This window comes from Capra hircus, chromosome 17, assembly GCF_001704415.2.
Source record: "Capra hircus breed San Clemente chromosome 17, ASM170441v1, whole genome shotgun sequence".
Taxonomy (NCBI): domain Eukaryota; kingdom Metazoa; phylum Chordata; class Mammalia; order Artiodactyla; family Bovidae; genus Capra; species Capra hircus.
The window spans coordinates 46,366,498-46,510,676 of NC_030824.1; positions in this window are offsets into that span (position 1 = coordinate 46,366,498).

A 144,179-nucleotide genomic window follows, 5' to 3' on the forward strand; every position below is an offset into this window, starting at 1 on the left:
ATTGTCATAGCAAACACTCTCTTCCCACAACACAGAGAAAACTCTGCACATGGACATCACCAGATGGAGGTCAACACTGAAATCAAATTGATTATATTCTTTGCAGCCAAAGATGGAGAAGCTCTATATAGTCAGCAAAAACAATACTGGGAGCTGACTGTGGCTCAGATAATGAACTCTTTATGGTCAAACTCAGACTTGAATTGAAGAAAGTAGGGAAAACCATTAGACCATTCAGGTATGACCTAAATCAAATCCCTTATGATTATACAGTGAAAGTGACAAAGAGACTCAAAAGACTAGATTTGATAGACAGAGTGGCTGAAGAACTATGGATGGAGGTTTGTGACACTGTTCAGGAGATAGGAATCAAGACCACCTTCAAGAAAAAGAAATGCAAAAAAGCAAAATGGCTGTCTGAGGAGGCCTTACAAATATCTGTGAAAAGAAGAGAAGTGAAAAGCAAAGGAGAAAAGACAAGATGTAGCCATTTGAATGCAGAGTTCCAAAGAATAGCAAGGAGATATTAGAAAGCCTTCCTCAATGATCAGTGCAAAGAAATAAAGGAAATCAATAGAATGGGAAAGATGAGAGATCTCTTCCATAAAACTAGAGACACCAAGGGAACATTTCATGCAAAGATAGGCACAATAAAGGACAGAAATGATATGATCTAACAGAAGCAGAAGATATTAAGAAGAGGTGACAAGAATACACAGAAAAACTATAAGATCTTCATGACGCAGATAATCACGATGGTGTGATCACTCACCTAGAGCCAGACATCTTGGAATGTGAAGTTAAGCGGGCCTAAGGAAGCATCACTATGAACAAAGCTAGTGGAGGTGATGGAATTCCAGCTGAGCTACCTCAAATGCTAAAAGATGATGCTGTGAAAGTGCTTCATTCAATATGCCAGCAAATTTGGAAATGTCAGCAGTGGCCACAGGACACAAAACTGTCAGTTTTCATTCCAAACTTCCAAAGAAAGGCAATGCCGAAGACACGTTCAAACTACTGCACAATGCACTCATTTCACACGCTAGTAAAGTAATGCTCAAAATTCTCCAAGCCAGGCTTCAACAGTAAGTGTGCCATGAACTTCCAGATGTTCAAGTTGGATTTAGAAAGGGCAGAGGAACCAGAGATCAAATTGCCAACATCTGTTGGATCATCAAAAAAGCAAGAGAGTTCCAGAAAAGTATTTATTTCTCCTTTGATGACTCTGCCAAAGCCTTTGACTGTGTGGATCACCACAAATTGTGGAAAATTCTGAAAGAGATGGGAATACCAGAGCACCTGACCTGCCTCTTGAGAAATCTGTATGCAAGTCAGGAAGCAACAGTTAGAACTGGACATGGAACAGACTGGTTCCAAATAGGGCATGGAGCATGGCAAGGCTATACAGTGTCACCCTGGTTATTTAACTAACATGCATAGTACATCTTGAGAAACATCGTGCTGGATAAAGCAAAAGCTGGAATCAAGATTACCAGGAGAAATAGCAATAACCTCAGAAATATAGATGAGGTTATTGCTCATCTTATGAGGTTATTGCTCATCTTATCACCCTTATGGCAGAAAGCAAGAAAGTCTAAGAGACTCTTGTTGAAAGTGAAAGATGAGAGTAAAAAAATTGGCTTAAAATTCAATATTCAGAAAACTAAGATCATGGCATCTGTTGTCATCATTTCATGGCAAATAGATGAGGAAGCGGTGGAAACAGTGACAGACTTATTTTGGGGGGGTTCCAAAATCACTGCAGATGGTGACTGCAGTGATAAAATTAAAAGACGCTAATTCCTTGGAATAAAAGTTATGACCAACCTAGTCAGCCTATTAAAAAGCAGAGACATTATTATGTCAACAAAGGTCCATTTAATCAAAGCTATGGTTTTTCTAGTAGTCATGTGTGGATGTGAGATTTGCACTATAAAGAAAGCTGAGTGCCAAAGAATTAATGTTTTTGAACTGTGGTGTTGGAGATGAGTCTTGAGGTTCATTTGGACTGCAGAGAGATCCAACTGATCCACCCTAAATGTAATCAGTCCTGAATATTCATTGGAAGAACTGATGCTGAAACTGCAACTCCAATACTTTGGTCACCTGATGTGAAGAATTGATTCAGTGAAAAGGCTGTGATGCTGGCAAAGATTGAAGGCAGGAGGAGAAGGGGAAGACAGAGGATGAGATGGTTGGATGGCATCACCAACTCACTGGACATGAGTTTGAGTAAACTCCAGGAGTTTTGATGGACAGGGAGGCCTGGCGTGCTGTAGTCCATGGGGTTGCAAAGAGTCAGGCAAGACTGAGTGGCTAAACTGAACTAACATGATTTTTCTCATATCTGTAAAAGACAAGGAAGTTAGCCAAAGTTAATAATTTGACTAGCATCAAATATTTTAATAAAAAAATTTTCAGTTAATATAGTCAGCATGTGCTCAGTTGCTCAGTCATGTCTGACTCTTTGCCATCCCATGATTTGTAGCCTTCCAGTCTCCTCCACCCATGGACTTTTCCAGGCAAGAGTACTGGAGTGGGTTACCATTTCCTACTCCAGGGCTTCTTCCCAATCCAGGGTTTGAATCCGCATTTCTTGTGTGTCCTGCCTTGGCAGGCAGATTCTTTAGCACTGAGCCACCTGGGAATCTTAGAGTCAGCATAATTCCATTTTTCTATTCAATCATGTTTTAATGGTGGTAAGTAGTTTACTAATTTACATATCTATTACTTTTTATATGCATCTTTTAATTTACTTGTTATATATGTTTTTCATGTGACATCTTCTAATCTATTATAAAGTCCATGTTCCAAAATGATTCAAGGTGTGTTATGCTATACAACGTTGATCTAAATAAGAATTGAATGCTTAAAACCTGCAAAAGTATATTTTCTCTAGACACTGAAACTGCATCTGTTTCATATATCTAGAGCCCAGAATAGGCAAACTTGTGGTTAATATGGTGTTCCCTTTCTAGAATGTTTCATTACTGTCTCAATGTTCTCTTTTGGAAAATTTCTCACACCAGGCCTTGTCTTCCTTGTCAGGGCTAGGCTGGAGCTTTGAGTGAGTGAGCATTTCAGGCCTCTGGGCAGTGGCTGTGTCTGCAAGGTACTTGGCTAGATGATAAATCTAATTTAACATAAAAATAACAGAAAATGACTAGGATATATCAATGTCCAAATATCATGCCAGCATGCCTCCCTACATTCACACTACTTTTTCAACTCAGAAGAAGTGAAATTTCTATGACAGTAAAGGTTAAGACAAAGGAGAGGCAGAAACAGTGGTGTCCTCATGTCACAGGAAGAGACTTTTAGGAAGTATTAGAGCCAAATGCTTTTGTTTTAAAATATCAAAAATTAGTTACTGCCTACTTAGCACTTGAGAAAACTCAAGAGGAAGATACATTGTGGTGAATGTAAAAATAGACGCAAGATTTTTAAATTGTGTATATGACAATAGGGAACATAAGAATTGAAAATTGAATAGTTTTTTCCTAATCCTTCTACATAATTGTATGGCAATTTAAAGGTAGCTCATGAATGAGTTAAACCATTTTATTTGCTTGTAGAACAAAATGTATAAATCTTGTTATATCTTTTTGTAACATAACATTTTAAGTGGTCATGGATGTTTCAAGGACAGAAAATAGTTTCAGTTACTTATGAATCTCTCAGAGATGTCATAAGGGAAAGTAGTCACCATGGTAATTATTTTGGAAGTGAGAAAACACTGAGCCAATAAAAGTAAGCAATTTCCCCAAAGTAGACTAGATGAAACCAAGATTCAAGCTCCACTAAACCTGTTTCTGGATTTTGCTTCTTTGTATTCTAGGTTTCCTTAAGGTAAATAAAGTCAAGAGACAGAAATAGAGATGACATTATTATAGATCTACCTATGCCAGTAGATTTGTAAATGGCAAAATTCTAGAATATCTCTCATGCTAACCTAACAGATGGTACTGCCTCCATAAAATGCTAGCACCAACACAGAAATTAATAGATTTAATTAGCATTAATTTATCTGAATTAAAGAACTAGGGTATTTTTACACCAAGATTGATTTAAATTTTATGTAAAACACAAAGATGGAAAAACGTTCATGTATTTATTCTACAGTGCATGTTTATGCATATCTATCTATCTATCTATCTATATATATACCTATTTATAACTTTAACACAAAAAGTAGCTTCATAGCCTGGTGAATCCATGAATGTCCTGTTACAAGGAATTATTATCTTGGCAGACAAGTGTACCAGGTCTTATAATAGGAATCTCCTTCACTAGCTCAAACAAGCAAATTCCCTGTTTCCCAAGAGAACCTTGAATGTGTATCTGCCTTGAAAGGATAGCCTATCTGCACTGTGGTTTTTCTCTTTTTATCTTCAATATTTGGAATTCAGCTCAGATCAGGACCAAAGAAGCAATTCTACCTCACAAGGGCTGCAGCTGGTTTCCTCCAGCACCCCTCCATTCATAGAAAGGGAAGGAGTGGCAGACTCATACAAGATTAATTTAAAAGGAAAAGCAATTCTGCTTCCTCATCCTCATGAACTCTTGAGCTACACTGGCCAGGATTCAAAGAAGAAAGGCTCAAGGGAAAAAAACGTGGCTGTTGGTGAAAACAATACTTGGAGATGTACACCAGGTTATTTGGACTTTTGCCAATGAATACATCACTAGAAGATGAAGATGGCATGGCTTCCCTCCACCATCTGGCTTAATTGAATTGGGAAACAATAAGCCAAAGGTTTCCTTCCCTTAGCCATGTGTTATTATTGTTTAGTTATGAGTTGTTTTTCCAGTATTAAAAAGTTTCTTAAATATGTGTATAAATATAACACATGAAACTAATAATTAATTCTAATTATACTAATATTACAATCTAATGGTGAATTCTATCAAAAACTCATTGATGTGAAATATTTGGATTATCTCAATAGTATGTTTTCCCTTTTCCCTTTTGATTTTTAATCAAAATACAAATCCAGAAATTATTTTAATTTCATGGAAATGTATTATTTTCTTTATGTTTTACTTAGGCATTCTAAATTTAAAAGTTCCAGTGCCAAATGGAATAAAAAGAAATGTAAAATTATATATATATATATTTATGTACATGTACATATGTGTGTGCATGTGGCATCATTTGCTAAGCACTGGTATAAGAAATAACATATGATCCCTACTTGGAAGTGGGGATACACACTAAACTGGGAAAAATATAAAAGTCAATAGATTTTCCCAAATTTACAAAGTTAATGTCAGTAACTAACCTTGAATTACAGAAAAAATGCATTTCCCCTTCCAACGTTCTAATTCCTTCTCCTTTCACATATTTATTTCCTCTCATAGTGAATGGATTCATCTGACCTTAGTCATCTCCTTCAAGGCCCCATCTCCAAGTACAGTCACATTCTGAGTTACTGAGGGGTTAGAATTTGAACATATGAATTTTGGAGGGAGGCAATTCAGCACATAAGAGAAGAAAGATTATCTTTGAAAGTTAAAAATGATACCTCTTAGTATGATTAAAATATAAATTTTAATAAATAAATATAAATTAATATTAAATTTAAAGGAGACTAAAGATTGTTGAATGTTTATGCTAATTTTTATATACTCATAACCATGATCACATTGGATTCTACATAATGAAATAATAGCTAACCTTTATGCAGTTTTATTTTCTAGACATTTTTCTATTTTCCATGTGTTAATGATTTCATTGTTCAAATTGTGTAAGATTGATTCTGTTATCAACCAGAATTTTTTGGCAAAGAAAATAAGCCTGTAGATTTGTAGTGAAATTCACAGGGGAATGTAAATACTAAGGAATTCAGCAAATATATATTGCCCATTCTGTCTAACTTCAAGCCCAAACATTTATTTATATAGAATGTGACTTTTTGAAAATTTATCATAACATATCTTGGTTGTATTTGAATTAGAGTTTTAAGAAGAAAAGTATAATATAACATATATTTTATACTGCTGTGTGTTAGTCTCTCAGTCGTGTCTGACTCTTTGTGACCCCATGGACTGTTGCCTGCCCGGCCCCTCCATCCATGGGATTCTCCAGGCAAGAGTACTGGAGTGGGTTGCCATGCCCTTCTTCAGGGGATCTTCCTGACCCAGGGACTGAACCCAGGTCTCTTGCATTGCAGGCAGCTCTTTACCATTTGAACTACTTGGAAAGCCCATTTATACTGCTAGTTTACTAAAATATTGTAAGGATACTAATAAAATTAAGTACTTCACTTTGTTCCATCACAGAAATATTTGTTTACACAAGTAATTGTACAGCATGATAGCAATGGTGAATTCACAAAGCTGTGTTCTGGACAAACCACTGTAATATTTTGCTCTCCTGGAATCTGCTTGGTTACACAAATATTTAGCCTAAGTAAAGAGAAAGCTATGGAAGAAAACCTATGACTAAACTAGACAGCATATTTAAAAATAGAGACATTACTTTGCAAACAAAGGTCCATCTAGTCAAAGCTATGGGTTTTCCAGTAGTCATGTATGGATGTGAGAGTTGGACCATAAAGAAAGCTGAGTGCCAAAGAACTGATGCTTTTGAACTGTGGTGTTGGAGAAGACTCTTGAGAGTCCTTTGGACTGCAAGAAGATCCAACCAGTGCATCCTAAAGTAAATTAGTCCTGAATATTCATTGGAAGGACTGATGCTGAAGCTGAAGCTCCAGTACTTTGACCACCTGATGCATAGAACTGACTCACTGGAAAAGACTCTGATGCTGGGAAAGATTGAAGGTGGGAGGAGAAGGGGACAACAGAGGATGAGATGGTTGGATGGCATCAGACTCAATTGATGACAGTTTGAGTAAGCTCTGGGAGTTGGTGATAGACAGGTAAGCCTGGCATGCTGCAGTCCATGGGATCACACAGAGTCAGACACAACTGAGTGACTGAACTGAAAGATAAAACTTCGCACACATTTCACATGATTCTCTTCCATTATACAAATAAAAAAATAAAAATTTACAAGGTTGGGAAACTCTTTCAGTATCATATCATTTTTGTAGAGTAGTAGGGTCAATCATACCACAAAAGCTACAATATACATTCTTAGAACCACAGATGTGTGCTTTTCTTTCAGTGTTTAATTGGAATTAAAAAGCCAGACTTCAACGTCAAATTAAATTTTTGAATGTATGGGGATACACCATTGGGAAAGTGTAGCAAAGATATTCCCTTGTTGTCCGGGATTGTATTTTTAACTATAGAAACACATAAGTTGGTGTTAACTTTTTGATTTTTCACTTCTATCTTGACAATATTGTTGAAAAAATGTCAAACACAGATAATTGCTTTGTAAAGTGGAAAAAAAAATTTCAATCTTTCACCCTCAAGGCTACTTTATAAAAAGTAAATAATGTTGTATAATATAGAAAATTTTAAATAAATCGTAATTCTTAGAGTTTAGAAAGATGAAGAGCAACTGTAGTAACAAAATTAGATGTCACACTATGCTAAATATGCAACAAAACTTTATGCAGATGGTGGAAATCAAATCCATTCTCAACTTCACAAGGCATGTCTATATGATGAAAAATATCATTTTAACAAATGATCCATCTGTCTTATTCAACCATCTTAAAAGCAAAAATGAAATGTAAATATCTCATGGCTAATTGTACAGAAATATTGTGCCTTTTAAAAAATTATAAATAATATGTGCAACTCCATTCAACAGTCCTTTGATTAGCCAATTTTATATTCACTCTTAAGATAACTATGTCATTAAGGTATTTTTTTAGTTAATATTCTTAAAGTGAATCTATTAGTTAAAACAACAAAAAAACACTTAGTCCAATGGAACACAGATATAGATACAAATATTTATTTATGTTTATATCTATGTATTAGTAGATATAGACATCAACAAATCTATTTCAAATATATATATACACTATATTGATCTATATATATTTGGATCTATATATACCCCATTTCATCTTTTCTGAAATAATTTTAGAATATAAAAATCAAATAAACCTTAGTATCTAATGTTAGCTTATAAAATATGTTGTTGTTACCTTTTTATAGTTTACACAGTGATTATAATGGTGTTTGTGGTATAAATCCTTTAGTGTAGGTGAAATTATTTCTCAATAAAAGTTGAGAAAATTAGACTCTAAAATGTTTTTGTTATATATAATTCCATAGACAGCATAGTCATAAGAGTCGGACACGACTGAGTGACTTTCACTTGCACTTTTCATATCAGGCTTCCCTGATAGCACTGTTGGGAAAGAATCCACCTGCAATGCAGGAGACCCTGATTCAATTCCTGAGTCAGGAAGATCTGCTGGAAAAGGGACAAGCTACCCACTCCAGCATTCTTGAGCTTCCCTTGTGGCTCAGTTGGTAAAGAATCCACCTGCAATGTGGGAAACCTGGGTCGATCCCTGGGTTGGGAACATCCCCTTGAGAAGGGAAAGGCCACCCACTCCAGTATTCTGGCTTGGAGAATTCCATGGATTGTATAATCCATGGGGTCCCAAAGAGTTGGACACAGCTGAGCAACCTTTACTTTCATATATATACCAGTAAATATAAAAATATATATAAAACATTATCCTTTATGTTTTGCATTACAAGCTCTTAAAATATTTTTACATAGACAGATTTTTTTTCTTGACATAATGTTCTTTATGTCTTTTGAGCTAAAAAGTGCTCATTTGAGTCAAAGATTATATTACAATGTGATTATCACCTCTAGCTGATCAATTTTCTCTTTACTTTATTTCTAAATTGAGGAATAGATCTTTGAGTTTTCCCTATATTTCACTGATTACATTATATGCCATATCAACTGTTTTGACTGTTTCAAAACCTTTTGAAAATTTTATACAAACTTTTATCTCTGTTGCCATCCCAACCTGCTCTCTTTTCATTAGATAGCCTAGCTTTTTAGAAAACAAGTATTGGGCTATTCCTCTATGAAAGTACAAATATTTTCTTACTGTAGAATTGTAAGGGATTATATTGGTGTTCTTCCCAGATTCCCACTGGTCCCTTTTATGTTTTTGTGCACAGCTACTCTGGCATCTGGGTGCTTTACATGCATCTCATATAGGACTCCCTTTGGATGACTATGCCAGGTTACTTAGCTTGCTTTTCAGAGAAAAGTGCCTAGGAATTTTCATTGATGAAGTGAAGGGGAAGAACAAGGATTTAGCCAATAACTGACTAGTTGGGGTGATCAAAACTCAACTCCATTTTCCAGTCATGATTTACACTCAGGAGCTTCCCCAGAGTGGAAAGGGAAGGTGGAAGCTAGGGTGTGGCCTCTTTCCTCTAACATTTCTAGTGCTCGACATTATTCTTCCACCAAAATTCCTGATAATTCCTCATTTTACAAGCTGACTCTGTAGAATCAGTCTTATGATCCAAACTTTTCTCTGAGATGCCGCAGAAATGGATATCCATGTTAAACTAAATAAAATCATATATATTGTTATGTAATATATACGATATATAATATTATGTACAGACAGTCTCCAGCTTACAATGGTTCAATTTAACATTTTTTTGACTTCATTATGGATGGTGCAAAGGTGATAACACATTCAGTAGAAACTGAACTTCAAATTTTGAATTTGATCTTTTCTTGGGCTAGTGATCCATATGAGATAGATGCTCTCTCATAATGCTGGGCAGAGGCAGTGAGCTGCAGCACCCGATCAGCCATAGGAATCACGAGAGGGAACAACCAATATACTTATAACCATTCTACTCCCTTACAACCATTCTGTTGTTCACTTACTATATGATATTCATTAAATCACATGAGATACAAATACTTAATGATAAAATTAAAGTGTTAGATGAGTTTGCCCAACCATAGCCTAATGTAAGTGATAAGAGCACATTCAAGGTAGATAAGGCTAGGGCTATAATGTGTTTTTGACTTATGATATTTTTAACTTATAACAGATTACCTGGGCCTATATACATGGATTTGTACCCAAACATGTACAGTAAATTAATATTTGACTTGAGATCCAAGAATAGTCATTGGAGATAAGACAGTCTTTTCAAAAATGGTGCTGGGATAATATGATAATTCACATGTAAGAAAATGAACTGGACTCATAACTTATACCACTCAAAAATTAACTCAAAATGGCCTAAAGATTTAAATATAAGACTTGAAATTATAAAATTTCTAGAAGAAAAGAGCAATGAGACTCTTTGACATGAGTCTTAGTAATGATTTTTTGGATATGACACCTAAAGCATGAGCAACGAAATAAAAAATAAGCAAGCAGAATTATATTGAACGAGAAAACTTCTGTACAATAAAAGAAACCAACAGAAAGTTAAAACACAATCTATGAACCAGCAAAGATATTTACAAGCCATATATATCTGATAATGGGTTAATATTCAAAAAACATACTAAAAATTCATACAACTCAATAGTAAACAAACAAACCAAATCAATCCACTTGAACATGGGCAAAAGACATAAATAGACATTTCTCCAAAAAAAATATACAAAGGAACAACCGGCGCATGACAAGATACTCAACATCACTAGTCATTAAAGAAATGCAAATTAAAACCATAATGAGGTAGCATCTCATGCCTGTCAGGATCGCTTTCATCAAAAAGACAAAAGATAACAAATGCTGGCATGGGTGTAGAGAAAAGAGGACCACTCTGCACTGCTGGTATAAATTGGTATATCCACTGTGGAAAATGGTATGGAGGTTTCTCCCAAAATTAAAAATAGGACTACTATGTGCCTCAGCAATTCTCCTTCTGGTAATATATACAAATGAAATGAAAACACCAACTTGAAAAATATCTGCACACTTGTGTTCAGAGTAGCATTATTTATAATAGTGAAGACATGGAAACAACTGTCCATAGACAGATAAATGTATAAAGAAGATACAAGTAAATGTGCATGTATAAATACACACACACACACACACACGTTGTTAAAAGAGTAAATGCTATGAGTTCTTATCACAGAAAGAACTTTTTTTCCCTTTTAAAAATTGTATTTGTTTGAGAAGACGGATGTTAGGTGGACCTATTGTGGTAATAATTTTATATGTAATTCAAACTACCATGCTGCATGCCTTAAACTTACACAGTGATATATGTCAGCTATTTCACAATACAAGCGGGGAGAAATCCCATGCTTTTAATGCCTTTTCTTTATAGTCTTCGGAGAAGGCAATGGCAACCCACTCCAGTACTCTTGCCTGGAAAATCCCATGGACGGAGGAGCCTGGAAGGCTGCAGTCCATGAGATTGCTGAGGGTCGGACACGACTGAGCCACTTCACTTTCACTTTTCACTTTCATGCACTGGAGAAGGAAATGGCAACCCACTCCAATGTTCTTGCCTGGAGAATCCCAGGGACAGGGGAGCCTGGTGGGCTGCCGTCTATGGGGTCGCACAGAGTCGGACACGACTGAAGCGACTTGGCAGCTTTATAGACGTGAGAAAAGAAAATTGTAGAACTAGAGCATTTCACTTTTACATAGTTTTAGCTTGGGAGTCATTCTCGATGGCCAGACACATTTTAGACTTTCCAGGCAACATATGATCTCTGCTGCAACTATTTTATTTATAGTGAGAAAGAAGCCAAGGACAGCACTTAACAAGTGGGTATAGCTGTGTTTCAATAACATTTACTTACAAAACAGGAAGCTGGCTAGTAGGCCATAGTGTTCTGACTTCTAAATAAGATTATAAGATTAAGTGCCTTCCACATGAGGAGTTGCATATTAAGTATTTACAAAATATAGAAATAATTGTTAGCATTTTTAATTTGCATTAGCAAAGTTTTGGTAGCTTCTATATAACTCATTTACTTGAATGCTGCTGCTGCTGCTAAGTTGCTTCTGTCGTGTCCGACTCTGTGCGACCCCACAGATGGCAGCCCATGAGGCTCCCCCGTCCCTGGAATTCTCCAGGCAAGAACACTGGAGTGGGTTGTCATTTCCTTCTCCAATGCATGAAAGTGAAAAGTGAAAGTGAAGTCGCTCAGTCGTGTCCGACTCTTAGTGACACCATGGACTGTGGCCCACCAGGCTCCTCCGTCCATGGGATTTTCCAGGCAAGAGTGCTGGAGTGGGGTGCCATTGATGAATTGTAAAAGTGATTATTTTTGAATCATCCTCTAACATCACTTGATATTTGGGTAAGAATTCTATTCTCCTTTTGGGTACAAATCAATCAATCTAACAATAAATATAAAACATCTATTATGCAGTAGATGTAGATAAATATATAAAATATATAAAGTAGATAAATATATAAAACATCTATTCTGTAGAATTATCATTCTACAGGTGTACATCCAGGTGAGGACACTTCACTGGTTTTAAGCTTTCCTGCTCTGACTTAGTATATGTATTCCTGAATGTTTCACACTCCGTAAAATTACACTCAACATACAGCAATGAATGTGGTAAAAATATAATTTATCACCTAAACTGAGGCACTTTTAAGAATGAAGTAAGACACTATTCCTAATCACACCAGAGACAAAGACAAAACCCAGGACCATCAGGGGCAACTCTGAATTTCAGATCACCTTGTTTATGGGAAAACAAGTTGGAGGAAAAACACCTCAGAACATGCACAAATCTGTATTAAAAGGGTAAGATAAACATAACTGATCCTTGTGGGAGATGATCTGGACCACTTAGGCAATTTATTCTGGTTAGAAGCTGCCCCTGTAATGCCTATTTAGGCATGACAATAACAATCTGGAAGTCCTGACAGCAGTTTACTTAGAGTTCAATCTACCCAGTGCCTGGGAGGACAGTGCAAAATTGGAGTCCTGCATTAGTCGAACTGCCATTCAGGTTAACACAGTGGACTGTGCACCCCGTGGGTGGTCAAGAGCTGCTCAAGGTTGAGAGTACACCCCTCTGTGGAAGAAACCCCAAAGGCATTTTTAATTTTGTTGAAATACAGTCCAAAGATGCATGTCTTCAGCAAAGCAAACTTGCTTGCCTTTTCCTGTTAGAAATTTTAACCACATCTCTATGATTTTAACTTTTCTCCCTTAGCAAAGATTGTGAATGAAACAATGAAACTCCTACGTTTTCATGATGTTTCCCTATTTGGTGTCATGCATAGAAAATCATGTTACCAAAAAGGGCTGTTTACAATTAACTCTAGGTAAAACAATACATTGAAAAAACATTCTTTAAAGAGAGATCTGTAGATTCACATGAAAGAGAGCTCCCTTGTACACTTTGGTCTGTCTTTCAAGGCTTCCCTGGGCTCAGACAGTAAAGAGCCACCTGCAATGCAGGAGACCCAGGTTTGATCCTTGGGTAGGGAAGATCTCCTGGAGGAGGAAATGGCAACCCACTCCAGGATTCTTGCCTGGAGAATGCCATGGACAGAAGATCCTGGCAGGCTATGATACATGGGGTTGCAAAGAGACATGACTGAGCAACTAACACTTGCGCCTACAATAATATTTTGTAAAACCTTTGTATAATATCATAACCAAGCTATTGACATCAATATGATCCACTAATCTCAATCAGGCTTTCCTGGTTTTACCTATATTTATTTGTGTGTGTTCATTAAGTTCTACACAAATTTATCATATGTACAGTTTTCTGTGCCTACCATCACAGTCAAAATCCTGAACAGCTCCAACACAACAAGAATTACTTTTGCTGCCCTTAAAAGCACCTCACCTCCCACTTCTTTGGCTTTTCACCTCTATCATCTACCAATCGTTAGTCTGTCTTTTAATCCCAAAATTTTCTTATTCCAAAAATATTATATAAATGATATTATACAGTGTGTAAACTTTGGGGATTAGCTTTTTTTTTTTTTTTTGCTCATCATAAATTCCTTGAGATCTATCCAAATTTTTGCATGTATCAATAGCCTGTTTGTTTTGTTGTTGATTAGCATTTCACTACATGGCTATAACATATATGTACACATAGCAAGGCATTCTTAACCATTCACTAGTTGAAGAAATTCTAAGCTTATTCCAGTTTTTGTCTGTTATACACAAAACTAGAATAAATTCTTCTGCTGGATTTTTTGAACGTAAGTTTTTATTTTTCTACTGATCAATGCCCCAAATTACAATTGTTGAGTTGTATGGTAATTATACAGGGCTTCCACAGTGGCTCAGTGGTAAAGAATCCTCCTGCAATGCAGGAGACGCAGAAGGCTGGGGTTCAATACCCGGGTCAGGAACATCTTCTGGAGGAGGAAATGGCAATTAGCTCCAGTATTCTTGCCTGGAGAAACCCATGGACAGAGGAGCCTGGCAGGCTGCAGGCCTTGCAAAGAGTCAGACACAACTGAAGCAATTGAGCATGCATGCATGGTAATTATACACTTAGTTTTTACAAGAAACTGTCAAACAGTTTTCCCAAGTGGTTGTACCACTTTTAGATTCCTACTATCCTCCATGAGAGATCTAGTTCCTCTGAAAACTTTACACTGTTTGGTATTTAAAATAATTTTAGCGATTTTGGTAGGTGTGTAAGGATACCACATCGTGTTTTTAATTTTCATTTCTCTAATGCTAGTGAAGCTAAACATTTTAATGTAATTATGTGCTGCTTGTACATCTTCCTTGATTAAGTGTCTATTTATTTAATTCATCCATCTTTCAATTATTTCTGTTGTTTTGAGAGTTCTTTATAGTCTAGATATTAGTTAATTGTTGTATATGCAGCCTGGAAATATTTTTACCCAGTCCATAGCTTATTTTTTCATTCTCTTCACAGAAGATTTCAAGAACAAAATATTTTAGTTTTAATTGGGGGTTGGGGCTAGTTTAACAGTTTTTTTTTTTTTTTCTTGTATATGACTTTTTTTTTTTTTTGGTTGAGAATTATAACTTTTTAGTTAGTCATTACCCCATGATTTTCTCTTTTTTTCCTAGAAATTTTTATAGCTATATATTTTAAGTCCATTATCCTTTTGCATTAGATTGAAGATTTGGGTTAAGGTTTGTTTTGCCTATGGATGTTTAATTGATGTAGCACAATTTGTTGAAAAGACTATGCCAGCTCCCTTGAAAAAGTTGAAAAAGAAAGAGAAAATGAAGTCACTAAGTCATGTTCTATTCTTTGCGACCCCATGGACTATAGCCTACCGGGCTCCTCCGTCCATGGGATTTTCCAGGCAAGAGTACTGGAGTGGGTTGCCATTTCCTTCACCAGGGGATCTTCCCTACCCAGGGAACAAACCTGGGTCTCCCACATAGTAGGCAGATGCTTTTACCGTCTGAGCCATGCTAAGAGAAATGGTCGAAAACTTTTGTAAAAAATCAGTTGGACATTTTGGTGTGGGTCTATTTCTGGGATTTCTTTTTCTGTTTCACTGATCTATATGTCTGTCTCTCCTCCTATGTCACACTGTTTGATCACTCTAGATATAGTACATCTTTACTGTTGGGTAGAATAGTTCCTCCTTCTTCATTCCTCATTGTCAAAGTTGTTTTGTCTATTCCAAATTTATGAATGAGTTTATGTCTATGCCTCCCTTTGATTTTTACAGAAATGACATATTAACAGTGTAGATCAACTTGGAGATAACTGACATCTTTACTATATTGAATATTTCAATCAATGAATGTTTCTCTTATATGTAGATGTTCTTTTATTTCTTTCATTACAATTTTCAATTTCCAGCATCACAACAGGAAATATTTTTAAAAGTATGTTCTTAAATATTTCATTGTTCTTGGATTTTTGTAAATAGTACTGTATTAAGTTAGCTGCGGGATTGTTTTACTATATTTTAATGGCACCAGATTTGTTAATGATATAACAGTTTAATTCATGAGACTGAATTATCTTTTATTTTATTGACTGTGGTGAGAAATTTATCAATATTGTTAGATTTCTGAGAAGTGTTTTACTTTAACTTGTTTTCAGATTTTACTATTGCCTTTCTGAAATTGATTTTGTTATTGTTAGAGATGTCACGCTATATGATTCCAGTGCTTTTAGATGTGTTAAGGTTAATTTTATGACCCTGGCATTGGTATGACTTGGTGAATGTTCTATCAGCATTTAAGAAAAAAAAAAAAAAAAAAGCTTCATTTTGCTCTTTAGGTGAATATCAGTTCAGTTCAGTTCAGTTGCTCAGTCATGTCTGACTCTTTGTGACTCCATGGACTGCAGCATGCCAGGCTTCCCTGTCCATCATCAACTACTGGAGCTTATTCAAACTCATGTCTATCGAGTCGGTGATGCCCTCCAACCATTTCAACCTCTGTCTTCCCCTTCTCTTCCCACCTTCAATCTTTCCCAGCATTGGGTTTTTTCCCAAGGAGTCAGCACTTCACATCAGGTGGCCAAAGTATTGGAGTTTCAGCTTCAAAATCAGTCCTTCCAATGAACACCCAGGACTGATCTCCTTTAGGACGGACTGGTTGGATCTCCTTGCAGTCCAAGCAACTCTCAAGAGTCTTCTCCAACATCACAGTTCAAAAGCATCAATTCTCCGGTGCTCAGTTCTCTTCATGGTCCAACTCTGATGTCTACACATGACTACTGGAAAAACCATTGCTTTGACTAGATGTACCTTTGTCAGCAGAGTAACGTCTCTGCTTTTGAATATGATGTCTAGGTTGGTCATAGCTTTTCTTCCAAGGAGTAAGCATCTTTTAATTTCATGGCTGCAATCACCATCTGCAGTGATTTTGGAGCCCAAGAAGATAAAGCCTCTCACTGTTATCATTGTTTTCCCATCTATTTGCCATGAAGTGATGGGACCAGATGCCATGATCTTAGTTTTCTGAATGTTGAGTTTTAAGCCAACATTTCACTCTTCTCTTTCACCTTCATCAAGAGACTCTTTAGTTCTTCTTCACTTTCTGCCAAAAGGGTGGTATTATCTGCCCGTATGAGATTATTGATATTTCTCCTGCAATCCTGATTCAGCTTGTGCTCCATCCAGCCCAGCATTTTGCATGATGTACTCTGCATATAAGTTAAATAAGCAGGGTGACAATATATAGCCTTGATGGACTCCTTTCCCAATTTGGAACCAGTCCATTGTTTCATGTCTGGTTCTGACTGTTGCTTCTTGACCTCCATATAGGTTTCTCAAGAGGCAGATTAGGTGTCCTGATATTCCTATCTCTTTAAGAAATTACCACAGTTTGCTGTGATCCACACAATCAAAGGCTTTTGGGTAGTCAATAAAGAAGTAGATGCTTTTCTGGAACTTTCTTGATTTCTCAATGACCTAACAGATGTTGGCAATTTGATCTCTTATTTCTCTGACTTTTATAAATCCAGCTTGAATATGGAAGTTCTCAGTTCACATACTGTTGAAGTCTAGCTTGGAGAATTTTGAGCATTATTTTTGCTAGTGTTTGAGATGAGCGCAACTGTGTGGTAGTTTGAACATTGTTTGGCATTGCCTTTCTTTGGGATTGGAATGAAAACTGACCTTTTCTAGTCACCACTGCTGAATTTTCCAAATTTGCTGGCATTTTGAGTGCAGCACATTCATAGCGTCATCTTTTAGGATTTGAGATAGCTCAACTGGAATTCCATCACCTCCACTAGATTTGTTCATAGTGATGCTTTCTAAGACCCGATTGACTTCACATTCCAGGATGTCTGGCTCTAGGTCAGTGATCACACCATCATCATTATGTGGGTCATGAAGTTCTTTTTTGTATAATTCTTCTGTGTATTCTTGCCACTTCTTCTTAATATCTTCTGCTTCTGTTAGGTCCATACTGTTTCTTTCCCTTATTGTGCCCATCTTGGCATGAAGTGTTCCCTTGGTATCTTTAATTTTCTTGAAGAGATCTCTAGTCCTTCTCACTATATTCTTCCTCTATTTCTTTCCATTGATCACTGAGGAAGGCTTTCTTATCTCTCCTTGCTATTCTTTGGAACTCTCCATTCAGATGAATATAATCAGAAGTTAAGTTTTAAAATGGGTAATCAGGAGTTAAGTTTTAAAATTTTAACATTTAAATAATTTCCTAATATCCAATATTATTTTATCATTTTATTTCAAATATGTATACTTCCCTAAAATTCAACCTGATCTCTAAATTATCTACAGGTATAAAATAAAGTTTATTTTTGTATTAAATCTTACTTTTAAGTTTCAATCTCACAATACCTACTGGCTTACTACATATCTCATCCTCTTCTAATTTTACTACACCTGAAATCAGAAAGGCAAAACAGAAAAAATACATCAGATAGTTTAAGATTTCTCCTAGACTCACCAAGGTATTCCAGAACTACTTCAAGAATATAAATATCTGTTAATATTTTTAAAACTTAATTTTGAGCTAATGATATGAATTTACTGAGTATGTTGTAGCCACGTGTTCTGGGAAACAAACTCACTCAAAAGGACAATGCAGATGGTGGAGTGCAGTTTATTACACCGGCGGGCCAAAGGCAGAGTCTCCTCTTAGCTAAGGACCCTGACCAGTTTTTCTGAAAACCTTATATACCCAAGTATACATGCCCAAACCCACCTCCCCAAATTCCCTGAAACTAATCTGAACAAAGGAAAAGAAATATACAATCAGAGTTAACCCGTGATTCATATGCCTTAAGCCTAGGTAGTTAACAGTGGACAATTATCAATAGGCCTTTGGTCATACCCCAATAAGCATAATAGAATTTATGATTCTATTCAGTTACACAGATAATTAGGGTATTCTTTTAGGCGACAGAGAGTCTAGGTATGAGCCCGGGGCTCTTCCATCCAGGGGGCCTGGTTTTCCAGTAGGTATGTCATTTCCATAGATACTGGGCATATAGCTCAAAGTCCACAGTCTGGCCCAAGCTGGAGCCCTGCTTTCAAGATGGAGCCTGTTCTGTCTGTTTCCTCCTTCAAGTATACTCGCAAATAGTTGAAGAGAAGCTATAAAAGATGAAATCAAACAGTGACTTTCTATTTGCGTCTCGTGTAAGTTTTTTAGATAATAGAGAAAAATCTATGCAATGTATTATATTAGAATATGGTAACTTCATATTCTGCAGTTTCATATTTCTGCAATATTCATGCATATTTTAAAGTTAAGCAAAAACATGGCAGTCTTATTTTAAATTTTTGATCATTTAAACATCTAATTTACATCAAAATCACAGTTATATGTATTATTTTCATGCTTATACTCTGTATCCCCTCCCCACCAAGAAAGTCAAAATTTGGTCTATAAAATGGTTTTGTTTATATACCTTCTAAATTTTCATCACATATTTGATTACTTAGTATTTTTCTAAGAACTACTAGCATTTAATCCTTGTAATCAAGTTGAGGAATATGTCATTACTTTTTTCTTTAGAAAAGTCCTTGAAATAATTCTAGAAAAACTTCCATGCTGTTAACCAGTGTAAGAGCATTTATAAGGATAGATGTGTTTGTTTTGATATCAGTACACAAGCTTTTATTATCCCATTTTCAAATTTAATATAAGCACTTAAAAACTGTAAATAATAGAAGACAAGATGCTCTGAAACTTTTTATGTGATATATGGAAGTGTTTGAAGTATTTCAAAGTATGTTTAGAACTTAATTTTTAAAGAGGAAATATTAGCTATAGTGAGGAACTAAATGAAGGTTTTAATAAAAAGTAAAAGAAGGAAGATCCATTTGTAATTAATATATGGGTTTGCAGTATATCTAGTAGAGATTTACCTATTGAAGTGTAGCAGCTTTTGCTTATATTTTCACTGCCAAGGTACTAACTCATCTTAAAAATAGGGTTTGGCCTCTGGATATTATTTTTTTTTTCATAAATAAATGTCCTGAATTTTAGATGAGAATTTTACATTATGAATGTACTGTGCAGAACATTGTGTCAAGGATTATAATAAATTCTTCTTCAAATCTGAATCTAATGCATCATACAACAATCAGGGGTGGAATCACATACATTAAGGAAAAAGGAAATATCCATTATGTGGTACTTTAACAAATCTTTATTGACCTCTAAAGATATAGGTTTCCTATCTTCAATCACATTATGTACACAATTATTGTTTTTACTACTTTACATTAGAACATATATATATTTAAGGTGATTTTTCTTTAAAATTGTTAGAATAATACCTTTAGAATGTGATAATATGTTTTTTTTCATTGAAGTTACAGATCATATTCAATATTTTTTGTCCAATGTCAAAATCTCAATAACTTAAAAACATAACATAGAAATGTATGAAAACTATATGTTTATTAAAATAAAATTATGAAAATATCTGTATTACACAGTTTGGAAGCTTGAAATTCAAATTCTAATTATTTATGTCAAAGTAAAGTAATATACATATAGAATTTTTTGAAATGTGTTTAAATCTATTTTATGTTTAAAATCACATAAATCGACACTATTTGAATTTGTGAAACATATAATTAGACAATATTTCATGTTTTAATATCCCTTCCTTTACTATATACTATTTTGTTGGCTGTTCATGGGTATTAAATGGAATCATCCACTGTAAATTCCAAATTTGCAATACATTTGCTAAAACAGGAGAAAATACCTACAAAAGAGTGTTAATAGCCTCAGTAGGGAAGCCAGAGGTCCCCAGTTGGCAGGAGGAAATAAAACTTCAAGTGGCAGATTTTTTTTTTTTTCTTTTCTCTACTAATCCTGTGTTGTCATGGTGACACCTGGTTCTGCCTAACTTAACTTTATCTCAAACCTTGAGCTAACCAATGTGTTTTTCTCATGGAAATACATCCCTCAAGCTATGTTGATGAACTATGTATTTGCTTGGAAATCTGCCTTTCTTTAAGACTCATGTCAATTGTTTTATGGCCAGGGATGGCTCAACTTGTGCCAATGCTATCTCAAAATGCATGTTGTGCGGGAGGGGCCTGGTGCAACTCTCTCAGTTTTGATGCATTTCCTTTCTCTAATTAGCAGCTTGCCAACAGGTATAAAACTCCTCACTAAAAACTAGCAAGGAGGCACTCTTTCTGTCTGTCCCCTTCTGATGTCTATGTCAGAAGCTGTCTCTATCTCTTTTATACTTTAATAAAACTTTGTTACACAAAATACTCTGATCAATCAAGCCTCATCACTGGTCCTGGATCAAATTCCTCTCCTCTGGAGGCCATGAATCCCGAAATTGGTCATGGCTCATAGCAGCAACCTTTCATACATAAAAAGAGATGTGGACCAAAAAGCAAAACTCAACTTCTATTTGTATTTTTTTTAACAAGTAGTAATTCAAAAAAGTCTGTGGAAATGATACAAAGTGAAGAATTTAGTCTGCAAATGTGATACATTTATATATAATGTGATCAAAATGTGGTTAAAAAAATCTAATTTCATTGCTAATTGTTTTTTAAAATGACATAAGGCTCAAAATCTATTATTTTAAAATAATTGTTATGTGAACTTTTTTTCTCTATTGTAATCGTAAGCAAGCTACTATAGATTTAAAAACTTTTAAAACAGTGAAATACAACATAAGCATTATGCAATAATAGGAAATTATGTTAATTCTTTTCTTTTGTTCAGAGTGTTTTCTGTAAAAGAAATGATCGGTTAAATTTTTACTAGCAATGATGAGAGATTTGTGATCTCCCATTAATTTCATACAACTTTCTAAAAATTTTCAGGAGATTGAAACAAGGAACTAAAAACAAAGTGAAACCAAACATAAAAATAAATTTACTCTGCTAAGATAAAGCATCTTAAAATATTAAATATACCTGATAATATGTTGAAAATGTTTAAAAAAATTTTTAATGAATAGCTATAATTTATTGAATTCCTATCAGATTTCAAGAACCAATAAACTATCCTTAGATTAAATATCTCTGAGGCTCTTCAGTCCAATAATTTTGGGGGTTCTTGATTTACAATTGAAAACTCTTCTCTGTCTCTCTCCGTCTGACTTTCTCTGTCTCTGTGTCTGTTTATCATTCCCTCCCTGTCTCTCTTTCTGAACATCAGTTCAGTTCAGTTTGAAGAAGGAATTCCTAGGGCCTGGACTCCATCTTAGGCTTGTTCATGCTGATCATGCTCAGCCACCTTTCCAATAGACTCTGAACTCTGTGTTTAGTGCCTATGAAAACAACAACAGAAGGATAAGACCCCCTCCAACAGGGGAACCTTGAAGATCGTATCTAGGTTACTCATCGCCTAAGAGAAAACATACACTAATCACCCCTTCTTCCAGACAGGCCGTAAATTTTTCTCTATCAGTCGGAGTGTAACCTTGGGTTTATCGATTATTGGCTACTTGTTTGACTGTTTGAGCACATGAGCAAATAACTCATGAATGATGGGGTTATTGGGATCATGTTTTCCTTGGTTTATGTAAGTTTCAAGGAATTTAGAGTGGTGGGTTCAGACACATACACACGGGGTATAAAAGATTTTCACAAATGCTGGTCAGGATCCTTGGCTAAGAGGAGACTCTGCCTTGGGCCCGCTGGTGTAATAAACTGCACTTCGCTATGTGCATTGTCCTTCTGAGTGAGTTTGTTTCCCGGAACCCGTGGCTACAACAAGTTCAGTCTCTCAGTCATGTCTGACTCTTTGCAGCCCCATGAATCACAGCACACCAGGCCTCCCTGTCCATCACCAACTCCCGGAGTTCACTCAAACTCACGTCCATTGAGTCGGTGATGCCATCCAGCCATCTCATCCTCTGTCATCCCGTTCTCCTCCTGCCCCCAATCCCTCCCTGCATCAGAGTCTTTTGTACATAATGTTGTTAAAAGATAACAAAAATGTTGTTAAAAGATAAACTGTGGCACATTTTAAAAATTGAGTCTATTTAAGCAAAATATGCTTGAAATAGGGTAACATCCAATCTAGCCTACAGAAAGGAGCTCCAAGGAGCAGTACAAAATGAAAGACTTGTATAGACAGAAGGGAGCAAGAACAAGAAAATTATATTAGACCAAAAAAAAAAAAAAAAAGAAAGAAAGTTTCCTTATTGCAAGACTTTTTTCTTTTATAGAATGACAGGCATCTATCAGGCAGGGAACCTAACTGATATTGATCAGGTGATTCCTGATTGGGAGAGTTGAAGCTATAAATTCTTGGTTTGGTGATGTGGGGCTTAGCATAAATGATTCCATTTGAAGCCTATTGTCTTGTTTTAACAATACATGCATACATACAACAGCTGTTTGATTTCAAACCCATGTTTTTTATCTTCTGCAAGATAGTTCCTCTTCTCACATTTTCTATGTTGTTTCAGCAATCCTGTGGCTTTCTATGTTATATACTCACATACTCATCTCAGTTTGACAAAAAGCACAAATAGCCTCTTAAGAGATCTTCCTGCTTTCCAGGTCATCTTCATTCACATTATCCTCTTTATTATCATGAGAGTGTTATTTTTAAAAAATGTAAATTTGAGCATGCTTCTGTGCTCAGTTCACCTTCTCAGTGATACTTCAACCTGTCCTCAGCTTTGTTATCCCAACCTTGCATTTTATAACATAGCAATGTTAAAATGTTTGAAATACCAGTATTCTCTTTCTCCCTTAACCTTTTTCTTCCATCGTCATCCTTGCCACTAAATAAACACAGGCACCTGTGTGCACATGCTTACCACTCACAGCTCTCACTCTGGCTGGCTTATCTTCCATGTTACCTTTTGCAGTATCTTGTTATTCTTTAAAACTCCAACATGCATTTCTCCACTAGAATATCATGTTTGATATACTAAATATGGTTAAATGCCTATCTTTCCTTTCAAGATATTTCTTTTTCTTTGATTTTCCATAGTGTGAAAATAATATACTTAGATGTATCTTTTTGACATTTATCCATCTGAGCTTCCCAGGTCTGTGTTTTGCTGTCTGACGTTATCTGGGGGAAATTCTCAGTCTTTGCTTCAGATAGTTCTTACATTTCTCCTTTTCTTCTCCTTCTGGCATCCCCATTACCCATATGTCACACCTTTTGCAGTCATTTCACAGTTCTTGAATATTCTGTTTGGGGTTTTTTTCAATCTTTTTTTTCTGTTGCTTTTCAGTTTCGTAAGTTTGTCTTGACATGTCCTCAAGTTCAGAGGTTCTTTCTTCAATCACATCAGTCTACAAATAAGCCCATTAAAGCCAATCTTCACTTCTATTATAGTGTTTTTGATCTCTACATTTCACTTTGGTTCTTAAAATTTTCATCTCTCTGCTTATGTTACCCATCTGTTATTGCATGTTGTCTACTCTTTCCCACTAAAAAACTTAGCATATTTATCATAGTTATTTTAAATTGCCAGTCTGATAATTCCAACATGTCTGCCAAATCTGACTCTGGTTTTGATATTTGCTCAGTTTCTCTGAACTGTTTTTTAATCTTTTAGTATGCCTTGTAATTCTCTGTTGAAAGCCAGACATCATACAATAGGGTAAAAGGAACCCAGTATTGATTCTATGGAGGTTTTGTACTTGTGTGTCTCTGCTCTGGTAAACTGTGATTCTCTGCATCCTCCTGTGTGTCTTCCAGTTCCTCAATCCTTTAGTCGTATCCGACTCTTAGCGACCTTATGGACTGCAGCATTCCAGGCTCCTCCATCCATAGGATTTTGGGCAAGAGTACTGGAATGGGGTGCCATTGCCTTCTCCACATAGATATTATAAGAGATGCTAATTTTCCATTTAGGCTTTTATTTGTTTTTAGGACAGAGAGATGTCTTTGAAATTCCTAACATTCCACACCAGAAACTGGAAGTAAGAGCTTTTTTGGTGCTTCCCCCCCACCCAGCTCAATAAATATGCATTTATGTCATCTTGTTTCTGGAAGCTGTGGGTTGTGGGTTGGTTAGTTGATTAGTCGTGTCCGACTCTTTGTGACCCCACAAACTGTAGCCCATCAGGCTCCTCTATCCATGGGATTCTCCAGGCAAAAATTCTGTAGTGGATTGCCATTCTAGAAGCTACAGATTAATCCAAAAATTATTCATATCAATTTTTAATAAACCTTTGCTTATTGTATTTTCCTGTTCTGTAGTATATAAGTATTTTGAGGATATTTATTGCAGCTTTATTCATTATTCTAACACTGGAAATTAACTCAATATTTGATGGTGGTAAATTATTTTGGAACTGAGTTAAATACGTGATAGTTATATTAAAAGTGATTATCTTCTTATAAGTTTACTAAGCTTAACTAGGGCCTAGATATTTGTAAATTTATTTTGTATTTTAAATACAAATAGGTCTTCAGTCAAGATTTATATTTTACATAATTAAACAATCTCCCAGTCCCAATACCTTCCACTACTTAAGGTTTATTTCTTGTTCACATTCACAGATGAAGGCTCTGATAAATTTGAGTTTTATTGAGACTCACAGGGTAACAGAATTAAACATCTGGGATATTTCAGGTAAATAAAACTTTTGCCCAAAATTGACACACTTGGGAACAATTCATCTTTTTTTGGTCACAAATGTCACATGACCATACTGAACTATAAAGAGGAGTATATGTCAACTTACTATATGCTGAGAAGGAAAAAAAATACACTTTCAGTTTTTCTAAACAATTATGCATTACACTATGTATTTTTAAACTGTCTCTACATGACAACTCGTCCCTAGGCTTTGCTCTTAAATGTGAACATTGGGACATTTAAATTTTTCAAGTATTTCTAGTTACTATTTTTATTATCTAAAAATTTATTTTTTGCATTTCCCTTCTTATTGTATAATAGAAGGGAATATTAAAGATCTTAAATTACCATTTGAGTACGTACCATATTTTAACCTAAATCTGATGAAATAACAGCTGTCTCCATGAATTTGATAAAAAGTAATTTCAAATAATTGATTAAGATCTATAGATAATATGCTATGATGAAAAAGAACTTTGTAAAAGAATTCAGCAATGGAAATGAAGCAATACATCTAATAATGAAAGGCCCTTGGGCACATTATTTAACCTTTCTGGATGTCATAGAATGATATTTATAAAAAGACAGTGGATTAAATGATATCTTTGGTTCCTTAGCAGAGAAATTCTGACTTATAACAGTTGGTAATGAATGCATAGTATATGCTTGTAACTTACTTTTACTTGCTCTGTTTATAAACTGCTGGACACTGAATTCTCTGTATTCCCTCGCCTGTTAAGTTTTAACTTTTCCTATATTAATTAGAAGAAATTAAAGTGGATTAGCATAATAATGATTTTCATAGTCTACATTTGCCAGGAAATACAATATCTAGAAATTCTAACTCTTCATCTATTATCTTTAAAAAATTTACTGATTAGGGGACTAACCGTTGGATAGTTACTTTAAATATAATTCAACAGATAAGTTTTCAGTCACTCCCAATAATTTTAGGTAGCTTTAAGTCTTTGCTTCTACTAAGAATTAATTATACTAAATGTGTGTCAGACATTCATGAGCTACATATGTATATAAATTGATTTTTTATTAAATTTATATAAATGATAAATAAGGGAATTTAGACTCAGCAGTAAAGAATTTGCCTGCAAAGCAGGAGACATAGGAGATGCAGGTTTGATCCCTGGGTCTGGAAGATCCCCTGGAGAAGGGAATGGCAACCCACTCCAGAATTCATGCCAAGAGAATCCCATGGACAAAGGAGCTTGGTGGGCTACGGTCCGTAGGGTCACAAATAGTCAGACACAGTTGAAGCAACTGAACACAATACTTCAGCATTGAGTCGGGGGAAGTGATTGAAAAAAATGATGCTTTACCTTTTCCTAATTGATAAATATAAGCAGAAGGAAATTGGGTTATATTATTATTATCATTTATAAAAGAAGTTTGAAAAGCACATATCAATATTTTAAGATATTCTTCACAATTTGCACATTAATGACATATATTTTTAAACATTTTTGCTTTAGAATCAATTCACAAGTCAATGTTCCACATTATCTTGCCATAAATTGTTGTGTATCTCTACATTAAATAAAGCCTTATTTTAGAAGTCTTAATATTCAGTGTAATCAATGTTTATAAGTTTATGTATTTGATAATTCTACATTTTTCCTTGACAATTTCCATCTCACATTTACTACAATAAGAAATTATTATTATTATTATTTGTCAGAAATTGAAAGACTTGAAGTGAAGTGAAGTGAAAATCACTCAGTCATGTCCAGCTATTTGCAACCCCCTGCACTGTACCCTGCAGGCTCCTCGCTACATGGAATTCTCCAGGCAAGAAAACAGGAGTGGGTAGCTGTTGCCTTCTCCAAGGGATCATCCCAGCCCAGGGATGGAACCCAGGTTTCCTGCACTGCAGGCAGATTTTTTACCATCTGAACCATCACAGAAGCCATATTTTCAAATAAATAATTTTTTCCAAAGAAGAATAACTACATTAGGTGAAATGATTTTTTTTTCTAATGAATAACTCTGATCATTATTTTAGAAATGTGAAAGCAAGAGCCCTTCAGTTTGACTTGTGAAATACTCTGCTTTATTATACTTGCAGTGGGCATAGGCATAGTTGAAAAAAGTTATGATTTCTATATGATAAACTTAAAATCTTATCTAATGCAAGAGAGGCCTAGAGAGTTAGTTCAACTTCTAATATGTGCTAATCATTATACTTTATTGTATATCCCTCCCTGAAATATACAATACTTTTGTATTTAATCAATGTAATCTATATTAAGAACAATATTTCATTTTTTAATCTAGAAGTATTTAAACCAACAACGATAAAAAATAGAATTTCTAACATTTACAAATAAACTGAGAATTTTCATTTTGGTTTAGTCATATTTTATAGAAATTAAACTTGACTCTTGAAGTTTTGCTATTTAATTGTTGCTATCACTCTCCTGCTGGTCTGAGATATACTCCCTTTTTAGTGTTTTTTCACTTAGAGGATAACTACAATATTGTGCTGGTTTCTGCCATATATCAGCATGAATTAGCCGTAAGTATTCATATGTCTCTTCCCTCTTGAACCTCCCTCCCATTCCATCCCACCTCTTTAGGTTGTCACTGGATTTGACGCTGGATTTGAGTTTCCTGTGTCATATGGCAAATTCCCACTGGCTATCCATTTTACATATGATAATGTATATGTTTCAATGCTACTCTCTCTAATCGTCCCATCTTCTCCCTCCTGCATTGTCCTTTTATAATATATTCCCCTAAACCTAGATGCGTATTCCCTGTTTGCATTTTAGCAGACCAACTCCAGAAAAGTTGGAGTTCTTGAACAAAACTTTACCAGAAAAAAGAAAAAAAGAAAAAGTAGCACCTAAGTGGAACCAAAGAAAGTAACATATATTTTCCGGTCTATTAGCTATTCCTTGTTTTGCTTTCATTAGCTAACTGTGATAGCAATAATTCCCGTTGCTGTATCTGGTTTCTTAGATCAAGTTTGTCACATAAGGGTAAATCTCTTTTTTAGGTGACTGACAGACAACTACTAGGAGACATCTAGTTCTAGGAGCAATCATGTGCCTATGTGTCACATAGGCCTAAGTATGAGAGGATATTAAACTATTATCAATAAGGCTAACGAGGATACCATACACAGTGCAATAATAAACATTATCAGAGGTTATTCCATTGTAGGACTAAAGGTACCTGATTATTTTAGTTCAGCATTTGCAGCTGAACTAAAATTAGATAATAAATTAGAGCATTTATTTCCTTTATTTTATATTTTCTGTGAGTCACTGATAGCTTTTTATCCACAAAAATCAACACAATATGGTTTTCCAAAAGATAGTTTTAATGAGTCTTTCTTAGATAAATCACCCTTTGAATATTTTATTTATAGTGATCAATATGAATCTGTTGGTATATTGTGGAAAATTAGCTCAAATTATTTTCAATGATAAAAGGCTTACAGCCCCAATAGTCACAAAACCATTTTAGTTTATTTCCATAGTTCTTGAAACTTAATGAGAGCTTACAATGTCCCATATTTTATGCTAGGTACTTAACACACATTATTAAATTTTTTAATCCTTATTTTGTAAGGATGAATATTATGGGTGAGTATTATGCCTAGTTTCACCTGAAGAAGTTATTGAGTTTAAAAGAGCAAAGCAAGCTGTCTAAGTTTATGCATCTGGTAAAAAAAAAAGTAGGGTGGCTATGTCTGTGTAATCGGAATCAACAGTTTTCCAACATTTTTTCTTAGACTGAGAACACTTCTCTTTGTCTAGAGAAAATAACCTTATTAAAATTTAGCACTGTGTGCTGACCATGGAGTATGCAAAAAATTTTATATTTTTCAACTAAACTATGAGTTTTGCCAATACAAAATTGATACTTAATTTAAATCTTTGAAAATACTTTATTATTTAAAACATTATTAAAGTCAAATAATTTCCTTGAAAAAATAAGATTCTTATGGTAATAGTCCCCTTAGTCATTTTCCCCTTAAATTTAATTTAAAAGGAATTAAAGGCAAATCTGATTCTGGAAGAAAAATGTTTTAACAACATACATTACTGAAAATAGTAGATACATAGCTAGTTGTCACCTAAAATTTTTATAGTCAAAGTCTAAATGCTTTTAGCCATTTTGTGGAAAAAGAACACACTATATGAAAGGGATCCTTGAAACTATTTCTGATTATCAGTCAAAAATTATAGAACAATTATCATATTCCTTTAGTTTAGTAAACTTAGTATATATATGAACACACAATTTGCTATTTATTTTAAGGCAAGTATTTTAAGTCAGCAGTCATAAATTTTATCAATGTATTAATGAGAGCTATATAGAAATAGGCTTCATGAAGAATGTTCAGTATACATCAGTGGCACCAACATTTCATTCTTTTATTCACTTATCAAACCATTGCTTGGCTATTTTTTCATTCACCCATTCCTTCCACTAAGCTAGTAGTAACTATATTTTAGGGTTAGAGGAGTTAATGACAAGAATTATTCAAAAATCATCTTTCTAGTTATACATTCATAGCCACATAAAGAAATCAATTATCTGAAGATTCTAAATATCTATTGATAAAATATGAACAGTTAGGTGAGTTAGACCAGAGAGGTTTTCAAATATAGACATTGTTGATAGAAGCAGTAGAACACAATCTGGGACTCACTCAAGCTGAATTTGTATTAAATTTTATATTCATATACACATATTTATTCAGCAATAGACTTCAGCACTTCACATACTTGAAATGATTAAGAGCATAGGTCTATCCTTAATGAACAATGTACTTGTCACACCTACCTAAAGGAGTAGCTGTTGAACCTCTTGACTTCTACAATAACAGGAGGATTTCTTTGTCAAGCTGTGCATTGTTCAATTTACAAATGTCATCACATTGGTGTACTCAGTGATTGATATCTTTGTGCTTCTTAACTAGTTAAAACACAGATCCAACATCATAAGTTTGAGGATTACCGTAATAAATGTTAGAGGAACAATAACACATTCATTATGGTGTGCTAGTTTACACACAGGAATCAGTAGATGACTCTTTGTTGAACTTAAGTAAATAGCCACTTGACTCTACAGAAATAGTTTTTAAACTCAAAATCTCTATGCAATGAAATACTTTTTTTTCAAGTAATCAGAGAAGTAACTTCGAAATGGCGGTTTAAAATACAGAAAAGCTTGACAATCATTTAGTATTCTAAATTACACTTCAAATTCTAGAGGCAAATTTGGGGGAGGGCATAACAAATCAGATGTAACTTATTTTGCATAGAGTAGGGTAAGCAGTTAGACAGTGTATTAAAAAGTAGATACATCACCTTGCCCACAAAAGTCTGTCTAGCCAAACCTATGGTTTTTCCAGTAGTCATGTATGGATGTCAGTGGGACCATCAAGAAGGCAGAGCACCAAAGAACTGATGCTTTCAAATTGTGGTGCTGGAGAAGATTCTTGAGAGTCCCTTGGACTGCAAGAAGTTCAAACCAGACAATCCTAAAGGAAATCCATCCTGAATATTCACTGGAAGTACTAATGCTGAAAGCTGAAGCTCCAATACTTTTGCCACCTGCTGTGAAGAGCTGACTCACTGGAAAAGACCCTGATGCTGGGAAAGATTGAGGGCAAGAAGAGAAGGGGCTGACAGAGGATGAGATGGTTGGATGATATTACTGACTCAATGGACATGAGTTTGAGCAAACTCTGGGAGATAATGAAGGACAGGGAAGCCTGGTGTGCTGCAGTTCTGGGGATGCAGAGTCAGACATGACTTAGTGACTGAACAACAACAAGGGGCAGACAGGGGCCAATGAATCTGGGACTGGAAATTCTCTTTCATTTGTATCTGAGTATGGGTAATCCTAGATTTGTGCTCATTTCCTGCTTGATCCCATGTTCAAACTACTGCTAGTATATAATACCATAATTTGCATTTGCATATTAATGCCTACATAAAAGCGGTAGAAGAAAAATTCAAGAACAACCAGAATTCTAAAGTGAAGACATAATTTAAATTTCTTTATGTAAATAATTACTTTCAAGCCATCAAATATTGATGTTACATTAAGTAAAGTAATATAATGAAATGAGTAGTTATAAATAATGTAAACACTAACAACAGTCCTGGTTTTGGTGTATAGCAAGTTTGGCTTTGAATCACGATTCCCTCAATTCTTATGTGCAAGTAACTCCATGTGACTCATATGCTTATGTGGAAAATAGAAAAAAACTAGTAACTATATTTAACATTAGCAGTTATTCTATGTAAAGTACTTCATAGGCAACCAAAATTGTTGACACTTAAAAATATCTTCCAAATGTGAACATGCACGCTCAGTTGTGTCTGACTCTGTGATTCCATGGACTGTAGCCTGCAAGGCTCCTCTGTCTATGGAATTTTCTGGGCAAGAATAGGAGTGGATTGCCATTTCCTACTCCAGGGGATCTTGCTGACCCAGGGATTGAACCAGCGTCTCTGTGTGCCCTGCATTGGCAGGCAGATTCTTTACCACTGTGCCACCTAGGAAGACCCACCCCTTTATTAAATATACCTCCTTTCTTTTCAACAATGAATGAATAAGAACTGTCCAGAATTTGGTGAGGATGAAGTCTGTGACCATCAGTGACTACTTTATTACTGTTTTTTATGTTTAATCTCCATGATATTACAAGGATTGTTAACCAGGTTTCTTTCCCAAAAGACGACATAGGCATTTTTTTAAAAAATATTGACTCATATTGTTTTACACAAAGAGTAATGATTTGTAGCTGGAAGGCTTAAATTTAGATGTCATCTCTACAACTTTCAGTCATGTGACAATGGGCAAATCATTTATTACTGTCTTTCAGACCCTTCATATGAAATTCTGTGGGGTAATAGAAAATGTCTTTAAATGAATACTGAGTGTTAAATGACATTTTGAATGAAAATTATTTTTGCATTTGATCTGGCTTTTTAGTCCTAAAAATTATCAAGATCAATTGATGGCAGCTAATATAAAATGTATTGGCTAGTTCTGGTCTTCATACTATTAATTCTATAACAATTCAGTTCAGTTCAGTTCAGTTCAGTTCAGTTCAGTTCAGTTCAGTTGCTCAGTCGTGTCTGACTCTGCCATCCCATGGACTGCAGCATGCCAGGCTTCCCTGTCCAACACTAACTCCCAGAGCTTGCTCAAACTCATGTCCATTAAGTTGGTGATGCCATCAACCATATCATCCTCAGTCATCAGCTTATCCTCCGCCTTTAATCTTTTCCAGCATCAGAGTCTTTTCCAATGAGTCAGTTCTTTGCAGCAGGTGGCCAAAGTATTAGAGCTTCAGCTTCAGCATCAATCCTTCAATTCTAAAACATGTTTCTTGTTACAATGAAGTGTTCTTATGAAACACCTACCTTTACATCCTTACATACAAATTAACAGTGTTTCTCTCTAAAATCTATTTTACTATTAGTAATTTGAGCTACTGTAAAGAAATCTCTAGGTATAAATAATCTATTACACTAATAATGACGGAAGTCATATTACACTGATATTTTTATTAGTAGTTATATATACTAGTAGTTTAGACTAGTGGTTATTCTTTTGAGCCTTGACAAGTAAATGATTTATACTCAGGCCATATTTTAGTCCACACTAAATGTAAAATTTAATTCCGTCAAGATTGATCTTAAAAAGTTATTGTAAATTACCACATCATATAAGATAATATATATCTTATGACATGAAGCAATCTTATTACATAAATATGTATCTTATTATGAAAAACACAGAATCTTGTTTGTTTGTGGTCTGCCACATTTTTCAAATGTTTTTGGTTACTAATAAGTTATCTACAAAATTCCATAAAGAAATAAACCTCATCATTATATAAGACAAGCAGTGATGTGTTCACCAGATTATGGATTCTGGTTCTAAATTAACAATGCCTGATGCTTTCCTTTAGAAATGTATATATATATATATATATATATATATATATATATATAAATCCACAAATATAATAGCTGTAAATGAGACAGAAATAGAAGATCTGGTAGATTATCAAAAGCTAGAACATCTTTTTTGAGTGCACTCTATTTCCATATGATAAATTTGAATTCTCTTCCTGGATTTTCAATTAAAAGACATAGGGGATGTTGTTTTTTGGCAGTGCAACATAAAGACACTTAAAGTGCATCACAGATTCCCATTTTGCTGCCCTTTGATACATAGATCTTTAGTTTCAAAAATCCATTTCTATTTACCAGTAAAGTTTGCTTTTTATTTAAGCTACTTTAAGACTATTTCTTTTTCATATAAACCAACTCATTTCTGACAGCTTTATTTGTAAATCTGAAGTGAAAAAATGCTTTAAAAAATTGTAATTCGTTTGGCTGAAAAATTATGGCAAAAATTTCTGTCAAGCCAAACTTTTGTAGGGTACTTATAAACTTCATTACTCCCTATTTATAACATCCATATATTTTACAGAGAAATAGTAGCATGGAGCTGTCCAGACTCTGGTAGAGATATTATGTAAAAAGCAAAGTGCAAAATTGTGACATACATGAATTTGGAAGATGTTATTAGTGTTTTATGGGCTTCCCTGGTGGTTCAGATGGTGAAGAATTTGCCTGAAGTGCAGGAGACACGGCTTTGATTCCTGGGTTGGGAAGATTCCCTGGAGAAGGGAATGGCTACTCATGCCAGGATTCTTGCCTGGAGAATTCCATGGGCAGAAGAGCCTGGCGGGTTACATTCAATGGAGTTGCAAAGAGTTAGACAGGACAATGGAACCCCACTCCAGTAATCTTGCCTGGAAAATCCTATGGATGTAGGAGCCTGATGGGCTGCAGTCCATGGGGTCGCTGGGAGTCGGACACGACTGAGCGACTTCACTTTCACTTTTCACTTTCATCCATTGGAGAAGGAAATGGCAACCCACTCCAGTGTTTTTGCCTGAAGAATCCCAGGGACAGGGGAGCCTGGTGGGCTGCCGTCTATGGGATCGCAGAGTCAGACACGACTGAAGCGACTTAGCAGCAGCAGCAGAGAGAGTAACAGTCTCACTTTCATGCTAATTCAGTAGTTTGGGGACTTATTGCATTAATAGTTCTTGACTTTTTATATTTATTGTTAATACAGTTTTATTTGATGATCTCTTCCCATTGTAATATAATTAGATATTTTAAAAAGTTTTTTTTAGACAACACAAAAACAAATCTCTCTGACCATATGTTCTTGACTATCATTGAATAAATGATCTGGACTGCCATTTTAAACTATCACTTATTCTTAATTCATTTCAGTACAACACAAATATTAAAACTTCTACTAGAGTGTGTGCAATGTTTGAAACGGTTACATATACTGAAAAAATATTTTCTAAGTGCCTAGTTATAAATTGTACACTTACTAAATCAATCAGGAGACAATTCATGAATATTATATGGTGCATTGCTGAATTGTATACAACAAAGTGTTAAAGATCTATTGGGCAAAGAATATGAATTATGCAATACATTTTGATATCCCTAGTAAACATATAATAAAACATAACTGATTTACCCTTCTGGTATTGAAAGAGTTTTATGAGATATCATCCAGGTAGTATCTTGTGACACAGTCTAAATTCATGAACTATTTCCTGCATTGCATCCAAATTGATATCAGAAGAATATGACAATACAACACATGGGATATAAAATTCTTCATAAAACATTACAATGAAATAAAGGTGGTTTCAGGATGTTTACTGACTTTGCTTACAGTAATTAGAATACTTAGATTTTATTTGAAGCCACAAGTTCTCTTAATGCATATATATTCAAATGTTTCTTTTTCTTCTAAAAACTGTACTTTGTATCTCAAATTTCAAGTGTGCAGACAAGACTTTACAAGTAAAGCTTAAAAAATTCACCCAAAGAAGTTGTTCATTGTAGGTGAATTATATGAATATTGAAAGTCAGTAAAGATTTAAGGATATGGCTATTTTTGATTGACTAGTACTTAAAGGATTTCTTAAGAAGTTAAAACAAACCAAGTTATCTATATGTGATTTAATTTTAAAGCAAATACATAAATATACATTATTGGCATTGCTTGGAAAACCCAAAAGCAAAATATAACAGCATTGAAAAAGGTTCACATTTTCTGATTCCACTTAAATCACCTATTTCTGAATATGAGTATTACATGTCATGAATGGGAAAACATGTAGTAAAGTTGCTACACAAATAGAATTTTATGTTATTTATTTTATAAAGAAATCTTTGGATAATAATAAATGAATAAAGAGTTGAAACTGACAAATGGAAAGTTCTAAAGCAAAGGGTGGCTACAGTGTTTTGTCCCTGATATGAAACTGAATAACTACTACTACCATTTCACTTGCATCCTTAGACTGCTTTATTCCTGTTTCTGTAGTAATGGTTGGCTGATGCATTACTACCCACTGGGGCAATTCCACTAATGCTGTTGGCGGCAATTGCTGCTGCAATGACAGCAGAAGACTTCTTCAGGCTCTTAGGCCAGATAAAAAATTGAGACACAAGTTCAGTCTGGACCCCTGAAGAGCCACTCTCCAAGGTCTTATCAGCTGTAATCTCTCTGAAAGCTCCTGGTCATCAGGTCTAGCCTAGAGCAAATAGAAAATCCCAATAGGTAGTCTGTTCAAGAGAATAGAAAAATCAGTGGAATTAGCTGATTTTATGGCAATTCAATCAATGAATGAAGCAATTTTCCTATTTTTGTCTATTTTTTAAACATTTTATTTGACTAGTATATAGGCATAGCTTCTGAAAATCATTGGAAAATCCAGGCCTTATATGCTTTGCACTTAATTTTCTATACTGTACCTGTAAGTTGCTGTCTTTGAATAGCACAGGACTTCTGAATGCATGGAAAATAAATTTCAACAAATGATACCAATTCTGTAATGCACAGTCAGTGCAAATAAATATAAATTCCATTTGTTTCCAAATATCCTATAGTAAAAAATTCTCACCTTGTTAGTATTTATAAAATCTGTTGCCAGGTGTTTTGACATATACTAGTCTAAAAATGTTAGATTCTCTAATATTTATATAATATCAATCTAATAATACTATGAGAATCTAAAGTTTTTGATTCTTCCATAAATAGCAGTTTTAAAAAGAATGAGAAAATATTTATATTAGATTAACTTTTGTTTAGAATAATTTAATTGTACTTTTTATAATCATTAAATAGTTCTATCATTTTTCCCAAAGATGCCAGAATAGTCTTTTATTAAATATTAGAATAGAATTACAAAGTCTTTTATTTAAAAATAAAGATAAATCATTTGATGTCATTTTGTATTTTTTCACTATGATAAGCTTCAGTTCCAAACCGAGTAACAAGATATTGTCAAACAATTACTTTATGCTCATTTAAGTTATATGCTAATATTAGAAAAACTAAAGCTCATAAAATTTCTATTTTTTTTCCTTCCTTAGTAATAAAATAGCTTGTGATCATGTGTACATGCATGCATGCTAAGTCACTTCAGTCGTGTCTGACTCTTTGCAACACTATGGACTGTAACCTGCCAGGTTCCTCTGTCCTAGGGATTCTCCAGGCAAGAATACTGGAATGAGTTGCCGAGCCTTCCTCCAGGGTATCTTCCTAACCCAAGGATCAGCCCAAGTCTCTTATGTCTCCTGCATTGGCAGGCAATTTCTTTACCACTAGCACCACCTGGAAAGCCCATCTGTGATCATACCCACACTTATTGATATCAGTAAGAAATAGGAGATAGTTTTTAAATAATATAAAACAAACCTGGAGGCGGTCCTAAAATGGCAGAGGAATAGGACAGGGAGACCACTTTCTCCCCAACAAATTCATCAAAAGAACATTCAACTGCTGAGTAAATTCCACAAAACCACTTCTGAATGCTGGCAGAGGTCATCAGGCACCCAAAAAAGCAACCCATTGTCTTTGAAAGGAGGTAGGAAAAAATATAAAAGAAAAAAAGAGAGGCAAAAGAGATAGGGACGGAGCTCCATCCTGGGAAGGGAGTCTTAAAAAGAGAGGTTTCCAAACACCAGGAAACACTCTCACTGCCGAGTCTGTGGTGAGCCTTGGAACCTCAGAGGGCAACATAACAGGGGGGAAAATAAATAAATAATTAAACCCCACAGATTACGTGCCCAATGGTAACTCCCCAGTGGAGAAGCCTCGCAGATGCCTGCATCCGCCACTAGCAACCCGGGGCTGGGCAGGGAGGCGTGGGCTGCATTGCTTAGAGTAAGGACCAGGCCTGAATGCCCAGAGGGCAATCTGAGGAAACTAACTTGGGCTAGCAAACCAGACTGTGGGATAGTACCACGGGAAAAGCCCTAACCTAAGACACCGTCAGGTCCACTCACAGAACAAAGGACAGAACAGAGATAGCCGGCTGCAGACCATCCCCCTCCAATGACAGGCAGCCAGAGCCGTAAGAGGGCAATCGCAGCCCCAGAGAGGCATTATCTACCAAACTGCAAGCAGGCTTCTTTGCTAACTAAGACTTCGTGGGGTTCTGGACAGTCACCATCCGCCTGAGAAGGTGCACCGGTTGTACACCCAGAAAACCGAGCAGCAGGAATGGGAGAGGCGATAAGTCGCAGCGACTGCACTCGCCAAACACCTCATCACCAGAGCTGCTCGGACCTGGGAAGGGCACAAAATGCACGCCCAACTGAGTCTGTGCCTCTGAGGACTACCCGAGTGCCTGAACCTGTACGGCTTAGACCTGGGAGGTGCACGCAGCCCAGGGCTGGCCTCGGATGGTTCCCAGCGGAGCAACCTAGAGCCTGAGCAGTGTGGGCAGGGAGGGCACACGTGCTGTGAGCGGGGGCAGGCCCAGTGTGGCTGAGGCACTGTGAGCACACGCCAGTGTTATTTGTTTGCAGCTTTCCTCCCTTCCAAAAGCGCATCTGAAAAAGTGAGCCTAAAAAAGTGTCCAACACCGCCGCCTTGTGTCAGGGTGGAGATCAGACACTGAAGAGATCAGCAAAGAGTTCAGTTTCAGTTCAGTTCAGTCGCTCAGTTGTGTCCGACTCTTTGCTACCCCATGAATTGCAGCACACCAGGCCTCCCTGTCCATCATCATATCCTGGAGTTCACTCAGACTCACGTCCATCGAGTCCGTGATGCCATCCAGCCATCTCATCCTCTGTCATCCCCTTCTTCTCCTGCCCCCAATCTCTCCCAGCATCACAGTCTTTTAGAATGAGTCAACTCTTCACATGAGGTGGCCAAAATACTGGAGTTTCATTTTCAGCATCATTCCTTCCAAAGAAATCCCAGGGCTGATCTCCTTCAGAATGGACTCGTTGCAGTCCAAGGGACTCTCAAGAGTCTTCTCCAACACCACAGTTCAAAAGCTTCAATTGTTCGGTGCTCAGCCTTCTTCACAGTCCAACTCTCACATCCATACATGACCACAGGAAAAACCATCTAGCCTTAACTAGATGGACCTTAGTCGGCAAAGTAATGTCTCTGCTTTTGAATATACTATCTAGGTTGGTCATAACTTTTCTCCCAAGGAGTAAGCGTCTTTTAATTTCATGGCTGCAATCACCATCTTCATTGATTTTGGAGCCCAAAAAAATAAAGTCTGACACTGTTTCCACTCTTTCCCCATGTATTTCCCATGAAGTGATGGGACCGGATGCCATGATCTTCGTTTTCTGATTGTAGAGCTTTAAGCCAAATTTTCACTCTCCTCTTTCACTTTCATCAAGAGGCTTTATAGTTCCTCTTCAATTTCTGCCATAAGGGTGGTGTCATCTACATATCTGAGGTTATTGATATTTCTCCCGGCAATCTTGATTCCAGCTTGTGTTTCTTCCAGTCCAGCGTTTCTCATGATGTACTCTGCATATAAGTTAAATAAGCAGGGTGACAATATATAGCCTTGACGTACTCCTTTTCCTGTTTGGAACCAGTCTGTTGTTCCAGGTACAGTTCTGACTGTTGCTTCCTGACCTGCATACAGATTTCTCAAGAGGCAGGTCAGGTGGTCTGGTATTCCCATCTCTATCAGAATTTTCCACAGTTTATTGTGATCCACACAGTCAAAGGCTTTGGCATAGTCCATAAAGCAGAAATAGATGTTTTTCTGGAACTCTCTTGCTTTTTCCATGATCCAGCGGATGTTGGCAATTTGATCTCTGTTTCTTCTGCCTTTTCTAAAACCAGCTTGAACATCAGGGAGTTCACGGTTCACGTACTGCTGAAGTCTGGCTTGGAGAATTTGAGCATTACTTTACTAGCATGTGAGATGAGTGCAATTGTGTGGTAGTTTGAGCATTCTTCGGCATTGCTTTTCTTTGGGATTGGAATAAAAACTGAACTTTTCCAGTCCTGTGGCCACTGCTGAGTTTTCCAAATTTGCTGGCATATTGAGTGCAGCACTTTCACAGCATCATCTTTCAGGATTTGAAACAGCTCAACTGGAATTCCATCACCTCCACTAGCTTTGTTCGTAGTGATGCTTCCCAAGGCCCACCTGACTTCACTTTCCAAGATGTCTGGCTCTAGATGAGTGATCACATCATCATGATTATCTGGGTCGTGAAGATCTGTTTTGTACAGTTCTTCCATGTATTCTTGCCACCTCTTCTAAAATATCTTCGCTTCTACTAGATCCATACCATTTCTGTCCTTTATCGAGCCCATCTTTGCATGAAATGTTCCCTTAGTATCTCTAATTTTCTTGAAGAGATCTCTAGTCTTTCCCATTCTGTTGTTTTCCTCTATTTCTTTGCATTGATCGCTGAAAAAGGCTTTCTTATCTCTTCTTGCTATTCTTTGGAACTCTGCATTCAGATGCTTATATCTTTCCTTTTCTCCTTTGCTTTGCATCTCTCTCCTTTTCACAGCTATTTGTAAGGCCTCCCCAGACAGCCATTTTGCTTTTTTGCATTTCTTTTCCATGGGGATGGTCTTGATCCCTGTGTCCTGTACAATGGCACGAACCTCATTCCGTAGTTCATCAGGCACTCTATCTATCAGATCTAGACCCTTAAATCTATTTCTCACTTCTACCGTATAATCAGAAGGGATTTGATTTAGGTCATACCTGAATGGTCTAGCGGTTTTCCCTACTTTCTTCAATTTGAGTCTGAATTTGGTAATAAGGAGTTCATGATCTGAGCCACAGTCAGCTCCCAGTCTTGTTTTTGTTGACTGTATAGAGCTTCTCCATCTTTGGCTGCAAAGTATATAATCAATCTGATTTCGTTGTTGACCATCTGGTGATGTCCATGTGTAGAGTGTTCTCTTGTGTTGTTGGAAGAGGGTGTTTGCTATGACCAGTGCATTTTCTTGGCAAAACTCTATTAGTCTTTGCCCTGCTTCATTCTGCATTCCAAGGCCAAATTTGCCTGTTACTCCAGGTGTTTCTTGACTTCCTACTTTTGCATTCCAGTCCCCTATAATGAAATGGACATCTTTTTTTGGGTGTTAGTTCTAAAAGGTCTTGTAGGTCTTCATAAAACCATCCAACTTCAGCTTTTCAGCGTTGCTGGTTGGGGCATAGACTTGGATTACTGTGATATTGAATGGTTTGCCTTGGAGACAAACAGAGATCATTCTGTCATTTTTGAGATTGCATCCAAGTACTGCATTTTGGACTCTTGTTGACCATGATGGCTACTCCATGTCTTCTGAGGGATTCCTGCCCGCAGTAGCAGATATAATGGTCATCTGAGTTAAATTCACCCATTCCAGTCCATTTTAGTTAGCTGATTCCTGGCATGTTGACGTTCACCCTTGCCATCTCTTGTTTGACCACCTCCAATTTGCCTTGATTCATGGACCTGACATTCCAAGTTCCTGTGCAATATTGCTCTTTTTACAGCATCCAAACTTGCTTCTATCACCAGTCACATCCACAGCTGGGTATCGTTTTTGCTTTGGCTTCATCCCTTCATTCTTTCTTGAGTTATTTCTCCACAGATCTCCAGTAGCATATTGGGCACCTAATGACCTGGGGAGTTCCTCTTTTGGTATCCTATCATTTTGCCCTCTCACACTGTTCATGGGATTCTCTAGGCAAGAATACTGAAGTGGCTTGCCATTCCCTTCTCCAGTGGACCACGCTCAATCAGACCTCTCCACCATGACCTGTCCTTCTTGGGTTGCTCCGCAGGCATGGCTTGGTTTCATTGAGCTAGACAAGGCTGTGGTCTAGTGTGTTTAGACTGATTAGTTTTCTGTGAGTCTGGTTTCAGTGTGTCTGCCCTCTGATACCCTCTAGCAACACCTACCATCTTACTTGGGTTTCTTTTACCTTGGGCGTGGGGTATCTCTTCACGGCTGATCCAGCAAAGCACAGCCGATGCTCCTTACCTTGGACAGGGGGTAACTCCTTACCGCCGCCATTCCTGACCTTCAACATGGGATAGCTCCTCTAGGCCCTCCTGCCCTGCTCAGCCACCACTCCTAGGGTTGCTCCTCCGGGCTGCCGGCCCTAGCCTTGGGTGTGGGTGGCTCCTCCCAGCTGAAGCCCCTGGCCTCGGGCTTGGGGTGGCTCCTCAGGGTCACCACCCCTGGCCTCAGGCACAAGGTGTCTCTTCGCAGCTCCTGTCCTTGGCCTCGAGCTCGGAGTGGCTCCTCAGGGTCACTGCCCTTGGCCTCAGGTGTGAGGTGTCTCCTCCCGGCCACCCCTGAGCTCGGATGCAGGGTAGCTCTTCCTGGCTGCCACTGACCTTGGATGCGGGGTAGCTCCTCCCAGTCACAACTGACTTCGGACGCAGGCTAGCACCTCTCGGCTGCCTCCCCTGACCTCGGACACAGGATAGCTCCTCTCCACTGTTCCTGCGCTGTCGCAGCCTGGCACTCTAGGCCGCTACCCCTGACCTCAGACCTGGGGTAGCTCCTCTTGGCTGCCCTTAGTGCACCGGCTCTCACAGCCACCTGTGCTTAGTGTGCCAGAGGGAACTGTCTTGAAAGAGACAAGTGCAATAGATTAAAACCCTGTAGTTAGTATGACTACATAGGAAGGGGCCTATAGATCTTGAGAACTATAAGCTGACCAAGGAACTAGCTGAAAAGGAACTGACCTGACACTGCCCCCTGAGTCCTCTATTATTCCTTTAATTTTCATTTTGATAACCTACTATTACTTTGCAAAAAAAAAAAAGAGACCCTGCTTTTTAAAGCAAACTTCGTACATATATTTTTTTATACTTTTTGTGACTTTATTCTTTTTTTTTCTTTTTTCTGTTCTTTAATATTGTATTTTAAAAATCCAACGTCTTCTCTAGATATTTAATCTTTGCTTTTTGATATTTGTTCCAATTTTGTACCTTTAAGAACCCAATCTTCAGTACCCATTTTATTTGGGAGCGAGATTACTGGCTTGACTGCTCTCTCCCCTTTGGACTCTCCTTTTTCTTCACCAGGTCACCTCTATCTCCTCCCTCCCCCTTCTCTTCTCTATCCAACTCTGTGAATCTCTTTGTGTGTTTCAGACAGTGGAGAACACTTAGGGAACTGATTACTGGCTGAATCTGTCTCTCTCATTTTGATTTTCCGCTTTTATCCTCCTGGCCACTTCTGTCTATTTCCTCCCTCTTCTCTTCTCTATATAACTCCGTGAACATCTCTGAGTGGTCCAGACCGTGCAGCGCACATAAGGAAGTTATTACTGGCTAGCTTGCTCTCTCCTCTTTTGATTCCACCTCATCTCATTTGGATCACCTCTAACCCCCTCCTCCCTCTTCTCTTCTCCATGTAACTCTGTGAACCTCTCTGGGTGTCCCTCACTGTGGAGAAACTTTTCATCTTTAACCTAGATGTTTCATCAACAGTGCTGTATAGATGGAGAAGTCTTGAGGCTACTCTAAATATAAGACTGAAAACCAGAAGCTGGAGGCTTAAGTCCAAATCCTGAGAACAGTAGAGAACTCCTGACTCCAGGGAACATTAATCAACAGGGGCTCATCAAATGCATCCATACTTACACTGAAACCAAGCAACACCCAAGGGCCAAAAAGTTCCAGAGCAAGACATACCATGCAAATTCTCCAGCATCACAAGAACACAGCCCTGAGCTTCAATATACAGGCTGCCCAAAGTCACTCCAAACCCATTGACATAGCATAACTCATTACTGGACACTTCATTGCACTCCAGAGAGAAGAAATCAAGCTCTACCCACCAGAACATCGACAAGTTTCACTAATCAGGAAACCTTGACAAGACACCCGTACAGCCCCACCCAAATCCTGGGCCATAATTCTACCTTGGTAAATTCAAAAAAATTGAAATAATTCCAAGCATCCTTTCTGACCACAATGTAGTAATATTAGATCTTAATTACAGGAGAAAAACTATTAAACATTCCAACATATGGAGGTTGAACAACACACTTCTGAATAACCAACAAATCACAGAAGAAATCAAAAAAGAAATCAAAATATGCATAGAAACTAATGAAAATGAAAACACAACAACCTAAAACCTGTGGGACACTGTAAAAGCAGTGCTAAGGGGAAGGTTCATAGCAATACAGGCATACCTCACGAAACAAGAAAAAAGTCAAATAAATAACCTAACTCTACACCTAAAGCAACTAGAAAAGGAAGAATTGGAGAACCCCAGGGTTAGTAGAAGGAAAGAAATCTTAAAAATTAGGGCAGAAATAAATGCAAAAGAAACAAAAGAGACCATAGCAAAAATCAACAAAGCCAAAAGCTGGTTCTTTGAAAGGATAAATAAAATTGACAAACCATTAGCCAGACTCATCAAGAAACAAAGGGAGAAAAATCAAATCAATAAAATTAGAAATGAAAACGGAGAGATCACAATAGACAACACAGAAATACAAAGGATCATAAGAGACTACTATCAGCAGTTATATGCCAATAAAATGGACAACGTGGAAGAAATGGACAAATTCTTAGAAAAGTACAACTTTCCAAAACTGAACCAGGAAGAAATAGAAAATCTTCACAGACCCATCACAAGCATGGAAATTGAAACTGTAATGAGAAATCTTCCAGCAAACAAAAGCCCAGGTCCAGATGGCTTCACAGCTGAATTCTACCAAAAATTTAGAGAAGAGCTAACACCTATCCTACTCAAATTCTTCCAAAAATTGTAGAGGAATGTAAACTTCCAAACTCATTCTATGAGGCCACCATCACCCTAATACCAAAACCTGACAAAGATGCCACAAATAAAGAAAACTACAGGGCCAATATCACTGATGAACATAGATGCAAAAATCTTTAACAAAATTCTAGCAATCAGAATCCAACAACACATTTAAAAGATCATACACCATGACCAAGTGGGCTTTATCCCAGGGATGCAAGGATTCTTCAATATCTGCAAGTCAATCAATGCAATACACCACATTAACAAATTGAAAAATAAAAGCCATATGATTATCTCAATAGATGCAGAGAAGGCCTTTAACAAAATTCAACATTCATTTATGAAAAAAACTCTCCAGGAAGCAGGAATAGAAGGAACATATCTCAACATAATAAAAGCTATATATGACAAACCCACAGCAAACATTATCCTCAATGGTAAAAAATTGAAAGCATTTCCCCTAAAGTCAGGAACAAGACAAGGGTGCTCACTCTCACCATTACTATTCAACATAGTTTTGGAAGTTTTGGCCACAGCAATCAGAGCAGAAAAAGAAATAAAAGGAATCCAGATTGGAAAAGAAGAAGTAAAACTCTCACTGTTTGCAGATGACATGATCCTCTACATGGAAAACCCTAAAGACTCCACCAGAAAATTACTAGAACTAATCAATGAATATAGTAAAGTTGCAGGATATAAAATCAACACACAGAAATCCCTTGCATTCCTATACACTAAAAATGAGAAAATAGAAACAGAAATTAAGGAAACAATTCCATTCACCACTGCAAGGAAAAGAATAAAATACTTAGGAATATATCTACCTAAAGAAACTAAAGACCTATATATAGAAAACTATGAAACACTAGTGAAAGAAATCAAGTGAAGTGAAGTGAAGTTGCTCAGTCGTGTCTGACTCTTTGCGACCCCGTTGACTGTAACCTACCAGGCTCCTCCATCCATGGGATTCTCCAGGCAAGAATACTGGAGTAGGTTGCTATTTCTTTCTCCAGGGAATCTTCCCAACCCAGGGACTGAACCCTGGTTTCCCACCTTGCAGGCAGACGCTTTAACCTCTGAGCCACCAGGGAAGCCCACACTAATAGATGGAGAAATATACCATGTTCATGGATCGGAAGAATCAATATAGTGAAAATGAGTATACTACCCAAAGCTATCTATAGGTTCTGTGCAATCCCTATCAAGCTACCAACGGTATTTTTTACAGAGCTAGAACAAATAATTTCACAATTTGTATGGAAATACAAATAGCCAAAGCAATCTTGAGAAAGAAGAATGGAACTGGAGGAATCAACCTACCTGACTTCAGGCTCTACTACAAAGCCACAGTCATCAAGACAGTATGGTACTGGCACAAAGACAGAAATATAGACCAACAGAACAAAATAGAAAGCCCAGAGATAAATCCACGCACCTTATGGACACCACGCACTATGGACACCTTATCTTTGACAAAGGAGGCAAGAATGTTCAATGGAGGAAAGACAATCTCTTTAACAAGTGGTGCTGGGACAACTGGTCAACCACTTGTAAAAGAATGAAACTAGAACACTTTCTAACACCATACACAAAAATAAACTCAAAATGGATTAAAGATCTAAACTTAAGACCAGGAACTATAAAACTCCTAGAGGAGAACATAGGCAAAACACTCCAAAATAAATCACAGCAGGATCCTCTATGACCCATCTCCCAGAATACTGGAAATAAAAGCAAAAATAAACAAATGGTATCTAATTAAAGTTAAAAGCTTCTGCACAACAAAGGAAACTATAAGCAAGGTGAAAAGACAGCCTTCTGAATGGGAGAAAATAATAGCAAATGAAGCAACTGACAAACAACTAATCTCAAAAATATGCAAGCAACTCCTGCAGCTCAATTCCAGAAAAATAAACGATCCAATCAAAAAACGGGCCAAAGAACTAAATAGACATTTCTCCAAAGAAGACATACGGATGGCTAATAAACATGAAAAGATGCTCAACATCACTCATTATTAGAGAAATGCAAATCAAAACCACAATGAGATACCATTTCATGCCAGTCAGAATGGCTGTGATCCAAAATTCTAAAAGCAATAAATGGTGCAGAGGGTATGGAGAAAAGGGAACCCTCTTACACTGTTGGTGGGAATGCAAACTAGTACAGCCACTATGGAGAACAGTGTGGAGATTCCTTAAAAACCTGGAAATAGAACTGCCTTATGACCCAGCAATCCCACTGCTGGGCATACACACCGAGGAAACCAGAATTGAAAGAGACATGTGTACCCCAATGTTCATCACAGCACTGTTTATAATGGCCAGGACATGGAAGCAACCTAGATGTCCATCACCAGGTGAATGGATAAGAAAGCTGTGGTACATATACACAATGGAGTATTCCACCATTAAAAAGAATCCATTTGAATTAGTTCTAATGAGTTGGATGAAACTGGAGCCTATTATACAGAGTGAAGTAAGCCAGAAAGAAAAACACCAATACAGTATATTAATGCATATGTATGGAATTTAGAAAGATGGTAACGATAACCCTGTATGAGAGACAGTAAAAGAGGCACAGATGTATAGAACAGTCTTTTGGACTCTGTGAGAGAGGGAGAGGATGGGTTGATTTGGGAGAATGGCATTGAAACATGTATAATATCATATAAGAAATGAATTGCCAGTCTGGGGTTGATGCATGATACAGGATGCTTGGGGCTGGTGCACTGGGATAGCCCAGAGGCATGGTATGGGGAGGGAAAGGGAGGGGGGTTCAGGATGGGGAACACATGTATACCCGTGGCAGATTCATGTTGATGTATGGCAAAACCAATACAATATTGTAAAGTAATTTATCTCCAATTAAAATAAATAAATTTAAAAAATAAAAAAGTAAGAAAGAAAGAAAAAAACTGGCTTTAATGTTTCTGTTACTAAAATTTGAAAATAGCAACAAATATAAAATTATCTCTTTATGCTGATGTATTATTGATTATACATCAATATATTTAACCTGAAATATGTGTCAATATTTTAAAATATTAATACTTAAGTAAATTTTATATAGTTCATATTCAGGACTTGAATTTTGTGATTGTATATATGTAAAACATGATTTCATCAAAACTCAGAAAATTTTGTTTAAATATAAAAGCTACAGTTTTAGTGATTGATCTGATAATGAAGAAGGTACTTAGAATTGTTTTTAAGTTTTCATTCCCAGAAACATAAACTTTTTCTAACATGACTATGTCATTTACCAAACTAAAGGAAAATATGGTCTAAAGACATGCTTTGTTTGTTTCTTCTGTGCTCTTATTAGCATTGTCTCAGCAAACTCATCATAGTTTTGATTTATATAGCAGACAAGATATCTGAAATAACCATACTGAAAGAAATAATTTCGTAAATACTACATCAAAAAGTCCAACCAAAAGTATAGATAATTTAAATATCATTAATTTTAAAAAATTGTTTTGAGGGAGGGACAGAGAGACCGAGAAAGAGCAAGTATATAATGTATTAAAATGACATGTTTTATAAGATTTCTTATTTCTTTTTACTTTAGGGCAGCAGTTCCTCTCCTGGGTTCTATGAATTTGGGTGGGAAAAATTCATCCTTGTTCTCCTAATGTATCTCTAACTGAAATTTACTAGTTCTTTTCATTATGAAATAGACATAAAGATACTACAGCATGATGGCATTGTCTCTGACACTATTGCCAATATAAACCACAGATATTTTTGTATCATACTAAAATTGTTGCACACAATAAGATTCTGCTGATGTCTGCTGCTTCAAAATTGGTCATGATACCTGCTGCAGAACCATTTTAGTTAATATATCAGTAAAGAAGCACATATGACAATTAAAATATTTTTACAATTAAAAAACTTTAAATATTTAGCATGTTTTAAGTTCACTGTTGACCTGGTATGGGCATGGGGGTAGGGGATGGAAGAAAAATCTTAGAGACTAAAAACAACAAGGAAACTGAAAGTGACTAAGACAAAAGGAAAACTGTGTCCAGAGGCTGGCAATGACCTGTGGCTTCTGTCAATAAGCTAGATACTGGCTTTACTGCTCATAGGTCAGAAATAGAATCTACATAAAGCTTTGACTACAGAAAATGTCATCCTCAATATGTGATTAGGAAGAACAAAACAAATCAAACCAAACTTTAGAGGGAAATTACATAAATAATTTTAATTTTCTTGTCTTGTTCTGTTTGATGGTCAGAAGGAAAGAAGTCTGACTTGAGAATGTATAAAAGAAAAATAATTTCATCTTCAACCTGGTTTGAAGATGGAATTTGTACATCTTGTGTTGAGGGAGTGTTGGGGAGGTAACAGAAGAGAGCATAAGCCACAAGAACAAATTTTTATTTAAAGTCTTTTAATGGACGTGAGTCTGAGTGAACTCTGGGAGTTGGTGATGGACAGGGAGGCCTGGCGTGCTGCGATTCATGGGGTCTCAAAGAGTCAGACACGAGTGAGCGACTGAACTGAACTGAAGGTTGTTTATGCCCACAGAAAACTGGCAGCAGCAAGAATAAAGTAATATCTAAGAGAAGAAACCATCATAAAAGACATTGAAAAATTCCAAGACCTGGTATACCAGAAAGCATGAATTCATACTATAATAAAATAAAATAATAAAATTCCACACAGAGCAACAACAAAATTGTTGGAAATATGCCTTAAGTGGGTAAAGAATGGCCTTTTTTAATAGATAGTCAATTGAATTTCCATAAGGAAAAAATAAACTTTGACCCATTCCTTTCATTTTGCATAAAATTAATTCCAAATTTATCGAGATCTACATGCAAATGGTGAAAGAATAAATCTTCTAGAACCTACTATAGAAAAGTATTTTCTGTATATCAGATTGGGGAAGTAATTTCTTAAATGTAACACAAGAGTCTAACAATCAAAAAAAAGTATGGACAATTTGGACATCATTGATCTTTTAAAACCTTCTGTTTAGTAGAAAGAAGAGGGGAAAAGTGTATACCTAGGAATGTGAAAGGACTATATAAAGAATTCCTACAAGTCAATAAGTAAAAATAGATAACCCAATCATTTAAAAATTAGGCAGAACTTTGAACAATCACTTCAGAATAGAGGATATCCAAATAGTCAATAATCACCTGGAATGTAGCCCAATTATTTAGCAACATGGAGAAATGTTAATATATGGAGAATGGAGAAATGAGAAAATGAAAAATATAAAACCACACTGAGACAAAATTATAGATCCAACAAAAAAAGATAATTAAAAGCTAGCCATTGAAAATTATCAGAACACCTGGAAGTTTCATATATAACTAAAGGATTACAAATTTCTATCAATGTGGTAAAAAATCAATTTGGCAGAATCTACTAAAACTGGAATTCACATAACCAATGGCTCAATAAATAGTATATCATTTACTATATGCCCAAGAGTGGTGAACCATAATGTAGACTGAGCACAGAAGAATTGATACTTTCAAACTGTGGTGCTGGAGAAGACTCTTGAGAGTCTCTTGGACTACAAGGAGATCAAACCAGTCAATCCTAAGGGAAATCAACCCTAAATATTCATTGGAAGGACAGATGCTGAAGCTGAAGCCCCAATACTTTCGCCACCTGATGGGATGAGCTGACTCACTGGAAAAGACCCTGATGCTGGGAATGATTGAGGGCAGAAGGAGAAGGGGATGACAGGATGAGATGGTTGCATGGCATCACTGACTCAATAGACATGAATTTGAACAAACTCTGGAAGGTATTGAAACACAGGGAAGCCTGGCATGTTGCAATCCATGGGGTCACAAAGAGTCGGACATGACTAAGTGACTGAAGAGGAACAACAGGAGAAATTAGTGTCTGTACAACATATGGGTTGATAATGTTTATAATAACCTGGTTTTCTTTTTTAAAAAAATTTGATTGGAAATGACATGAAAGTCACTCAGTGTCTGACTCTGCAAAACTGTGGACTATACAGTCCATGGAATTCTCCAGGTCAGAATACTGGAGTTGGTAGCTGTTCCCTTCTCCAGGGGATCTTCTCAACCCAGGGATCAATCCTGGATCTTTCACATTGCTGGTGATTCTTTACCAGCTGAACCACCAGGGAGGACCTAGAATAATGGAGTGGATAGCCTGTCCCTTCTCCAGCAAATCTTCCTGACCCAGGAATCAAATTGGGATCTCCTGAATAGAAGGTAGATTCTTTACCAGCTGAGCTATGAGGGGAGATAAAAAGCTGGAAATATTTCAATTATCCATCAATGATAGAAGGGATAAATAATCTGAGATATATTTCTAAAACATAATCCCATGTTCTAGTATAATAATGAGGTAGTGTAGTAGAGTATAACATGATGCTCATAATAGATAGAATGTTAAACAAAGAAGCTGGACATCAAAAAATGTATTCTATACTTTTCCATTTAAATGAACGTCAAAAACAGATAATCCTAACATTCGTTGACAGGAGTCAGAATGGTGATAATCTTTGACAGTATATTCAAAGCAAGAAGGAAAGGAAGCTTCTAAAACTCTACTAGTGCTTCATACTTAGATCTATGTGATGGTTATACAAGTATATACATTTGTACATTAAATTGTGCACTTAATAATCATGAATGTTACTCTCTATAGGTTATCTCCAATAAAAGTTAATTTAAAAATGGAAAACAACCATTTTCAGGTATAAGTAATAGATCAGTCCCAACCAGAACCAATATAAGGAGACTATAACATTTGAAATATTTTTTTTTTGCATGTAAGTTAGGAAAAATATGAGTAAATGGCAAAGTAACAGGTTATGCAGTGAGATCCAGCGAGTCCACATTCAAGCACATACCCTAGAGAACAATTGCATGTTTGTCTATGGAGATATGAATAATGTAAATAGTAATATTATGATAATAAATAAGGCTTCTCTGGGGGCCTTGAGGTGGTAAAGAATTCACTTGCAATGTAGGAGACCCAGGTTTGATCCCTGGGTCGAGAAGATCCCCTGGAGAAAAGAATGGCTACCCACTCCAGTATTCTTCCCTGGAGAATTTCATGGATGGAGGAACTGGGTGGGCTACAACATGTGGGGTTGCAAAGAGTCAGACATGACTTGGTGAATAAACAACAACAAAATAATAGGTAAACTTGAAAAAACTAAATGCCTATCAGTTCAGTTCAGTTGCTCAGTCATGTCTGACTCTTTGCAACCCCCATGGACTCCAGCACGCCAGGCCTCCTTGTCCATCACCAGCTACTGGAGTTCACCCAACTCATGTCCATTGAGTCAGTGATGCATCTAACCATCTCATCCTCTGTTGTCCCCTTCTCCTTCTGCCCTCAATCTTTCCCAGCACCAGGGTCTTTTCAAATGAGTCAGCTCTTTGCATCAGGTGGCCAAAGTACTGGAGTTTCAGCTTCAACATCAGTCCTCCCAATGAACACTCAAGACTGATCTCCTTTAGGATGGACTGGTTGGATCTCCTTGCAGTCCAAGGCACTCTCAAGAGTCTTCTCCAACACCACAGTTCAAAAGCAACAATTCTTCGGCACTCACCTTTCTTCATAGTCCAACTGTGACATCCATACATGACTAGTGGAAAAACCATAGCCTTGACTAGATGGACCTTTGTTGGCAAAGTAATGTCTCTGCTTTTGAATATGCTCTCTAGGTTGGTCATAACTTTCCTTCCAAGGAGTATGCGTCTTTTAATTTCATGGCTGCAGTCACCATCTGCAGTGATTTTGGAGCCCCCAAAATAAAGTCAGCCACTGTTAACACTGTTTCCCCATCTATTTGCCATGAAGTGTTGGGACTGGATGCCATGATCTTAATTTTCTGAATATTGAGCTTTAAGTTAACTTTTTCACTCTCCTCTATATATATATATATTTATTTTGTTTATCCAATGTATATTATGAATGATTAATATACCTAAAATACAAGTATAGATATTAATGATGATAAATCTAATCAACATAATAATGAAAAAACAGTTTCAGATGAGTATATAGTAAGTTAAAAATTTATAGTAAGTTAAAAATTCAAAACTAAAAAGTATGCTATTTAGGATACATATATATATATTTACACAGGAAAACTGTAAAATAAATAAATTAAAACACAAAATTCTGTATTATAAGAATCTGGGAGGGATACAATGTGCACTTCAAAATTTTGATAGCAGAATTATTTCTTTTAAGTTTTGTTGTGAGTGCTCATATCTTCATTTTATCATTATTATTCACATTTTTCATATAGCTTAAGAATATATCTCAAAGTTTATTAAAATTTATTTAGACTTGCATTTAATTCAGGGGAATGAAAATCTTACAATTTAGAATAGTATTTACTTGATAGGAGGAACTGGGAAAAGAATGTAATATTTGAAACAATTGCCCATTGGAGGTTTTCAGTAGTTTGATAATCTCATTCTTAACTGAGGGGACAGACAAAGGTGCTTTAAAATTTATTTTTTTCATATATCTTTGTATATTCATTTATATAATATTTGATCTAAGATATAGTGTACTTATATATGTGATAAATATTTTTGCATACATACTTTGGAACAAAAACTGGAAAAAAATTAAATTTTTCCCAATGATTAAAAATTATAAAAATTAATGAATATCCATAGTTTGTGTTCTCTAGAAGAATAAGAGATCTGTCTGAAACATGTACAAATTATGGCTATTGTTGGCTGAAATGAACCTATAGTATCTACTTAAAGATTAGTTCATTTTCCTTTAGTACACAACTATTTTTCCATAGTACCTACCAGATACATTTACTTCTGTTTATATTTAAATTTTTAATGCTGATTAACATATCTTATTTTAAAATGTCTTAATCATCTGAATGAACAAATATATATTATAACATCAAAATGTAAAGAAATGCAGCTTTAAGATTAATTTTATTCTTTTACAAGTGGTTGACCAGTTTTCCCAGCACCACTTGTTAAAGAGATTGTCTTTACTCCATTGTATATTCTTGCCTCCTTTGTCAAAGATAAGGTGTCCATAGGTGTGTGGATTTATCTCTGGGCTTTCTATTTTGTTCCATTGATCTATATGTCTGTCTTTGTGCCAGTACCATACTGTCTTGATGACTGTGGCTTTGTAGTAGAGCCTGAAGTCAGGCAAGTTGATTCCTCCAGTTCCATTCTTCTTTCTCAAGATTGCTTTGGCTATTCGAGGTTTTTTGTATTTCCATACAAATCTTGAAATTATTTGTTCTAGTTCTGTGAAAAATGTTGCTGGTAGCTTGATAGGGATTGCATTGAATTTGTAAATTGCTTTGGGTAGTATACTCATTTCACTATATTGATTCTTCTGATCCATGAACATGGTATATTTCTCCATCTATTAGTGTCCTCTTTGATTTCTTTCATCAGTGTTTTATAGTTTTCTATATATAGGTCTTTAGTTTCTTTAGGTAGATATATTCCTAAGTATTTTATTCTTTTCATTGCAATGGTGAATGGAATTGTTTCCTTAATTTCTTTTTCTACTTTCTCATTATTCGTGTATAGGAATGCAAGGGATTTCTGTGTGTTGATTTTATATCCTGCAACTTTACTATATTCATTGATTAGCTCTAGTAATTTTCTGGTGGAGTCTTTAGGGTTTTCCATGTAGAGGATCATGTCATCTGCAAACAGTGAGAGTTTTACTTCTTCTTTTCCAATTTGGATTCCTTTTATTTCTTTTTCTGCTCTAATTGCTGTGGCCAAAACTTCCAGAACTATGTTGAATAGTAGCGGTGAAAGTGGACACCCTTGTCTTGTTCCTGACTTTAGGGGAAATGCTTTCAATTTTTCACCATTGAGGATAATGTTTGCTGTGGGTTTGTCATATATAGCTTTTATTATGTTGAGGTATGTTCCTTCCATTCCTGCTTTCTGAAGAGTTTTTATCATAAATGGATGTTGAATTTTGTCAAAGGCCACTTATAAAAGAATGAAACTAGATCACTTTCTAACACCCCACACAAAAATAAACTCAAAATGGATTAAAGATCTAAATGTAAGACCAGAAACTATAAAACTCCTAGAGGAGAACATAGGCAAAACACTCTCAGACATAAATCACAGCAGGATCCTCTATGATCCACCTCCCAGAATTCTGGAAATAAAAGCAAAAGTAAACAAATGGGATCTAATTAAAATTAAAAGCTTCTGCACAACAAAGGAAAATATAAGCAAGGTGAAAAGACAGCCTTCTGAATGGGAGAAAATAATAGCAAATGACGCAACTGACAAACAACTAATCTCAAAAATATACAAACAACTTCTGCAGCTCAATTCCAGAAAAATAAATGACCCAATCAAAAAATGGGCCAAAGAACTAAATAGACATTTCTCCAAAGAAGACATACGGATGGCTAACAAACACATGAAAAGATGCTCAACATCACTCATTATTAGAGAAATGCAAATCAAAACCACAATGAGGTACCACTTCACACCAGTCAGAATGGCTGCGACCCAAAAATCTGCAAGCAATAAATGCTGGAGAGGGTGTGGAGAAAAGGGAACCCTCCTACACTGTTGGTGGGAATGCAAACTAGTACAGCCACTATGGAGAACAGTGTGGAGATTCCTTAAAAAATTGCAAATAGAACTACCTTATGACCCAGCAATCCCACTGCTGGGCATACACACCGAGGAAACCAGAATTGAAAGAGACACATGTACCCCAATGTTCATCGCAGCACTGTTTATAATAGCTAGGACATGGAAACAACCTAGATGTCCATCAGCAGATAAATGGATAAGAAAGCTGTGGTACATATACACAATGGAGTATTACTCAGCCGTTAAAAAGAATTCATTTGAATCAGTTCTGATGAGATGGATGAAACTGAGCCGATTATACAGAGTGAAGTAAGCCAGAAAGAAAAACACCGATACAGTATACTAACACATATATATGGAATTTAGGAAGATGGCAATGACGACCCTGTATGCAAGACAGGGAAAGAGACACAGATGTGTATAATGGACTTTTGGACTCAGAGGGAGAGGGAGAGGGTGGGATGATTTGGGAGAATGACATTCTAACATGTATACTATCATGTAAGAATTGAATTGCCAGTCTATGTCTGATGCAGGATACAGCATGCTTGGAGCTGGTGCATGGGGATGACCCAGAGAGATGTTATGGGGAGGGAGGTGGGAGGGGGGTTCATGTTTGGGAATGCATGTAAGAATTAAAGATTTTAAAATTAAAAAAAAAAAAACTGAACCATATGAAAATGTCATTTGTGTAGGTCAAATAATAGCTGAATATCAACAACTTCATATGGTTAAATCTGATATCATTCAAGAAAAATTTAAAAAAATGATTAATTTTAAAATAAACATAAAAGATAAAATTTTATTAATTGTAGAAAAGTATTTTACTAATACTCCTCTAATCACACATGTTTCTTTAAAATAGGAGAATTAAGTAATTTTTCTGGTAGGTAGCACCCCAAGAGTAGAAAGCATGAATATTCCCAGCAAAAATAAAAAAATGCTAACAGTATTCATAACAACTCATATATGTTTTTGAGATAAGCTACAATTGCACTAAATGTATGATATTATAATTCTCTATATTAGAATCTGTATAATTATCTGTAAAATCTTACATATTTTACCATACTGTATGTGGGCTTGTAGTGTTGGTATAAAGAACCATATGAGTAATTATATACATTGAAAGGTAAATGTCCTCCTTAATGTTTGAGAACTACAAATTTGGTCAACACATAAATAAAAGAATACAAGAAAGTTGAAGTGATACCATGTTTATTTTCCATCAAATGATTAATACTTATTAAATATAATTAAATAGTTGAATAATCATATTGAAATGATGAAATGTGTATTTGGCGAGGAAAATTCAGAAACAGAACAATAAAATAAGAAAGTATGTAATTAACAGATTTTTTTTAACAACAATAAACAATTATAGCCCAGGAATATTGTAGCCACAGTGACAGAGGACACTACAGATGGTTGCAATTGTGAGGTACAGCAGTTTTCCTGTATATATATGTATATGTATATGAATATATATATATATATATATATATATGGTTCTAAATAAAAAGTACAAAGTGCTGTGTGGGCAATGTTCCTGACTCCTTAAATTATCCGTTGTCTCCTAGTGTATGTCAATTCCGTGTTCAATCATGCCCCCTTTTCTCTTTAAATATCCATTTATCTTCCTTGTGATTGCTGTTTCACAATTTTGGCTCAACTTTTGAACTGGGTACACTTCCCACTAAGCTATAATTTAAGGTATTCATCCTACTCATTCATTCTACACACATTTTTAAATGGGGAAAAGGTAAATGTGCAACATTTTGAGCTAAACTAATGAATAAAACTACCTGGGCAAAACTATGGCAAGCAATGCCTGGTCTGCTGAATCACTGAAGGATGGCAGAGTGACTTAGATGCAGTCATCAGGGTGGAGAAGAGCACGGATGCAGAAGGAGAAGCAGATAGGGGCAAACTTCCAGGACATTCCTAGCCACTTTAATGTTATTGTTCTTCAATAAAAAGACATGGTATCATTTTGAAGTGAATTTTATCAGAAGAGAATGCAGTGCTAGTGTATTATATTTTGATAAAATCATATTTGCTGCAGTATGGTTATGACTTGGAAGAAAGCTAGAGGAGATGAAAGAAATTAAGTTAGGAGTCTGTTCCAGTGTCAAAAGCTTAAAGCTAATTAGAAAAAGATAGCGCAATGAAGATTCTGGGTAAAGGGCAGATTAAGTGACAGAGTTAAAATCAACAGGGCTGGTGCTCAACATAAAATGATGGGAGTGTAAGACTTTAAAGCTTAGTCTTAGATAGCTGACCGATACAATAGAATAGAAGGTGAGGTCATTTAATGAGAGGCAGAAAAATGGAAGATAGCTGAGTTTGAAAAAAGATCGTGAGGGCTTAGCTTTGAAGACACTGAATTTGAGGTGCCTTTGGGCTAGCAACATGGGAGTTCATACAGGAGTTTGGAATCTTCAGTCTGAAAATAAGATAGTAACTGAAAGATGCTCATTTTAGTCAGAATGGAGATTTTAGCTGATTTTAAAAAGTTGTTTCAGATAAATGTTGGCACAAAACCCAGATTATATTGTTCTGAGGAGTGAAAGGAAAAGAATGAGAAAATGGAAATATATATATATATATATATGCAAACCTTTATTGGGGGTATATTACTGAAATTACTGTTTAGATATAGATTAAATTGCTATAACATGGAGATGGGGTTTCAACACCTTAAAACAGAGATGAATATTGATTAGAGGGTGTTCCTTTTTTGTTGTTTAGACTTTTTATTTTGTTTTGGGGTATATCCAATTAATAATTTTGTGATAGTTTCAGGTGAACACCGAAGGGACTCAACCAAATATATACATTTATCCATTCTCCTCCAACTCCCCTCCCATACAGGTTACCACATGACGTGGAAAGAGTGTTTCCTGTGACTGAACTAGGAACTGAAATTCAAAATTCAGGGGATGTTTTAGCCACACAATGCATAGGGAGGAATTTATACTGTAAAAAGAGCAATGAGGAGAGAGTGCTTTACATCTGGTTTACATCTGGTAACACACTGAGCAAAGGTTCCTGTTAGAGTGGTGTGATGCTTGGTTCCTCTGGGATACTGACATTTTGCTGGCAAGTGGGGCAAGCAGTTGATAGCAGATAAAATGGACTTGGTAAGCAGATGTGTCTGTGTGCTCAGTGACTCAGTCGTGTCCAGCTCTTTGTGACCCCATGAAGAGTAGCCAGGCTCCTCTGTTCACACAACTTCCCAGGCAAGAATACTGGAGTGGGTTGCCATTTCCTCCTCCAGTGGATCTTCCCTACCCAGGGAAGTTAAAATCCCATGTCTCTTGTGCCTCCTGCATTAGCAGGCAGTTTCTTTACCACTGTGCCACCTGGGAAGCCCTTGGTAGGTAGGATACCCCACTGTTGTACACATCTTCAGCCTCCTTCTCTGTCACTGAGGCCACAATATTCCTGGGCCCTCTGGGCAGTTCTGGGATGCACACTGATAAAGTCTGGCTTGTAAGTGGAATCATTTTCTCTGTTTCGTGGTTCATGCCTTTTCCATGCAGACATTTTATCATGGGAACTAACATGAGACACAGAAATCTTCACATTCTATTGCCCATTCGTGCACAAGCCCTCTCATGCACTCAGACCTCCTTGTCTACCATCTTCCAGTCTTTTTCTTTTCCATGTACCTGTTCAGTGAGTTAGGCCATCTGCCACCTAGATGTAATCTTCTAAGCACTTTAAAATATATTTACTATTTTATGCCCAATAAAACAGCATAATATAGGTATTAGCATTATCCTTCCACCTTTAAGCAGTTTCCGTGGTAGCTCAGATGGTAAAGAATCTGCCTGCAAGGCAGGAGACTCCGGTTCCATCTCTGGGTCAGGAAGATCCCCTGGAAAAGGGAATGGCTACCCACTCCATTATCCCTGCCTGGAGAATCCCATGAACAAAGTAGCCTGGCTGGGTATAGTTCATGGAGTTGCAAAGAGTTGGACACAACTGAGTGACTAAACACACACACACATCCCACTTTTGATGATGAGGAAAGTCTTTATTTGCCCAAAGTCATACTGTGAGTAAGTGGCAGAGCTAGAATTTGAATCTAGGCATTATGGCTCCTGGGTCCTTGATGCCTGCGGTCTTTCTTTAGATTAGCTCTACCCAGTTAAGGAACCTGACAAATTTATGTTGTACGCTTGTCAGGTAACTCATTCCCATCTCTGTGGAGCAAGAATTTGATGGCGTTTAGGGATAACAAAGTGTGGAGAAAAGTCCTCTACCTCAAATTTGGATCTACTGTTTCTATTTGAGTTTAACTGTTCTACAATTAGTTAACAGACTATGCTTATTAAATGTGACTCAAGATTATTAGACATATTTGACAGAGCCAACCTATATGACCTCAAAAATAACATGGATAAAAGTAATATTTTTACCCTAGCTATCATAATACAGAATTTACAGTGACAAATTGAGACATTGAATTTCTTTAGTCCAATTCTGTCACAAACTATGATGGAATTAAATTTTAAAGTAAAAAGAATATCACATGTAAATATTACTCATTCTTATTCATGACCAACTTGACCCAACATGATTAATTTGTAAATAGATAATGTATAATTTAAATGGATATATAGTTTTTTTTAATTGTTGAGGGTATGTGCCTATAAATAAAATAGAGGTTTTTATTCCAGAGTGTTTATTTACATTTATTCTCCAGCAAATCTATGCATTAAAAATTGCAACCTTAATATTTCTTAATCTTTGTGCAGTATTAGAGTGACTTAGAAAGCAGGCTCCAACTATCTTCCAGCTCAAAGAACACAGAAGTTCAGATTCTGATCCATATTCATAGAAATTGTTCAGACCTTGTGTATTATACTACCACAATCTAAGAAACTGGGAACATTTGATTAAGCTGCCTGTTTCTTTGACTTTTATATTCTTATTTTCCTAATGAGTATAGAAAACATGAATGAAGAAACAAACCCAAGGAAAAATTAAAAAGAAGTAGAAATATTTTCTTTTATTGAAATATTAATTTGGGATATTTTCCATTAGTCACCATAAGGAATTATGCTTCAGTCTGAGTGTTTCTGAACAAATTTGGGGGTAATAAGGAATTTTTCTGCATAAAATAAAAGCTTAGAGTTAACATAAATCCTGATCCAGCTCAGATTCTCTGTGGATTATACTTTCATTGAGTGACATTTTTATCTAATTTAACAAACAGTGGCATGACTGGTGCTAGTGGGGGCTGGAATTAGAAAGAGATACAGCCTTGGTCCTCTGCAAGGACAGATAATGCAAAGTACAAAGTGATAGTCTCAGAATGGGATTTTGATGTGCCATCGGCACTTAAAAAAGGGGAAAAGTTCATTGAATGGGAAAGATCGCGGTAAGTTTCATGGAGAACATAACATTTTATTTAACCTGTACTTTGTAAAAGCTTCAAAATGCATGCTGAGGCCTTCAAGTTAAGAAAGTAGGCCAAAGAGTCACACATATGTGAAAGTGGGAAAAACACAGAGAACAGAGAAGCTGATTAAAGGAAAGTATACAAAAGGGAGATGTCTTCATTTTGTATCATGTTTCTCAGATCGAATTTGCTTCTAAAATATGACTCTTATCAAAGTCCCCTGATAATATAGTACTATTCAGTAATTAATTCTAAGCCCACACGTTAGACAAATATTACAAACTTTGACTCAATCATTCTCTTCTTTTTAAGTGTTTTGTTCACTCGGCTTCTGTGCTAACATAATCTTCTGTACCCACCTACCCCACTGGCATTTCTGTATCAGTCCTCTAGTATATAAATTGTTCTTACCCAACCCTAAATGTGGCCACGGCTGGTGTTTGTCCACAGGCATTTAACTATACACTTTCCTTGCTAAGTGATATCATCTGACACCATGGTATTAAATACTATCTTTACATCAATTACTCCAAATTTATATCTTTAATTCGATCATCTTGGCTAAATTACACAACTGAATGATCACTTAAATACCACATGGTTCTTAGTCGAACAGTTGTGTTTCCCTGATGGCTCAGAGATTAAAATGTCTGCCTGCAATGCAGGAGATGTGGGTTCGATCCCTGGGTTGGGAAGATCCCCTGGAGAAGGAATTGGCAACCTACTCCAGTATTCTTGCCTGGAGAATCCAATGGAGGGAGGACAGTCCACGGGGTCACAAAGAGTCGGACACCACTGAGCGACTTCACTTTCACTTTCTTTCTTTGTGACAACATGGGCTGTAGCCCTCCAGGCAAGAATACTGGAGTGTGTTGCCATGCCCTCTTTTAGGGGATCTTTCCAACCCGGGGATCTAACCTATGTCTCTTGTGTTTGCTGCACTGGCAGTCAGGGTCTTTACCACTAGCACTACCTAGGAAGCCCCTAAATGCTCCTTGGGCAGTGCAAAATTGATATATCCAAAGTCAAACCTGAATCCCAATGGGCTTCTTGGATTCTTCTATAACATTTAATAACAAATCTAAATGTGTATTTTCTCAAATTAATTATTGATTAGGTTCTTTTTTTTTCTTTCACATCAAGAATCAAACTGCTCAGCAAATTTTCTCAACTTTACCTTACAAATACAGTTGACCCTTGAAAAACAGGTTTGAACTGTGCAAGCCTATTAAATGTGGAGTTTTAAACTGAATATATTAGAATATTTTTTGAGATTTGAAATAACTTGGAAAAAACCTGCAAACTAAGTAGCCTATAAATATTGATAAAAATTAAGAGAAAGCTAGGTATGTCATGACTGAATAAAATATATGAATAAAATTTATGTTATCATTTGCTATGAAAAACCATACACAAATCTATTATAAAAAGTTAAAATTTATCAGAACAGGCACACAAACACAGACTGTACCTAGAGTCATATATAAAGGGCTCAGGAGAGTGGACAAAATAAGCAGATTTTACAGGGGAGATGACACAGAGAGAAAGCAAACAGCATGGGGTGAGTTTGTGATTTCAGTGACTCTGCCCAGTCCACAGACTACTTGGATTCTGGTTTACAGTATCAGGGGTAGGAGTCAAGGTAACCAAGTTTTCCAGACATGCTTGGGGTAAGATTTCCTGGAATGGAGAGAGCCAAAGAAAGCTAACTCCAAAATGCATATGAAAACTCTACCCAGATCTCAGGATAACATATGAACCATGAATTTAAAGAGTGAAGTGAGATTATATTGAACTGACATTTGAGCTACCATCCAGAGTAGGCAAGAGAGAGTCTGCAACTTGAGTCTAATAAAGTGAATTGCCTGGTTAAACAAATATTTCAATAGTCTGTAAAGGAATATAGCAAACAAAAGGCATGAAAATGTTCTCAAAGGAAAAGATGGCTAATAGAGTTCACCCTGTAATGGCCCCACACACATATTTTATATTTTATTGAAAATATAAAATAAGAACTCAAAGGGGACTATCTTAACTAAGGGCAATAAGGTAAAGGAATTTACTCGACATAGATAAAATGACAGGAGAAGAAGAAGAAATGAAAGAGAAGAAGAAAATATTGGAAAGAACCAAACAGATATTATAAAACTGTAAAATCAATATATTAAATTAAAAAAAAAATCCCCTAGTAGATAAAGTGACAGAAAGGAGTTGAAAGAGAAAAGGGCCAGTGGACTTGAAAATAGAGCAATGAAAATTATCCAATAAGAGAAAAAATAGAAAAATAATGAACAGAATTCCATGGATCTGGAGGGGAATGCAGAAGGTCTCATATGTGGGTAACTCAAATCCCAGAAAGAAAAATGAGAGAAAGTGAGGCAGAAAAATATTTGAAAAGTTAAATTGTTTAAAATTATCTTCAAACACTGGAGGATATAAATTTATAAATTCAAGAATCTCAGCAAAACTCAAATGGGTTAAATTTGAAGAAAACCACTCTTATCCACAACTTAGTTAAATTCTTAAGAACCAAAAATCAAGAGAAAATCTTCAAGCATTTTTCACTCCCTAACAGTATGTACCATAGGGGCATCACAATGTAATAGTTAAGCGCTTCTGGTTGCTTGTTGAAGTCAGATACTGCTGCTGCTGCTAAGTCACTTCAGTCATGTCCGACTCTGTGCGACCTCATAGACGGGAGCCAACCAGGCTCCGCCATCCCTGGGATTCTCCAGGCAAGAACACTGGAGTGGGTTGCCATTTCCTTCTCCAGTGCATGAAAGTGAAAAGGGAATGTGAAGACGCTCAGTCATGTCGGACTCAGCGACCCCAGGGACCGCAGCCCACCAGGCTCCTCCGTCCATGGGATTTTCCAGGCAAGAGTACTGGAGTGGGGTGCCATTGCCTTCTCCTGAAGTCAGACTACACATGTTTAAATATCGTTTCTACCATTTGAGGTTAGTTCAGTTCATTTCAGTCGCTCAGTCGTGTCCGACTCTTTGCGACCCCATGAATCGCAGCAAGCCAGGCCTCCCTGTCCATCACCAACTCCCAGAGTTCACTCAGACTCACGTCCATCGAGCCAGTGATGCCATCCAGCCATCTCATCCTCTGTCGTCCCCCTTTCCTCCTGTCCCCAATCCCTCCCAGCATCAGAGTCTTTCCCAATGAGTCAACTCTTTGCATGAGGTGGCCAAAGTACTGGAGTTTCAGCTTTAGCATCATGGGGAGGCTAGCTCTTGGACAAAAATGCATTTGTGACTTTTCAGGAGGGACTATGAACAGCTACAATGTATTCACCTGGCAGGACACCCTGGAGAAAGCTGCCCTTCCCATGCTAACCCTGATACACAACATTACAGTTTCTGGATGGGCTGCTGGCAAGGATTCTGGCCTCTCTGGGTACCATACTCATGCAGTTTGCATTACTGCCTCAAGGACCTACATTCCTAGATTATTTATCTAAGGTTGTCAGCCAAGATTTTCCTTAGGCATCTCAGCTCAAGCCTCCTTATGGGCCAAGGGGTTGGGGTGGTATTGTGAAGACATATTTTCCCTACTCTCAGTACCTAGAAGTATTCTATTCCTAGCTGTCTCCTTTTTTCTTTCTCCTGAATGCTGTATCCATGAAACTTCAGAAGCCTTTTGTTCTGGGCTCCTTTGGAGGTGAGAGATGGCTTTGAGGTCTGTGCTAAGTCACCTGCCTTTTTTTAAAATCTTTTTTAAAAAAATTGAAATATAGTTGATTTACAAAAGGTGTCTGGTGGCATAGTCAGTGAAGAATCTGCCTGCATTGCAGGAGACCCAGGTTCAATCCTTGGGTTGAGAAGACCCCCTGGAGAAGGGCATGGCAACCCATTCCAGTATGGTTTCAATATATTTACTGTTCTCAGAATTTTTTTTTTCATTACAAGTTATTATAGGATATTGAATACAGTTTCCTGCAGTATATGTAGGTCCTTGTTGCTTCAGTTCAGTTCAGTCTCAGTCGTGTCCGACTCTTTAAGACCCCATGAATCGCAGCACGCCAGGCCTCCCTGTTCATCACCATCTCCCGGAGTTCACCATCACTCAGACTCATGTCCATCGAGTCCGTGATGCCATCCAGCCATCTCATCCTCGGTCGTCCCTTTCTCCTACTGCCCCCAATCCCTCCCAGCATCAGAGTATTTTCCAATGAGTCAACTCTTCGCGTGAGGTGGCCAAAGTACTGGAGTTTCAGCTTCAGCATCATTCCCTCCAAAGAAATCCCAGGGTTGATCTCCTTCAGAATGGACTGGTTGGATCTCCTTGCAGTCCAAGGGACTCTCAAGAGTCTTCTCCAACACCACAGTTCAAAAGCATCAATTCTTCAGCGCTCAGCCTTCTTCACAGTCCAACTCTCACATCCATACATGACCACAGGAAAAACAATAGCCTTGACTAGACGGACCTTAGTCGGCAAAGTAATGTCCCTGCTTTTGAATATGCTCTCTAGGTTGGTCATAACTTTTATTCCAAGGAGTAAGCGTCTTTTAATTTCATGGCTGCAGTCAACATCTGCAGTGATTTTGGAGCCCCAAAAAATAAAGTCTGACACTGTTTCCACTGTTTCCCCACCTATTTCCCATGAAGTGATGGGACCAGATGCCATGATCTTCGTCTTGTGAATGTTGAGCTTTAAGCCAACTTTTTCACTCTCCTCTTTCACTTTCATCAAGAGGCTTTTTAGTTCCTCTTCACTTTCTGCCATAAGGGTGGTGTCATCTGCATATCTGAGGTTATTGATATTTCTCCCAGCAATCTTGATTCCAGCTTGTGTTTCTTCCAGCCCAGCATTTCTCATGATGTACTCTGCATATAAGTTAAATAAGCAGGGTGACAATAGACAGCCTTGATGTACACCTTTTCCTATTTGGAACCAGTTGCTTAGGTATTTTCTATATAGTGTTGACCAGTACATATTCTATATGAGAAAATGGTACTGAGGAAGCCGATGCTTTCCCTAGTTGAGTCTCTTGCTTACACTATGTGCATATGTGCTAAGTCTTGTTTGACTCTTCATAATGCTATGGACTGTAGCCCTCCAGGCTCCTCTGTTCATGGGATTCTTCAGGCAAGAATATTGGAATGGGTTGCCATGCTCTCTTCCAAGGGATCTTGCCCACCCAAGGATGGAACCTGCATCTCCTGTGGCTCCTACATTTCAGGTGGAGTCTCTACCTCTGAGCCACTGGGGAAGCCCTGCTTATACTATAACAGCAGGTAATTAAAGTCTTGATTCTTACCTTTTGACTTGTTGCTTTAAACCAGTACTCTGACTTTTGGCAGCTCATCTCCTTCTGGTTCAAATGAGCTCTTGACAAATTGGCACAATGAGTAGGGTAGTTTATTAAGCATAATGCCATTATGAAGAACAAAAAGCCTGAAAATCTTGCAGGGCATCTCTCTGTGTCTGGGTTACATTCTACATGGGTATGAGTGGATTATTTTCAAGTTTGACGGTCCCACAAGGATTTCACCACCAGGTCTTAGAAACTGTTAGGCTCGCCCATGGCTCAATTCACCTGACATGGCCAGTGGTCTTGGGGAGTGCTAACAGGAAGCAGTGCAGCCTCCTTGAGGGATGCTAGTGCATTGTTGGTGTATTTTTTCTTTTTCTTTTTTTGTTTCCATGGAGGATCTTTGATCCTTCTTTTGACTCTGACTCCTGCCTAAGATCACTTAGAACTTAGAGATCTAACAGAAGAGGTAGGGAAAAATTTCCCTAGCCACTATTTGTGGCTTTCAAATAATAGGACCAGAGATGGTTGAGGATTTCCTGGGAGCTATGTAACTCTAAGCAGGTCCCTGATGCTGATAAAATAAACTCAGCAGTGCAGCAAGTTGCTAAAATTTAGGGAGGGGGGGTGGGAAATAAGAGTACAGAGCTGTATAGGATTGATTTGTCTCATACCTTAGAGATCTAGTTAGATCTTCTCTGGAGGTGTCTTGCCCAAGCTAAGAAGGGAGAGTGGCCATGTGTGGGACAGTTACTACAAACTCCCTCCTCAGAGCACCCCAAGAGCAGGTGTTGCCAAGAAATGACATGAGCTGCAGCAGCAACTCTGGCCTGCCCTACGTAGCACCCTGGAGACAGGCCACCCAACAGTTGGGTCACTCAACAGACAGCCCACTCTAGCTCGCTGCTCTGCCCAGCTCTCCACCTTTCTCTCCCAGCCCAGAGAACCTGAAGCTAAATTCTTCTGGGCAGCCCTGTGACTGACAGGGGCTCTGTTCCTTCCATCTGTGATGAACAGAATGTTAGATACTCTTCCCCAGTCCTGGGACACAGCCATTGGTGCTGTTCACTCTAGGTGGATGGGGTTGTGTAGGTAATGACTCAAAGTGCTTTTCCATGAGATACCACTGTCACCAACAGGGCCTTAAATCACTCTTCCACCAGGCCTTCTCCCTTCCTGGGCTTCCCCTCCAGACTAATCACTAGGGTTTAGCCCTTCAGCAGCTCAAAACTTTTTCAAAACGTTTTTTGTTTTGACTTGTTGACCTACTTTATTACTAGGGAAAGCCATATTTTTCTTCCTTCATTTCCCTTAAACACTCTTCTTTTCTTCTACCGCTTTACCAATCCCAGTCCAGTGTTACTGTCCCTTCTCCTTAATATCTATTACATTCAGAACTTAAATCATTAGCCATGATAAATTTTTGTTGCACCTTCTTCAAAAACAAGGAAAGATTAATTTGAAAACATCCCCAGGAGGTTAAGAAAAAATATGGGAATGTTGTTCTTTTCATATTAAAAATATATAAACAGTGAGATTTCACATTTTAAAAAAGTTGAATTCTTTATTATGCCATGCAAACATGGTTTAATTCACATTAATTTCTTGCATTGTATATAATATGAAGCAATTATATTGAATAAAACATTTTTCATAACAATACAAGTCACATTGTGTTTTATAAAATTCAAGGATCTAATCTGTCAGTACCCAGTAGACATTTCTGCTGGCAACTTATTTCCAGGCAGGTGAGTCTTGGAAATACAAAATACAAATATGAACTAAAAATACAAAAATGGGCCTTCTTTTTAGTTAATTATATAAAACCTAAAAACACACAGAGAGTAAAACAATTTCCGCTGAAATATACAAGAGTTTTTAATGTGAATTGTCATGGAAAACTGAAAAGGGGAAATATTTATTTGATTTACCACTAAGAACATTTCAATAAACCTCAGACCTGTCTGTATGGCCTATCTTATCTGATTAAACAATTTTAAAAGTTTGGGAATATTTTATAACATGATTTGAATATAATATTTCATGAATATACTACTATAAAATATTATGAAAAAGTAAATATTTCTGATAATCTTTGGAAATAAATATTAGTTTGTACTTCCTAAGATTAAATTTCTCAAATTCCAAGTCAATGATTTATTAAGACCTAGTCACTTTTTGAATATGCACCTACAGTTAAACGCACCTACACTAAAACTATAAATTTGCGTTCATGACAATGTGTATTAAATCTTTATTTAGAGAATTACTCTTATTTTGTCTCTACATAAGGGACTTCCCTGGTGGCTCAGATGGTAAAGCATCTGTCTCAATACGGGAGACCCAGGTTCAAGCCCTGGTTTGGGAAGATCCCCTGGAGAAGGAAATGGCAATCCACTCCAGTACTATTGCCTGGAAAATCTATACACATATCTTTATTAAAATATCAACATAGTATTCACTTGTGTAATTTTTTGTTAGCCATAGCTAACATGACTAAATGTTTGCATAATAGAACTCTCATTTTTAGGGGAGAATATATATTTACATACTTATGGCTTTACTGAACTCCTTTATCTCAAGGAAAAAATTATCATAAGGTAAGCAGTAAGGCTTTGCACACAATTTCTAAGGAGCTAAAAAATAGGTTTTTAGTTCCCTTGAAACTTTCCATTGGAAATTTATTTAAATAACTTAATAAATGATTTTAAAACATTTCTAAATAATTCTATAATCCTTATTTAAACTACTTGTATTTGCTGATATTTTCATTTCATTATTTTAAAAACATTCTCCCCAGTAACAAAGTTATATCACTATCATTTCCATCATGGTAAGCAAAAATGCTTATTTATATCTGTGTTCAGAAAAAATAAGAAATAAGATATTTTTCAACCAAGAATAGATTTCATAAAATTATAAGAAAAAGAGTGAGAAAGGTACAGATAAAAGCAGAACTGCTAGCGGCACTGTGCTTCAAGTAGACGGAGCAGCCGTCTCGATGGCGGCTATCCATGAATTTTAAAGGAAGTGAACAAGAAAACCAGTGAACCTTTAACTGACATTTTTTAAAGTTCACTAGACTTGGGAGAGATTCTAGAGGATTTGAAAGCAGCAAACATGACTATGTTATTTCAAAGGGGTCAAGATAGAAGCAAAAAATATATATATATTATGAGAGCAGCGAGTTGAGAAAAGTCTTACTAACTCAAGCTGCACAGTGAGAGAATATTGGGAAAAAAATTATTTTAATTTTAAATAATCAGTACAAATATACTCGCTGGATAATATGCTAAACTAAAATAAACATCACACACCAGAAAACAAACATTGGAAGTCAAAGTTGATATTGAAGTAATCCTTGAATGGTTGCAAACTCAGAAGGAAAGGAAAACAAAATGTTATAGTATTTGAAATGTTTTGAGAGGGTAATGAAGAGAACATAAAGAATGCACCTTAAATTTAGGAAACATTGATTTGGTATAGCACTTAACCTAGGGATAACTAAGTTGCAAAGGGTAAGATCCCCCTGAAGTTGGTTTACATAAAAGAGGATATGCGGTAATCCATCAGAACATCCCATGGGACCAAATTTTAGCAAAATCTTCACACAGCAGGTCTAAATGATTCTCTAGGTTTATTTTCTCTGTTGATCTACCTATCCCCTCTCCTTTGCCTGCTTCCCTTCACTCCCTTTATCAGTCTTTGTTCTTTAAAGGCTATTGGTTCTTATTCTTTCACAATGGCAAAGTGGTTTTGGTTATTACTAGTCCAGTTCAGTCTTAACACAAACTTCTTAAATCCAGTGGCTGTCACTACAGGCCTAACCTTGTGCTTCTTCATTCAAATTTTAGAGAAATCAGTTGGTTTAGGTTGGATAAAATGACCACCTTGAAGCAATTTCAAAAATAAAAATTATTTTTGATCATCTGGCCTCTTAGCTTATGCTTTAATCCGAGGTTGCAGCAGCACACTTCCAATAAAGTGGTGGTATGGGTTACGAGGGCTTCCCTGGTAACTCAGCTGATAAGAAATCCACCTGCAATGCAGGAGACCCTAGTTCAAGTCCTGAGTTGAGAAGATCTCCTGGAGAAGGCATAGGTTATCCACTCCAGTGTTCTTGGGCTTCCCTGGTGGCTCAGATGATAAAGAATCCACCTGCCATGAGAGAGACCTGGGTTTGATCCCTGGGTTGGGAAGATCCCTGGAGGAGGATATGGCAACCCACCCTAGTATTCTTTCCGGGAGAATCTCCATGGACAGAAGAGCCTGGAGGGCTAGAGTCCATGGGGTCACAAAGAGGTGGACATGACTAAGTGACTAAGCACAGCACAGCACATGGGTTGCAAGGAGTCAAACATGACTTAGTGAATGAGCATAGCACAGAACAGCACATAGGTAATTTAAATCCGTGCTCAGTATAAAAGACTTGGCTTTGTTCAACACATGATCATGATTATGATCAGGATATTAGTCATATACATTGTGTTTGATTGAGAGAATAAATGTACTTCAATGTACTGCACTATAGGTAACAAAACAGTGCTACAGATATTACTAGTTCTTAATCTGGTTTTGATTTTTATCCAATAAGCAATGAGTTGTTATTGTTGTTCAGTCGGTAAGTTGTGTTCAACTCTTTTGTGGCCCCTTGGACTGTAGCCTACCAGGCTCCTCTGTTCATGGGATTTCCCTGCGAGAATACTGGAGTGGGTTGCTATTTCCTTCTCAGGGTATCTTTCTGGTCCAGGGATCAAACCTGTGCCTTCTGCATTGCAGGCAGAGTCCTTACTGCTGAGCCACCAGGGAAACCCAGGCAATTGGTAGCCAATGACAAATCTATAAAAGGTGATGACTAGTAAAATAATTAGATTTGTGTTTTAGAAGTATTTCTCTGTCACTAATGTTAACATTTTCCCAGAATTAATACAATAGATGTTTTGGATAGAGGAAACAAATAAGGTATAGTAGTTATAAGTTTCACAGCATCCTAGTTGAAGTATTACTAGGGTTTTCAGTAAGAAATGACTAATTAGGCTGGCAAGGAAGTATTGGATATAAAATACATGTAAGACCTATAGAATTAATAGGACCCAGCAACTAATTAAGTATAGAGAAAGAAGAGCAAAGATTGCACTCAAATTTCTAACTTTTGCTTAAAAGTGCAAATCCTGACAGTAATAAACACTGAAGATGTGAAATGCTCAGTGTGTGGCTAGCCTGAAAGGGAAGTTGGGGGACAGTGTTCATCAGAATTTTTTTCAGACAATAAAAACCGCTGTTTTTAAACAGAAAAATGAAATTATTGGAATCTTATTGACTGGGTTACAAAATCAATGACATCTATGGAACTAGGCTCACAAAACTGGCAGAAATCTTTGAATGTCAGGCAGTGAAAGTTTACACAACACTGTGCCATGCATGCCTGCTGGTGGTCTCTAGGTGCTATCACAGCCTCCTGCACCACTGTAACTGACTGTTTTTTTTTTTTTTTAATGAATTTCCTTGCTATTCACTATGGAGTCAAATTTCAATGAAAGCTAAGTAACCATCCAATCTATATAACATATCATACATAGATTAGCATCAAGGAGAGATATTCAGCTTCATTCCTAGCAGACAAAATCCTGCCCCGCCATCCAAGAAAGCATCTAGTGTATTCTGCTCAAATAAAAAGTGCTTTCAGATGTTAGTTGGCTGAAGAACAAATTTTTTAAAAAATGACTAGTGTCTTTTATAGAAAGTAAATGAGTGAGAAACCTCTGTGAAGGATTATGACTATATGGTGGCACATATGATTTTGGAGCCTCAAATAAAGACTGAGGGTTTTCACTGTTTAACATAACAGGTATTTGCTAAAGCTGTAGTAGTAGCTTTGATCACTCAGAGAGTAAATCTCGATTACAAAGAGGAAAGGTTGGAGAATATTCATGATCAATGATATTTGAACATAGTAAAAGACGTAGCCTATAAAGTAGAATGAAAAGAAATAGTTACCAAAGCAGAAGAACTGCGAATGAGTAGTGTTCAAAAATTTAAAATAAAAATCAAGCTTCAGAGCAGAGATTAGATGACCATGCTAAAAGCTACTGAGGTGGAGTAACATGCCAACTGGGAACTGAACTTAATAGTAGGAGGTCTTTGATGACCACTAATTCAGTGAAAGCTTGAAATAGAAGCCAATAATTACTGAATTTTAAAGTAGTGGAAAATGATGAACTGAAAGCAGTAATCATGAAATATATTTGTTTAATTTTTTCTTTTTTTTTTTTGCTGTTTGAGAAATAAGAGAAGGATAGTGGATAGGAAGAAAAGGTTTTGTTGTATTCTTATTCCTGTGACTGTTTGAGAGTAACATTAGTGCAATGATGAGCTAATTAGGAAGGAGGTTGTAGGTCTGAGGGTTGAAGGCATGGATGAGAGAAAATTTCGAAAGAACTCTAGATTGACATTTTCTGATGAAAGATTGTAATCAACAAAAGTCATGTTATCCCTTTTTGGTTTCTCCCTTCAAGTTGAAATATTTCCAAAAAGAATGAAAGGAAGGAAGAGAATAATGAAAATGTGAAAAACATAGAAAAAGAAAATTAAAAAAAATAAATCATGGCAGAGGCGCACAGACAGAAGGCAAAATGTATTCTGCACAGCTATCTACTTTTCTTTCTGGAAAAGACAAGCACTTTTCTTCATACAAGCTAAATATTTTGTAATAATACCTTTAGATAAGGAATCCACTGATGTCTTCTCAGGCAGAAATTTCTATATAAAGCAGAGGTAATTAGGGCCTCAGGTTATGTATGAGCATCTAATGGTCCAATTAGTCCTTCAGGGAAGCTAGTTTTATTGTTCTATTGTTTCCTCTTCAGTGTTTCCAGTTTTAATGTAGGTTCCCAATTTAGAAATCTTGCTTTGTAGTTTGACTGACTCCACTTAAAAATTAAGGCACTTTTTAACTTTTGAATTACATATACATACATATATATATATACCGCTCTCCTCCTTTCCCTCTCTTCATATTCACAGAAAGGATAGCTCACACAAGGTCAGTATAGATGCAGATGACGTTCTCCTTGATTAAACTTTAGTCAGTCTCTTCTGATTCTCTTCTCCACTAGGTCTCTTCCTTGCCAGGCTGAGACATCCCAGTTTTAGCCAGAATCTCACTAAGTTGGAGTGAATCTCCCACACTTGATATCTGATCACTAGTCTAATCACATCTCTCATCCTCCATGACCATCCAGGTGATATTTGATCTCTCTAGCCTGCCTTCAGCAAGAATCTTGTTTTGTCAGTCTAGAAGAATCCCCTCAACCTTTGATTTCTCCTTTTAGTAATTTTACATTCTCTGACCACCCCCAACCCTGTTCCTTGGCTATAAATCCCTTCTTCCCTTTGTCATATTCAAAACTGAGCCCAGTTCTCTACTGAATTTTCTTTTCCCTCATTGGAATAGTTTCCGAATAAAATCTCACTTTATTTCTTTAACTTTTGTCCAGTGATGACTTTTTTAAACATATCTTTCTGTTTGTCATAACCTAAAGTAAGACTTATTCACATGCTATATAATGTTCATTTATGCCTTTGTATTACCAATAAAATAATTTTCAATATAATTTAACATTTTATAACTCTCATTTAATAATTACTGTACTATTCAAATAATTTTCACACAGGTATGTTGCAAATTTGCTTCCAAAATATATATCCCTTGCTTTTATTTTGTAACAACACATATCATTTTAATTGATAATATTCCATGATTTGACCTTAGATAATTCTAGCTTTGGTAAGATTTGAAAATTTAAAAAATTCCTGCTGGTATTTCATAAAATGATAGTCATTAAGGGCTACCCTTTCTTATCAGATTAAGGGAAAACTCTTTTATAATATGTGTTTTCTATTAATAAATGAAGTAATAATCATTTAAGAATACTTACATTATCATGATAATTATAGGGGTAGTATTGCTCTTAATACATTTTATATATTATCATCTTTCTTCTTTACATTCCACAGTTCAAAATGATCTTGAATACATTCACATATAATTGAAAAAGAACGCAAGGAAACCATGGGGATTTTTACCTTCTTCTTGAGTATGCTCTATTATCAAGTGCTATCCAGACATCTGGCATGATAACTAAAATTTTAAATAATCTATAGTGCTTATCCTTACTGTCAAAACTTTCCTTCTCCAATATAATCTGATAGGGCTTAAAGACATAAATTGTAATGAATCTATTACCTTAGGAAGTTACCTTATAACAAATATGTTGCTATAGAATGTAAAAAATTCACATATTCATTGAGCTATCTTACTTGTTTTATATTCTAGAAAAATACCCACAATGATCTTTGATCTTCTATTCCCAGTGATTCTTTGTATGTTTCTTAGAGCAGTATCTTATGGCAGAGTCAAAGGCAGTCTATTCTATTTAGACTAATACTGCTGCCCTCTTTAAGATCTGGTTCATTTCATCCAAATAACTACTGCAGTCAAAAAGGAATGGCCAATTAAGTAATCTCCTACTCTGCCCACTCCCTGCCAGTATCCCTCAGGTCAGCCTTTGATTGGATGAGAAATTTATGCATTTTTGCACAAGTCTAATCAGAATGCATACAGGAAAAAAAAAAAAAAACTCCACTGCACAATGGAGATGACTGTGACAGTCCCAGAGTTTATGTAAATAAGCGGGTTTTTGAGGCAGCCAATCTAGGACTCAAAAAGCTTGATTTGAGTGTGCCCAAGAATAGCTATAGAAAAGCATCCCGAGTTTGCATTTTAGCAGATAAGCTCTCCTTGTCGACTTTTGCATCAAAGTAATTTAGTTTGGCTCTTCAAAGAAATACAAAAGCATTATAGAAAGTGCTTTTTTTTTTTTTGAAAGGTACAATCAAGGACTGCCAGCTAATTAAATTAATTCACATTTTTAAAGAGTTATCATTACATACAGAAAATGAATGTAAGTGCTTTTTTCCCAAGAATCAATTCAAACATTATTAAACATCACTGAACAAACCACCTCTTACTTACCCTTGCCATTGACATATACTAGCCAGTCAATTGTATTAGATGTTAACATATGCAATCTCACGTTTATTTATTTTGCAATATTTCTGCATAAAATATTAAGAAAAGTAAAAACAGTTGTTTTCTGCATTCTTGCTTTGCATCACTCAGGGCCAAGTAAATATGTTCACATTCTAAAGGGAGCTTTTGAAAGTTGTTAAAAAATCTCCATAATATTCTAAGTTATTTAGTACTTTGAAAACACTCAATATTAATTTCACTATAGCATAAAGAAGTTGTCAGTGCTCTCCAAAACCTCTTTTTACTACTTCAAAGATTGGGCATATGTGAGGACATATATTTCATCATAACTGAAGCTGTGTAAAAAGATCACCATTCAGACGTTGTTTTTCCTTTCACCATCATGACAACAATAGTAAATAGCCTGGGGTAAATCGAAAAACGCCATACATAACCGAAAGATAATTCTATGTCCTTGTCCCTGGAACTTGTACATGTGGCCTTATTTGGAAAAATAAAATCTTTGCAAATATGATTACATTAAGGATATAGAGATGAGGAGATCACTCTAGATTATCAAGGTGAACATAAAGGCCATCTGAAGGATCCTTATAAGAAGGGCCAGAAGAGATTAAACACAAACACCAACCAGAAGGTGATGTGAAGATAGAGGTACTGATTGGGGTGATGAGGCCAAAAGTCAAAGGATGTCTGGAGCCACCAGAATCTAGAAGAGACAAGGATGGATTCTCCCCTAGAACCTCTAGTGACAGCATGGCCTTTGACATCTTAGTTTTGGAATCCTGGCCCCTAGAACTATGAAAGAATAAATTTAGATGTTTGAAGACACCAAGGTTTTAGTCATTTGATACAGTAGCCCCAGAAAATTCCATCTCATCCTCTGTCTGTTTTCCTCCAGTGAAGGCCTGGAAATGTTCCTTCTCTTTTACATTCATTTGAATGTCAAGTATCCAGCTAGGTAAGGTATTTGACAAATTAAAATTATTTCAATCTTTACTTTCTCTACCTTGAAGAAGTCTAAGATGAAAATCTGAGATGTAAGTTTTTCTGTTGGAATAGGGAGTGAAGCAGTCAAAATAAAGTTCTTGATTTGAAGTTATTCAGATGATGATTCTAGGACAATAGTGATTCCCTGTGAGAGAATTCTTAGTCTCTCAGTCATTGTCTGAGTCTTTGCAACCCCATAGACTGTAGCCCACCAGGCTTCTCTTCATGGAATTTTCCAAGCAAGAATACTAGAGTGGGTTGCCATTCTTTTCTTCAGGGGATCTTCCTGACCCAGGGATCAAACCTGGGTCTCCTGCATTGCAGGCAGATTCCTTACGGTCTGAGCCATCAGGGAAGTCCTGACAGAATTGTTAGTGGTCATATTTATCTGACTTAGAGTTTGGGGCAAATGCATCATCTAATGGTACATTTATCATTTTATTTATTATGTTTATTCTGTATATATTAATTAGTTCTATGCAATATTTAGATAATTCCTACCTTCTGCCCAATTAATTTGGCTTCCCTGGTAGCTCAGATGGTAAAGAATCTGCTTGCAATGCAGGAGATCCAGTTTTAATCCCTGGGTCAGGAAGATCCTTTGGAGAAAGGAATGACAACCCACTCTAGTGTTCTTGCCTGGGAAATCCCATGGACAGAGGAGCCTGATGGGTTATAGTCCAGGACATTGCAAAAAGTCAGACATGACTGAGCAACTAACACTTCACTTATCTTCTGCCCAATTATTAAATAAAAATTTTAATTATAAATAAAATCTGTCCCTATCTCAATGTAAAATTTTGAAATTGTATATTTTTAAAAGGTATTATTATGATTCATGTTGGTACTATTACTCCATACAGCAAAGCTAGCTTTTATTAAAAATTCTGTGAGTAATATAGCTTGTCAGTTTAAGCTGGGAAAAATGAATGACCAAACAGATAAAATCAGACAAACAAAAAAGCTCTCAGTTTAAAAGACACTTTCAGGTATGTGATGAAGCATTATTTTATGTACCACTGAAATTGTATATTATAAAGATAAAGCAAACTCTTAAAGAACCAGTGCCCAGAGCCAAGAAAGGAAAAGAAAGACAGAAAGAGAGATCTCATACCTACAGCAAGTCAGCATGTTGATATATCTGAGGGCTCTGAAGTAGTTAGTACTTGATTCAAGGCAGAAGTGGAGTTTCTCCACTCTTTATCTTCAAGTAAAGACGAATGGGCTTTCATAATGGACCTTGCTCTGACAATGGGAATAAATGACTGTGATATTCGAACACTTTCAAGGAGACCCAGAGATTCAATATGCAAAGTCTTTCATTTTATCATTGAAAGTGCAGCCTTGGATTATTACTGACAGCCAAGATGCAGTTAAAGTAAAGGTCATGCAGACTATTGACAATAATAAATTTTAAGATTTGGTATCTTTTTGCTGAGGCCTTCTCCAAGTCATTTATCAAAAAAAAAAAAAAAAGATAAAGAAAAGAAAAAAAAGAAAAGAAAAGAAGTATTACTTTGCCCTGGTATAGTTTAAAACATATGTATTTTCCAGATTATTTCTGAATAAACACTGAAATAAACTATAGTTTATAGAATGTGTTAATAAAATTATTGCCTAAATTTTACAAAAGCTGGTAGTACAATGTAACTGAACTTAATAAATCTATGGATTTTGATAAAGATTGACTGCATGTAATAAAAGCTTATTTTTTAAATTGTATATGCTTGGGGTTGATGGGTCCTCCATTTTTTACTATTTAATTACTTATTTAATATTTCTTCTAATAACATCAAAATATAGAATTTAAATTCAGTCCTAAAATTGTCATTGAAGTGTTCATAGTTATAGTGTATGAAGACATAGAAAATGATATATTATTTTCATCTTAATCAAAACTTGTCTTCTTAGTGTAGCAATATATTTCTATCAACAAACTTATTTCTAAAATTATACTTCAATAAACTTTAAGAATTAACTTTTATGATTATCAATTTTCTTTCTCATTTGCACTGCCCTTTACTTCACTTAATTTTTCAGTTCCCTCCATTCTCCATTCTTACAAAGCATATTTTTTTTATTTACTGCAATATAGGAAAAATTAATTTGGCCTAAGATTTATTTATTTATTTGAAAGACTATCTTAGAAAATATAAACTTAATGATTGTATAGGCTTTCGTATTTGCTTCAGTTCTCCCAATGCACAATTTTTCGCACTACCAGAGAGAAAATTGTCAGAACTATTGTTTATGCATAGGATCTGATTTGTGGCCATGAAAATTATGTGACAGGACAAGGAGCTGGGGGAATTCAGCCATCTGAGTATTTAACTTATCATATTCCTTTAGCACTATCAAAATTGAAGGAAATAAAGGAAAGCTTTCTAAGTAGAAGCCCACTTCTATCAGGGACACAGATTAATAATAACCTCTGCTCCCAAACTAGCAAAGCCCTAGGGAAAAGAAATCAAAGCAAAAATAAACAAATGGGTCCTAATTAAACTTAAAAATTTTACACAGCAAAGGAAATAGGCAAAAGACACATAAAACTCAATATCAAAATAACAAACAATCCAACTGAAATTGGATAGAAGACCTGGATAGACATTGTTTCAAAGAAGATAAACATATGGCCAACAGGCACATGAAAAAATGTTCAACACTGCAGACTGTAGAAAAGAGTATGGAAGGTCCTCAAAAGACTAAAAGTAGATAGACATAGCACATGGTCCATCAATATCACTGCTGGGTATGCTGCTGCTGCTGCTGCTGCTAGGTCGCTTCACTCGTGTCCAACTTGCGCGACCCCATAGACGGCAGCCCACCAGGCCCCCCCGTCCCTGGGATTCTCCAGGCAAAAACACTGGAGTGGGTTGCCATTTCCTTCTCCAATGCATGAAAATGAAAAGTGAAAATGAAGTCGCTCAGTCGTGTCTGACTCTTAGCGTCCCCATGGACTGCAGCCTACCAGGCTTCTCTGTCCGTGGGATTTATATTCCCCTAAAAACTCCACCACTAATTTGAAAAAAAAAAAAATACATGTACCCTAATGTTCATAAGAACATAATTTATAATAGTTAAGATATGGAAGAAACCTAAGTGTCCATCAACAATGCAAGGATCAAGAAGAAATGTGTGTGTGTGTGTGTGTGTGTGTAATGAAGTTACTCAGCTATAAAAAAGAATGAAATTTTGCCATTGCAACAACATGGATGGACCTAGAGAGTATTATATTTAGTGAAATATGTTAGAGGAAGACAACTATTCTACCTTATCACTAATATGTGGAATCTAAAAGATAAACAAATGTATATAACAAAACAGAAATGGACTTACATATAAATAACAAACTGGTGGTGCCCAATGGGAAGAGGGTTGATGGGAGAGGTAAGCTAGCAGTATGGGATTAACAGATATGAGCTACTATGCATGAGATAGATAAGAAACAAGGATATACTGTACAACATATATACCTGTGGCAGATTCATGTTGATGTATGGCAAAACCAATACAATATTGTAAAGTAATTAACTTCTAATTAAAATAAATAAATTTATATTAAAAAAAGAAAAAATAATCACTATGGAGTACACTTAAAACTAATATAATATTGTAAATCAATTATACTTCATTAAAAAAAGGTAAAAAGGAAAATCAACATGTTGACTTGTATAAATATATAATAAATAAATGAAGATAAACAAAGGCACAGAGGTAAACTTGGCCAAATTTACAGAGATATGAGGGGCAGAGCCAGAATTCATAGTCTGGAAATTTGAAATATTTGGAGCTTAGATACTTAGCTCTTCAGTTCTATGTTGCTTCATCAATTAAGGCATGGCATTTTAGTTGATAAATTGACATTTCAAAATGACTGATGAGAATGTTGATGACAATGTTGAATGCATGCATCAGAAAGGTATCAAAGCCAAGGCAGTGCTTGAAGCCAGATTTTAAGTTGTTTTTTGCCTCTGTACTTTGTGTGATATTGGTTAAATTAGCTCCTGTGAAATCTGTTTCCTCATTAATACATGAGGGTGATTTTAGCTCCTCATAATCTTATTATTAGGATTGAACTATAGACAGTGTCTGGTTACTAACCTATTTGTTAACACAATTTTTTTTATTAAAATTTAAAATTATAGATTAATGGTGAATAATTTATTGAAACTATGTGAACATATTTTCTAAAATACAACTCTTAGAGCTGCAAACCTTAGCATTTTAGCACTAGAATTCATGTTTTATTTTATGATAAAACTTCTTTGCATTATTGTACCTTTTCATTTAAAGAAGTTTTGTCCCTACTGAGGGCTGAAGCCATCTTTATATTATGTACATGATACAAGCAAGGGTCACACTTTTTAGCTATAATGTCTAGCTAGATGTATCAAGTTCTGATGAATCAATGGGAACCACTCTTTTCTGACCATAATACTTCTTGAACAATTACCTAGAAGAAAAAATAACACACACATTCAAGTCTATTTTATTTTACAATGGTCTGAAATCAAAATGTTCTAGTTGCGGATTTCTAATTTTTAAAAAAGAAATGTGTAAATGAGGTTATTCATTTTATATGCCCATATCAAGTGGTCAGAAAAATCCTATTTGATTTATTCATTTATCACTTACAGAATACTGAGATTTGATACACTTGGTTCTTCACTATAGAGTGTTTACTCTTCATCATTATTTCAATACATGTGGTAATGTATGTTATTAAAATGATAATGATGAAATAATGATGTACTATTTATTATTTGCTATATGTTAAGAATGTTGATTAATTCTAACAAAATTCTTGTAAGTTAAGTACCATTACAGCATTTTTATAGGTAGGGAAACTGAGACTTAAAGCAGTTTAATATTTAATGTCATATCCAAAGCTGGGATCCATATGACCATTGTCATCAATATCTGCTAATTAACTTGAAAGATACTGGCTAACCAGATTGTTTAGCTGTTCTTATGTCATATTATTATTATTTCCCATTCTTCATCAGTAAGAGAAAATAATGATTTGGAGTTTACCTAAAAATTACAATTATTTATTCAGCATCACCATTCCAATCTTATACTATATTTACTAAAAATTTGGATGTTTTTGCCCCATATTCCTCCATGTCAAATGTAATTCACACAACATGATTTAAACTGATGCTATATGTTATACCTAGGAGTTGAGGGTTCCCTTCTAATTGCACAGCTGTGTTGTGCAGCTATGATTTCACATGTTTTTACCTAATAACTGCATACTTAATAAGAGTGTTAGCACATATATACAATGGAATAATATTCAGCCATAGAATAGAATGAAAGAGTGCCATTTGCAGAGATGTAGACAGATCTAGAGACTGTCTACTGAGTGGAGTAAGTGAGAAAGAGAAAAACAAATATTATATACTATCACTTAAATGTGTAATCTAGAAAAATGGTTCATTTGAACATTTTTGCAAAGTAGAAATAGAGACACAGATACAGAGAACAGACTTATAGATACCAAAGTGGGGAATGGAGGATGGGATGGATTAGGAAATTAGGATTGACATATATGCATCACTGTGCATAAAATAGATTAAACTAATGAGAACCTATTGTATAGCACAGGGAACTCTTCTCAATGCTCTTTGGTGACTTAAATGGGAAGCAAATCTGAAAAAGAGGAATGTATGTATACATATAGCAGATTCACTTTGCAGTACAGCAGAAACTAACACAACATTGTAATGCAACTATATGCCAATACATTAAAAAAAAAAGTTTTAAGTGTGAGGAAATAATTTTCAACTTCCTTAGAAACGCAGAAGGCAGTTATGTTGCTTTATGCACTATTGTATTTCTAAAAATGAAACAAACGTTTGTTCATTAATTCTTCCAGCATCTGAGTCTTTTTTTTTTTTTTTCAGTAATTCTCCTAGCACTGTTTTCCCAAACAAGTCAGTGGTTTAATCACTTTGAACAAGTTATGAAAGAATGATTTTTATTTTCAGATGTTACTAATCTTGGAAATAAATGCATTCAAAATTACTGACTGAAAGATGTGATGCAAGGCATTTATCATCTAAACCTCAAAGAAATTGACCAGCAAAGGAATGGCAATTAGGTCTAGCCTTCATTTCCTGATTGTACACTCATACTGAGAGCACATGATGCTTCATGTTGTATCATTGCATATCCTTTCTTGAGATGTTAATGCTGCGTGCCTTCACCAATAGGAATAAATCTTATTTACTAGCACTCAGTTGTAGGTTGATTAGTTGTTTTTTTTTTTTCCCCCAGTGTTATTTTGTTGTTTGTGGTGTTGTCGTCTAGGGTATTTTCCATATTCATGACTGGGTCTCATCTTTTGAATAATCTTTTCAATATTTGGAGAAATTACTATATATTCAATCTGACATGCTCCTAACATAGAAAAGTCAGAGGTAAGTACCCATTCCCCTTTACAGTGAAATCATACATATGTGACAATTTCCCAAGAGAACACCACGTAAAGAATTTAATTCAGAAGTGACCAGTGTGAAGAAATAGGCTTTTCTAGGACAAGTTTGTTGGCAAGATGAGGAGCAGATTATCGGCACTTAGTGGTGTCAGAGTTATCTGTAGAGAGGACAAATTCTCAGTATTAGCAAACCTAGTTCCACATCAATGGTAGCAGCAGTAGTGAGTGCAGTAAAGCATTGATTCCTTCAAACTTCCAAGAAGTTCTGAACACTGCTTAATATAATTTAATAAATCAGTTTACTGCTTAAACTATCCATATTTAATTTGTATATTTAAAAAAAATTTAATTGAAGGATAATTGCTTTACAGAATTTTGTGGTTTTCGTTATACATCAATAAGAATCAGCCATAGGTACACTCATGTCCCCTCCTCCCTCCCAAACATCCCTCCCATCTCCCTCTCCATTCCACCCTTCAGCCTGTCACAGAGCCCCTGTATGAGTTCCCTGAGTCATACAGCAAATTCCCATTGGCTATCTATTTTACATATGGTATTGTAAATTTCCATGTTACTCTCTATACACATCTCCCCTTCTCCATCCTCCGCTTCCCCCATATCCATAGATCTATTCTCTCTGTCTGTTTCTCGATTGTGGGCCCTGAAAATAAATTCACCAGTGCCATCTTTTTAGATTCCATATATATGTGTCAGTATAGAATATTTATGACCAGTGCATTCTCTTGGCAAAATTCTACTAGCCTTTGCCCTGCTTCATTCGGTATTCCAAGGCCAAATTTGCCTGTTACTCCAGGTGTTTCTTGACTTCCTACTTTTGCATTCCAGCCTCCTATAAAGAAAAAGACATCTTTTTGGGGTGTTAGTTCTAAAAGGTCTTGTAGGTCTTCATAGAATCATTCAACTTCAGCTTCTTCAGCATTACTAGTTGGGGCATAGACTTGGATTACTGTGATATTGAATCGTTTGCCTTGGAAACGAACAGAGATCATTCTGTCGTTTTTGATATTGCATCCAAGTACTGCATTTCGGACTCTTTTGTTGACCATGATGGCTACTCCATTTCTTCTAAGGGATTCCTGCCCACAGTAGTAGATATAATGGTCATCTGAGTTAAATTCATCCATTTAAGTCCATTTTAGTTCACGGATCCCTAGAATGTTGACATTCACTCTTGCCATCTCCTGTTTGACCACTTCCAACTTGCCTTGATTCATGGACCTAACATTCCAGGTTCTTATGCAATATTGCTCTTTATAGCATCAGACCTTGCTTCTATCACCAGTCACATCCACAACTAGGTATTGTTTTTGCTTTAGCTCCATTCCTTCATTCTCTCTGGAGTTATTACTCCACTGATCTCCAGTAGCATATTGGGCACCTACTGACCTGGAGAGTTTCTCTTTCAGTATCCTATCATTTTGCCTTTTCATACTGTTCATGGGGTTCTCAAAGCAAGAATACTGAAGCGGTTTGCCATTTTCTTCTTCAGTGGACCATATTCTGTCATTCCAACATTGTGTTGTTGGAATGTGGACCACATTCCAACAACACAAGAGAAGACTCTACACATGGACATCACCAGATGGTCAACACCGAAATCGGACTGATTATATTTTTGCAGCCAGAGATGGACAAGCTCTATACAGTCAGCAAAAATAAGACCAGAAGCTGATTGTGGCTCAGATCATGAGCTCCTTACTGCCAAATTCAGACTGAAGTTGAAGAAAGTAGGGAAAACCACTAGACCATTCAGGTATGACCTAAATCAAATCCCTTGTGATTATACAGTGGAAGTGAGAAATAGATTAAAGGGACTACATCTGATAGATAGAGTACCTGATGAACTATGGACTGAGGTTCATGACATTGTACAGGAGACAGGGATCAAGACCATCCCCATGGAAAAGAAATGCAAAAAAGCAAAATGGCTGTCTGGGGAGGCCTTACAAAAGCTGTGAAAAGAAGAGAAGTGAAAAGCAAAGGAGAGAAGGAAAGATATAAGCATCTGAATGCAGAGTTCCAAAGAATAGCAAGGAGAGATAAGAAAGCCTTCCTCAATGATCAATGCAAAGAAATAGAGGAAAACAACAGAATGGGAAAGACTAGATTTCTCTTCAAGAAAATTAAAGATACCAAGGGAACATTTCATGCAAAGATGGGCTTGATAAAGGACAGAAATGGTCTGGACCTAACAGAAGCAGAAGATATTAAGAAGAGGTGGCAAGAATACACAGAAGAACGGTACAAAAAGGATCTTCATGATCAAGATAATCACGATGGTGTGATCACTCACCTGGAGCCAAACAGCCTGGAATGTGAAGTCAAGTGGGCTTTAGAAAGCATCACTATGAACAAAGCCAGTGGAGGTAACGGAATTCTAGTGGAGCTGTTTCAAATCCTGAAAGATGATGCTGTGAAAGTGCTGCACTCAGTATGCCAGCAAATATGGAAAATTCAGCAGGGGCCACAGGACTGGAAAAGGTCAGTTTTCATTCCAATCCCAAAGAAAGGCAATACCAAAGAATGCTCAAACTACTGCACAATTGCACTCATCTCACACGCTAGTAAAGTAATGCTCAAAATTCTCCAAGCCAGGCTTCAGCAATATGTCAACTATGAACTCCCTGATGTTCAAGCTGGTTTTAGAAAAGGCAGAGGAAGCAGAGATCAAATTGTCAACATCTGCTGTATCTTGGAAAAAGCAAGAGAGTTCCAGAAAAACATCTATTTCTGCTTTATTGTCTATGCCAAAGCCTTTGACTGTGTGGATCACAATAAACTGTGATCCATAGTTTTCAATTCTGAAATAGATGGGAATACCAGACCACCTGACCTGCCTCTCGAGAAACCTATATGCAGGTCAGGAAGCAACAGTTAGAACTGGACATGGAACAACAGACTGGTTCCAAATAGGAAAAGGAGTACATCAAGGCTGTATATTGTCACCCTGCTTATTTAACTTATATGTAGAGTACATCATGAGAAACGCTGGGCTGGAAAAGCACAAGCTGGAATCAAGATTTCCAGGAGAAATATCAGTAACTGCTGATATGCAGATGACACCACCTTATGGCAGAAAGTGAAGAGGAACTAAAAAGCGTCTTGATGAAAGTGAAAGAGGAGAGTGAAAAAGGTGGCTTAAAGCTCAACATTCAGAAAACGAAGATCATGGCATCTGGTCTCATCACTTCATGGGAAGTAGATGGAGAAACAGTGGAAACGGTGTCAGACTTTATCTTTTTGAGCTCCAAAATCACTGCAGATGGTGACTGCAGCCTGAAATTAAAAGACGATTACTCCTTGGAAGGAAAGTTATGACCAACCTAGAGAGCATATTGAAAAGCAAGACATTACTTTGCCGACTAAGGTCTGTCTAGTCAAGACTATGGTTTTCCCTGTGGTCATGTATGGATGTGAGAGTTGGACTGTGAAGAAAGCTGAGTACCAAAGGATTGCTGCTGTTGAACTGTGGTGTTGGAGAGGACTGTTGAGAGTCCCTTGGACTGCAAGGAGATCTAACTAGTCAATTTTAAGGGAGATTAGCCCTGGGTGTTCTTTGGAAGGACTGATGCTGAAGCTGAAACTCCAGTACTTTGGCCACTTCATACAAAGAGTTGACTCACTGGAAAAGACTCTGATGCTGGGAGGGATTGGGGGCAGGAGAAGAAGGGGATGACAGAGGATGAGATGGCTGGATGACATAACCAACTTGATGGACGTGAGTCTGAGTGAACTCCGGGAGTTGGTGATGGACAGGGAGGCCTGGCATGTTTCAATTCATGTGGTCGCATGAGTCAGACATGACTGAGTGGCTGAACTGAACTGATACAGTATTTATATTTCTCTTTCTAACTTAATTTCACTCTATAAGCTCTAGGTTCATCCACCTCATTAGAATGAACTCAAACATGTTCCTATTTATGGCTGAGTATTATTCCATTGTATATATGCACCACAATTTCTTCATCCATTCATCTGTCAGTGGATATCTAAGTTGCTTTCATGTTCTAGCTACTGTAAATAGTGCTGCAATAAACAATGGGGTTCAGTTCAATTCAGCTCAGTCACTCAGTCATGTCCGACTCTTTGTGACCCCATGAATCGCAGCACACCAGGCCTCCCTGTCCATCACCAACTCCCAGAGTTCACCCAGACTCACGTCCATTGAGTCAGTGATGCCATCCAGCCATCTCATCCTCTGTCGTCCCCTTCTTCTCCTGCCCCCAATCCCTCCCAGCATCAGAGTCTTTTCCAATGAGTCAACTCTTCACATGAGTTGGCCAAAGTACTGGAGTTTCAGCTTCAGCATCATTCCTTCCAAAGAAATCCCAGGGTTGATCTCCTTCAGAATGGACTGGTTGGATCTCCTTGCAGTCCAAGGGACTCACAAGAGTCTTCTCCAAAACCACAGTTCAAAAGCATCAATTCTCCGGTGCTCATCTTTCTTCACAGTCTAACTCTCACATCCATACATGACCACAGGAAAAACCATAGCCTTGACTAAACGGACCTTACTCAGCAAAGTAATGTCTTGCTTTTCAATATGCTCTCTAGGTTGGTCATAACTTTTCTTCCAAGGAGTAAGCGTCTTTTAATTTCACAGTTGCAGTCACCATCTGCAGTGATTTTGGAGCCGAGAAAAATAAAGTCTGACACTGTTTCTACTGTTTCCCCTTCTAGTTCCCATGAAGTGATGGGACGAGATGCCATGATCTTCGTTTTCTGAATGTTCAGCTTTAAGCCAACTTTTTCACTCAACTCTGGTATTTCTTTGGAAGGAATAATGCTAAAGCTGAAGCTCCAGTACTTTGGACACCTCACGCGATGAGTTGACTCATTGGAAAAGACTCTGATGCTGGGAGAGGTTGGGGGCAGAAGGAGAAGGGGACGACCCAGGATGAGATGGCTGGATGGCATCACGGACTTGATGGACGCAAGTGTGAGTGAACTCCGGGAGCTGGTGATGGACAGGGAGGCCTGGCGTGGTGCGATTCATGGGGTCGCGAAGAGTTGGACATGACTGAGCGACTGAATTGAAATGAACTGAGCTGAACTGATGGTGGTTTTATTCCTAGGTTTGTAATCTCCAACTTTCTTCCATAGTGGCTGTATCAATTCACATTCCCACCAGCAATGCAAGAGTGTTCCCTTCTCTCCGCACCCTCTCCAGCATTTGCTTGTAGACTTTTTGATGACAGTCATTCTGACTGGTGTGAGGTGGTATCTCATTGTAGTTTTTCTTTGCATTTAGCTAATAATGAATGATGTTGAGCATCTTTACTGGTGTTTTATTAGCCATCTGTATGTCTTCTTTGGAGAAATGTCTCTTCAGGTTCCTTTCTCACTTTTTGACTGGGTTGTTTGCTTTTCTGGTATTGAATTGTATGAGCTGCTGTATATTTTGGAAATTAATTCTTTGTCAGTTGTTACCCTTGCTATTATTTTCTGCCATTCTAAGGGTTGTCTTTTCACCCTGTTTGTAGTTTCCTTTGCTGTGCAAAAGCTTTTAAGTTTAATTAGATCCCACTTTTTTATTTTTATTTTTATTACTCTAGGAACTGGGTCATGGAGGATTTTGCTTTGACTTTTGTAATTAAATGTTCTACCTATGTTTTCCTCTAAGAGTTTTATATTTTCTGGTCTTACATTTAGGTTTTGAATCCATTTTGATTTTATCTTTTTGCATTAGGTAGTGTTCTAATTTCAGTCTTTTACATGTAGCTGTCCAGTTTCACTACCTATTGAAGAGGCTATCTTTGCCCCACGGTATACTTTTGCCTGCTTTGTCAAAAATAAGATATCCAGAGGTGCATGGATTTATCTCTGGGTTCTCTATCTTGTTCCATGGGTCTATATTTCTGTTTTCATGCCAGTACCATACTGTCTTGATGACTGTAGCTTTGTAGTATAGCCTGAAATCAGGAAGGTTGATTCCTCCAGCTCCATTCTTTTTTCTCAAGACTGCTTTGGCTATTTGAGGTATTTTGTGTTTCCACATGAATTGTGAAATTTTTTGTTCTAGATCTGTGAAAAATGCCATTGGTGATTTGATAGGGATTGCATTGAATCTGTAGATTGCATTTGATTACATAGTTATTTTCACAATGTTGATTCTTCCTACCCAGGAACATGGAGTCTCTCTCCATCTGTTTATGTCATCTTTGATTTCTTTCTTCAGTGTCTTATAATTTTCCACATACAGGTCTTTTGTCTCCTTAGGTAGGTTTATTCCTAGATATTTTATTTTATTGTTCCAATGGCAAATGGGATTAATTCCTTTATTTCTCTGATTTTTCATTGTTAGTATATTGGAATGCAAGTGATTTCTGTGTATTGACTTTGTATCCTGCAACTTTGCTGCACTGTTTAACTCTAGTAATATTCTGATAGTTTCTTTTGGGTTTCTATGTATAGTATTGTGTCATCTGCAAACAGTGAGGATTTTACTTCTTTTCTTATCTGGATTACTTTCATATCTCTTCTTCTCTAATTGCCATAGCTAGGACTTCCAAAACTATGTTGAATGATAGTGGTGAGAGCAGACACCCTTGTCTTGTTCCTGACCTTAGAGGGAATGCTTTTAGTTTTTCACCATTGAGAATAATGTTTGTTGTGGGCTTTCATGTATGGCCTTTCCTATGTTGAAGTAGGTTCCATCTATGCCCATTTTTTGAAATGTTTTTATCATAAATAGATATCATATTTTGTAAGAGGCTTTTTCTGCATCTGAGATGATCATAAGGTTTTTATCTTTCAATTTGTTAATATGGTGTATCACATTGATTGATTTGCGTGTATTGAAGAATCCTTGCATCCTTGAAATAAACCCAACTTGATCATGGTGTATGAGCTATTTAATGTGTTGTTGAATTCTGTTTGCTAGAATTTTGTTGAGGATTTTTGCATCTATTTTCATCAGTGATATTGGCCTGTAGTTTTCTTTTTTCATGTTGTCTTTGCCTGGTTTTGGTTTCAGGGTGATTGTGTCCTCATAGAATGAGTTTGGAAGTGTTCCTTCCTCTGCAATTTTTTGGAAGTTTCAGAAAAGTAGGCATTAAGTCTTCTCTAAATGTTTCATAGAACTCCCCTGTGAAACCATCTGGCCCTGGGCTTTTGTTTTTTGAGGAGATTTTTGATCACTGTTTTAATCTCAGTGTTTGTAATCCAGTTGTTCATAATTTCTATTTCTTCCTGGTTCAGTCTTGGGAGGTTGACATTTTCTAAGAATCTGACCATTTCCTCTAGGCTATCCATTTTATTAGCATATAGTTGCTGATGATATTCTCTTATGATCCTTTGCATTTCTGTGTTGTCTGTTGTAACCTGTCCTTTTTCATTTCTAATTTTGTTGATTTGAGTTTTTCCCCTTTTTTTCTTGATGAGTCTGGCTACAGGTTTGTCAGTCTTATTTATCTTCTCAAAGAAACAGCTTTTAGTTTTATTTATCTTTGCTATTGTTTCATTTGTTTTTCACTTATTTCTGCTTTGATCTTTATGATTTCTTTCCTTCTGCTGATTTTGGGGGTTTTTGTTCTTCTTTTCCCAGCTGCTTTAGATGTAGAGTTAGCTTGTCTATTCAATATTTTTCTTGTTTCTTGAGGTATGATTGTATCACTATAAACTTCCCTCTTAGAACTGCTTTTGATGAATCCCATAGGTTTGGGGTTACTGTGATTTCATTGTCATTTGTTTCTAGGAATCTTTTGATTCCCTTTCTTATTTCTCCAGTAATATCTTTGTATTTAGTGATGTATTGTTTAATATCCATGCATTTGTGTTTTTTGCATTTTTCCTGTAGTTGATATCTAGTCTCATAGCATTGTGGTCAGAAAAGATACTTGACACAATTTCAATTTTCTTAAATTTACTGAAGCTTGACTTGTGGTCCAAGATGTGGTCTATCCTAAAGAATGTTCCATGAGCACTTAGAAGAAATTGTATTCTTCTGCATTTGGATGGAAGTATTGAAGATATCAATTAGGTCTATTTGATCTAATGTTTCATTTAAGGTTTGTGTTTCTCTGTTTTGGTGATTTGTCCAGTGATGTAAGTGGTGTGTTAAAAGTCCCCTACTATTATTGTGCTATTGTCAATTTCCCCTCTTATGCCTCTTAATGTTTGCTTCATGTTTTGAGGTGCTTGTAGGTTAAGTGCATAGATATTTACAACTGTTGTGTCTTCTTCTTGGATTGATCCCTTGATCATTATGCAATGTCCTTCTTGGTCTCTTATAATATTCTTTATTTAAATTCTATCTTGCCTTAAATAAAGATTGCTACTCTGGCTTTCTTTTGGTTTTCATTCACATGGAAAATCTTTTTCCATGCTTTTACTTTCAGTCTGCATGTGTCTCTAGGTCTAAAGAGGGTCTACTGTAGCAGCATATATATGGATCTTGTTCTTTTATCCATTCAATCAGTCTGTATCTTTTGGTTGGTGCATTTAATTCATTTACATTTAAGGTAATTATTGATACATATTATTCTATTGGCATTTTCTTGATTGTTTGGGCTTTTTTTTTTTTTTTTTGGTCTTTCTTTTCTCTGGTGTTTACTGGCTATGTAAGTCCCTTTAGTATTTGTTGCAAGGTTGGTGTGGTGAAGATGGATTCTCTTAACTTCTTGTCTGTAAAGCTTTTGATTTCTCCATCAAATTTGAATGAGATCTTTGCTGAAGTAGTAATCTTGGTTGTAGAATTTTCTCTTTCGGTACTTTAAATGTATCCTGCCATTTCCTTCAGGCCTGCAGAATTTCTGCAGTAAGATCCGCTATTAATCGTATAGGATTTCCCTTGTATGTTACTTGTTGCATTTCCCTTGCTGCTTTTAATATTCTTTCTTTGTGCTTAATCTCTGTTAGCTTGATTAATATATCTCAGTGTGTTTCCACTTGGGTTAATCTTGTTAGGGACTCTGCACTTCTAGGACTTGACTATTTCCTTAACTTCCCATGTTGGGGAAGTTTTCAAAAATAATTTCTTCAAAAATTTTCTCAGTGCCTTTCTTCTTCCTCTGGGACCCCTATAACTCAAATATTGATGTGTTTAATATTGTCTCAAAGTCTCTGAGGCTATCCTCAATCTTTTTCATTCTTTTCCCTTTAGTCTGCTCTTCAGCAGTTATTTCCATCATTCTATCCTCCTGTTCACTTATCTGTTCCTCTTCCTCAGTTATTTTCCTATTGTTTCCTTCCAGAGTATTTTTAATTTCAGAAATTGTGTTACTCATTGCTGTTTGCTTATTCTTTATTTCTTCTATGTCCTTGGTGATTGCATTAACTGTGTTAAAAGTTTCTTCCATTTTCTCCATTCTATTTTCAAATATTTCAAGCATCTTTACCATCATTATTCTGAATTCTCTTTCAGGGAGATTGTTTATTTCCTCTTTATTTATTTGGTCTTGTTAGTTTCTACCATGCATTTTTCATTTGTGCTGTTTTTCTTTGGTTTTTCATCATTTTTTTTTCTAACTTGCTCCACTTGAGGTCTACTTCTCTCAGGCTCTAGGGCTGTATTACTTCTTCCTTCTGGTTTTTGCCCTTAGAGGGAAGTGTTGGTTGGGTGGTTTGTGTTAATTTCCTGTTAGAGGTGACTTATGCCTGTGTTCTCATTACAGGGAGCTTAGCCTGCCCATCTGGAGGCCTGAGGTCTTCTGTTGTCACCTAGATGTTGCTTTGTAGGAGTTGTTCCATATCTTGATGAGTTTTTTATGTATTTGTGGGGAAGCTAGAGTTCTCGCCATCTTACTTCTCCACCATCTTCTTCCATCTCCCTAATTTGTTGATTTTATCAAAACTTTTTTTTCTAAGAACCCTATGTAGTTTTGTTTGTATGTATGCACACTTGCTTTTAGGGGCTTCCCTAGTGGCTCAGTTGACAGACTCTGCTTGCAACGCAGGAGACCCAAGTTCCACCTCTAGATTGGAAAGATCTCCTGGAGAAGGAAATGGCAACCCATTCTAGTATTTTTGCCTGGGAAGTCCCATGGACAGAGGAGCCTGGTGGGCTACAGTCCATAAGGTCACAAACAGTTGAACACAGCTTAGTAACTACTCAACCACTGTGCTTTCTTTTAAGTTGAGTAGAATAGGTTCTGAGTTGTATGTGTGGGACTGATAATATACATGAAAAGAAAACTTACAGGATATAAAATTTGGGGAACATGATTGTCTTCTGTCAAAATTTTGTATTGATTACATTCTTTCAAGCATTTTTGGTGTCTCCATGTTTTGAAGACAATAAAACTGTGACCAGGAAGCATCTCTTATCATCCAGATTCTTTCATTAATTTTACTGTTGAATGCAGGATAATTTTCAAGTTAAGTCTACTCTATTTTTAAACTGGCAAATTCATAGTTGTGTTTTATATAATAACTTTCCAAAAATTTGTCAGGTTTCTCTGTTAAGAACACTCTTTATTCTTATATTGGGGCTCTATTTGCTTTCCTCAATTATAACTACTCTTTCCATTTTTTTCTTCCTCTCATCTTTTTTCTTCATTGTAGTATAGAAGGCAAGTTGATTAGCAACATCATCAAATTTTCTTCATCGTATCTTATTTAAATATCTCCATAAGAATTTTATTCTGATAATCAAAATAGGGTATAATTTTCAATCTTTATAACCTTATGACAGATATAAGTTCTATCTTCTACTGAAATCTTTATATTAATTCATATGAGAAGATCTTTTAGCTGAAAGTATATAACATTATGTACAAATATGACACAAAAATGCTATAGTATATTTCATCTATGACAAGAATAATAAAAATATCCAGTATATAAGTTTCAGTGCCAAATCGAAAGCACTAAATAATTTGCTAGTTTTCTAATGACTCTGAAGATCTGCTTTCTCTGGACAAAAAAAAAAAAAAAAAAAAAATCAGGGTCCAATAAGAGGTCCTGACCTATATACATTCTGAAGAATCATGTGAAGGATCGTAATCACAACTTCTGTTTCAGAGAAGTGGAATTAATAAGATACCTTCAGAAACACATCTGCATGAATTAGCTTGTAGTTACAATCACGGTTTGAGGAAGAAGTTGTTTGTTTCATTTTCTTAAAATATTTTGATAGTCTTTAGGAATAGATACCTATTTTAAAGTCTGTATAGCATTGCTTACAGATAGGAAGCATATTAGAAATTCCAGTATATGTTGACAGGTATAAGTTTACTTCATGATCTAAGGCTTTGTTAGTCACTCAGTTGTGTTCAACAATTGTAGCCTGCCAGGCTCCTCTGTCCATGAAGATTCTCTAGGCAAGGATACTGGAGTGGGTTACCATGCTCTCCTCCAGGGGATCTTGTTGACCCAGGGATTAAACCCCGGTCTCCTGCAATTTTTTTTTTTTTTTTTTTTTACTATCTGACACACCAAGGAAGCTCCCAATCTAAGGCTTAGCAGAAGATAATTACCTATCTATGCGTTTTTGATGTCTTTCACTCTTTTCCTTCTCAATCTCCATTTTAACTTTGTTTTTGGCTTTTTAATCCAGTGAACAAAACAGAGAAGGATTTTACACTCATTGAGCATATCATCTAGTCAGTGAAAGCACTATTAGAAAAATAAATAAATAAGTCCTAGTTCAGAGGTTTTAGGATTATAAAGAAAATATTGCAGGATATTAGGAAAGTGAGTATCTCAGTGTGTGTGTGTGTGTGTGTGTGTGTGTGTGTGTGTGTGTAGCATAGTGGCATCTCAGATAGATGCAATTATTAATACTGTTATTCAGGTTTACCTATCACTGAAAAGGGAAGTGGATATCCAAATCCTATCAACTTAGGCAAATATTTGCATAAAGTTAAAGATCATAGAATACATCCTTCCAGTCCAATTTCCAACATATATTTATTTACTGAGTATTTTCATCTCTTGATGTGGATCTTCTCCTATCTACATTAAAGTGTCTAATACTCTTAACATATCAAGAGTAAATATAGAAAAGATCCTATTAGAGTTTATCATGTATTCCTTTCCCCTCCTCAATTAGCACTCTAGTCACAGGAAATCAGTCTCAGCTTTCAAGTCATTTCCAACCATTCTTTTCCTTCTCTTGTTCAATTTTTTTAAAATTATAATATCTGAAGAGATAAAGAATGAGACATAGTATTAGAGGTCAGGGCATGGGGCATGGGAAATTGAAACATTGCCTAAAATTTAGCATGCAGTCAACAGAAGGATGGCTATTCAGTTTTCTGCTTGGTTGAGATTTTGTTTCTGATCCAGGGATTAGAGAAAGAGGGAAGAAATAAAGGTCTTTCTATCTATTTTCTGGCAGGCAAGCACACTAGCAGCATCATACTGATTGTCTATTTAATCCACTCCCCTTGGCCTTGTAGTTAATGGAAATTCCTCTCATATTTTGACAATAAGTCAACAGTGAGTCCCAGTTCAGTATTGTGCAATTTCATCTTTTAAAGTCTCTTCTTAAATACTGTAGTGAAAGGTGGAGGAGGCTTTTTCAAGGACTACTGGCCAGATGGCATTTCAAACTGGAAATAGAAGTATAGTTTTTGAGTTTCCAATATATCTGTGAATTCTGTATAAAAAATAATTTGTTGTAAAACAAAACAGATGTGCTACACTCAGACCTCATAGAAAAAAACTGAAGAATTAATCTAAATAAATAGGGCATGTATTTGCTGTTTTCATCGCATCTCTGTTACTTTTGCTTTCTTTAACCTGTATAACATTTATAATCTCTTTCTAATGCACTCTCCAAATAAGTTATTATGTTAGTAATAGTAGTTTAGTTGCTAAGTTGTGTTTAACTCTTGCGACCCCATGGACTGTAACCTGCCAGGCTCCTCTGTCCATGGGATTCTCCAGGCAAGAATACTGGAGTGGGTTTCCATTTCCTTCTCCAGGGGATCTTCCCGACCCAGGAATCGAACCCGGGTCCCCTGCATTGCAGGCAGATTCTTTACCGACTGAGCTATGAGGAACCCCAAGTTACTATGTTAAAGATGTATCAAAGTTACTGAATAAAAGGAAGTTACTTGACATTTTTTACAAGGTGACATTTTTCTAGGAAATTATTATGTGGAAGAAGTGAATCCTTTTCAAAATTTAAAAATGCAAAAATCATACATAAACCAATTGTGCTGTTTCCTATGCTAACAAATATCTTTTCTTGAAATTAAAAACAAAATTAAGATATTCATGGAGAATCAAATTTTTTCTGTGTTGTTGCAAGCACTGTAATGGGAGTATATAAAACATAACTACTGCCTACAAGGAGCTTTCATTTTTCATTTTGTGTGTCTTTGTTATTTTCATGCATTCTTCAACTTCAACTTCAAAAGTCACATGTGACTTCTCATTATCTGTCTATTAGCTCTCAGTTTCCCAAGGCAATCTGTTCAATATCAAAGTAATCCAAGACTTCCCCAACCACTAATGCTGAAGAAGCTGAAGTTGAATGTTTCTATGAAGACCTACAAGACCTTCTAGAACTAACCCCTAAAAAGCATGTCCTGTTCATCACAGGGGACTGCAATGCAAAATCAGGAAGTCAAAAGACACTGTGAGGAGGAGGCTGTTTGGCCTTGGAGTACAATATGAGGCAGGGGAAAAGCTAAAGTGTTTTGCTGAGAGAACACACTGGTCATAGCAAACACCCTCTTCCAACAACACAAGAGACAACTCTACACATGCATATGACCAGATGGTCAATACCAATATAAGATTGACTATACTCTTTGCAGCCAAAAAAGATGGAGAAGCTCTATACAGTCAACAAAAACAAGCCTGGGAGCTGCCTGTTGCTCAGATCATGAACTCCTTACTGTAAACTACAGATTCAAACTGAAGAAAGTATGGAAAACCACTAGGTCATTCACGTATGAACTAAATAAAATCCCTTACAATTATACAGGGAAAGTGACAAACAGATTCAAGGGATTAGATCTGATAGAGTGCCTGAAGAACTGTGGACGGGGTTCATGACATTTTACTGGAGGCAGTGATCATGACTATCCCCAAGAAAAAGAAATGCAAAAAAGGAAAAATGATTGTCTGAGGAGGCCTTAGAAATAGCTATGAAAACAAGAAAAGTGAAAGGCAAAGGAGAAAAGGAAAGATATAAGCATCTGAAGGCAGAGTTCCAAAAATAGCAAGGGGGAATAAGAAAGCTTTCCTCAGTGATCAACGCAAAGAGATAGAGGAAAACAATAGAAAGGGAAAAGACTAGAGATCTACTCAAGAAAATTTGAGATACCAAGGGAATATATCATGCAAAACACAATAAGGGACAGAAATGGTATGGGCCTAACAGAAGCAGAAGATGTTAAGAAGAGGTGGCAAGAAGGCATTGAAGAACTATTGAAGAGAGTTGAAGGCATTGAAGATCTTAATGACCCATATAACCATGATGGTGTGATCACTCACCTAGATTCAAGTCCTAAAATATGATGCTGTTAAAGTGCAGCACTCAATATGACAACAAATTTGGAAACCTCAGCAGTGGCCATAGGACGCGAAAATATTAATTTTCATTTCAATCCCAAAGAATGGCAATGCCAGAGAATGTTCGAACTACCTCACAATTGCACTCATCTCATATGCTAGCAAAACAATGCCCAAAAAACTCCAAGCAACGCATCAACAGAATGTAAACCAAGAACATCCAGGCATTCAGGCTGGATTTAGAAAAGGGAGAGGAAGCAGAGATCAAATTGCCAACATCCATTGGATCATAGATAAAGCAAGAGAGTTCAAGAAAAACATCTACTTCTGCTTTATTGAACATCCCAAAGCCTTTGACTGTGTGTATCAGGAAAAACTGTGCAAAATACTTAAAGAGATGGGACTACCAGATCACCTTACCTGCCTCCTGAGTAATCTATATGCAGGTCAAGAAGCAACAGTTAAAACTTGACATGGAACAACAGACTGGTTCCAAATTGGGAAAGGAGTATGTCAAGGCTGTATATTGCCACCCTGCTTATTTAACTTATATGCAGAGTACATCATGCAAAATACCAGGGTGGATTAAACACAAGCTGGAATCAAGATTGCTGGGAGAAATATAAAAAACCTCAGATATGCAGGTAACATCACCCTCTTGGCAGAATGCAAAGAGGACCTAACGAGCCTTTGATGAAATTGAAAGAGGAGAGTGAAAAAGCTGGCTTAAAACTCAACATTCAAAAAAAAAAAAGATCATGGCATCTATTCACATCACTTCATGGAAAATAGATGGGAAAACAACGGAAACAGTGAAAGACTTTATTTTGGGGTGGTCTAAAATCACTGCAGATGGTGACTGCAGCCATGAAATTAAAAACTACTTACTCTTGGAAAAAAAGCTATGACCAACCTAGACAGCATAACTAACAAAGGTCAGTCTAGTCAGAGCTATGGTTTTTCCAATAGTCATGTATGGATATGAGAGTTGGACTATAAAGAAAGCTGAGTGCTGAAGAATTGATTCTTTTGAACTGTGGTATTGGAGGAGACTCTTGACAGTCCCTTGGACTGCAAGGAGATCAAACCAGTTACTCCTAAAGGAAATCAGTCCTGAATATTCATTTGGAGAACTGAAACTGAAGCTGAAACTCAATCAAATACTTTGGCAACCTGTTGCAACAAACTGACTCATTGGGAAAGACCCTGATGTTGGGAAAGATTGAAGGCAGGAGGAGAAGGGGATGACAGAGGATGAGATGGTTGTATGGCATCACCAACTCAAGGGATGTGAGCTTGAGTAAGCTCCTGGAGTTGATGATGGACAGGGAAGTCCATGGGGTTGCAAAGAGTTGGACACGACTGAGCAATTGAACTGAACTGAACTATTAGATCTTAACAGTAAGCTCTTTGAAGATGAAAAACATATTTGCACCCTTAAAGTTCTCGATTTAGCTCCTTAATAAGTGCTCTTTAAATAGAATCAAATTTAATCACACTGTTATACCTTCAACAGAGAATGACATTGTTGAGTGTCCATGTAATTGCTCATTAAAAGGAGGTTTTCTTCCTATGATATATGTTTGATATAAATAATTGCATTTATTAAAGTGTAAATATCTGTCTCAAGTTATTTATTATTACTAGAGTTCAGATTTTTCATAAATGTAGTTAAGACATTACAGAATTTTGTTGAGTATATTAGGAAGTCAGCTCATGAATTCTAATTAATCTTAGAAATATCTGAATAATTCATAAGCACATTAAAAACACACTCACATCATCATCAGATTACCTTATGATAACAGCAAGGTGCAAAACAAAGGTTAGCTTTATAGAACTTACAAATTATTGGAACTCAGTATTATATTAATACAAAAAGTGAGAGAGGTGCTAATAGAAAAAATCAACAGCATTGCATGACTTTTGGAACTTAATTCACATTTTGTAAATTAAATCACAAAAGAACCCAGTATTCATAATTGGGTGTATATTTTCATAATGCCTCAATTTCAAAGTGTGAGAACTGAGCCCTTTCTTCTTAGCAACTGAATTATTTTCTAAAATGAATAACTTTTGTTTTTAGTTCTGTTAATAAACTGAGGCACAGATGTTTGGTCAAACTCCAAAATGTAAACAACTCAAGGTAAATTATTATATCAGGTTTTCTTCTCTTACTTGATCATTTTATTTTTCTTTATCTTGACTAATAGTGTTCACTGTTGTGTTTTATGCACGTTCAAAGTGTTTTCTATATATTTTGAAAGAAATCAAGGTGTCAGTCACTACACACCTTGAAATTAAACATTAAAAAGTGAAAAATGTAAAATATAAAATTTAGGTAATCTTTTTAATAAAAAGAAATTTTGTGAAAAACATTATTTGTTAAGGGTAGGATTCATAATAGAAAAATAGAAAAACATATATTTCTGCTCTATTGACTATGCCAAACCCTTTGACTGTGTGGATCACAGTAAACTGTAGAAAATTCTGAAAGAGATGGTAATACCAGACCACCTGACCTGCCTCTTGAGAAATCTGTATGCAGGTTAGGAAGCAACAGTTAGAACTGGACATGGAACAACAGACCGGTTCCAAATAGGAAAAGGAGTACATAAGGCTGTATATTGTCACCCTGCTTATTTAACTTATATGCAGAATACATCATGAGAAATGCTGGGCTGGATGAATCACAAGCTAGAATTAATATTGCCAGGAAAATATCAATAACCTCAGATATGCAGATGACACCACCTTTAAAGAAAGCGAAGAAGAACTAAAGACCCTCTTGACAAAAGTGAAAGAGGAGAGTGAAAAAGTTGGCTTATAGCTCAACGTTTAGAAAACAAAGATCATAGCATCCGGTCCCATCACTTTATGGCAAATAGATGGAGAAACAATGGAAACAGTGGCTGACTATTTGGGGGGAGGGGACTCCAAAATCACTGTAGATGGTGACTGCAGCCTGAAATTAAAAGACGCTTACACCTGGGAAGGAAAGTTATGTCCAAACTAGACAGCATATTAAAAAGCAGAGACATTACTTTGCCAACAAAGGTCTGTCTTGTCAAGGCTATGGTTTTTCCCGTGGTCAGGTATGGATGTGAGGTTTGGACTATAAAGAAAGCTGAGTGCAGAATTGGTGCTTTTGAACTGTGGTGTTAGAGAAGACTTTTGAGGTCCCTTGGGCTGCAAGGAGATCCAACCATTCCATCCTAAAGGAGACCAGTCCTGAGTGTTCACTGGAAGGACTGATGTTGAATCTGAAACTCTAATACTGTGGCCACCTGATGCAAAGAACTGACTCATTTGAAAAGACCCTGATGCTGGGAAAGATTGAAAACAGGAGGAGGAGGGGACAACAGAGGATGAGATGTCTGGATGGCATCATTGACTCAATGGACATAAGTTTGAGCAAACTCTGGGTGTTGGTGATGGACAGGGAGACCTGGCCTGTTGCAGTCCATGGGGTTGCAAAAAGTTGGACATGACTGAGATACTGCACTGAACTGGAATGATGCAAATGTTAATCCCACCTAAAAAACCCTTATAAAAAATACCCAAAATAGTATTTGACCGTATATCTGGACACTACAACCCATTCAGGTTGAGATATCATATTAAACATCTTACCGAGCCAGTCTTAGACAGAATGAACAGTTTACTACAAGAAACTTTAAACCCTATTTCTTACATTTCTTTTTTCAGTAGGACAACAAATGATTTGCAGTAAGAGGCCAAAAGGGGATTGATCCACAGAGCTAAAGTTCTAGTGACTCAGCCAATGACAGCAAAGTCCGAATTTAATGAGTCTAACTGGTAAGCTGGTGCAATTGTGATTGTTGTTGTTTTTACTATACATCCAGGCTGATGTTATTTACCCATCACATGAGAACAGTTATCATATTGAAAGTATACATTGTGAATAAAATAATTTCATTTGTTGGCTTGGATCTGCCTTTCTTTGAGTTTTAGTTATGATCCAAACTGGAAACATGGCTTAAAAATCCTTCTGGGAACAGGGCCCTTTTCATTTCCCAAATCCATCCCTTGCCATTTGTTCCATTGATCTCTGTTTCAGCTAATTTCTAAAAGACAATAATTATTTTCTAACTTAGAAATTTTGAACAACTTATTCTTTTTGCCAGGATACATATAAGCATTCATTACTGGCAAGCATCTTATTTTCCCAATCCAGTCTCAAGACATTGGTCTTGAGAGGACTATACCAGTTCAAAGCCTCACTTAAGTTCTCCTCTCTCTCACAGCCCCTCTTATAGCCATAGCTTTTTTCATAGCTTTAAATATATATATTTATCTGTTTCATTGTTTTATACTTTTCTGCTAGGCTGTTTTATTCACTGCTTTATTTTCTGAGCTTGGCACAATTTCTTGTAAGTCATTCTGCAATCACATTTAACTAATTTATAGTGTATTTTTAAGCAACTAACATACCAGGATGTTTTATATATGAAAACTGAGTAGTTTTATTATATATATTAATGCTGAATAGTTTGCCAAATTTTTAGTGATAGAAATAATATCAAAGACTACAGCTATTCCTGTTAAGTTTTTTTCAGTCCACTAATCAAATGTGAATGATTTTAAATTTTGAATTTTGTTATCCATGCATTTAATATCCATCATAAAAATATGCCAAATCCAAACTTAATAAACAAGTCTTTTATGCAATTTTCTCCACCCACTTGAATATGTAAATCAGGGGACTTCCAGTTGAAGTAATTTGATGAATTTGTTTGTTGAACTCCCTCTCTGTCTCAAATAAGTAGCAATAAAAAAAAATAAAAGAGAAAGAGACAACAAATTAAGAAAACATGTCAATCTAAGTAGTATAAAATAAACAATCTTGTGAAACAACATAATTAATTATGTAAGTGGTCCAGAAAGTTAAAGCCTGTAGGCACAAAACTAGTTGAGAATAAGCAGGTGGATCAGAGGAAAATAAAGAGAATAAATATATTTCACACAGAACAAGAAACTAATACCAGGCTCAATGATTAAACAAGAACCACAATAAACAAAGGCTTAATATGGCTAAAACTTTTCTGAATTAAAGAAATATATACTCAATTTGATAGGAATAAAACCACCATATGACCCAACATTCCCACTCCTAGGCGTATATCCTGAGGAAGCGAAAATTGAAAAAGACACATATATCCCATTGTTCATTGCAGCACTATTTACAATAGCAAGGACATGGAAGCAACATAGATGTCCATCAACAGATGGATAGATAAGAAGTTGTGGTACATATATGTGATGGAATATTTAGTTCAGTTCAGCTCAGTCGATCAGTCATGTCTGACTCTTTGTGACCCTAATGAATCGCAGCTCACCAGGCCTCCCTGTCCATCACCAACTCCCAGAGTTCACTCAGACTCACGTCCATCGAGTCAGTGATGCCATCCAGCCATCTCATCCTCTGTCATCCACTTTTCCTGCTGCCCCCAATCCCTCCCAACATCAAAGCGTTTTCCAATGAGTCAATTCTTCGCATGAGGTGACCAAATTACTGGAGTTTCAGCTTTAGCATCATTCCTTCCAAAGAACACCCAGGGCTGATCTCCTTCAGAATGGACTGGTTGTATCTTCTTGCAGTCCAAGGAACTCTCAAGAGTCTTCTCCAACACCACACTTCAAAAGCATCAATTCTTCAGCGCTCAGCCTTCTTCACAGTCCAACTCTCACATCCATACATGACTACTGGAAAAACCATAGCCTTGACTAGACGGACCTTAGTCGGCAAAGTAACGTCTTTGCTTTTGAATGTGCTATCTAGGCTGGTCATAACTTTTCTTGCAAGGAGTAAGCGTCTTTTAATTTCATGGCTGCAGTCACCACTACAGACAAAGCTAGTGGAGGTGATGGAATTCCAGTTGAGCTATTTCAAATCCTGAAAGATGATGCTGTGAAAATGCTGCACTCAATATGCCAGCAAATATGGAAAGCTCAGCAGTGGCCACAGGACTGGAAAAGGTCAGTTTTCATTCCAATCCCAAAGAAAGGCAATGCCAAAGAACGCTCAAACTACCACACAACTGTATTCATCTCACGTGCTAGTAAAGTAATGCTCAAAATTCTCCAAGCTAGGCTTCAGCAATACGTGAACCATGAACTTCCTGGTGTTCAAGCTGGTTTTAGAAAAGGCAGAGGAACCAGAGATCAAATTGCCAACATCTGCTGGATCATGGAAAAAGCAAGAGAGTTCCAGAAAAACATCTATTTCTGCTTTCTTGACTATGCCAAACCCTTTGACTGTGTGGATCACAATAAACTGTAGAAAATTCTGAAAGAGATGGGAATACCAGACCACCTGACCTGCCTCTTGAGAAATCTGTATGCAGGTCAGGAAGCAACAGTTAGAAATGGACATGGAACAACAGACTGGTTCCAAATAGGAAAAGGAGTACGTCAAGGCTGTATATTGTCACCCTGCTTATTTAATTTCTATGCAGAGTACATCATGAGAAACGCTGGACTGGAAGAAACACAAGTTGGAATCAAGATTGCCAGGAGAAATATCAATAACCTCAGATATGCAGATGACACCACCCTTGTGGCAGAAAGTGAAGAGGAACTAAAAAGCCTCTTGACGAAAGTGAAAGAGCAGAGTGAAAAAGTTGGCTTAAAGCTCTACATTCAGAAAACGAAGATCATGGCATCTGGTCCCATCACTTCATGGGAAACAGATGGGGAAACAGTGGAAGCAGTGTCTGACTTTATTTTGGGGGCTCCAAAATCACTGCAGATGGTGACTGCAGCCATGATGGAATATTACTCAGCCATAAAAGGAACATCTTTGAGTCAGTTCTAATGAGGTGGATGAGCCTAGAACCTATTATATAGAGTGAAATCATTCAGAAAGGAAGATATATATCATATTCTAATGGATATATATGGAATCTAGGAAAATAGTGCTGAAAAATTTACTTGCAGGCAGCAGTAGAGAAACAGACATAGAGAATAGACCTATGGACATGGTGAGAGGGAAGGAGAGGGTGAAATGTATGGAAAGTGTAGCATGGAAACTCACATTACTATATGTAAACTAGAAAGCCAGCGGGAATTTGCTGTATGGCTAAGCAAACTCAAACCGGGGCTCTGTATCAACCTAGAGGGGTGGAATGGGGAGGGAGATGGGAGGGAGGTTCAAAAGGGAGGGGATATATGTATACCTATGGCTGATTGATGTTGAGGTTTGACAGAAAACAACAAAATTCTGTAAAGCAATTATCCTTCAATAAATAAAATAAATTAATTTAAAAAATACATATCAGTTTGAAAGTCCGAGTTCTAAAGAAGACAAATATAAACACATTCATAACTAGGTACTTCATAATGAAACTATAGAACACCAAAAACACAAAACTCTTAAAAGTTACCAGACAAAAAACACTTTTTTTCTGTAAAATCACAATGATTATATGACAGCAGAATTTTTTTTTTTTAATTCATAACAAGAAGAGATCAGAATGGAACATTTCATTCTATATGTTAGGGAATACATGCTACAATTCAGAATTAACTTCCCAGCTAAGTTTTTGTACAAAAGTTTGGGCAAATTTTGTATGCTTGTTTGTTTCTATGAGTAAAGCATAAGAAAGAATCTAAAAAAAAATTTTTATAAAAATTCTTTTTTTTTCTGTTAATTTATTTATTTATTTATTTTACTTTACGATATTGTATCGGTTTTGCCATACATTGGCTTGAGTCTGCCATGGGTGTACAAGTGTTCCCCATCCTGAACCCCCCTTCTACCTCCCTCCCCATCCCATCCTTCTGGGTCATCCCAGTGCAGCAGCACTGAGCACCCTGTATCATGCATTGAACCTGGACTCGCAATTCTTTTCACATATGATAGTTTACATGTTTCAGTGCCATTCTCCCATATCATCCCACCCTTGCCCTCTCCCACAGAGTCCAAAAGACTGTTTTATACATGTGTCTCTTTTGCTGTCTCACATACAGGGTTATCGTTACCATCTTTCTAAATTCCATATATATGTGTTAGTATACTGTATTGGTGTTTTTCTTTCTGGCTTACTTCACTCCGTATAAAAATTCTTAAAAGTACTGAATAGCAATTTTCAAATATAAGTTTAAAAATAGCTGAGATTTCATAAAAAAGGGGGGATCCCAAATAAACAGGAAGTTAAAAGGAGACAGGAGCCACAGAAATGATGGGAAGGTCTGTGCTTAGTCTGATGAAGAAGAGTCTGGCCTTTGCACAGTGGGTCTGGGACAGAAGACAAGGTCTTGAGCTAGAACAGATCAGGAAAGTGGTATTGCTACTCATCACATCAAGTGTGATTCTTAAAGCTAATGAGAAGAGAAATGAAGAAAATATCTGGCCAGCCACAGGAAAGGATGAATGGTCAAAGGATACTTTAAAAACAGACTTTAACAGTGTTGAGAATCTCAAAGATTATTGGGATAATTATTGGAAACTTAAAAGGTTTCTAAATGAACAAAATTGTAAAGGTCAAATATCAAATCATAAAGAACAGAAACTATGCTATATTTGAAATTATCCTTCCTGTTAAAAATGCTTTTAATTGGAGGATAATTGCATCAGTGTGAATCAGTTCTAAGTATACGTATGTTCCCTCCCTCTTGAACCTCCCTCTCACCCTCCCCACCATATCCCAACGCTCTAGATTGTCACAGAGCACCAGGTTGAGCTCTGCATATTATACAGCAACTTCCCACTTGTTATCTATCTTATACATGGTAGTGTATATGTATCAATGCTCCTCTCTCCAATTAAAAAAAATAAAAAGAAAAAATGCTTTTAACAAAATTATAAGAAAAGCAATGAGATAAAAATTCCATGCAAGAAACTAGAATAAAGCAGAGTAAATTAAGGAAAGTAGAAAAGATGAAATAATAAAGGGAAGAAATGTGTAAAAATTTATGATGATTCAACATAGATATTAAGAAAAGATAAACACTTGCTCTAAAAGGTTTAAAGAACTTTGGAAATGAAAACTATGCCAGTAAATTCTGAAATGTAAGAAGAAATGAAACACTTGTCTAAACTAAAACCAAGGAATTGATAGTAAAAAAATCTACATCTAAAGATACCAAGTCAAGATAGTTTTAGAAACATGTTTTACCAAATCGTCATGAAACATAAAATCCTCATTCTATTTCAGTTTGTTAGAAGACAGAAAATTAGGAAGCATATACATAGTTCTTTTTTATGAGACTAGGATTGTACTGACATAAAAATTAGTACCAAAAATACGCATTTATGGATTCAAAACAAATAAGCAAACATATAGCAGTCTTATTTACAAGAGCAAAAACAAATGTCTCCCAAGCAAAATATATGTAAACAAATGTAGAGATTTTTAACAGACATAAAGTGAGTTTGTTATCAGAAAACATGCAATATATTAGATTGTTTAAAAGCTATAATCAGATGAATTCAGACTAATATATAAAGACACTTATTCATGATATAAAACCTTTGTAAAGTGGGAAGAAAAGCTTAGTCAACTAAAAGAGACTGCTTTATCTTCATGGAGTGTAGAATGTACATCATTCTTAGAGTGAAACTCTAGAAATGCATTAAAGTTAGGAACAAGAAAAGGATGCCTACTATCACCCCCATTATTGAATATATTACTGAACTTAGATAATATAAGAAAGCAATAAAAAGAAATGCAATATAACAAACATAAAGTTAGTCATTTAAACATAATATGATTGTGAACATATATAATCTAATGAAATCTGGAAGCAATAAGAATTAATCAGAAATTTCAGCAAGGCTGTCAGATATAAGATCAAGATCCAGAAATCAATACCATTTCTATATAACAGCAACAACCAATTTAAAATATAATAATAAAATCTTGTTCTGCAATAACAGCAAAAATTGTAAGTTGCCTAGTAATAAATTTAATACAAGGTATTCAAGATATTTATAGAGAAAAATTACAAAATGTTACTGAAGGGGAAAAAAAGATTTAAACAAACAGAGAAATATATCCCTTCCCTATTTGGAAATCCTCTGCATTTTAGAAACGTTATTCTCTGGTTGTAGGTCTACAAATTCAGACAAATTTCAATTAAAACTCCAATTTTTAAATGGAAATTACAAGTAGATGTAAAAGTAAATGGCTAAGAATTGTCAAAAATTTAAATTTAAATTTATTTATTGGGAGATAAAAACAGATACAAAGAATTATGAAGTCAAGAAACTTGGATGCTTTCCTACTGGTAGGGTTATATACTTAAATATAGTGAAAGAATGTAGCCGGAACCCAGAATAGAGGATGTAGATATTGAAACAGTATGTAACAGCATACATTAAAAAAATCAGTACTTGTAAGAATTATGGTGAGGCAACTGGCTATCACCCTAGAAGTAAAATATAATTCTATACTATATTGCAACAACATACATAAATTAAAGTTTCAGATATATTAAAAATCTAAACTGAAAACAAATTCTTTAAACTTACATCAGAAACACAGAGAAAGAATCTTTGAATTTTGTTGTTATTGTTTAATCAGTAAATCCTGTCTGACTCTTTGTGACTCTGTGGATTGCAGCATGCCTGGCTCCTCTCTCCTCCACTATCTACCAGAGTTTGCTCAAATTCATATCCATTGAGTTAATGATGTAATCTAACCATCTCCTGCCACCCCTTACTCTTTTGCCTTCAATCTTTCCCAATATCAAGGTGGTTTTTTTTTCCCCCCCAATGAATCAGCTCTTTCCATCAATTGGCCAAATATTGGAGTTTCAGCGTCAGCATCAGTCTTTCCAATGAATATTCAAGGTTGATTTCTTTTAGGATTGACTGGTTTGATCTCCTTGCTGTTCAACAGACTCTCAACAATCCTCTCCAGCACCACAGTTCGAAAGCATTAATTCTTTGGCACTTGGCCAACTTTCACATCCATACGTGACTACTGGAGAAATCACAATTTTGACTATACGGATCTTTGTTTGCAAAGTGATGTCTCTGCTTTTTAATACACTTTGTAGATTTGTCATAGCTTTCGTTCCAAAGAGCAAGCATTAACTTCATGACTAAAGTCGCCGTCTGCAGTGATTTTGGAGCCCAAGAAGATAAAATCTGTCACTGTTTCCACTTTTTCCCTTCTCTTTGCTGCGAAGTGATGGGATCAGATTCCATGATTATTAGTTTTTTTGAATACTGAGTTTCAAGTGAGATTTCTCACTTTCTTCTTTCACCCTCATTAAGAGGTTCTAAGTTCCTCTTCGCTTTCTTGATCTGTATACAGGTTTCTCAGGAGGTGGGTAAGGTGGTCTGGTATTTCCATCTCTTTAAGAAGACTTTATTTTTGGGGGGCTCCAAAATCACTGCAGATGGTGATTGCAGCCATGAAATTAAAAGACGCTTACTTCTTGGAAGAAAAGTTATCACCAACCTAGATAGTATATTCAAAAGCAGAGACATTACTTTGCAGACTAAGGTCCGTCTAGTCAAGGCTATGGTTTTTCCAGTTGTCATGTATGGATGTGAGAGTTGAACTGTGAAGAAGGCAGAGCGCTGAAGAATTGATGCTTTTGAAGTGTGGTGTTGGAGAAGACTCTTGAGAGTAACTTGGACTGCAAGGAGAACCAACCAGTCCATTCTGAAGGAGATCAGACCTGGGATTTCTTTGGAAGGAATGATGCTAAAGCTGAAACTCCAGTACTTTGGCCACCTCATGAAAAGAGTTGACTCATTGGAAAAGACTCTGATGCTGGGAAGGATTGGGGGCAGGAGGAGAAGGGGACGACAGAGGATGAGATGGCTGGATGGCATCACTGACTCAATGGACGTGAGTCTGAGTGAACTCCGGGAGTTGGTGATGGACAGGGAGGCCTGGCATGCTGTGATTCATAGGGTCGCAGAGTCAGACACGACTGAGTGACTGAACTGAACTGAAGAATTTTTTACAGTTTGTTCTGATTTACACAGCCAAAGGCATTAACATGGTCAATGAAGCAGAAGTAGGTGTTTTTCCTGGAATTCTCTTGGTTTCTTCATGATCAAATGAATGTTTCCTTTTCTAAATCCAGCTTGTTCATTTGGAAGTTCCTGGTTCACATACTGCTGAAGCTTACCATGAAGGATTTTGAACATAATCTTGTTAGCATGTGAAATGAAGAAAATTGCAAGATAGTCTGAACACTTATTGGCATTGCCTTTCTTTGGGACTGGAGTGAAAACTGATCTTCAACTAGTCTTGTAGCCACTGCTGAGTTTTCCAAATTTGCTGACATATTGATTGCAGAACTTTAATAGTATCATCTTTTAGGATTTTAAAAAGCTTAGCTGGAATTCCATCATCTCCAGTAGCTTTATTTGCAGTAATGCTTCCTAAGGTCCACTTGACTTCACGCTCCAGCATGTCTCATTCTAGATGAGTGCTTACATCATTGTGGTTATCTGGGTCATTAAGTACTGCCTTGTATAATTCTTCTCTGTATTCTTACCGCGTCTTCTTAATCTCTTCTGCTTCTGTTAGATTCTTACAGTTTTTGTCCTCTATCATGCACATCCTTGCATGAAATGTTCACTTGATATCTCCAATTTTCTTGAAGAGATCTCTAGTCTTACTCATTCTATGCTTTCCTCTATTTCTTTACAATATTCATTTAAAAAAGGCCTCTTTACCCCTCCTTGCTATTTTCTGGAACTCTGCATTCAGTTGGGTAATATTTTCCCCTTTCTTACTTGCCTTTTGCTTCTCTTCTTTCCTCAGCTATTTGTAAGGCCTCCTCAGACAACCATTTTGCCTTTTACTTGGGGATGGTTTTGATCATCACTTCCTGTACAATGTTACAAACCTCTGTCCATAGTTCTTCAGACACTCTATTAGATCTAATCTTGAATCTATTCATTACTTTATCTATATAATCATAAGGGATTTGATTTAGGTAATACCTGAATGACCTATAGTGGTTTTCTCTACTTCCTTCAATTTAATCCTGGATTTTGTCATAAGGAGTTCATGATTTGAGACACAGTCAGCTCCAAGTCTTGCTTTTACTGAATGTACAAAACATCTCCATTTTTGGCTGCAGTAACATAATCAATCTGATTTTGGTATTGACCATGTAATGATGTCCATGTATAGAGTCATTTCTTGGCTCGTTGGAAATGGGTGTTTGCTATAACAGCGTGTTCTCTTGACACAACTCTGTTACACTTTGCCCTGCCTCATTTTGTACTCCACAGTCAATCTTGCCCATTACTCCAAGTATCTTGATCTCCTACTTTTGCATTCTAATCCTCTATGATGAAAAGAATATCATTTTTTTTGGTGTTAGTTCTAGAAGGTCTTGAAGGTCTTCATAGAACTATTCAGCTTCTTCAGTATTAGGGGTATAGACTTGGATTACTGTGATGCTGAATGGTTTGCCTTGGAAACAAACCAAGGTCATTCTGTTGTATTTGAGATTGCACCCAAGAACTGTCGGACTTTTTTGTTGACTATGAGGGCTATTCCATTTCTTCTACAGGACTCTTGCCCACAGTTGTATATAAAATGGTCATCTGAATTAAATTTGCCCATTCCCATCCATTTTAGGTCACTGATTCTTAAGATGTAGATGTTCACTCTTGCCATTTCCTGCTTGACTACATCCAATTTATGTTGATTCATGGACCTAACATTCCAGGTTCCTATCACATATTGTTCCTTACAGCATCACTTTACTTTCACCACCAGACACATTCACAACTGAGCATCATTTCTGCTTCAGGCCAACCCTTCATTCTTACTGGTGTTGTTAGTAAATGTCCTCTACTCTTCCCAGGTAGCATATTGTACACCTTCCAACCTGGGGGATCATCCTCTGGTATCATATCTTTTTGCTTTTTCATACTGTCCGTGAAGTTTTGAGGCAAGAATACTGAAGTGGGCTTCCATTTCCTTCTCCAGTGGACCATATTTTATCCACTGACTGAACTCTCTACTACAACCAATATGTCTTGACTGGCTCTGCATTCATGGCTCACAGCTTCATCGAGTTACACAATCCCCTTCACCATGACAAGGCTGTGATTCACGAATGGGTTTATAACCTTAGGTAAGGATTTTTTAGCAGAATGCAACAGAACTAACCATAAAGGGAAAATTGTATAAATTTGACTACCATGAAATGAATATTTCTATTTCTCGAAAGAAACTCAAAATAAAAAATACAATGTACAGACAGAGATAATTATTGCAAGGCATTACAGAATCAAAAAGTTGTAGTTAGATTATAAAAACAATTCTAAAATAATAGAAGAATAAATTAAAATTTCAATAAAAAAGAAACTCTTGAAAAAGCTGACAAATTTTGCTTAAAATTAGTATTGATTTTTCTCCAAATGCAGAATGTCCTCTATAGTATGAATTCTTCATAATTTATTTTCCAGTATATATTTCCCCTTAGAGACCTGTGACTAGTTTTCTCAAAGGTCCGTACACTAAAGTGGGTTGTTGGGTCACAGAGTATTTTTTGTTTGTTTGTTTTCTTTTTGAAGGCTGGCTTCATTGCCTCCCACCTCTTCCTGATCATATATATATATATATAAAATATAATTGACTGTTTGATTCAGTAATATATTGATACAGGGCAACATTTAAGAGTTTAAGGCTGCATTGTGGTTATGTCCTTCATGCTCACATTTCTTTCCCCCAGAAGAAAACAGTACAATTAGTTCCTTTTGTGTCATACAAAAATAATATTTCATTACACAAGCAAATATAGATTCTATTTTCACCCAGATAGTAGCAGATGGTGATTGTAGCCATGAAATTAAAAGACACTCACTCCTTGGAAGGAAAGTTATGACCAACCTAGACAGCTTATTAAAATGCAGAGACATTACTTTGCCAACAAAGGTCTGTCTAGTCAAGGCTATGGTTTTTCCAGTGGTCATGTATGGATGTGAGAGTTGGACTGTGAATAAAGCTGAGCACTGAAGAATTGATGTTTTGAACTGTGGTGTTGGAGAAGACTCTTGAGAGTCCCTTGGATTGTGAGGAGATGCAACCAGTCTATCCTAAAGGAGATCAGTCCTGGGTGTTCATTGGAAGGACTGATATTGAAGCTGAAACTCCAATTCTTTGACCACCTGATGCAAAGAGCTGACTCATTGGAGAAGACCCTGATGCTGGGAAAGATTGAGGGCAGGAGGAGAAGGAGACGACAGAGGATGAGATATCTGGATGGCATCACCGACTCAATGGACACGGGTTTGGGTGGACTCCGGGAGTTGGTGATGGACAGGAAGGCCTGGCCTGCTGCGGTTCATGGGGGTTGCAAAGAGTCAGGTATGACTGAGCGACTGAACTGAACTGAACTGAGCAGCACATTAAACACAGTGTTCCACATTGCACTATTCCATATATTTTTAACTTTGTTATTTATATTGAAGAAATTTCTACTTTAGAATATGAACACCTATGCTTCTATAGAGGTACATAATATATCATTGTCGGATTTTGCATCATAACTTATGCCTTTATGGATGGATTAGATCAATCCTCATTTTTTGAACTTTCAAATAATCCTGAAAAGAATAATTTTAAACAGTTGAAATCATTCTACATTTATGCGAGTTTATCAATAAAATACATGCTTACAAATATATTTCTGGGTTGTGTGTGCATGCTAAGTTGCTTCAGCCATGTCTGGGATTCTTTGTGACTCTATGGACTGCAGCCCAACAGGCTGCTCCATCCATGGGATAAGTGTTTATAATTTAAAAACAGATTAATATTTAAATGGGTAACTCCCTATTGTATCAAATTACAAATGGATATTAAAAGATCAATGCTTGACTTTACTAATTCCTCATTACCTTCCCTTGACAAAGCATGAATTCAATCATTTGAATTTGGTTTGTTTCCTTAAGGTGTGCACGCAAGCATGAAACATATATGTATATATATATTATTGGAAGGTTGATACACATATTCAAAATTTAGGAATTACAGAAGGTAAATGGGGAAAATCAGATTTAGCTCACATCACGTACTCATTCATAAAGCAATTTCTTCTCTGACATTCATACTTGTCAGCTACATATGGATCAAATTTTGAGAATTTGATAATAGAATAATTCCTCTTATTTGGACATATTTGTACTTCTTTTCTATTGCAAGAACTGAAGCGAATTCTTGCCAACATGTTATTTTAAAAAAAGAGGCACTAGATTTCTGGGTAACCATTTATTTGCCTTTATTATCTCAACAGTCAGCCTCAGGTGAACAACATGATATATGTGGATCTTATCAAAGTGATATACTTTTATTCACTTCCCCCCTACCCTGGAAGACTGTGAGCAAGGAGTTCTATACTACTGCTCATCCTAATGTTGGAGCCTGTTCTCTTCAGACAGTGCGCTGCACAGCAGTCATTCTGGGATCAGACCCTTCAGTCCACCTACCATCTCTATTCAAACAATGGGAGGGAAGATGAGACAGGCTCACAGGATGTCTTTAGAGTCTTCTCTCCAACTTTCTGAACATAACCTTTATTTGCTTTCTAGTGAAGAAGATGTATTTACATGGTCACAACTAATTTCTAAATTTCTTATTTTAAAACACAATTTAGTTTTGAATATGCCTTTCTTTATTATGTGCCCACATGTGAACCATATTTTTTGTCTTTTATTGTTTTATTGTTGTTGTTGTTAAACTGTTTACTATGAAAAGTAAGAACAGATTGAAGAGCAGAACTTGTCTTTGTCACGTTTTAGAGTTTCAGCTTTCGCATTTATATCTATAATCCACATAGAATGTACATCTAGCTGTGGTATGAGGAGATATCTATCTTTTATTTTCTTCATACAGAATTAATTTTCTCGGTTTAATGCTGCTGTTCCTGACCTGCCTATTTCCATATATATGTGGAACAATTCCTTCAGTTTTCTAATATGCTCCTTTGTTTTCCTTATCGTTGTGCTAATATACTATATAAATATCCTTTTACATAATTCTTAAAACAATTTTCTCAATATAATTCCTCTTTTAACTTTTGTCAATTTAAAAACTTACATAAAATATTTACAAGTTTCACATGCTCAATTTTTAAAAGCTCCTTAAGTAAATGAATTATAAAGTGTAAATAACCATGATAGAGATATGTCCTTTTAATAAATGTGGGTACATTTATCCATTTATACATGGCTATTTTCAAATAAAACATTAAAAATGCTTTCCTGTAACTTTCATATATGCTCTATCAGTCGTCTGACACTTTATCATTTTACAATACTTGTATGTAGTATCTTTGTTTCTATTATTTATTCTAATAAGTATTTGCTATTGTAAAGGAAAAATAACAGTAGACTCTACTATCTATCACTGTCACCATGTTAAGTAATATGTTCAGGATCTTAAATACTAATATTAGGATATTATGTTACTTTTGGTGGAGAAGAGAAGTATATTAGGGAAGTTTGGAAAATAATTTCCAACCACATGTAAAGTGTCTCATTTTTTTAATGAATTTAAACAATTTTATCAAATTACTATATTCTTTAATTTATCATCTTTACGTTACCATGTGTTTAATATATGTTCCATAATGTGTTCTTAAAAGTGGAAAAGTAATATTTTAGTTTACATGAGGATTTAAAAGTATCATAATATGTACATATGAATATGTATCATTCACAATAATACTTTAAAATAAATTATTATATCCCTTTCTGAATGTTTATATATGTTTTCTATTATGTAGATTCCTCATTGCAGGATATAAACAAGGCTCCTTGTGTGTTTGCAGTGTCATGAATGTGATAGCTATAGTTGAATGAAATTTAACTTCAGAGATAAAAATACCACGATCCAGTTTTGACTCTTCTGTTGTTTTCATGTAACTATGCCCAATTTCTTTAACTCTAAATGGCTAGACTTAGTAAATTAGAGATAACAATATAATAATAGGTGCAATTCATTTCAATGAATTTATCTGACAATAATATGGTACAACATTTAATTTCTGTGTCTATTATTTAATATGTTATACAAAGTAAAATCAATGTCATATAGTTAGTTTGCATAGTTCAGTCCATTATATAGTTACTGAGTGTATGTTATGTCCCAGATATGGAATTTGGGATAACAGCATCAGTAACAACAAAATCACAAAAGAAGTAAGTAGATGTTTTGATTTAGGGTGCTTATATTCTTTAAATTCTTTTAAAAGTTTTGGTGTGAGTGTTCCACTAAGTATACCTATTCCTGGTTTCTGAAAGAAGTGAAGTAAAAGTCAAAGTCGCTCAGTCGTGTAAGACTCTTTGTGACCCCATGGACTGTAGCCTGCCAGGCTCCTCTGTCCATGGAATTGTCCAGGCAAGAATATTGGAGTGGATAGCTGTTCTCTTCTCCAGGGGATCTTTGCAACCCACAGATGGAACCCAAGTCTCCTGCATTGTAGGAGATCAGATCCTTACCATCTGGGATCTGGCCACCAGGGTTTCTAGGGCCTTAATATTACAATCCTTTTCCATGTTGACTAATGATTTTGTGAGTCTATTAGCATGGAAAGTTCTTACTAAAATTAAAAACACCAGATTTGTATATTACTATTTTGGGGCTTCCCTGGTGGCTTAGATGGTAAAGAATTTGCCTGCAATCTGGGAGACCTGGGTTTGATCCCTGGGTTGGGAAGATCCCCTGGAGAAGGAAATGGCTACACACTCCAGTATTCTTGCCTGGAGAATCCCATGGACAGAGAAGCCTGGCAGGATACAGTAGTCCATGGGGTCACAAAGAGTCCAATGAGACTGAATGACTTTCACTTTTCATTTTAGGAAAAGATGTTATTTCTAAAATTGAAATAAAACATTCACATGATTAACTCACCAATTATCTGAAACTGATTTTATCTGATGGTGAAAAACATCTAAAATATTAATCACTTAATCTGTGGCCTACATCATTCTTTCCCCCTCCTTGGTGGAGTGCCCTTTCTCTAGACACAACGTCTGCACAACAGCATGCAACTAGAGAACTGGATAGCAAAGATCAGACTGTCTTTGCATAGTCACTAAATTTAGCTTTATGATCATTATAACTTTTCATAAGTTATAGTTCTGAATCTTTGGTTTTGATTGACAAGATATTTTATATAGTAATAACTCTAACGCCTCTTAATGAGAGTTGACTGTGCCTCAAATTTCACAAATCATTACTAACTGAAAACCAGACACAACCACATATGTTCCATAAGAATCTCAGTATGTACATGTCCAAAGTCTAAACTCATTTTACTTTTCCTTAAAAAGTCTTTCTTGTCTAGCGTTCTTTACCATCACCCTACAGTCACTTTAATTAGAACCTTGATAGTTATGGATGCCTTCTTTTTCTTGACTCCTAAACATAACTTGAAATCCCGTGGGTACTTGATTCTAAATATCTTCTTCTTCAAGCATTTCTACTTATTTCACCCTCACTACCCCTGGCCTACTCACAACCCCTGTCAAATTTCACCTAAAATAACATGAATTATCTTAACAGGTTCTCTATCACCTGCCTGTATAACATCATTTAGTTTTTAGAATTGTTGTTAAAATGAGCTCAATGTGTATTTTCTCAATGTGTATTTGCATTTGCTCTTGTATGAACCAACTGTGATCTTTCAGACTTCCCAGAAGGTATAAAAACTCTTCATAGTTAAATCCAGCAAGGCTGTCCAGAGCCATCTTACTGTATATACATCTTACTGTATATTCAAACTATGTCAGAGTCTGAATAAGCTGCTTGTAATAGCCTGGACACATGACTCTCTAATAACTCCAGGTACTGTTGTCTCTACCTGAATTGCACTTGCCTTTTCTTTCATGAACTTCTCCAAAACATTTTGCCATTGCTGATGAGAAGAGATTCTCTCCTCCCTACCTCAATAATATTTTGCTTACATACCCCAAAAGAGAACCAACAGGATTCATTTGATTTGTTCTTTTTGTTTGGAATACTAGATAATGTCTCTTTGCAGGAATTCTTTCTTCTTTAGCTTCTTGCACAGTGTTTTGAGCATATTATGTAGGTATTTGCTAATTGTGCACGTTAATGAATGTGTATTGTGTTTTCCATTGTCTGCTACGATTTTAAAAATTTACGTAAATAATTTCTCTTTCTCTCCATCAATAGGTGTGGCTATATATTTACATAAGTAATGAATAGTTTTTATACCACAATATAGACATAAAACAGGATTACTATAATGCAAATCTCATTTAGATCCCATTCTAGAAAAAAACTTTGTAAAAAAAGACATAACAGATATCCAAACAGGAATTTCTGAATTTCTTAATATATGCTGTGAGTTCTACATATGTGGCAAGTAAACCAAGTATTCAGAACATCTGGCCTCATCTCATATCACATACACTTGCTATAATGTGTGTAAACACAAAGAGTAACAGTGAGTGTAACAGACTTATTTTTCCTTGCATTCTTTGTGAACAAATGCAAATCTGGCTCCTGTTTATACCTCAGTGATTTTTGAAAGAAGATTAATGACATGAATATTTGCAAAGAAAATGCCTATGTGACCAACTTCGATGGAGCTCTTGAATATCAGTGTCACGGTGCTTTGCAACGGCTGCCTTTTTGCTACACAGCCCTATTCTATGGAGGTGACAAGCTGTCACATGTAAGGTTTATTTCTATTACTCCTTTTGCTGCTTTAATTCACAGTCTATTTTCAGTGTCTTTTCCTTTCCTTTTCATATGTTAATTGCGATTTGAACCAATTAACATAGCTAACAAATCCTAGAATTAATTTTTCAATTCAGACTGAGGCATGTATTTCTGCTGAAATGTATTAGCCTTTTTTAATAGCTCAGTTTCCATCATTTACCTATGGAACAAAGTTATGCCTATTGTTACTCACTTTGTTGATGACCCTGGCTTCAATCAATGGCCAATTTTAAGAACCCAGACTAATGACTAGAACTGCAAAACATTCTTGTTAAGCTCTGTCTCTTAAGGCAATCTCTAATATTTCATGTAAAGTCAGATTTTTGTACAAACACCACTGTGAGTTCAAATAAGATAGTCTTTTGTTAGGTCACAGGGGGTGGGGCTAGAGCTTTGAGGAAAAATATGAAAAGGATTTGGAGAGGAAACATATGGTTACATTTTGTAATGTCTGAGATGTCAGGACTGGCATGAATAAATAACTACATCTACACTTCACATAATACAAATACTATTTTATAAAATTGTGATGAACAACTGTGCATATGCCAAAAATTGTTTAGCATCATAGAAAGCCTTTTATGTTCATTTGGAATTATCAAAGATTTTATATTTACCTTTCAGAGATGTTTCATTTTGTTCAGAATTGAGATACAGCTTAAAGACAAAATAAGTCAAAATATGAAGATTATGGAATTGAATTTCCCCTGCAGCAGACACCTTTTAGATTAACATTTGCTTACTTACTATGTACCCTATACCATTGTGATTTCATTCAGATATGAATAGAAGATAATGTTTGTTCATTGAAAATTTAATTATCTCTCAAACAATTTAAAGATTCACAAATATACAGTCTAAAATATATGAAAGCATAACAGGCAATACTCTGTTTACTATCCAGGTCTTCATTACATCAGGTAAGATATGGTCAACTGCAAACACCAGAAAATCCAACTCACTGACAAATGATAGAGGAGATTTAGGTACTTGCCTCATATTCACACAAAGAACAGGGTTGATGGGAGGGTATTTTCCAATTCTCAAATCACTAAAGTCTCAGGTTATTTAGATCAAGTGACCAGTCACTGTCACTGAAATGATCTCATCTCTGAACTCTTTCATCCACAGGCTGGCCACTTTCATCCACAGGCTGGCTTATATGGTGGTAGTAAAGTTGATGTTGCAACTTAAGATCTAAAATTCCTTTTCTACACTGCCCAGAAGAGAAAACTTTATTTTTCCAACTATTACCCAATGTTCTGGGTTTGATTCCATTTAGAATAAATTAGAATCAGATTTTGAATTAACAGCTTTGCAAGAAGATACGCCCATCATGGCCCTTCTTGGAGTTGGGAGATGGAATCAAATTCGCTCATACTACAAGGCTGAAAAACAGTAATTAGTGGTAGATGAATCAAGCAAACAACTGTGTCCACTGTCTTCCTAAGATATAGAGACATTACATTTAAAGGTAAGTCATTGTAAAAGTCTGAAGTAATGGTCACTTAATGTGCGTGTGTGCTAAGTTGCTTCAGTTGTGTCTGACTCTTTGCATTCTATGGACTGTAGCCCACCAGACTCCTCTGTCGATGGGGATTCTCCAGGCAAGAATACTGGAGTGGGTTGCCATGCTCTCCTCCGGGGGATCTTTCTGACCCAGGGATCAAACCTCTGTCTGCCTCTTTGAAGGTAGTTTCTTTACCACTGAGCCATGGGGAAATCTGGTCAATTAATACCACTGTCTAAATATTTTATCATCAAGTATTTCTTAACTTCAAAAGCAATAAATGACCCTTGCAACAAAACAAACCATATGAATGCAGACAACTAATCTCCATATTTCCTCCAATGCAAACCTTTATCCTATCAAGGCAAACAATATTTCAAAAGCAGATTTCCACACCAATCAGAGATGTGACTAAAAATTATATTCAGCTGAGTACATAATACACATTTATTTTTGTGAGAAAAAGTACCCTCTCATTTCTTTTTATAAATTTAGTCTATTATTTTTGACTGTTTTATTGAGAAGTTGAATGTCAGAGTCCAATGTAGCATTGTTGTTGTTGTTTAATCACAAAGTTGTGTCCAATTCTTTTGTGACCCCATGGACCATAGCCCACCAGGCTCCTCTGTCCATGATATTTCCGTGGTAAGAATACTGGAGAGCCATTTTCTTCTACAGGGGATTTTCCCAACCCAGGGATCAAACCCACATCTCCTGCTTGGCAGGTGGATTCTTAACCAATTGAGCCACCAGGAAAGCCCCTAGTGTTCTGCGGATTACTTAAAAACGTATTATTTCTCCAAAAAGTAAAGCATCCTCCCATACCATTATCATACAAGGTAAGAAACAGAGCCCCAGAATCACTCTACTTTCTCCCACCAGACACTTTCACTTAAAGAAAGAAAGAAAGTGAAGTCGCTCAGTCGTGTCCGACTCTTTGCGATCCCCATGGACTGTAATCTACCAGGCTTCTCTGTCCATGGGAAATCACTATCTAAGATTAAAGCAATCACATCTTTCCTTACAAGACTACATCTGAATACACATTAGAGTATTTTACACATATTTTACCTATTTCTCGTACATCATGAGAAACGCTGGGCTGGAAAAAGCACAAGTTGGAATCAAGATAGCCAGGGAAATATCAATAACCTCAGATATGCAGATGACACCACCCTTATGGCAGAAAGTGAAAAGGAACTAAAAAGCCTCTTGATGAAAGTGAAAGAGGAGAGTGAAAAAGTTGGCTTAAAGGTCAACGTTCAGAAAACTAAGATGATAGCATCTGGTCCCATCACTTCATGGGAAATAGATGGGGAAACTGGAAACAGTGGCTGACTATTTTTCTGGGTTCCAACACTGCTGCAGATGGTGATTGCAGAAATGAAATTAAAAGAAGCTTACTCCTTGGGAGGAAAGTTATGAACAACCTAGATAGCATATTGAAAAGCAGAGATATTACTTTGCCAACAAAGGTCTGTCTAGTCAAGGTTATGGTTTTTCCAGTAGTCATGTATGGATGTGAGAGTTGAACTCTGAAGAAGGCTGAGCACCGAAGAACTGATGCTTTTGAACTGTGGTGTTGGAGAAGACTTTGAGAGTCCCTTGGACAGCAAGGAGATCCAACAAGTCCATCCTAAAGACCAGTTCTGGGTGTTCATTGGAAGGACTGATGCTGAAGCTGAAACTCCAATACTTTGGCCACCTGATGTGAAGAACTGACTCATTTGAAAAGACCCTGATTCTGGGAATGATTGAAGGCAGAGAGACGACAGAGGGTGAGATGGTTGGATGGCATCAACTCCATGGACTTGAGTTTGAGTAAACTCTGGGAGTTGGTGATAGACAGGGAGGCCTGACATGCTGCAGTACATGGGGTCACAGAGTCAGACACAACTGAGCGACTGAACTGACTGACTGAAATTTGAATAAATGTATGAATGAATAAAGTGACAGTCCTCAGTGTGTATGTTTTTGTGAAGAGTGCTGTCTGGTTAAAGCTTGAGCCAGTGTAGATATGCTGTTTTGATTATCTGTTTACCTTATAGAATATTTATACTGTAAGAAACATTATGAATAAAGAGGTGGACAATTTCCAAACAGCACAAAGATAGCATATACATAGTGTAACCTATTTCTAAGAGTTATTGAACATTTTCATAACATGGTAGGAGATCTTAGGGCATTGTTTCACTTTACTGATCAGTCACTCAGTGAAGTCCTACTCTTTGCAGCTCGGTGGACTGCAGCATGGCAGGCTTCCCTGTCCTTCATTGTCGTGCAGAGTTTGCTCAAACTCACATCCATTGAGTTGGTGATGCTGTCCAACCATCTCATCCTCTGTCACCCCATTCTTCTTCTGCCCTCAATCTTTCCCAGCATCAGGGTCTTTTCCAATAAGTTAACTATTTGCATCTGGTGGCCAAATAATGAAGCTTCAGCTTCAGCATCAGTCCTTCCAATGAATATTCAGGGTTGATTTCCTTTAGGATTTAGAGTTTGATCTCCTAGCTGTCCAAGGGACTTTCAAGAGTCTTCTCTATCACCACAGTTCAAAAGTATCAATTCTTTGGTGCTCAGCCTACTACACCAATTCAAATTACAGTGCTGAGACTTGAAGATAATTCTATTACTCTATGGGGATGTGTTTCTGTAGATATCCCTTTTCTTGAGTGGGAAAATAATCTTCAGGACTCCCATCTGTTGATGTCAGTTTGCCCCAGCTCTTGAATGTTATTTGCATCTGACATCATCTTTGTGAGAAACTGATGCTACTCAAGGATTACGTTTTAGTTGTGCTTTTTAGTAGTCATTGTATGCATATAATATTACTATTTCAGTACTGTGACGATAAGCATCAGAATGCTGTTTATCTTATGATTTCTCAGAAATCATTGCCTATTACTGAACTTTAATATCAATGTAATTTTTCAAAAAGTTTTTCTCATTTTGAAATTGTTTAATAACATTCTCCCCCAAGTCTACATTATCATTATCACCATGGATGTTAATAATTACTTGACAATGAGCACTTATTATATGCTAAAGGACTATATTAATTGATTTGCCTATTTTTGATATTTACAATACTACAGTTCAGTCCAATATGGTAGCCAATAACAAAATGTGGCCATTTAAGTTTAAATTTCAAATTAAAGTGAAACAAAGTATCAGTCTGACTACTGACATCTCAAGTGCTTGATACCAGTAAACAGAACAGATTTAGAACATCCATACCCCGTGGACTGTAACCCACTAGGCTCCTCTGTCCATGGGATTCTCTGGGCAAGAATACTGGAGTGGGTTGCCATTTCCTTCTCCAGGGATCTTCCTGACCCAGGGATCGAACCCAGGTCTCCCGCATTGCAGGTTGACGTTTTAACCTCTGAGCCACCAGGGAAGCACTTCCATCATCACAGAAGATTTTATTTGGCTATTTAATGAGATAGAATCAGAAAGTAACCTGAAACTTTAACCACAACTCATTGACTCACAAACTACAACAAAAATTTCATATTATAATGTACATTTTATGACAATATAAACCATCTCTGTTATGTTTGCAGGTTTGTTTGTTTTTTAAATCAGAAAGTCTATGCCTGGTAAATCATTCATGATTAATGGTTGAAGAAATGACTGGGTGAATTCTAAAAAATCAAGATATATTATGTAAAGCTAATTATATATCTAGAATTTCTATAAAAGAAAATTATGAAATATCTGATTGAGCATATGACTTTGTGCATATTGTCATGTCCTCTATCTCTTCAATACAGATACTATATAATTCCATACCTGTTTTGTGTTTCTGTCATAATTTGAGTTTTGTTATAGTACTGTATATCCCCAAATTAACTTCCTCATTGAATATGTTTTTGCTGTACATTTTGCACATTGGTTAACTCTGTATGATTTAATCCATCAAAATAGCAATCAATTTAGCCTGAACAGAATTTGCCTTTTGAGTATGACAAAAATAAAATTGAGCAAATGTTTCATTACTATTCCCGTTAGATTTTATTTATGTATTTCCCATGCCCATTTATTGCTATGACATTGTTTTTATCAATTACAAGTATGTAGACTTCTTACTATGCTCCCCTGACCATTCATTGTATCATCCAAATTTGAATTATGCAAACTTTTCTTTCCACTGTGTTTCTGTAATATACTGAAAATGGCATAAATCTTCTATTTGTATTCAATTTCTCTAGAGTCTCAGCAATTTCACAGGCACTTTTATTCATTGAATGGTGTTCAGAGAACAGTTGTGGATATTGGGAACTTCTCCTCCTTCAGTGCTTGTATGGCGTTTATTTTGATAACCAATGTGCATCTGGGATTATTTTTTCAGTTTGTATATATTCTTTACCTTGATAGGCAGTTCAACAGCTGTCAGAAAGCAGCTTTCTGCTCTCAGGAATGCTCTTGAGGGTTTGGAAAGATCAACTAAGAACAATAAAACATTATTTATGAATGATTTTAATTTGTGGAAATATACTCTCTCTATAGGAACAAAATTTAAATAAAATTCTATGTAATATTTTTAGCTTGTGGTCACTGAAAATTCTAACCAATGCTAGGAAACAAAAACCTGCTAATCTCTGCATGAAAATAATACTAAAACAAATAAACTCAGTTTATATATCTGGATTTGTGTCATGTTTAAGACATAAAACTAAAGTCAATAATGCATGCTGCCTTGATTTGAGTTGGTAGGACTGGGATGGTTTCAAATGACCCAAGTGAAAGTAAGTGTCCCCACACTGCTCCCATGGATAAGGTTCCACAGATTAACACCCTTCCTTATTTAAGGAATCAGACACAATTCCTGCTTATACATGAGTAATGATTGTCAATTCTCTGCCAGTTTCTGGAATTATTCAGATAAGCTAATTATATTCTTCCATGGGAAAAAGGGGCACCCCATCCCCTTGACAGTACAAATAGCGTCAGATACCTCTCACAGGCCCTGGTTTACTTTCTTCTGGAGTACCACCCCTGCCTAGTATATGATGTACCCTTCCTCTGATCTGTGAGTGTATGTGACTATTCATCTACAGTCAGTCTCATCTGTCCTATGTAGTGTGTCTTCTGGCCATGCTAGTAAGCCTAGGGTGGAAATTCCTCCCTTAACAATGGATGAGTGGAAGATAATTAAAATTATTTCATTTTGTTGAGTGGCATATGAAATAGCATATGCATGTCAGAAATAGAAGCACTATACCCAATGACACCTGCATATATACTGAATCTCTTTTTACAACTAATTCCTTTAACATTAGATTTATCACTAGGTCACTACAATTATGAACATCTAAGGACAATGACTATAACTTGAACCAGCACAGAGTCTAATGAAGACACAAGGACAGAAACAAGAAAATTAACAAAATGATATGTACTGTTATATAATCACATTTTAAAGCTGTTGTTCTCAGCATGCTGTGACAAAGCAGAAAAGATGTAGTACCTGACACATAATATGTATTCAGTGTGGTTTTCAGAACTATGGTTTTCAAAAATAAATGAAGAAAAACCAGCACTCTAGCCCAATCAGGAGTAATGAGGAAAGGCTTCTCTGTGGAGCTCTTGGCAACTAAGAGGGGATTCAAAAACACAGGCTTCAGAATAGCAATTATGAGTTGACAACATGACAGCTCAAAAGACAAGCATCATGAATGGAGATTGGGATCTTAGCACATTCATGTTTCTAAGATATGTGACCTTGATCTTCTACTGAGTGAAGAGCTAGGTTAAGCTGAAGATCTTGTCAATAAACATGAAAAGTAACTGGATGTAATTGATAATCAGGTAAGTATAAAATAGCACCCTATTGAGACAGTAGCCCTCATCCACCATATTTATATAATTCAAAATGTTTGAGAACGCTAACCATTGTTAGGGATATAAGGAAAGGAAAGTTATCATATGTTACCCACTTTTCTAACCTATGGTGATCAAGAAGAGTGTATATGAAGTAAAATAGCTTGAGAAAGAAGATGTTCTGTAGAGTACCAGGGAAAAAGGGTCATTTTTTTTTCCTCATGGTGAATAGCATGAATTAGAAATTCATATGTGTCTAGTAAAATACATTTAAATTACACTATCTAGGGTTAGCTAAGTTGAGACTTATCAATAAATAATGGCCTAAAATATTTTTTCCAAAAAATTTGAATATACTACTAATGACATAAGATCAAAGCACAATGTAAAAATGATTGGAAACAATAGTTGTCTAATCTAATTTTCTCCAACATGATGCCAGCCTAAAAGTACACTATCAAGATTATTGATAAATCCCCATGATCATTACTGTTGGACAAGACCTAAAGCATATATTTTGACTTGCCCAACTGGAAAATAGAAAATCATCAAAAATAGAAGTATTTTAGTAGTTCTTTCCTTGTCTATTTTATAATTTCTTATTTTATATTTATGTCAATGTTTTACATGCATATTATATTAATAGGGAAGAAGATAAGAAATGCTTGGGTGTACTGACAAAATTCATTGAAATAATGAATTTTGCTATCTAAATGCAATAGGGAATCACCTGAAAGGAAAAAAAAAAGAAAAAAAAGCTCAATGGATCAGTGGACAAATGGGGAGAAAAAGTGAAGTGACAATGATTCAGAGCCGTCTCTGATCTAGTTCACCTGACTCGGGTGTAACAGAGGGAATAGCAGGAGCATTAAAGAATTTGGGATTTAGAACTTGTTTAAGTTCTTGCTTTTGATATATTATTTTAAAAGTGATTATTTCTTTTTGAATGTCTGCTGTAACAAACTGTATCTTCAGCCTACAGAGTGATGAATGTGATAAATAGTGGCACAATGTTCGCTTTATGCATGACCACTAGAAATGCAAATCTAAAAGTTACTATTATATGTTTTCCTGAAATATAGAACCAAACTCAGAATTATCCAGAGAATATTATTTCAGTCCAGTGAACTCATCTAGAATGGTAGAAACTTGAAAATACTGAGGCAGGAAAGTAAGGAAACGGAGGAATGAAATAGAGACAGTAAGCAAAAAGAGAGATTGAAAAAGAGGAAAAAGAAATTTGTTGGAAATTTTTTGTGCCAAACAGGGCCATAATACTTACTATAGAGATACAGAAATGTTCCTTTTAAATGACTGACTAGATGACCAATTCATACTACATTCTCCCTAAGCTTTTCCTTTACTACATGTAGTTCACATTACTGACTTTTCCAAGTGGTGGGACAGTATGATGTCAGTTCAAATCTTAAACAAAACTCTGAAGAGTAGAACTCTGCCTTACTTCCCTTAATCTAACACTCTAACATTATTATATTTTCATGGAAAAGAAGAATGTTATAGGAAATAAAGGGAAAAGAAACAGACAACACCACATGATTGGGGAGGGGGAAAGTTAAAGAAAGAATTCTCATCTTTATCTGAATCAATATTTAATCAAATATTGCTCACCTAATCAGTTTATGAAACATCAAGCCCATAATCACATAACTTAAAAAAAAAAAAGAAAACTATCTGGTTTCAATGCTAGGAAAAAGAATAAAACACAATAAAAATTTTGACATTAAAAAAAATAAAATTTCCATTAAGAGAAAGTGAAAGATCTGATATAATTTTGATGGTACCATTTTATTTTCTAAATGTGTCCTAATCTTGTGTTACTACTTTTACGGTTCTTCAATATATAGCTGCCCAAGTTACCTCCATGAGTTTCCAGAAAAGTGACATAGTTTATATGACTATTTTTCTCAGCACCATTACAGGCCCCTGGTGGAACTACATGTATTACCTTCTCAGAGGTATTTATTTTGTCTGAATAATACTCTTTGATAGTGGTTAAACCTAGTTCTTATCTTCAATTATGAAAAAAAAAAATCTCACTAGCCACGTTTTCCTTTTTAATTGGGTTATTATGTTGAGATAGTTGTATATTGACACACAATTGTAGGAAATCACACAGAGATGTCCTGTGCACTCTTAACCAGGTTTTCTCCAATTGTAACATCTTGGGAAACTCTAGTACAATATCACAACCAAGATAATTATATCAGTATAGTGAAGGTAAGAATAATTCCATCACCACAAGAATCCTTTGTGGTATCCTTTTAAAGACACAACCACTTCCTCTCCTGTCACTACTTCCTCCTTGCTGCTCCTGCTGCTAAATCGCTTCAGTCGTGTCCGACTCTTAGCGACCCTATGGACCGCAGCCTACCAGGTTCCTCCATTCATGGGATTTTCCAGGCAAGAGTACTGGAGTGGGTTGCCATTGCTTTTGCAACCACTATTCTGTTCCCTATTTCAAGGATTTTGTTATTTCAATAATGATATATAAATAGAGCCAAGCAGTATGTTCTCTTTCATGATTGGCTTTCTCTCTCGGCATAATTCACTGGAGATTGAGTCAGATGGTGTGTGTATCCTTTGTATTGCTGAATAGTAACCAATGATGGGGATGTGCCTCAGCTCTTTTTTAATCAACCATTCATCCTTTAAAGGGCATCTTTCCAAGTTTTGGCTATTTCAAATAAACTACTGTTAATATCTATGGAAAGTCTTTTGAGTGGACATAAATCTTCATTTCTGTGTGTGCAAATGCTCATGAGTAAATTTCTTGGATTATGCGGTAGTTGTACAGTAAGTTTTTTAAGGAAATAGCAAACTGTGTTGCAAAGTGTCTGTATCATTTTATAATCCAAGAATAAATGACTCAGTTTCTTTGCCTCCTCAGCAGCATTTGACATGTTTTTCATTTCTTTCAAAATCTGTATATCCATTAGTTCCTTTGTCTTTCTGTATAAATTTTAAAATAAGTTAATGCAATATGTATGGTATTTTCATTTTTAGTTTTTTAAGGAACCCCCATAGTGTTCTCCATAGTGACTGTACCAATTTACATTTTCACCAACAGTGCAGGAGGGTTCCCTTTTCTCCACAATTTTTCAGCATTTATTGTTCATAGACTTTCATATGAGTCATTCTGACCAGCTTGAGGTGAAACTTAATTGTAGTTTCAATTTGTGTTTCTCTAATAACTAGCAAAATTGAGTATCTTTTCATGTGCCTTTTGGCCATTTGTATGTTTTCTTTAGAGAAATATCTATTTAAGTCTTCTGTCCATTTTTTGATGGGGTTGCTTTATTTATTCTTCTGATATTGAGTGATATGAGCTGTTTGTATATTTTCAGATAGATATTTCCTCTATGTACATTTAGAACCACATCAGTGTTAAAATCTTACTCCCACAAACAAGCATAATTTAAAACATTCAATAAGAGGAAATCTGCTGTTTTTCCCTGAAGTTTTTGCTTATCGTGTTCTTTCCTTATGTTCCAAACTTCATTATTTTCTCATCTCTTTAGCCATTCTTTTAGGATAGGTCTACAGTGATAAATTCTTTAATTTTCTTTGATCATAGAATGTCTTGATTTCTATTGTATTTCTGAAGGTTATTTTCACTGAATTTGGATTCTTGATCTATAGTTCTTTCAAATGTTGCACCACTTCATTTTCGTCTTTAGGGTTTCTGATGAGAAATCTACTGTCAATCCAATTGTTTCCCCCTAAAGCTAGGGTCATTTTTCTTTTGCTGCTTTCAAGATTTTCCTTTGACTTTAGCTGTCAGAAGTGTCATCATGATGTGTCTTGAAGGGGATTTCTTTGGGTTTATCCTGTTTGAGTTTCTTTAATCTTTAGTTTTGGGTGTTTTGCCAAATTTTCAGTCATTATTTCTCTGAGCTCTTTCTCAGTTTTACCTTTTTCCTCTTGTCCTTCTGGGATTATTATGACACAAAGGTTAAGTCTTTTGTTACTGTTCTACAGAGTCTTTGAGGCTATCCATGTTCTTTCTTCTTATTTTCCAGTCTATTTCCACCTTGTTGTTCACACTGAGTAATTTCTATTATACTACCTACTACTTTATTGATTTTTCCCCCCCTCTATCCTTCTCATTTTGCTCTAAGCCTGTAGATGGAGATTTGGTTTTTTTTGTTTGGTTGTTTTTTTTTTTTTTTTTCCTTTCTTATTGTACTTTCCAGCTCGTAACACAGGGAGTCCAGAATGGTGCTCTGTGATGAGATGACCTAGAGGGATGGGATGGAGGTGATGGATGGGAGGGAGGCTCAAGAAAGAGCCTCCTACACAAATATATATATTTGTGTGTGTGTGTGTGTGTGTGTGTGTGTGCATGCGCTGTGCTTAGTAGCTCAGTCTTGCCAAACTCTTTGCAACCCCATGGACTATAGCCTGCCAATCTCCTCTGTCCATGGAGATTCTCCAGGCAAGAATACCAGAAGGGGTTGCCATGCTCTCCTCCAGGGAATCTTCCCAACCCAGAGATCAAACCCAGGTCTTCAGCATTGCAGGCAGATTCTTTACCAGCTGAGCTACCTGGGAAGCCCATGTACATATATATATGCATAGTTATGACTGATTTGCATTGATGTACAGCAGAAACCAGCACAACATTTTAATAAAATTATTATCCAATGTAAAAAAATAAGTTAAAAATAAATTTTGCATTTGTCTTTTATTTCATTGCTGAAACTTCTTTTACTTTGATTTTCTATTATTCATTACAAACATGTTTGTAATTGCTCACTGTAGCAATGGTACCCCACTCCAGTACTCTTGCCTGGAATATCCCATGGATGGAGGAACCTGGTGGGCTGCAGTCCATGGTGTGCTAAGAGTCGGACACAACTGAGTGACTTCACTTTCACTTTTCACTTTCATGGATTGGAGAAGGAAATGGCAACCCACTCCAGTGTTCTTGCCTGGAGAATCCCAGGGACAGGGGAGCCTGGTGGGCTGCCGTTTATGGGGTCACACAGAGTTGGACACGACTGAAGCGACTTAGCAGCAGCAACATATTTATAATAACTACTTCCAAATCTTTGTTAGATAATTCTGTAATGTCTATCCTCTTAATGTTTACATCTATTGATTGGCTTTCAGTTTGAGATTATCCCATTTCTTGTATGATTAGTGACTTTTTTTATTAAGATACAATTGACAAATATTAGTTTCAACTAATACATATGTTAGTTTCAAGTGTACTACATTATGATTTGTTATATATATTGCAAAATGTTCATCACGATAAGCTAGTTAATATTTGTCATCATACAGTTACTGACTGTTTTCTCTTGTAATAAGAACGTGTAAGATGTACTTTCTTAGCAACTTTCAAATATGGAATACCTATTATTAACTATTCATTCTGTACATTACATCCTCATGACTCATAACTGGAAGTTTGTTTCTTCTGATTCTCTTCAGTCATTCTGTTCAACCCCCCATCCTTGCCTCTGGCAACAACCAATCTGTTCTCTACTGTTAAGTGATTTTTTAAATTGAAATTTGGATATTAAGAATATTGTTATGAGACTTTGGATATTTAATCCTGTTTTAGCTGGTCTCCTACAAACTACTCTTGTACTAGAAGTCCAAATTCCTCACTTTGCCCCCTTGACTGTCGGTGACTAAGAATCCTCATTATTGCTGCATAGAAGTGGTTGTTCTGACCCCCAGCTAGAACTTCAGTGTATTTCCCTGACTGGAAGGGGCAGGAATGGCTTGTTACTGTTCATGTGGCTTCACAGTGATACCACAGGGGAGGGTTTGGTAATCTCTTAACCCCAGGCTATGGTGTAAATTATTGTTCAATATGACCTATCTAACACTCTCACAGGAGGGCACAGGAGCCCTTTCTGCTGCACAGCAAGATGGATGAAGTAGAGCTCTGCTTACTTTTTGAATGGATCTGATTTTGAGCCTTCATATTATTAACTTACTTTATGTTGAATTAATCCTTCCAGCTCCTCATTTGCAGTTCAGGGATGATCTGAATACTTTAAACCCAATGGTTCTAGACGATATTTTATCAGTGTTACTCTATCATTGACTGTCAGACTTATTTAGTCACTAAGTTGTATAGGACTCTTTTCTGACTCCATGGACTGTAGCCTGCCAGGCTTCTCTTTCCATGGGATTTCCCAGGCAAGCAAGCATACTGGAGGGGTTGTCATTCCCTCCTCCAGGGAATCTTCCCAGCCCAGGGGTCAAACCCATGTCTCCTGCATCTCATGCAGAAGATTCAGGCCATTTGTTACCATCTCAAGTGATTCTTTACTGTTGAGTGATCAGGAAGCCCAGATTATTAGGTAATTGTAGCTAAAACAAAATGGAAGTGAGGTATATATCAACTAAATGCTGCACCATGATTCCAGTAACACTATAATTGGGGGAGAGGGATTCTCTTAGCATAAAGGAAAATATGTAATTTGCTTTTTTACCTTTAAAAGTTTTCAGTTTTTTGTGCTCAATATGGGGTACTTTAACAATTAGAAAGTGAAAAATAGAGCAGCAATGTAGAGTATCAGGTATACTTATACGGCACAAGTATACCATCATTAAAACTGTGATTCCAAAGAACACTTAATAATACACTGCAAGGCTAAAATTTTAATGCTGAATAAACTTATGAAATAAAACCAACTGAAAAACTAAATACTGGTTTTACTAATAGTTACTAAATTTTACTAATATTTACTATTTACTAAAACATGTTAGTATATGTCCTCCCTTCTTAACAAATGTCCTGATTTTTTTCCCCACAATTTTCTATGCCTTACTTTCATATGGGCAATATCTTTTAATCATATATTAGGATATGTTGAATTTTAAATATAGCTGAATATACACAGACTATCTAGTTTATATTATCCATATTTACAATGAATTCAGATAAAGTCTGAAGTCTTTTGAAAACCTTAAAGGTATCCAGCCCAGTCTTTGGACGTGTTTGGGGTTCTCGTAGCTCTGGCTCACCAGAGGACTCACAGTGAAGCGAATGTGGGCTAGACTCAGTCATGTAGATGCTCTTTAAAAGATTTTGAATTTTGAACAAATGAAGTGGGGTAGAATAAAACATTAGAATTTTTAAATACTAATGCTGGTACCCTAACAATTGATTATTTTAGTTCTTGGTTTTTCTTTATTTTTCTTTTACTCTAATTCTAACAACTGAGTCTATAATCATCCTGGTAGATTTTTTAAAAATCTACATTTTTTTTCAATTCTTAATCAGATTTGCTTGCTGTTATTTACTACCAATAACAAATAAATAAATAAATACAACAAAAACCCAAATGACATTTGTAGAAACTTAAGTAAAATTATGTTAGAAAAATACTTAAATATACCACGATTTAGCTGTGGTTTAGGTTAGTGATATTAGGAGCAATTAAAATTTTTTCTTATTTATTTTTCTCTAACATTAAAAAATAAGCCAACATTGAATTTTATGTTTATATTCAGCAAAGTCTTTTTCAGAGTAAACAGTGCAGAATATAGAGCAATAGGAATTTGAGAACTAAGGCAAGGTCAGAGAGAGAACTTCCTCCTAGCTATCACAGCTCCTTACCCATGTGTCTATTTACCTAATTGTGAGTAACAAAGTAGATGTGGAAACATTACATCAAGGTTAAATACCACGTACTCTATGCAAAGAATTTATCTTTGCTGAGAGAAAGATTTTTGTTAATTTCTCAATTCAAAAAGTCATTATTTTACTAAAAAGAAAAATAAGATAAGGAAAACTGCACATACACATGCTTTGCAATTCCTGTTCTGTTATTTCTTTTTCCCTCTAATAACAAAATAATTAAATTGGTTTTGATAGTAATTGTATCAAGATCTCTAATCTTTGTTCCACCAGAGTCTTCCTTTGAAAATCATGATATTTCTGCCTTTGCAGTTGTGTGACTTTAACTGGTGCTGATGTGATCAAGGACATCACACCATGTCTAGAGTCCAAATTTATCTGGGCCATTTTTATATGAGAAAAAAACCATGCATGAGAGTAAGACTAAAAGACATGTTGAGCCTCAAGTACTACTTCGGTATTTGAATCAAGAAAAATGCATCTTGGAAGTAATGTCTCCTTCTGATGTTTAACTAATTGGGATAATGGATTTGAGGATGTTTCAATATGTTTTGTACATAATTATTTTTATAAAAACTGTAGTAATTAAATGAGCTATTCACAAGGTAGGCTCCATCTTTGGTATTATACATTACAGTTGACTTGAATCTCAAGTATGGATTCAAATATGCAAATATCTAATTTTCTATCATACATTATCTTAGTGAACTCTGACAAAAATTTAAAAGTCACTACCATCTACAGTGGAACAATTATTACTTTTAACTCACATTTCTTCTGATGTAAATAGGTCATCAAACTAAAATATCTGAGGAGCAGAAAGAGTAAAAATTTATATATTTGGGTTCTTTTCTATACATTTTGTACCAGAATGATCACTTTTCCATACTTTTTTTGAAATAAAGAATTTAAACTATTTTGTGAATTTAAATGAATTTTAAACTCAAGATTTCAATGCAAAAAATAAGATAATAGAGAAACTATATACTTTTTAAAAAATTGCTTCTATATATATTTTATATGATACTATTTCAATGCTAACCATATGTTCATATGGCAGAAACTACAAAATGAACAGACAAAGAATATTATTTTCTTGACAGGTAAAGTACTATGCATATAAATACTGCACTAGGCTTACAGTAATTGTGTATTCTCCCTAAAAGTTCATTGATCATTTAGATAGTGATATTTTTAAATAAAGCAACTGATTAATTGCAATTGAATTATTTATTGTTATTACTATCTGTTGTCAAGACATGAGTCTGAATTTAAAGGAAATATTTGCAATATTTCATATTTCACATGTTTAATATCAAGAATAGTAAACTCACGTATCAATAACCAAATAAAATAAATTATCTTAAGAGGAGTATATAGTAAAGACATTCTTTAATTTGGCTAATCACCTTAAAAAGCTATATTTATTTGAACTCTAATTAGTGAACCCACAAACATTACTAAAATGTGCAACATCCTACTTTTTCTCTTAGAATAGTACTAAATCAGTTGGGAAATTACTTCAAAATGCATTCTCTTCTATTAAAATAATTTCAGCATCTGATTAAAGCAGCTATCTTTTGTGAGACATGCTCTCTTTCACTCTTATATAAATAATCATTTTAACTCTTAACTATCCTGCTGCTGCTGTTGCTAAGTCGCTTCAGTCCTGTCCGACTCTGCGACCCCGTAGAGGGCAGCCCACCAGGCTTCCCCGTCCCTGGGATTCTCCAGGCAAGGACACTGGAGCGGGTTGCCATTTCCTTCCCTAACTATCCTAGAGAATTATAAATAGCCCACCGTGCGTTAATTTTTGCACATTATCCTTCTGTGGCTATGGAGGAAACTGTTGCAAATAAATATCATCTTTAAGAAAGACTAGATATTTTAGAGCGATGTACAGGTGAATGGGCTCAGGGCACTTCTTGAGAGTTACTTAAATTAGTTATAGTTCTGTCTGCTCATCTAGAGAGTATTAGGATATGGCATAGCTACTTCTCAAGATTATTCAGAGGGGGAGATACTAAATATACTTTATGAAATATAAATGGTTTATATAAGAGAAAAAGTGACTAATACACATCTAAGGAGAATATATATATGCAGGATCTGCATGTATGTCTGTATTAATATATATTTACAGACATTACTCAAATATTAGAAGTATAGAGACATATGCCTCTTTTTTGCACACAGAGTATCTGTGGCCATGTGACAAATCTATGTCATATTTCTTTTAAACTCATACATACTATTTTGTGTGTTATACATGTAAGTTAATTAGACACAGCCACTTAACAATCATCTATTTCAGTCACAGTTTATGTCAGCTTTTTTTTTTTTTAATTTTCCCCAACAAAAGTTCTGAAGCTCTCATATTAACTTTGATCTAATGGAAACATAAAGGAAAGACAGTGAAGTGCTTTTGGCAAATTTTAGTTATGATGTCTATCTTCTTTGTGAATTAATGGTACTTTTTATCATTAAAAATATTAATTTTTGTTTCATTTAAAAATAAATACATTTTAAAAAGGGGAAATGAAAAGTGAACATAGTCATTATACAGTTAAACTATGAATGAAAGAAAACAAGCAAACAAACAAAACATACTTTTTAATCCAGGTTTAACATTATATTGGTTTTAAATCTATGAAGCATAATTGGTCAAAGTACCCTGAATTTTTTTTTTTTTTTTAATGAAGGCAAAATTCCAAAGCTGCTGTTTGAGAAGGTATCTGAGCTCAGACGGGAGAAAGCTCTGGAAAATCCTGAGCTTACCCAGCACTCAAACTACAGTGGAAAGATAATTGGGTGTCATTTGTGTTAAATAAAGAATTGTGATCTTGATAAAAGGGGTTCTGACAGTTTCTGCCCAATTGTACAATTCTGTCAAAGATTTCCTTAAAAGAATAAGGAGTATTGTCACATCTGTTCATCAGGTAAAGAAAAAAGATAACCATGGTAAACCACAGGATAAACACCAAACAGGTAAACTTCCCAAAGGCGTGAGTTAGAAAGAAAAGGCCATGAGAGCACACCCTCATGAGAGAATCCCTGGCTGACAAAATGTCAAACCAATAAAAGAAATGATATCACAGTGGTTCTGAAATCAAATCACTCTTGAAATCTGTGTTTAATCCCTCACTGTTAGAATGTAAACCTTGGACACTGAGAAGTCACATCACAATTAAACCTCCTTTTCAAAATAAAGTGTCTGATTTGACTGTACTTTTTTCCAGAGTTAGCAATATTCTTTTTCATTATAGCACGTCTTCTCATTAGGAAAAAAGCTAAAAATTTCTTCTAGGTGGCTTAATCATCTGCATCAAAATAAGTATTTCTTAGTTCCTAAAACATGGCTTTCATCTCAAAGAAGATTTGTGAATACTGTAACAAAATGTTGAAATCTGAGTATGTGATAAATCTTCAAAGGCTCTGTACATTTTGTTTCTAGTAAACTTTAAAAATTTATGTTAGAGGTAAAAACTGATATGTCTGCATAGCTAAACCCCTGTCTTAGGCACACGTGAATCATATTTTCAAGATTTGTATTTGATTTAAAAGAGTATTACATGGACAGAGAATATATATTTGGAGATTTTATTTGTGCTGGTGTCTATATTTCTCTAGCACTGAAGATGACTTTGCATAATTGAATTTCTACACTTTATTGGTTTGAATAGACATAAAGTGTTTTACCTTTGTATAGGACAAAATCTAATTATGTAGAGTAAATTAGATGGACAGGTATTAATACCAAGGTTTTGGCTATATAATCTCTGTATTGAAGGAACTTAATTTCACTGCTAACCCATTTCTGAATTTTAAAATACTGGCCATACACGCACTAAAGCATGCATGTTTTCACTAAAAACGTTGAATAGAGGGGCAGATGTTTAGCTAAAACAGTTAAGGACAAGTTAATTGCTTCAATTTTCCAAGACCTTGGCTCTGCAGATACTGCCTATGGGTTTAAAATGAGGAGTGCTTTAAAAATCTTATCAGGCAATTTATTCCCTGCCTTTCAAAAATCACTTTGAACATTTACATTTGAGGAAAATGGGAGGAGTTGCTTTTTTTCATTCTTACTGCATTCATGTCTAGTCTTCATTCTCCAACTGTTCTACTTTTATCCTACCATCTCTTTTTACAGTAGCCTTGAAGCTACATTTGCAGCACTGTGTGAAAGTCTAGGAAGATTACTCACCCTTTATGACGCTCCTACTACAGTGCTGAACTTGGGGGTGGGGTAATGTGAGAAAAGATCTGATTCCCCTGAATGTAGCTTCACTTAATTTCGAGTCCTATCTTGAATACATGAAATGGTTTTATATATATATAAAGATGTTCACACTCATTAGTAACCTCAGGAATGCACATTAAAATGATAACGAGATATAATTTCACAATTATTAGAAAGAAAAAAGATGTCAGTGTTGATGTCAACAGTGAGTTCTGGGAACTCACATTTTCTGTGTTGGAAGTGTAAATGAACACAACCACATTGCAGAGAGAGTAGGGAGTTGCCTTGTGGTTAAATAGGAAAAGACTATGTTAAGTGTATCTGCTAGAGAAATTGAAATATGTGCATTCACAGTAATGCTTAAAAATGTTTATAACAATCTTTTAAAAATTGTAAGTAATAGAGTTGTCTTAACAAAGAGAAATAAACATGAAAAAAGTGTTAAGAAGGTGTAATGTTTTGATAGGTACCAGAAAAGGCAGAAAGGAAATGGGAAGCTTTTACAAAGGTACAAACTGCAGAGAGTAGCTAGCAAGTCTAGGGTTAAGGTGAACAATTTAAAAAATTCAAAGTGTTGAAACTCATAAGTTTAGGGAGAAGGTCCTAGAGTGCTGAAAGATAGCCAAGGCCTCTGAGCAGGGAGTGGTGGGCTGGGTCTAGAAATCTGAGTTAAGAGACACCAGTTACCTGGAACTCAGGTCTCTCTCAGGGAACTCCAGGAAATTTTGTGAGTTTTGGCAAAACCACAGGACAGATCCAGATATTGCTGTAGGAAGAAACTGCTATGGCTAAGATTTTTTGCTAGGATGGTTCTCTAGGAAGCAGAATGAAGCAAGAGGAAGCAAATGGAAAGATATAAGACCATGCTTCTTTCTCTAGTTTTGTAGTCTCCCTAGATCACCCCACATTAATGGAACCTAACCAGAGTCAGCAGACAATGTGGAAAAGTGACTTTCAGAAATCCAGCCCCCAAACCACATAGTGAGGTGTAGAGTTACAGGTTTGGAGTTCAGGATCAACAACCTAATAACTGCCTATACTGGAAAGAATGTAAACATCCATTACTGCATTAATGATATGCAATAATGTTAACATTATCAACATTGTATGTTAACAAGAATATACTATACTTCTGAATCCATTAACTGTTGTACAACCACTTTCTACAAAACAATATTGGAACAAAGAAAAAAAGCCTTTGTTTCTCAGATGGACTAGGAGTTGGCTGACCTAGGTTGGGTTTGACTGGGGTGGGCGGTCCTTTTTCAAGGTCCAAATCTAGCAATTTCTGGTCTGTTTTTGAGCCCTGACTGCAGGAACAGTAGCAATATTAGTGATGGCAGAAGTATAGGAGGACAAGCTTTAAAAGGACAAACTCTTTTAAGGCTTGGACTCAGAACTGACACTTTCACTTCCGCCATATCTAATTTGCTCAAACAAATCATGTAACCAAGCTCAAAGGCAAGGGGGCAGGAAACACACCCCACCAGCCCCTCCATCCTGAGGCAGTACAATGCTTACAAGTGTGAGAGGAGTGTGACCAATAGTTCAATGTACCATAGTCTTTCCTCTTGGCTACAATTATTCATAACCATCTCACATGCAAAATGCAGTCACTCTTGCTTTTGCTGCTGCTGCTAAGTCGCTTCAGTCGTGTCCGACTCTGTGTGACCCCATAGACAGCAGCCCACCAGGCTCCCCCGTCCCTGGGATTCTCCAGGCAAGAACATTGGAGTGGGTTGCCATTTGCTTCTCCAATGCATGAAAGTGAAAAGTGAAAGTGAAGATGCTCAGTTGTGTCTGACTCTTTGTAACCCCATGGGCTGCAGCCTACCAGGCTCCTCCATCCATGGGATTTTCCAAGCAAGAGTACTGGAGTGGGGTGCCATTGCCTTCTCTGTCACCCTCGTTTTAAGACCTTGTAAACTGCATCTAATCCTGACACTAAGATCTCATTAAACACATTAGGGTCTTGGGTCAGAGTGAAGTTCTTCTTGATTCATAGACCTGTGACCTCAAATGTTGTTATCTTCTCTGCACGCCACCAACCTTGAATCATCAAACAGTGACTTTTTGTCAGGAAAACAACAATAAACACTTTGATTTTAAAAAGACAGAAGAAGCATATGACAGAGAAGCATGTGAAAATATTTAGTTCATGGAAATCCTGAATTTCCACTAGAAAACATGGCTAAATATCCTTACTTAGAATGGAAAAATACCTTGTCCATCCCCCATTCTACAACCTGGGAGTGTCTTCTTCAACTATTTTTCTCTTCTGCTCCTGGCTCTACTATATGGAGGTTAGGCTTCTTTTTTTTGTATTATCCTCCTTTTCCATTTCTAAGCAAGACTTTGTAACACATGCTTTTTGCATACCCTGCTCCTTGCTTGTAAAGTTGGGGGCTAAGATATATTCTCATATTACTTAGTATCTCATTTCCTTTTAGTTCAGGTTGCCAATTATTTTGCCAATATGCCTTTCCCTAATATATACATATATATTTTTTTCCAGATATTTGGTTCTATCAAGTTGGTGTGGCTAGAGTCATAATCAGAATTCTTAAGATGTGCTTATTTTTATAGAGTCAAGTAAGAATACTTGGAATATATTAGACTTCTGTAAGTCTATTCTCTTGATCTTTCTTGGAGTTTTTGTTTGTTTGTTTTTAAGTTGAAATGATAATTTATCACCATAATTCTTTCAAAAATTCTTAACAAAAAATTGTGATGATTTTGGCCTTGACTAGTTCTACAAGTCAAATGTGCCACATAATTTAAGACTTTGTTTAGTTCAAGGACGAAACATGTCAACACACCACAGTCAAGCCCACATTCAGTGTACAAGGAAGTATGCTGATTAATAATGAGGCCTTAGTAAGGGTGTGGATGCAGGGAGTGGCAAAGCATTGGGACAAATAGTTAAAGAAAATAGCAAATCAGCAGGGGCTGCATACGTGGATACAGTTGCATTACAACATTTTAGTGGTAAATGAAAGAAGTGAATCATAGATGTGTGTACACCATAAGTTTACTTTTAAATAAAATTAAAAACATGGAAAATTAAGCAATGCATATTCTGAGGAAACACACACAGATGACTGAAACTATTCAAAAAGAATATCAAGTTTACCAACTTTAGGACAGCTTTTAACTCAAGGTGGTAAAGATGGAATAAGACAAGAGAAAAACCAGAGGGGATTGATTCTAGGATAACAGAATTTTATAGGGTTTTGTTTTTTTTGGGGGTGGGGAGAGTTGATTATTATTAAGATTCTATTTATTATTATTGTTCTTTTATCTGTTCCTCTAAATTATATAAACATATTTTTGCGTATTTAATACATATATATTTTATGACACTATCTTTATATTAGAGAAACTAAATTTCAATCTACTCAACTATGAGAATAGGAAAACCAAGGATGGGCATAGTGAGCTAGGTATTTAATCTTGTTGCTCCCCAGAGGAGAGAGGGGGGAATGTGAACAGAGAAGGACAGAATAGGAAAAAAAAAAAAAAAAGACCAAAAATGGTGTCAAAATGTGTCAGACTCAAATTTTCCTTGTCCATTCTTTTTCTATGCCCAACAATGCAAACTGACATAATTATTGTATTATTGACAAGCATAAACATTAAAAAGATTAGAACCAGTGTAATTAAGTGATATCAACATGGAAACAAAAGAAAAATTGATTGGCCAGGTCAGTGAAGGGAAAAAGAAAGATAATCACACTTATGAAACATCATGGAAAATTAAATATACACATTCAAAGATTTCTTTCTGTCTACTCATGATATATTGCCCAAAGCTAAGTAGTCATTTAATAATACTTTGGAAAAATTGAAAGAAAGATTTAAGAGACAGGCTTTCAAAAGACATTTTCTTAACTTTGCCACATAACGAATAGAAAGAATCACATTAACTGCAGGTATTATGCTAACCTGATGCTCATCATAATTCATAATAATTAAAAAATGCACTGGTGTTAAATTTTCAAGAATTAATCAAATAGGTAATTCATCAGTTTGGATGGTAAGTATTTGAGATTAAATCCCTTAGACTCTAAAACTTTATTGCAATTACTAATAGAGATTTCTGTTACATATGTTATGGGCACCTGAAGCCAGTCCTCTGGGACAACCCAAAGGGATAGGTTGGGAGGGAGCTGGGAGGGGGTTCAGAATGGGGATACACATGTATACCTGTGGCCAATTCATGTTGACACATGGCAAAAACCATCACAATATTTAAAAAAATTTATCCTTCAATTAAAATAAACAAATATACAAATAAAACCATAAATCTTAAAAAGTTATAAATATAAGCATATATTTTACATGCATTTATTTTTCTACAGTATAATGCACAGTTTTATAAGAATTTAATTTATGAAATTAAATCATAATTTCATGCAACATGACAGGGAACAGTTATCTTTTGTAAAAGGTAATTGAATTCAACACTATCAAGAGGGTGGCTTGCCTTGTAGAAACACCAGCAACAGATCATCAAAAGAATTGTCATTTTTTCGGAGGCATCTTTGATGAACAATGCCTTAGAACTAGTATTATGACTGTATTTCTAGAACACAAAGGTTTAATTATTAAAACACTATTCAGAATGACTATGTTAAGATAAATGTGATAATTTACTCTCTCTTTCTATTTTCAAGAATCTTGCAAAAAACAAAACAAAACAAAAATCCTGTTGTCTCTGTGTTTCCCTTTCACCCTTAGTTTTTGGATTTATCTTGCAATCAACTAAAAAGCTCCTAATCAGCCCTTTAGTGGTTTATCCATTAAATTCATTTGCATTTTTACCCACTTATCTTTGAAGTCCTGTTGAATCAAATGGCTTTATTTAAAAAAAATCATGTGGGATTTTACTGTTCAAATCACAAGGGTCTTTCTCATTAACAGAAAGCTTGAAAAATAAAGTTAAATTAATATTGTCAAGAAACTCTTTCTTTGATCCTATTATTAGAAATAAAAAAGATATTTACAAATACTGTCTGGAATCAAATTTTCATAACTGAAGGATACTGTTTTCAGTATGGAATCATAATAAATATAGTTCATGAAATCAATTTATTTTCTCTTAAAAGAGTTATGCTTTGGATGGATAAGTATGGAAGCGTTATAAGAGAGGAAGCACAGAGGCCACTGTGACAAGAAAGAAAAGGGAGAGGTCAAAATTCACCAGTGTTTCTCCTCCTCATTTGATGTTGCTTTTTGCTTCTTTTTTTCTATCCTTCTGCCTCCCTTCTCTCCCTTCCTAGGAAAAGCCAAGTTATTAATTGGCTTAACTTGACATTGTTGTTTCTCAGGGAAAAGGAAGGCCTAAAAGGGAGGCCTAAGAGGGAGAAAGATGGGAGAATGGCCAGTCACTGGAGCAGTCGGAACAAATTCTTACAGGGACATGGGTTGTGGAGCCCTTAACAATTACAACAGTGATACAGAGATCACTAACCAGAGATCACCATAATACACAGAATAATAATGAAAATGTCTGAAGTTTCGCAAGAATTATCAAAATGTGACAGAAATGAGTGAAAAAAATGCTATTGGAAAAATGGCTCCAATAGACTTGCTTGACAGGGTTGCCACAAACATTCATTTTGTAAAAAATGCAATATTTGCAAAGCATAATAAAATGAAAAAATAAGGTACACACAAAAAATGAGGTATGCCTGTACTATGCATTGTGGAATATCCAACTAATGACGTTTAAGAGGTGTATATGCACTAAAAATAATCATTTAACTAGCTAAGCAACTGAAATTAGCAAGCCATTTGACTACTAGATATAATCATTTGGAGAGCTGTCAGAATAATTCTTTTTCATTTAAGCACTTTAAATATTTTCATGAAAGTTAATTAGGTTTCATTTCTGAACACATTTGCTAATTCATTTAACAAATATTTTTGAGTCTACTTTATGCCAAACACTGTACTATATATACTAGCATGTATAGTAATCAGCAAGGCAGACTCAATCCCAAGTTTTTAGAATTTACAAGCTAACAGGTGAAGAATAAACGTACGTCATTAGATATTGGGGTAATAACACTGAAAGAAGAGGCTCCCATGCAGAACACTATGGTGTGTCTTTTTTTAGATAGATGCTATGGGAATGCCCCTCTGAGGAGCTGGCATGCAGATGAGATCTGAGAATAAGAAGGCGGCAGAAATGCAAATATTTGAGGGAAATATTTCCAGAGAGTGAACTATGTTTATTAAAGACTTGACTCAGGAAAGAACTCACTTATTTGGGGAATTAAAAGAAGAACAATCTGTTTGGAGTAGTGTATAATGAGACTGTTTCAAAGTGAAGTGGGATAAATGTGATAAGATTATGCAGTACCTTTTTTACCATATTTAAAAGTAACACTCTAGAGGGGTGGGGTGGGGAGGGAGACGGGAGGGAGGTTCAACAGGGAGGGGACAAACATATACCTATGGCTGATTCATGATGATGTTTGGCAGAAACCAACACAATTCTGTAAAGTAATTATCTTTCAATTAAAAAATAGACAAATTAAAAAAAAAAAAAGTTTTAGAGCGGCTTTCCAAGTGGTGCTAGTGGTTAAGAATCTGTCAGCCAGTGCAGGAGATGCAAGAAATGCAGGTTCGATCCCTGGGTCAGGAAGATCCACTGGAGGAGGGCAGGGCAACCCACTCCAGTATTCTTAACTAGAAAACTCGGTGGGCAGACGAGCCTGGTGGGCTAGAGTCCATGGGGCCACAAAGAATCAGACATGATTGAGCACACAAAAGTTTTAGATATTATCATAAGTGCAATGAGAAGCTATTGAAACAATTTCATCAATGTAGTAGGAATGCAGACCAGCTTGAATGTTATTTCTATGGTCTGGTGAGAGTAAGATACCTTTGTTCCTAAAGTAATGGCAGTAACAGTGAAAATAAGTGAATGATCAGAAGAAATTACAAGAGACAATTATGGAATTTAAAGACAGATCTAATTAAGATATGAAGGAAAAGGTAGGGTTGAGAATGACTACAAAACTTCCCCTTACGGTGAATGGTGATAATATTGGAGTAGGTAAGAAAAGCAGACAGAAATTAATTTTAATGGTAAGGAAATTGAGAGACTTCCCTAATGAATCTGTTTTTCCACTGTGGAGGGCACAGGTTCAATCCCTGGTCAGGGAACTAAGACTCCACATGATATGTGGTTTGCAAAAAAATTAAAATAAAGGAAATCAAGAGTTCCATTTTATATGTAAGATTAATATTTTTGAAAGATAGTCTGTGGGAAAAGTGAACATAAGGCTATGGAACTCAAAGAAGTGGTCAGCTCTGGGACACACATTCAGTTCACTATTATGAAAACATTTAAATAATCAATAAAGAGAATGCCTCGATAAGGGCAGAAAGCTCAGAACAGAGAATTAAGGAATGCTTCTACTTAGATGCGGATGGAAGAAGAAGACCTAGACAAGGATTCAGAGCAAGAGTTGCTAGAATGTCAGGAAATGTTGAGTCACATATCTCAAGAGAAAAGAGTGTAGAGAAGCAGCAATATTTCAAGGAAAAGTTAATAATTAACTGATAAAAATTCTTACAATTGGACCGAAGCTATGATCAAAGGATGCAGGCCGAA